Raw genomic sequence first — 123,630 nt, 5'->3', positions numbered from 1 at the left:
TAAGGATATACAGTTGCTATCCTATTCAACCTAACCTACACTTTACTAACTTAAATGAGACATCTGGGTCTATTTTCCAAAAGTCACAGAGTGTTGCAGGAGGCGAAAAACCATTGCAAAGATCCAATGTAGGCCTAGATCTCTCCTAGGTGATCTATGGGGAAACCTTTTAAACCTTGCTTTTGGCCTCTTAACATTCTCAGAAAATCATTACAACAGGTATGCAACATGGTGGGTTCCCTGGGAGACACCACTGAGCAAGTATAATTCAATACACATAAATAAATAGTGTGCAAAGTAGCATAAACCTTCACATAACTCGATGGACTTTAACCACTTCATCAAAAGCAATGGTGGTCAACAGAGATATGTCACTGCCTGCACGAACAAGGTTTATACGTTTTTTACCCCCACACTATTTGAGTTATACACGCACAGTGGTGTCCCATGAAGAAGCAGCTTGTGTTGTATTGCTCCTGTAAAGATATTCTCACTGGCCAAAAGAACGGTTTAAAGGTTGCCCCTATAGGTTAGCTTTGTAGCTTGCTTGTTGTGTATGTTACGTAGGCGAGATCTAAGTCTAGGTTGGAACCAACATTAGGTGACCCCAGGAAAACAGACCTAGTTGTAAAAAATGGCAGGAAATCTCCTTTAATGTACTGTTTTCAATAAACAAATCTGTAACACTTTATAATAACTACACACAATTCATCATTTGTTAAGCCTTTGTTACTTATTAGTTAATGGTTTGTTCATCATTAGTAATTTCTTGTTCATACATAACTTATCATTAGTAAAGCATTTGTTCACACAGTTATAAATGGTTTGTTCATAGTAAATAAGCCTATCCAAAAAATATGTTTGTAAGTACATGATTTATACTTAATAAGTAATGAAACAACCACTTATAATGAAATCATTTTCTTATTATAAACCAGTTGCAAACTATTACAAAATGCTTTCTTCATCATTTGTAAAGTATTGTTCTTATGTTAATTCTCATAAATAAAGTATTTGTACACACAGTTATAAATTGTTTGTTCATAGTAAATAAGCCTATATCTCAAATATGTTTATGAATTATTGTAAATACTTAATAAATTATGCAATAATATTGATGAATCAAAAACATATTATTGCATCATTTATTAAGTATTAACAATAATGTATAAACATATTTTAGATATAGGCTTATTTACTATGAACAAACTATTTATAACTGTGTGAACAAATGCTTTACTGATGATAAATTAGAAATTACTAATGATGAACAAACCATTAACTAATAAGTAACAAAGGCTTAATACATGATGAATTGTGTGTAGTTATTATAAAGTGTTACCAACAAATCAAATCAGAACAGCTCAACAAATTATTTATTGAATTTTCTCCAAATGCAACAAAATAAGAAGCTGCCAGCTAAAGCTAACCTAACCTACGTTAACTTGCCCTCATACTGTATGTTGGCTTCAGCTGCCAGTCCACTATTCGGTCTGTACCAAATTTCCTTGTTCTTTTTGCATCTGACAGCACTGAGTGATCTCGATCAACAGGGCTATTGGTTGAAAATGACTGGAGTTTTTTTTTTTTAAGTTCTCTGACTCATGTACATGGCTTTAATCTTACTGTACTCTGTTTTGGCTAATGGATCAACAGTATGTCTGTAAGGGGTATATGCTGAAAAGTACACCTTGCCTACATTGAAGCATTGTAGTGTTTCAGGGATTCTTGGACTGTTTCCCTGCTTTTGCCACGAAAAGCCTGCAGTGTGTGAAGGGAAAGGTGGACTCATTTTGTGGTCACAGCTTTGTTCATTAGTAGCAACACATGATTATTTTTGGTCACCCTTTACTGTTTTCAGTTAATTCAGTCACCTGAACTTAAATGTAGTAACGAATCCAAAGACTTGCAAACAAGACTTTCTTTTGTGTCTTCACAGGACACTGTGACAGATTGGGCCATTGCACCGGTGACTGTTGGTGTGCTCACTGTTCTTGGGGGAGATTGACGGCAACATAATTTCCGGGGTCCAAGCTGCTGTCAAGTGTTATGGTGGCAAATTATTTCTGCTTGATATGTTTTTATTACTATTATTATTTTACTGCAGAGCCCAAGCACTCTTGTTTTACTTTAAATATGTTAAATGGCAGGGTAGTTTACCATGTGAATGCCAGATAATTGAAAATAAAGAAATGCTGTGATTCATCCAAACCAACCTTCTCATTCCATTCTTTTAGATCGTTTTTTTACATAGATGTACGTATACGCTACTTGTATAGTAATTTTCAGTCTGTGAAATGAACCAGAAAATCAGTAGTAAAATAAACAAGTTGTATTCACTTTAAAAAAGTGTAAGCTTGTTAGTGTAAGTGTTACTCAGAATAAATAAGTTGTGTTCACTTAAAAATGTAAGTTTATTAAGTATTGCTTACTCAGAACAATTAAGTTGCACTAATTTACCATTACTAAGTCATTTAACTTAATTTTTTTAAGGCAATGAGTTTGCACACAATTTCTAAGTAAAGTCAACTTGTCAAAATTTACAGTGTAACTGTACACAACGTGCTGCAGTGCAGCGTGATGCAACCGTCTATGTTATTTCTGTTGCTCGTGTTGCTCTGCTGTTTTGAATGAGAAATATGATGCAATAGAAGGGCATATTTAACGGGTTCAGGGTGGACAGAGAGCATTCAATGCTACACAACAGTCGCTCGCTTGGGTGCATTTAGGATGCCCTGTACACCTTCTTTTACCCACTGGAGATATGCCTCCCTGGATGCCTACTGGGAATGAGACATTAAGCAATGCAGTTTGGGTTAAAATATCAAGAACACATAAAAGTCGCCTAAATAGATGAATGTCATTTAGAAAATATAACATTTGCTAGAAAGTTACTTTCCCAAAAGAGTATATGAATGTTATGAATGAAATCTGCCATACAAGATAAATGATGTATGTGGGGGATATGTCATTTATTTTCATATTATCACCTACACGTCTACCCCTGCCACCAACATCGCATACGTTTAGACACACACATCAGCTTCATTGCACACATGCAGCCACTCAGGGTGAGTCTTCTACATTACCAAGGCTACATTCTCTGATTTTTCTCATAGACTTGCATGCAAAATTGATTGTTTTCAAGAGGATTTTATTGTCTCTCATCAGATCTTTCTTGTTATGATTTCCACATGTCCTATGATAAGCAAATTCAGTAAATTCAATAACTTGTAAAAAAGTGATCTGTGTGATTTTATTTTATTTATTTATTTAGTTATTTAACGTGTGAATTTATTTAACAATAAAACCCATATCACACTCACAGGACTATGTATAGAGGCAATTGTTGTCCATCAGACATGTGTCCAATCACAAAGGGACTAAATGCATGAAAACCTGGGGGAGAGGAAGGTAGTGGTTTTGAGGGAGTGGTTTTGGTCTTTTGTTTTCCCCAAGAACAGAAAATCTCAGGCAGCTGAGATGAAACTATCAGATCCTTACATGTGAGTGGTGACTTATATGTGTGCTGATGAGATGGGATGTATTAGGTGTGTGTGTGGATGTGATACATCTTTCTGTATCTTGGGTACATTTCTGTCCTGCTGTATACAGTGAGTCACAACAGTGTTACTGATGATCCAGGATGTATATTAAACCCAGGGTAGAGTGTGTGAGTGAATGTGGTCTGGACTCTGTGCAGGAGGGTCATTGTGTCAGAGATGCTGTAGAAGGCCAGAGTTCCTGCACTGTGATCCACATACACTCCTATTCTGGAGCTGGCCACTAGAGGGAGATTAGTCTTTTTATTATTGTGGGAGAAAGTGGAGCTGGAGTGGTCCAGACTCCAGGACTGATCATTCCATCCAAACAAATTATTACCCCCTCCTTTCCTGCTGATGCTTTTATATGAGACTGCTATAAAACCCCCCTGCCTACTCCTCTCCACCTCCCAGTAGCAGCGTCCAGACACACCCTCTCTACACAGCACCTGATGCCACTTATCAAATCTCTCTGGATGATCAGCATATGACTGGAGCTCAGTTCTCCTCTCCACCCTCCTGTTCCCCTCAGACAGATGGAGGCGTCTGTGTGCTGTGTTTGGATCCAGTGTGAAGTGACAGGAGTCTGATGGAGGAGAAGAGAAAACAGGACACACTTACTATAGACTTGTATTTGTGTATTACAGTCTGTGTGTGTGTGTGTGCGTGCGTGTATGTGTGTGTGTGTGATTCTGTACATTTTTGTATGAAAGACCATTTCACAGCCAGTTTTCAAAAGATTAAAAGAAAGTATGTGTGTTTATGTTTCAGTGTGTATGTGTGTATGTATGTGTGTATGTGTGTGTATGATGCAGATTAGATTTATTTTTGAGATTTCTAGTGAATGGATGGCTGTGCGTAAGTGTACATGTGACTATTCAAAGAATTAAAAGAAAGTATGTGTGTTAATGTTTCAGGTTTGTGTGTGTGTGTGTGTGTGTGTGTGTGTGTGTGTGTACTGTAGGTGTGTTCTTTATATGATGTGCGTGTATGGTGTGGATTTGATGCATTTAGAGATTAGATAGATAGCGATAACCAGTGTCTCTATTCAAAACGTCCGTCCGTCCGTCCGTCAGTCTGTCTGTGTGCACATGCATGTGCCTGTGTTTGTGATTCTATAAATACTTGAATGAATGACTGTGTGTGTACATGTTTGTCTCAATGTTTGTAGACCAGACCAACTTACACTTCAAGAACTCCTCTCTGGTTACTGGCTCAGTAAAAACAGCCTGGACATCAGACACTGAGAAAGAAAAAATGTATTATAACCAAATTATACATAACATACATATACTGTATACATACACTTCATTATTTTATGTGACCTTTTCTCCTCTTTTAATTAATATAACCGACCTGCTGCAGAGATCTTCAGAACTTCCTGCTTGAAGAAATCCTCCAGCTGCCCTTTCAGTGTGGAGACAGATTTCTTCACAGCCTCAAAAGACCAGCTTTGGCTGACAGAGGCGCTGGATAAGTCTTTAGACTGAGATTGAGGGCTGACTGACTGAAAATTCTTCAAATAAGAGAGAGAGAGATGACTGTATAGAAATTAATAATTATATCTGATCTATAGATATCTGATCTCTGTCCAAAATTGTTATTTTAATGGATTAGCATTGTATTTATGTCTCATGTAAAATAACTTGTCCTACAAAATATAGTTGGTCGGACTTAGTAAGCAATTTAATGCAATACAAGACAGTCCCTTCCTTTCTGCTTCTATCAAGGAAGGTGTCGAAGACGTCTGATCTAATGCATATCCAAGGTTATATATTGCAGACCTATGACACTGAATGCAATATTGCGGAGCTTTAGCACTGAATGCAAGAACATTCAACTGAAAACAGACACTTTAATTATGTTGTATGTCAATTTAATTAGTATGTTCCAACAAGGATTGTATGATATTGGATATTAAATACTTTGATAATATTCTATTTACACTACAGTTACCTTGAGGAAATTAATGTGATCTTCTGTGTGTGAAAGCTGCTCCAGTTCAGCATCTCTCCTCTTCAGCTCAGCAATCTCCTGCTCCAGTTGCTTCAGGAGTCCTTCAGCCCGACTCACCTCAGCCTTCTCCTGAGCTCTGATCAGCTCTGTCACCTCAGAGCGCCTTCTCTCAATGGAGCGGATCAGCTCAGTGAAGATCCTCTCACTGTCCTCCATTGCTGTCTGTGCCGAGTTCTGTTTGGAGACACACAAAGAGGAGGGTCCATCTTAAGTCCATATAATCTCAGATGATCTTAGTGATGATCAAGAAATATATCGTCAACGCTGCAAATTATATGCCCAGGCTAACATGTTACTACGCAAGTTCAGTATGTGCTCTTCTAATGTCAAATGCTCTTTGTTTAAAGCCTTTTGTACACCTATACTGCTCATCTTTGGTGTAGATATAAGAAAAGCAGCTTGCAGAAGCTTAAAGTTGCCTACAATGACACTATGAGATTGCTGATGCAGCTACCTAGATGGTTTAGTGCCAGCTACTTGTTTGTCTTCTCCAATGTGCCAACCTGTGAGGCAGTCCTTAGAAATGTAATGTACAAATTGTGTGCCGCCTGGATCTTTCACACAATAGTATTATTGAAGCCCTAGTGAATCCAGCCAAGAGCTCCTTGAGGTACTCCTCTAAGCTTAGGAGGCATTGGAGAGAATGCCTATATGTTTGATGTTTGGTTTTGTCTTGTTGTCTTGATGGCTTGTTTTGTTTTGTTGTCTTGATGGTTTGTTTTGTCTTGTTTTCTTGTCTTTTGTCTTCTTGTTTTTAAATCTATTTATTCTGTCTGAGTTTTATTCTCTGCTATGGACATTGTGATAAATAAAGAATTGAATTGAATTGAATTAAAGCAGCCCTCACTCAGCTCATCCACACAGCCTGTTACCCACAGTGTAGCACAGAGGAACTGGAAAGTGACTCAGTTTTGCAGACTCCTCTGGCTGGCTGGGTGAGACCCCTGACTGAGTGTAACCTGCGTTGTGTTGACCAAGCGGCTTAGTCCATCACTCGTACTGACTTGAACCTGCAACTTGCAGCACCTCAGAATGGGAGTCGAGCACACTAAAACCCATAGGCTCTAGCATCTCTTGCTAGCACGTCTCTTAAGGTGTTGGGAGGAAGGTTTACACACTGCACAGCTACGTACCAACTGGCCAGCGTTAGATGAGCTCTGACATGGCAGCCAGCTTCTGTCCTGTCCTCTGGTCAGTACTACATTCTTGTTTGTCCCCAAGTTACCATTAGCTCAATGTTGATAACTGTGCCATCTGGAATGCTTAAGGAACGCACCTGTTTGTTTATGCAGTTGAGGGTCTATAGTTTTCTCAGTACTCACCTTCAGAGTCTCCACAGCCTTCCACAGCTCCAGCAGCTCCTTCTCTCTCTCCTGGAGTCTCTGCTGGAGTTTCCTCTTGGTCTCCTCCATCTCCTTCTAAATGAAACAGTGACAATACCAGACTACATGTTACTATATAGTGCTTACACTGTATAGTCAATAGTCATTTAATCCTCACATGAAATTTTGATTTATAAATGTCATTAAGAAGCCTGTTTCTTTGCAGGATCTGTGGAAACCACTGAGCAAACAGTGTCTTTATTGGGACTTAGGAGAGATACCACGTATTCAGTCATGACACCGACTGTGTTAATCTTTACTTGGCAGAAAGGAGCAGATGGGATCAGTAATAACTGGGAGTTCAGCACACTAGTCTGTGTAGCTCTACTTCTGAAAGACACATTTAATAAGTAATATAATTTCAGGCAATATGACTAGTTGATGAATAAACATCTGTAGGAATAATACTATTTTTCATTGTATGTCTGATGCAAAATATTGTTATTAGCCTAATGATTAGAAAGCTTTTCCTCTCAAAAAGCACAATATGAACCCTGGGGCTTATAATAATAACCACTTGTGGGCTGGAAAACTTGGATTGTGGTGAAAAGAAGTGGAGCATTCTTTACAATGCTCCAAAATATGCAACCCGGCACCTTGCCAACAAAAAAAAACATGAATCATAAAAAACATAAATCAACCAACAGCAGGTTGACGCATCAAATACTCTGCCAGACTCCCACACTGAGGGCAGAAAAAAAGCCAGTTAATTAGCCTTAATTGGTATTATATACCGATATGACTGGGGGACCCATGTACAATGGTACACTACTGCACACATTTACAATAATAGACACATTTGATTATAATATAGGATATAACATAAACATAATTATCAGTACTGGGTCCCTCTGACTCTTGTGAATTTGGCATTGCAGGAATGATTTATTATTATATGGTAAGTTGTGTAAGGGATAGCCTACATTCTCCATGTGTGAGCAGTCGCACTAAAAATATCCGCACCTGAACTCCCTCCCGGTGCTTACCTGTTTCTCCGTTCTCTCAGCTGCAGCAGAGACCGTGTCATGGCCTTTGTGTTCATCTAGACACAGCACACAGACGCAACTCTGATCCGTGCGACAAAATACCTCCAGAAGCCTCTGGTGTTGAGTGCAGATCTTGTCCTGTAGCTGACCTGTGACATCAACCACGTTGTGTCTTTTCCCTGAGAAGAGTTCATCATGGCGCTGGAGATGAGTCTCGCAGTACGACAACAAACACGCCAGGCAGGACTTGACGGCTTTTAGTTTTCTCCCGGTGCAGCTGTCACACTCCACATCTCCAGGTCCAGCAAAACACTGAGGAGAAGCAGTAGGCCTACCTTGAATTAAAGTCTTCCTGAACTGTTCCACAAGCTCAGCAACAAAGTTGTTTTTGTTTAAAACAGGTCTCGGAGTGAAAGTCTGTCTGCATTGTGGGCAGCTGTAAACTCCCTTCTGATCTTCCTGATCCCAGCAGCCCTTAATGCAGCCCGTGCAGTAATTGTGTCCACAGTTAAGAGTCACTGGATCCTTCAGTAGATCCAAACAAATCGGACACATAAAAATGTCCTGGTTAATCGAAGTAGCCTCTGCCATTCTTCCTGAGCACGACAAACCACTTCAGGAACCTCTGAAGCCACCATCTACTTTCAGTTTTGTTTACTCTGAACTCGGTGTAGACTAGCCTACCGCTTGATAAAGACTTCCGCATTTAGGGGTGTGTCAATGCAACCAGATCACATTTGTAATTGACAAAGATTGGCAGGTAATTCTGCATGGCTGATATGACCAATTAATATTGCTATTATGCCAGGTTACAACTGGGTTCATTGTTCCAACTAAGAGTAAAATAACCTTGTTTACTGTTCATGAGGGGAAAAAAACACAATCTACATGCATCATAAAATGCACTGAGAAATTTCAAAACTGTCAGTGTATTCAATTCAATTTCGCAATCGTAAATGCTGTTGAAGGAAGCAACCATTTCAGAATATCCTCATTCAAAATGTGTGGACACTACACACCATTAATTAAATGACTAAATGAAGAGTAATAGTGCCATCTAGTGGAGATATTGTGTGGTGTTAAATTGAAATCTAACTGCCTGGCCCTCTGTGTCTTCTGTTGGTACATGAGGCCCTGAGAGAGCAGATCCATGTCCTCCTCTTCCACCTGGCCCTGGCTGACTTCCTTCCTCCTCAGTGTGGTGGAAGTGCTATCATTCTGTGCTGGCTACTTGGCTAAGGGGTTCCCAAAGTGGGCTTCATGAGACAGCAAGCAGGGGTTGTTAAATAATTTTCAGAAATGTATATATATATTTAAACTATTAGAAATAGCATATTTTAGCCATAATTGTCACAACCTCAACAGCACACTGACCCGCACTTACCTCAACAGCACACTGACCCTCACCTACCTCAACAGCACACTGGACCCTCACCTACCGCAACATCAACTGGACCCTCACCTACCTCAACAGCATGCTGACCCTCACCTACTTCAACAGCACACTGGACCCTCACCTACCTCAACAGCACACTGACCCTCACCTACCTCAACAGCATGCTGACCCTCACCTACCGCAACAGCACACTGGACCCTCACCTACCGCAACAGCACACTGGACCCTCACCTACCTCAACAGCATGCTGGACCATGTCGTGTACTTTGTCTCCAGCCCCGCCTTCCAGCAGGTGTGTGCAGACCATTGACTAGACTCGGGATGGTGGCCAAAAAAGGAGGATGGTATTTATTTAGACATTTTTGCTTATTAGTTATTCCATATGAAAGAAATTTGAATAAATTATTAAAAAATGTAGGTTATTTGATGTCACCGGAACATGTCCTGACTCATGGATAGCAAGTTTCATCACTGACACAGTAAATTACAGTAAAATGCAAATTACGTATTTGTACTTATGTGAAACATGAAGACAATCCCAATATTGGTAATGTATACATGTATAGTAATAATCACTTTTCATTATGTACCTGCAAGGAAAGGCACCTGCCTGATATCCACTTCTGATCCCCCACACAAAGGGTCATTGTGTGACCTCTACACAGGGGTCTGGCCAAAACATGACTAACTGAACAACAGGTTCTGTAGTGTGAAATTATAGACAAACCTGTATATTGCTCCTGGTGATGAACCAATGCTGAATGTTTTTTGCACTTCTTTCTCTTCATCAGTTTTCATAATATCATTAGACAGACAACCTGAAGAGATGTCATATTTGATCACACTTTAACACACTCCAGAGCACAATAATCAACACAATAATCAACAGTTTAACATAGTCCTGCTGCATTGCAATACCATTGATGTTAGACAAAGCGATTTATTTTACATCTTTTGTTCATTCTCAGGATTTGGATAAATATTGTAATCTCTTTAATATATACACTCTCTGTGAAATGCTGTCACATTAGAGCTTCCATCAGACATGTATCTGATACTAAGGGAAGTCAGGTGCTGTGAGTGTGATGAAGGGAACAGAAGAGGGTGTCGGGGGAACAAGAGAAGAGAGCGGAAGGTCAGAGGGGACTCAACACTGGACTCAACACAAGAGGCTGGTGTGAGGTGTGGAGACGTGTTTCAGCATGGACTCCAGATGTGTGTGTGTGTGTGTGTGTTTCAGCATGGACTCCAGATGTGTGTGTGTGTGTGTGTGTGTTTCAGCATGGCCTCCAGATGTGTGTGTGTGTGTGTGTGTGTGTTTCAGCATGGCCTCCAGATGTGTGTGTGTGTGTGTGTGTTTCAGCATGGGCTCCAGAGATGTGTGTGTGTGTTTCAGCATGGGCTCCAGAGATGTGTGTGTGTGTGTGTGTGTTTCAGCATGGCCTCCAGATGTGTGTGTGTGTGTGTGTGTGTGTTTCAGCATGGGCTCCAGAGATGTGTGTGTGTGTTTCAGCATGGGCTCCAGAGATGTGTGTGTGTGTTTCAGCATGGGCTCCAGAGATGTGTGTGTGTGTTTCAGCATGGGCTCCAGAGATGTGTGTGTGTGTGTATGCGTGTGTGAACAGTTTCAGTCTGCCGTTGTCCCTTAACATCAGACAACCTCATTCTTAGCTGGATTAATTGCTACTATCTCACTTGCTGTTCATTCATGTAGCTGTAAATATTGGCTAAATTAATAAACATAACAGACAACAATGGGAAGACCTTGGTTCTGCAGTTGCCAACAGAAAACAGGTGTGAGAGTGAATAATATCATTATTTTTAGGAAGTGCAATGGCAATGGTATCTGATCTAGATGCTCCTGTTTGCTTAGCAGTATACACAGTATCTGCATCATCAAGTGGACAATCCTAATCTGTGCTTCAACTAGATGTACCGCAGAGCGGTACAAAATATGACCGCCGCCCAGTCCAGCACATTTTTTCCACAAAAAGAAATCACGCTGAAAGGCCTATATGATTCTAACTGTCTCACTAAATTGCACTATCCACACTCAATTCTCACTGGTATCTGCTAGACAACAAGTACCAAAACATGATTAGTTCATAGATTTCACATGTAAAATTCATTTTATACAACCCCACCTCCATCTTGCCTGTTTATAATTCTGAGAAATTCTTGATTGTTTGTGTTATGTGTGTGTGTGTGTGTGTGTGAGTGTGTGTGTGTGTGTGTGTGTGCGTGCGTGCTTGTGTTTGTGCCTGCGTATGTGCCTGTGCATGCAAGCGTACATATGTCTACTGTGTGAGTATGTGTCATACGTATGATTACTGTGAATGTATGTGTGTGTGTGTGTGTATCTGTGCACATGTGTGCACATGAAATGGGTTTACATGACCCCTGGAGGCAAACATACAGAAAAAAATGGTCATCCTAGGCCCTACAGTTCTCAAGATATTCACAGAGAACTGTGTCTGCCCTACCCTCCTTTCGGGGGGTCCAGTCCAGCGGGGGGGCTACAGATCAAAATGAAAAATGACGGTTCCATGCTATCCATGTGGGGGTACATGCCCACCAAGTTTCGTGTACCCCGGTCTTTCAGTGTCCCGGGAATCCTTGTTGGTGTACGTCACTAAATGTAGACATAAATTGTTTTATTGTAAGGCCCCCCATGAACGAAAGTACACAAAACTTGGCATGCATTCGGAGGGTGTCATAATGATCCTACACTTTTAATTTCGTGCAGTTTTGACCTTGTCAGCCAGAGATATTGTGATGAAAACACCTAATTTTTTGCTTTTTCATTTTTAACTAGGTGGCGCTATACATAAAATAAGTGGTAATGGGATGGGTTGACATGCCCCCTTAAGACCAACATACATAAAAAAGGTGGACCTCCTAGGCCCTACGGTTCTCGAGATATTCACAGAAAACTGTCTCCGGCCACCTACAGGCCAGTTGGTGTATAGTAACATAAATGAATTTATTGTGTGGCCCCCCATGAACGGAATTCCACGAAACTTGGCGTGCATACAGAGGGTGTCATAATGATCCTACACTTCCAATTTTGTACAGTTTTGACTTTGTTAGGTCACAGATACCTTCAATTACAACACCTCATTTTTACTTTTTTGTGTTTAACTAGGTGGCGCTATACATGAAATGAGTGGTTATGGAATGGGTTGACATGGCCCCTTGAGATCAACATACAAAAAAAAAAATGGTCCTCCTAAACCCTACGGTTTTCGAGATATTCCCAGAAAACTGTGTCTGCCCTACCCTCCTTTCGGGGGGTCCAGTCCAGCGGGGGGGCTACAGATCAAAACGAAAAACGATGGTTCCATGCTATCCATGTGGGGTTACATGCCCACCAAGTTTCGTGTACCCCGGTCTTTCAGTGTCCCGGGAATCATTGACAGAAATTTGGGCATGCGAAAAAGAAAAAGAAAAAAAAAAAAAAAAAAAAAAAAAAAATCTGACTAAACCTATATGACCGCCGCTTCGCTGCGCGGCGGTCATAATAATTCTCTTGCTGTCTGGTAAGACCAAACAAATGCCTTTATATTGTATGTTGCCCATTACAGACCTTTACCAGCAAATTACCCAGCATTCCTCTCAGGGTTCAAGTTATCTCATGTCTTCTTAGGTACTCTGCTTTTTGATTGATCTCTACTGTATATCTTCACTGTGCAAGTCTGAGATGTATGAGAAATATGGTTAAGTGAAATAAGTAGCGTGTCATGGAGTTGTCTCTCTCTCTCTCTCTGTGTGTGTGTTTGCAGTAAGGCGATGCTGTGTATGCAGCGCATTGTGTAATGGAGTTGTGTGTGTGTGTGTGTGTGTGTGGGGGTGTGTGTGTGTGTGTGTGTGTGTGTGTGGGTGTGTGTGTGTATTTGCAGTAAGATGGTGCTATGTAGGCAGCATGTGATTTGTCTTAGACCTGCCAAGCCACTCCCGCATCTTGACGGGCATGGAAGAGTGAGAGTTCAGCCAACGCATTGCCAGTTAGGCCCACAATGTTCAAGGTAGACGCCGCCTGGGCGCTGCCCACAAACATTTTATCCACCAGCTTAGCCTTCTGCTCAAGTCTGGGCAGAAGAGGTCGCGAGGCCGTGTCCAGCTGCAGCTGAACAGTCTACTTTTTTCCTCAAGGTGCTCCGTGCTCCGTTCAAAAATCCTTCCAACCAGCCTGCAACGGCTCTGCAGGGAGGAAACAAACTGCTGGGAGGGAGGCTTTGGCTGGGGCCGTCCAGGAACTCTGCACAAACTCCTGGAAGACAGGAAACACTGGGGCCACCACTGATGGTGCTGAGGGGCGAGCCTTCGCATAAGCTCCAAACTCCATTGGCTTGTGTGGGTCACTGGCTGGGGAGTAGCTTGGGGCAGCTGTAAACCAGAGAGGATGGCCGCCAACTCCAAAGCCGCTGGGGGATCCTCCTTCAGCTGTAGATCAGAGAGGATGGCCACCAACTTCAAAGCCGCTGGGTAATCCTCCTTCAGCTCTGGTGGATCCCAGTCTGGCAGCGTAGAGAGGGGAGAGTGTCACTCGAGCTCCAGCACGTCAGCCTCAGAGACTTCCTCCAGTACCTCACTGAGCGCCTGCTCCAGAGGGACTTCAGCATCAAAGTGCGCAGCCACCTCCCGTCTGTCTAGAAGGGAGAGAGCTGCACTCATCCCGCAGCCTGGCTGGGGAGCCAGCGTGTCGCCAGCATGTTTCGCTCCAGGGCAGATGGAGCACTGGACATGCAGGTCCAAAATCCAACCAGGGCAAGCTGTACATTTCCTCACCGGGACCACCGGGGCGGTGGCTGGAGTATTCCTGGCGACTTCCATTCTTCTTCTTCATATACGACTCTCTTTATCAAAGCTGAAGTTTTTAAGGGAGCTGATTGTGGGGTGCTCAACATGGTGGCGTCTGGGTTTGCGTCTGGGTGTGTGTGTGTGTCTATTTTGTGTGTGTGTGTGTGCAGAGTAAAGTGCGCAGTCCTGTCAGTGGTAGTCCTGATGGAGCTTGGACACCCTTGGCCCCCCCTCTACTCCCACACAGACCCCCCCTCCCCAGCAGCCTCACCACACTACCCCAGCCGTGAGTCTCCCTGTGTGTGTGTGTGCGTGTGTGCGTGTGTGTGTGTGTGTGTGTGTTTGTGTGGTGTGTGTGTTTGTGTGTGTGTGTGTTTGTGTGTGTGTGTGTTTGTGTGTTTGTGTGTGTGTGTGTTTGTGTGGTGTGTGTGTTTGTGTGTGTGTGTGTTTGTGTGGTGTGTGTGTTTGTGTGTGTGTGTGTTTGTGTGTGTGTGTGTGTGTTTGTGTGGTGTGTGTGTTTGTGTGTGTGTGTTTGTGTGTGTGTGGATGTGACAGAGCGCACCGCGTCTGTCACTAGGCCTGGCGCATTCCCGCCAGTTGTAGAACAATGGGACCGGAGTTTGTGTTAAAAAAATGGACATTATATACGGATACGGACTGGTGCGGTGAATGTTTCTTTGATGCATGTGGAAAAAAAGAATGACGATGTGTTGTATTGTATACTTTGTATGGGAAAAGCAAAGGAATATTGAAATGTCATACGCGGTCATGGTATCGCTAAATGGTCTGGTGCAAAGCATAGCGTCGGGGCGGTTGTGAGGGTTTCATGTGTGCACTTTTTACATCTTTGTGAGATCGCTCCAACTGTGCCTGTATGTTAGTTTGTATTGTGTATTGAATGTTCACCTTACCTGTGGTATGCCTGTCTTCCGGGTGCAGGGGTGCAAACAGGAGGGTAGGAGGTGGGACTCATTTAAATGGTGGGGGCGCGCTCCCGTAAGGGAAGCGCTCATTTAGGTAGGGGTGTTTGGGACAATAATTCTTTATTTGTTGTCTGGGGTATTGCAGCGCATTGGTGATGTCGGAACATGAATGTTATAAAGTAGTGGGTGCGCTAATGCAGTTTATGGCTTAAAAAAATATGTCAAAGGGGTGATTGATTATTATGACCGCCGCGCAGCGAAGCGGCGGTCATATATGTTTAGTCAGATTATTTTTTTTTCTTTTTTTTTTCCGCATGCCCAAATTTCCGTCAATGATTCCCGCGACACTGAAAGACCGGGGTACACGAAACTTGGTGGGCATGTAACCCCACATGGATAGCATGGAACCATCGTTTTTCATTTTGATCTGTAGCCCCCCCGCTGGACTGGACACCCCGAAAGGAGGGTAGGGCAGACACAGTTTTCTGTGAATATCTCGAGAACCGTAGGGTTTAGGAGGACCATTTTTTTTTTTGTATGTTGATCTCAAAGGGCCATGTCAACCCATTCCATAACCACTCATTTCATGTATAGCGCCACCTAGTTAAACACAAAAAAGTAAAAATGAGGTGAGGGGGCCACACAATAAATTAATTTATGTTACCATACACCAACTGGCCTGTAGGTGGCAGGAGACAGTTTTCTGTGAATATCTCGAGAACCGTAGGGCCTAGGAGGTCCACCTTTTTTATGTATGTTGGTCTTAAGGGGGCATGTCAACCCATCCCATTACCACTTATTTCATGTATAGCGCCACCTAGTTAAAAATTAAAAAGCAAGGTGTTTTCATCACAATATCTCTGGCTGACAAGATCAAAACTGCACGAAATTAAAAGTGTAGGATCATTATTACACCCTCCGAATGCATGCCAAGTTTTATGTACTTTCGTTCATGGGGGGCCTTACAATAAAATAATGTATGTGTACATTTAGTGACGTACACCAACAAGGATTCCCGGGACACTGAAAGACCGGGGTACACAAAACTTGGTGGGCATGTAACCCCACATGGATAGCATGGAACCGTCGTTTTTCGTTTTGATCTGTTGCCCCCCCGCTGGACTGGACCCCCCGAAAGGAGGGTAGGGCAGACACAGTTCTCTGTGAATATCTTGAGAACTGTAGGGACTAGGATGACCATTTTTTTCCGTATGTTTGCCCCCAGGGGTTATGTTAACCCATTTCATGTGCACACATACACACACACACACACACACATACATTCACAGTAATCATACGTATGACACATACTCACACAGTAGACATATGTACGCTTGCATGCACAGGCACATACGCAGGCACACACACAAACACGCACACACACACACCCACACACATAACATAAACATGTACATGCACACAATTCAAGAATTTCTCAGAATTATGAACAGGCATGATGGAGGTGGGGTTGTAGAAAATGAATTTTACATGTGAATTCTATGAACTAATCATGTTTTGGTACTTGTTGTCTAGCAGATATCAGTGAGAATTGAGTGTGGATAATGCAATTTAGTGAGACAGTTAGAATCATATAGGCCTTTCAGCGTGATTTATTTTTGTGGAAAAAATGTGCTGGACTGGGCGGCGGTCATATTTTGTATTTTGAACATCTAGTTCTCTGTGGTTTGGTTGGGACCGATGGTATAAAATGTCAGTGAGCGCTGCATTCGTGGTTCGCCTCTGTCGTGAGAGGACGTATGTATGTGACAAGTGTTACTATGGAGGGCCTAGTTATTGCGGGCATTGTCCCATGTTTGTTTTTCGTTTGATCAGTGTTATTGTTTAATGTTTTCTGTTTTGTCTCTTGCCTAAACCTGCCGGTAGCTTAATAATAAAAAAAAAGAAAATTACGTCAACTTGAATTTCATTGCCTGAGTCTCACCATCCGCTTGGACACATTACTACAGTGGATTTGTGTGGTGTGTGTTTGTGTGTGTGTTTGTGTGTGGATTTGTGTGGTGTGTGTTTATATGTGTGTGTGTGTGTGTGTGTTTGTCTGACCCCAACAATCCATGGATATGTACTGCCACCATGTGGAGACAGCGTCGCCAGTGCGGCTTCTGCCCCCTGTAGGCCACTGGTGGAAGTGCTGCTCCTGCACCTCACCTCTCCATACTCGGACCCCTTTTACTTTGTTTTCATTTTTAAAATGTGTGTTTGGCCATCTCATCATAAGTGGACAGTGCTAATACAAGTGTAAACAAGGACCAAAGTTAAAGTTGACTGATATTTAGCAGACTCTTTTATCCAAAGCGACACAGACTTGCAGTGGCAGGTTTGGGAATCAAACCACCCCGGCCGCAAAGGACCAAGACGCACTGTGATTCAATCACGCAAACCACTTGCCCAGGTGATCTGAGACGCATTTGATTTGTATATTTTGTTGTATAAACACGTCTGATGCATCCCAAAAATGGAACTTCTTATGGATGTGAGGAAGGCAACTCCATAAATCTTAACAGAAGTGGTCAGTAACATGTCCGGATGTACACTTTGGAAAATGCCCTTTAAAGGGAAAAAGGACTTCCTGGATCACTGTAAAAGTGGTGATTTAGGCGAGAACAGTTGTTGATGTTTCAGCGCATCTGTCCATAGAAGAGGACTGTGTGTACAAACTCTTTTTTTTAAGGAAATGATTTAAATGGACATGTTACAGTGAAGGAGACTGTATGCTGCAAGGATGTGGAGTTATTAGCGGTTAGTCTCCGTCCGTACTACATGCCGAGGGAGTTCTCACACGCAATTGCTGTCTGTGTTTACGTTCCACCTCGAGCTCTCCCGGATACAGCGTGCGACGTCATCCACTCCACAATCGCAAGGCTTCAAACCCAACACACTGATGCCTTGTTTGTGATCTCTGGCGACTTCAATCACATAACACTGGATTCCACACTCACGAATTTCTACCAGTTTGTTGACTGCTCTAAAAGGAAAAACAGGACAATAGACCTCATGTATGCAAACGTGAGGGATGCATACAGCGCAAACCCCCTCCCCCCACTGGGAAAGTCAGACCACAACCTCATTCATCTTCAGCCAATGTACAAGCCCAAAGTACAGAGGTTACCAGTTGCCACACGCACCTTCAGGAAGTGGACACTTGAAGCGGATGAGGCTCTGAGAGACTGCTTCGAGTGCACTGACTGGAGTGTGTTACAGAATGGAGAGGACCTAGAGGAGGTCACACAGTGCACAACTGACTATCTGAACTTCTGCATGGACATTGTTGTTCCCACCAGAACTGTACGCTGCTTTCCCAACAACAAGCCTTGGATAACCAGCAATGTCAAGACCCTTCTTAACAGGAAAAAGATGGCGTTCAGAGAGGGGGAAATGGCAGAGCTGAGGCGCGTGCAAGGGGAACTCAAAGTCAAGCTGAAGGAGGCTAAGGAGGACTACAGAAGGAAGGTGGAACAGAAGTTGCAGGAGAACAACATGAAGGAGATATGGGACTGCATGAAGACTATCACTGGCCTGAAGAAGAGCAGCAGCTCTGTGGAGGGGGACCTGGACAGGGCGAACCAGTTGAACCACTTCTACAACAGGTTTGACTGCCCTGCTCCAGCTCCAATGGCGGTGGTCTGTCCACCATCCCCCAGCCCCCACACCCCCTCAATACCAGTGCAACACTCACAGGCTATCGTACCCCCACCATCACTGGATATTGCACCCCTCCCCCACATGGCGATCACGAACAATGAGGTGACAACGACCTCAGTCAACAGCCATCAGACACACAGATCCCAGATGCACCCCTCCCCCCTTACACCCCCCATCATCACAACAGCTCAAGTGAGAGCCCAACTAAAAACACTGCGCAGCAATAAAGCAGTGGGGCCTGACAGACTGTGTCCAAGGCTACTCAAGGCCTGTGCTGCTGAATTAGGGGAGCCACTGAAGCAAATCTTCAATTTGAGCCTACACCTTGGACAAGTTCCAACACTGTGGAAGACATCATGTCTCACCCCTGTCCCTAAGAAGCCACACCCTAGTGAGCTTAATGACTACAGACCTGTCGCTCTTACATCACATGTGATGAAAACAATGGACCGGCTGGTCTTAGGTATGCTCAGACCCCAGGTACGCCATGCACTAGACCCGCTACAGTTTGCATACACAGCAAATATATGAGTGTTAAAATGTTAGGGACGGTGTTGAATAAAGAGTGTTGGTGTTATTTTAACACCACACAGTTATAAAATAGCACTGTTAGTGTTGCCTGTAACTTATTTGCGTTGTCAAATCGGAGTGTTAAGCTCAACAGTGTTGATGCAGCTCTAAGCCACGCCCTTACGTAACGGTTGTCCAGGACGTGATCAAGAAGAAAAACTTTCTCCTGCGCCATTTTCTTTCACATGGGAATACGCAAAACGGTAGAAGGTAAGTGATTAATTTGACTGTCTAACTGGGTATTCAATACTTAGTCATACACCTATTTAACATAATTAATATTTGCTTCATTTGTTGTGCTTATTTAAGTTGTAACCGTCTGTTTTGTATTGTAACATTAGGTAATAGCTAGGTTATAGCAAAGATTTTAGCATGACTCAACGTTACTCTCAGGTTATAACGTTAACGTTAGTGAACAGTTTACTCCCTGATAATGAACCTACTGTGTAAGCGGGAATATATCGTTGGACTTGTTAAAAAATGAAGTTATTAGGCTGTATTGGTTATGTCAGAGTTGAAAATTGCAATGTGCAGTGTTTAGCGGGAGTAGCATGTTATTGCTAACTAGCAAGCTGGCTAACGTTAAGTTAACGTTAACGTAGTGCTAGTCACATTTGGTTGCTGCAAGCTGAGATGGTGAAAACATGTAGCATGCTAGCCATCATTGACAGGATTGGTGTGACTTATGACATGGACTTCTAACCATGTCCATATTTGTCTACAAAAATACATCGCAACATCGAAAAAGCATTACTGGTAGAAAGACGTTGCGAACGCAGCATTAAAAACTACACCGTCACCTCCCATCAACGTTAGCGGTTTCGCGGTATTTCGGAACGTACGAAGGGGCCGGAAGAAGCGGAATGTTCTTCCCAACCACCGACTTCATTCATCGAGTTGATCAAGTAATATACCAACCACGAAGAAAGATAAAGGAAGAGAACAGGGTGGCATTCTGAGATGGTAGTGAGAGAAGGAATGGTAATATTTATTTTAGCCCTGTTGATGAATTGGCTGAAATAGGCTATGCAAAATATAGATTTGGTGAACCAGGGGAAAATGAATGTTAGCCTCCTGTAATACTCGTCTTCTCCAATACAAAGAGTTGCTACTGACAACTCGACTTGCATGCATGCTCATTTTCACCGAATATAATCTTCATAACGACAATTATGTCGATGTTGTATAATTATAAGTAGGCCTACAAAACGAAAATTTGCCCACTGACCATAAGTCAGATATTTCAAATAAATATAAATATATTTGATTAGGCTATGCTGGGTTTCGTGGAAGTGAAAATGGCTGTTTTAGTAGTAGTATTAGGCAGTATGGAGTCAGACAGGCTCAGGTCACCATGGACATAGCCAAATTTTGCAGGAGACTCGATATACAGGCTAATTGCAAATATGACCTGTCAGGATCCTGCAGGGACTGATTGACTCATGTGACTGTCTCCACCCTTGTATGGTCTGCACTTCCTGTTTCATTAGTTTCCCTTTGTTTCTGCTCGCACCTGTTCCCCGTAATTGTCTTTTTGGTCTAGTCCAGTCCTCTGTCTTTCTGTTAATTAGTCTGTGTATATTTACCTGTTCCTCTGTTCTTTGACGGTTTGTTTCTCTGTCGTGTTGGAAGTCTTGTAAGTATAGTTTGTATACTTAATAAAACGTGGTTGTTCATACTTTTGTTTGAAAGAGTCTTGCGCTTGGGTCCTATCCTGTCTACCCTGACAGATTAGATTAGATTTTATTAGATTAGACAGTGTATAATACTAATAAAACAAAATCTAGAAAAATGGAATGAACTGAAATTAATTAGGCACTGATATTCTTTAGACTCGTGTTCCTGTAAATGTCAGTCATTCTTAATCTTTGAAACTGGTGCATTGACATGTTTAACTGTTTGCCTAAGATTTATGTTGTATCAATTTATTTTTTAGCAAAGAAATGCTGGTTCAAGTGGAGTGCAAGGGTGTCCTGAAATGGGTTCGAATACCAATGAAGGATGATCGCTATGATTACTTTCAGTTCATTCAAGAAGGTAAGTAAAAGGGTAACTCACCCATTTTTCACATTACACCTATTATTGCATGCCAATATGGGTCAGTTCTTGATTATTAACAGCCAAGTGAATAAACCTCATGATTGTTTTATTCTAAAACAGTTATTTCATTGTGTTATAGGTTAAAACTTAATGGCATGTGTTTGTGAAGCTGTTGCCAAACAGCTTTTATGTACATTATCACCACCTTCTCGCGGCAGTGCATTGGTAGTCCAATGATTACCATTTCTGTGTATAGGCCGCACCCGAGTATTAGTTGCAGAGATGCAGGAATTTTACAAAATTACTGTATCAACTGTGGTTAATAGTTGAGAAATTACAGTTTTTGTTTTTTTTATTTCAGTTTCAGCTAAATTCAACCTGCCAAACGAATCTGATGTGGACCTGAAGGACTCATCAGGAGTTGATGTAGATGCTGACATTTTTGATGAGTTAGTGAGATCTGCTGCAGTGTCTTTCAAGGTGTTCACTGAGGACTCTGGTAAGACACAGAAATGCCCCTCCCATTGCATTTACATTTAGGTCATTTAGCAGACACTTTTGTCTAGAGTGACTTAACCCATTCGCGCTGGATGCTGCATGACGCAACATTGACCCTCCTGCTGGATGCTGCGTAGCGCAACATTGACCCTCCCGCTGGATGCTGCGTAGCGCAGCATGCTTTTTATTTCATGTTTCTAGGTGCTACAGAGGCTTAGATATTAAATTTTGGTAGACGTTGACAATTTTTAGTATGTTTTCAGAAAACCCTCAGGAAATAAGGTTATTTAGTCTAGAATGCCATAGGAATCTAAAGGCGTTTTTAGCAGGCATTTTAGGAGTAAATGGGTTAAAATGAGTACATCTGTCAATAGGAACAGAAACAACAATATTGCTATTGGGTGATGTTGCCTTATGTAAAAAATATCCCCCCCCCCACCCCCCTCTTCCCTTAGCTGAGAAAGAGGTCTCTGAGGCCTCCTTCTGCTCAGATGAGGGGTCATTCTCATCAGTTGAGTCTGCGAGTTCAGGCTCCACTGTTATTACAGAATGCACCAAAGCACGGAGAAGGCAACTGGTAGAAGGACCACCTGACAGTAAGGCAGCAAAAGATGTAAGTAGTTCTTAGGTTGTTGGTAGGATGTCAAACCATTTTCAAAATGCATAGCAAGTTTACATGCAACGTCTATATTACAGATGGTCTATGTAGCTCTACATCAAAAAACCGGGGGTGAAGACGTATTCAAAGAGTACAACGCGACCAAAGGCCTTTCTGATCAAACAAGAAGAAAACTCGTCAACATCCTGGTGGCAGATATGATCGAGAGTCATGGGTAAGTGACCAATAAAATACAACCCCAATTCCAGAAAAATTAAGACGTTGTGTAAAATGTTAATGAAAACAGAATGCTATGATTTACAAATTATGTTATCCCTTTATTTAATTGTGAATAGTGCAAAGACCAACATAACAACTGTTGGCACAGAAAATATTTCATTTTGAATATGATGCCAACAGCATGTCTCAAATGTTGGGACAGGGGCATTTCTTTTTTTTTCTGGATTCTCTGAATATTTTCATGCTGTTATCTACTGTAGATGAAATCCCCAAATTTTTCGTAATTTCATGTTAAGAAACATTATTTTTATTTAATTATTTGGCCACCCAAAATGTTAACCTTTACCTTCACTTCTGAGAGGCTCGAATGCTTTTTTAAGAAAAATGTATACCCAATCATGGTGCCAGTTAACCTAATTAGTTGTGAAATGTTCCTCCTTTTGTTGTCTATTACACAACTTTTCTAGCCTTTTGTTGCCCCCGTCAACTTTTTGAGATGTGTTGCTGGCATCAAATTCAAAATGTGCTTATTTTCCATGAAAGTTGAAAGAAATTTGTAATTGTCAGCATTTATGTCCTTTTTGCAGCAACTTTTTGGGAATTGGGGTTGTAGTCTACTTCATAACTGAAATACTTGTTAAAATGTCTGTTATATACTCTGTTCTCAAGCTTTTACACCAGCCATGTTAAACTTATTTGAACTACTTTTCAAACTGACCCTGTCTTGCTATGGTGTAGGAGGGTCCCACCAATCAATGTCCGTGTGTCCTATGCCCTTGGAATAGTCACCCTTTTCCCCAATTTGAAGGATAAGGCTTCACCAACTGGTTATGTGAGTATTTCCTCATTTAGTCTAATTTGGTCATGTATAGAGAAGCCTTATTGTGAGGTCCTGATACAGACATCAGCTTTGATGGATTTTAATATTGACCGTGCCTCTTGCTTGTGTTCTTGTCTGACAGGAACATTACTACGATCCTCACAGTGGCCAAGGTTACCTGGCCTACAGATTGAAAACGGTTCAGCGCAATATCACAAGTGACTTTAAGAGGAGCTCCAAGTCTGCTGATCAACATGGCCCTAAGACCCTGCGTAAGACATCAACATCTGAGCAGCTGTCAGGTGATGAATGCAGAGAAGCGATGTCCGTGATGAAGCATTCAGCAGACCAACCAGTTGTTAAAGAGAAAATGAAGGCAACCTTCAAGCACCGTCAGAGTATGCTGCACGATCCAGACCAGTCTTCAGTCATCCTAGATCACTTTCCCCGATTCCTGGATACACCAGGCTTGGTAAGAATAGAGACTAGCTTGATGTACCAATTATTAAATATGTTGTGTACCATGTTTTGACATGGTTTCTGTTTGTGTTAGATTAACCAAGACTTCACAATGCTATTTGGAGAAGACATCTCAGGCAAGTTTATTGCAAAATGGCCAACGTTCTACAAACCTAGGATTATCACGGTCAGCGAAGGCCTTCGCCCTGGTACTCATGTGGATGACCTTCTGTCTGCTCAAGAGGAATCAAATGATTATGGTAAGTGTCCACGGATTGTGTTTGCCAGTGTTCTTCTTATGCACCCATGAACTATGACTGTGTATACTCATGCGATTACTCATGCGATGTGGGTGTTGCCATACTAATCCACTAGGATGGGACAGTGACTTGGCAGCTATCCTCCTGCTCGTTCATCTTTTGCCTCCAACCGCAAAAGGAAAAAGACATGGGAAAATCAGTGCCACTGAAGCGACTGACCATGTGGTCAAGTTCATGAAGGTACGTTCGGGACATAAATGGTGACTGAATATTGTTTTGCCTCTTAACACTTAATTTGCCTATGATTTGTCACCTTCTTGGTCAGCTGTGTGTATCTCCCCCCTCACAGCAGTTAAAGGGACACACCAACATTTAGGGAAATGATTTATTATTTATCGTCTCCCTCAGAGTTAGATCTTTGCGTGCAGTAACTAAGTCTGACACACCCACTGTTAGCCTAGTTTAGCACAGCTCATTGAGGTGGGCAGATGCAACAAGCCTACAGTATAACTCAAAAGTGACATTAGAACTCCAACATTTTCCCATTTGTATGGAAACATCAATGTAAAATGAGATGCAGTGTTTTCTAAGCATATACATCCTTGGAACTATGTTCTAATTCAGGCGAAGCACTACTTGGGCAGAGTGATTTGCATGCAGCACCTAAAAAGCACGGTGTTCCTTCTGAAAATCCCAAGTAGCAGTGCTTTGCCTGAATGAGAATGTAGTTCCAAGCATGCACATGCTTAGAATATAGCTGTCATTTCACATTTAAATTTTAAACACATTGTAATTATTGGTCACATTATTCAAATAGGACGATGTTGGCGTTCTGTTGTCACTTTTTTTTTTTTTTTAATTTTAGGCTAGTTGGTCAATGAATTATGCTAATCTAGGCTAACCGCATCAGACTGAGTTACTGCACGCACAGTGACGAGAAGGGTATGCATCATCATATCTAACTTTGGGGGATAACATATTGTATTGGGGGATAAAATATTGTAATGTTCCTTTAAAAGAAAACGCCTCTTAGCAAAGGATGGGTGAACATGGGATATTTCATCTTGTTTAATATATATTGTATATATTTTACGGTTGTAGTCTGGTGACCAAATGGTTGAAGTATATTGTTTACATAAAATAATGCTCTTAAAATGATTTGGTGATATTTTATTCACTGTTGTGGTGACACTGTAATCAAGGAGGCCAAGATAATGAGGGAATTCATTATTTATTTAATATGTATGCACGTTGCTCTTGGTTGAATAGATATTCAGTAGATCCCAAAAAACTCTGCCTTTAATGTGCCATGTCATTGAGGTGTTTAGATGCCTATCCAGCTAAAGGAAGGTAGAGAATGTTTTTTTCTGCCTCTTCGGTGTTTAAACAAACACAAAATACTGTTCCTAATTTCCCCTTCCAACACTCTTAGGTGGGGACGAGCATGGTGACATTCCTTGACAGAGTTGGATCAGCACAGCCCTTCCTCCTATGTGTTGGAGAAAAGAAGAGTAGTATCCAGAAGTTTTACGTCATCCTCGATCAGAAGGCCATTCCCTGCGTGGCACAGACAGCTGTGGCTGCCTTCGACGAACTGTTTAAGGCCCACTTTGTCTTTGCTGTATCCTACGACGAGGCCTTGTGCAACTTCTACACCTTCATTCAGACTACCGTATATGGGATTGACGTCGGCACTACAAAAGAGAGTCCACGGGTCAAGGAAATCAGGGCAAAAGTTGATCATATTGAGGTTTGAAAATGTTCACCTGTTACATTTGCAAGGTACAGCACAAAAGTTGCTCTTTTTTTTTTTGCCCCCAACATTTGAAGTCTGGTCATGCTTTGTATCCAGGACATTGCGTTTGAAATGTGCCGAGACCGGGTGTTTTTCTGTTTTTTACACATATTGAGGATTGAAGAAACATTTATTGAGAGTACATGGAGACTGTGTAGCTTCAAGTTCTGTTGACCCTCCTATGTGTATTAAGATTATAAATATCATTATCAAAGATTTTCACTTGAAAATGATGAAAGAATGTACAGTATATTGTGCCCTACTGCAGTTTTGTCTGATGTGCCTTGAATTGTGAAATGATTTAATACAAAGGTCATTTTTTTCTAAAATTTCTGCCATTTGTCTTTTATTTCAGTTAGTGGGGTATTGGGGAATTTGACACCAGATAGATAGATAGATAGATAGGTAGATAGATAGATACTTTATTGATCCCCAGGGGAAATTCAAGAAATACCAATAACACCAGCTAGTGTTATTGGTATTTACACCTAGTAGTGTTAACTATTAGTAATTTTTAACACTTGAGTTTTGTTGTATTCACACTACACTGGTGTTGGTGTTGAAGAAAGCAGTGTTCTTTTTTAACATTTTATCTTAACACTAACACCAGTGTAGTGTGAATTCAACACCATAAAGTGTTGTATAGTATTGGTGTAGTGTTGAGTTTTAACAATATACAGTGTTGATTCAACAAAAATTGGGTGTTGACTTTCTAACACTTTCAAAAATGTTAATTTAACACTAGAGAGAGTGGATGCATATAGACACTTTGCTGGTGTTAAAATTAACACTGTGGGTGTTAATTTAACACTGGCAAATTTGCTGTGTACCAGGAGAAAGTGGGCGTGGACGATGCCATCACTTATCTTCTACACAGGACACATTCTCACCTAGACAAGGGGAAAAGTGCTGTGAGAATCATGTTCTTTGATTTCTCAAGTGCTTTTAATACCATCCAACCCCTCAGACTGGGAGACAAGCTCTTGCAGATGGGTGTGGACGCTCACCTGGTAACCTGGATTACAGATTACCTGACCGAGCGACCACAGTTCGTCAGACTGAAGAACTGTTTCTCTGACACTGTGATCAGCAGCACCGGAGCGCCACAGGGAACTGTGCTCTCTCCAGTCCTGTTCACCCTGTACACATCTGACTTCTGCTACAACACCGAGGCATGCCACATGCAGAAGTTTTCTGACGATACTGCAATTGTGGGGTGTATCAGGAACGGGCAGGACGAGGAGTACAGGAGCCTGGTGGATGACTTTGTGCAATGGTGCAAACTCAATCATCTTCAACTCAACACTTCAAAGACCAAGGAGATGGTGGTGGATTTCCGCAGGTCTTAGCCCACTCTGCTACCAGTCCACATTGATGGGGTCAATGTGGAGGTGGTAAGCACCTACAAGTACCTGGGTCTCCACCTGGACAGTAAACCCTGATGCACTCTACAAGAAAGGACAGAGCAGGCTGTACTTCCTGAGGAGGCTGCGGTCCTTCAATGTGTGCAGCAAGCTCCTCAGGATGTTCTACCAGTCTGTTGTTGCCAGCGTCCTTTTCTATGCAGTAGTATGTTGGGGAGGAAGCACAAGGAAAAAGGATGCAGGGCGAATTGACAGGCTGGTAAGGAAAGCTGGCTCTGTAGTGGGAGCTGATTTGGAGTGCATCACTACACTATCTGACAAAAGGACCCTGAACAAACTGATCAACATCTTGGACAATGAGTGTCACCCACTCCACAGCACTATTGTTAAGCAGAAGAGCCTGATCAGCTGGAGACTTCGCTCACTGCCTTGCACAACAGACAGACTGAGAAAGTCATTCGTCCCCAGGGCCATTGAGCTGTTCAATGCTTCACTTAAGGGAAGAGGAGAGATAGACTTCTCTGCATAGTCTGTCTGCCTCTTTACCCCCCCCCCCCCATGTTTGGATACTGTCTGTCCACTAGCCACTTTTTACCACTAGCCACTTATACCACTGTCTTTCTGCCTCAATGTTTGCGTGCTATATTAGCACATTAGCACATATGCATAACCACTCCCTCCATGCCACATACGAACTGTGGCCACGCTTATACCTTTTCTTAAAATAGTTATATATATATAGAATATAGATATATAGACTTTATTTCTGCATTGTTGCACTGTTGGACTTACTCATTTGCACTATCACCATGACCACTATCACCATTGCACTATCACCATGACACTCACTCACTCACACAGAGCACCTTACCTTACCTTACTATGCACAGAGAATCACAGGCTCAGTCCCTGCCTCAGTCATTACAAGTGCCTCTTGATTGATTAATCACCACTATGTGGATACTGTTAGTTATTATAATTTGTATTTTAGTGTATTTAGTATATTCTTTATATTCTACTGTCCTTATTGCTTAACTGTGTTTTTATATTATATACTTTAATTACTTTTTCTGCTGTTAGTGAATGTGTGTGTGTTGTCTGTATGCTATTGAGACCTTGAATTTCCCCTGGGGATCAATAAAGTATCTATCTATCTATCTATCTCTATCTAAATGCACAGCCAGAGGACCATTAGATAAATCTGACAAAAATCTGACAGTAATGCATTTAAATCTGGACCACTCTTTCATATGCTATAATGATGTGTTTTATGCTTTCTTTGTCTCTCTGTGTGGCATAAATAGTTTATTTCTTTTAAAATATATAAAGGATTATAGGGGATTTAAATTTAAGAAATGGATGGACGTTTCAATATGTATTTTGACTGTACCATTTTTTTTTTTTATTTCTTCCTCTTTAGATATATTATTAAAAAACAACTCAGGTGTCTGTGGGCTGTTAAATGATTGTGATGTGTCTGTTAGTAGAATGATGTAAAATAATTATGAGTAATGTGATTCTACACATCTAAAGGGCTCCTGCTCACCCACACAGAGAAAGGACTGCTTGTGTAATAAATGTGTTATGAGATAAATTATGACTTCATTACATGTTTTTCATGTGGAGCATCATTGAATTGAACCATTAACTTGGTTTCTCTGCCAGGCTTGATCACCTGACCATGATGCCATCTCAGACTAACACCATGTCCAGCTGCATGTGATGTGAGCGTTAGCAACTAAATCTTTCAACAGTTCCATGCGCCAGATATTTCATAACGTTTCATAACTAAACCAAACCCAATATGGACTGGACAAACCCCGAAATTTGTTTAAACTATTCGCCAGTGACAATATATTTTAGAGATTGTCATAATAGGGCCCTAGGTTGCTGCTGAAAGTGGTCTTGGTGGGTGGCCAGTAGGTGGCACTCTACCCTCTGGCCAAAAAGATCGATCTCAACGCCCCAGTGCAGCAACGGGGACACTACTGTAGGAGATGCCGTCCTTCGGATGAGATGTTAAACCAAGGTCCTGACTCACTGTGGTCATTAAAGATCCCATGGAACTTATCGCAAAGAGTAGGGGGTTCCCCGTGTCCTGGCTTAATTCCCAATCTGGCTCATTCAATCTGGCCCCCTAATCATCACCCAGTATAATTGGCTCATTCACTCTCCACCTCAAGCTGGTGTGTGGTGAGCGCTCTGATCCATAATGGCTGCCGTGCAACACATTGGTGGTGGTTAGTGAGGTTCCCCCTTCCCTGTGGAAGAGCTTTGAGTGTTGAGAAAAGCACTATATAAATGTAATGTTGTTATCAGCTTCATTGCACACAGGAAGCCACTCAGACTGAGTCTTTGCTGTCCCACAGAAAACAGATGAGTTCAACATTCTGATCTGGCTTCAGAGTCAGACGGATTGTTCTAGAGTGTTCTGTCTGACAACATTCTAGAGATGGCACATTACCAAGGCTGCATCCTCTGATGTTTTCTTTCTCATAGACTTTAGATTTAGACATAGACTGCAAAATTGATTGTTTTCAAGAGGGCTTTATTGTTTCTCATCTTTTGAAATTTCTTTTTATTATTTCCACATGTCCTATGATAAGCACATTCAGTAGTAACTTCTAAAAAAGTGATCATGTGTACTTTTTTCATTTATTTATTTTGTTATTTATCAGGCAAATTGAACAAAAAGCATCAAAAAACACAAGACTACATAGCACGAGGCAATTGTTGTTAATTATTTTGTGAATACTTACCGTAAAACTTCAAATAATCGCCGAGTCCCTAAGAGACGCCTGTCTCTTTTAAACGCCTGGCGTGGCTACAGGTTTGGGTTAAAAGCCGGTCTCCAGTAGAGGCCTGGTCTGTTTTTTAGTTTCGGGTTGTATTTAATCTTCTAAAACCCGTCAGATCGTCTGTTTAAAGATTCGCAATGACACGAAAGGAGGTTACAGTGTGGAGGTTACAGCAGTTACAGCAGTGTGAATTAGATGTTGCACGTCGTTGCAAGCCGTCGCAAAGCATTCACCTTGTCTGGTCACAGTTGCAAGGTTTTAGAATGTTGCATCAAGTTGCTGCTCAGCTCGTCGCGAATCTTGGGTGTGATTTGGGCTTAAGTATGGCGCAGACTGCGCACGTTATGATTATGGCATTAAATGCGGTGAAAAGCTAGAGTTCCAAATTGTATAGCTTTTTTTTCAATATGAACTATGCCTATATGTCCGACTTTGTCATCGTTCAATTCATCCCTTGTGTTTAAAATTTGCGGATAGGCCGATTGTAAGCGTGTTTTCATGCTGGCAACAAAACCAGAACGGTTCGCGGACGTTATTCTTTATTCTAAATGCCATGGCGATACAGAGAAAGAAGTCAGAAAAATAATTTACCTTAGACTAGGCTATATTAGAGCCCGTCTACGGACATTCTCTGGCTATATACTGAAATAGGTTAATGATGTTAGTCAAGTGCGCTTCTATGGGACTGGTGTGTGCACGCACAGTTTTTATTGATGAGTCGGAGTGGCAAGTGCTGCGCGTAGTTGCAGTGGCTGCCCGGCATTATAAAACTTCTCACTCTTAGACCTACTCATACACGGCGGTGAAATGGCGTATTTAGCTGTCTAAATTCGAATCATATGCTGGGGGAGAAATTGTCGGACATCCATGATTATTTTGTTATTCAGCACCCCAAAAATATGTTCCCGCGCGCCTGGAAGTAGGCTATGATTTGAATGTAGACTGTTGTCAAATTTGGCAAATACAAAACGGGAGAAACAATATGGTTCATGCTCTCTCATGCTGTTTCATTCCTGCCGAAAAGGAGGGAGAATTAAACATTAAGCACGTTCCACTTTTGCATAAATAATTCCTGAACGGTTTTGCTCAGGGCTGATGATGCAACTGTATTTGACAAAGGACCGATATGCTATTTGCTAGTGACAAAATATGAGCTTTCAGTGTGATACGATCTCTTTTTAAATTACGTAATTAAAACGTGTTTTATCTGTTCTGTTTTCTGCATCTGTTTTATCTGGCTATCCCTGCGGATCTTACGGTATCTCACTCAATGAACAACATCTCAACACTAAATGAATGATGATCCATAATTGTCATCAGATAGCCTAGTCATATAGGTAGACATTCAGTGTGTTTGAAATAATTAATTCGATAATATTTTCCATCTTTGCAGAGGAAAAGTTTTGTGTAAAGGGAATTAAAGGCCTGTCTCATATAGACGCCTGTCTCTAATACTAGCCCGTGCAGTTTGGCAATTTGGGCAAATAAAAGCCCAGGCTATTCTTTGGAGTTTTACGGTAGTTGAATACAGACTCAAAAAGATTTCCTTCTAGTCAGGATCCGAGGGGGTGAAACACTGGGCTCATCAACACATTTCCCACCCAATAGATTATGTGTGGTGTGCTGATGTGTGTTCCAGCAGAGGTCTACAGGTGAGGGAGTGGTTTTGGTCTTTTGTTTTCCCCAAGAACAGAGAATCTCAGACAGCTGAAAGGCAGCTGCCAGATCCTTACATGTGAGTGGTGGCCTATATGTGCGCTGATGAGATGGGATGTGTTTATAGGTGTGTGTGTGTGGATGTGATAACAGCATCTATCTGTATCTGGGGTCTTTACATTTCTGCCCTGCTGTGTACAGTGTGGGTCACAACAACTTCACTGATGATCTAGTGAATATCCAAAACCCAGGGTAGAGTGTGTGAGTGAATGTATTCTGGACTCTGTGCAGGAGGGTCATTGTGTCAGAGATGCTGTAGAAGGCCAGAGTTCCTGCCCTGTGATCCACATACACTCCTATTCTGGAGCTGGCCACTAGAGGGAGTTTAGTCTCTTTATTATTGTGCTTGAAAGAGGTGCTGGAGCTGTAGGAGTACAGACTCCAGGACTGATCATTACATCCAAACCCACACTCAGCACCACCTCCTTTCCTGCTGATGCTTTTATATGAGACTCCTATAAAAACATGCCCACTCCACTCCACCTCCCAGTAGCAGCGTCCAGACACACCCTCTCTACACAGCACCTGAGGCCACTTATCAAATCTCTCTGGATGATCAGGATATGACTGGAGCTCATCTCTCCTCTCCACCCTCCTGTTCCCCTCAGACAGATGGAGTTCTCTGTGTGCTGTGTTTGGATCCAGTGTGAAGTGACAGGAGTCTGATGGAGGAGAATAGAGAACAGGACACACTTAGACTACTGTGTGTGTGTGTCTCTGTGTGTGTGTGTGTGTGTGATTCTGTACAATTTTGTATGAATGACTGTGTGTACTGTAAGTGTACCTGTGAGTATGTTTCACTGTCTGTATTCAAAAGATTAAAAGTAGTATTGAAAAAAAAAATGTGTGTGTATGTTTCAGTGTTTCAGTGTGTGTTTTGTGTGTTTGTGTTTGTGTGTGTGTTGTTTGTGAAGTATTGTGAATTATGTAGATTTTATTTATTTTTTAGATTTCTAATGTCCCTTAGCCTGGCTAACGTCATACCCTCATCTCAAATGAGACGTGGGTCTGGGAACTAGGCATTCATTTTCTCGTATTTGAAACGTGGTTTACGAATGCCCAGAGCCGTTTATTGGGCGCTACGAATGCCTATCAAATGCGTCTGTACGTAGCTCATAACGGCTTCGGTGTGTCGTCATCGTCTTGCTGCCCTCCCTCCGTTCTGTGATTGGTCCCCTAACTGAGGCGACAATTTGCTCCATGGTATCCAGGCTGCCTAGCAGCGTGAATTAAATCGCGCGCAAGGCAGCATGGGAAAACCCAGGCTAAATGTCCCTATTAAAAATGTCAAAACTGTGCATTGCTGTGTGTGTGCACATTTTTGTATGAATGGTCGCATGCATGTGTACATGTGAATGTGTGTCAGTATCTCAGTGTACTATGTACAGTTTACAATGTGTGTCAGCTGTCAGTAAAATTATTAAAAGTGTGTGTATTTAGGTGTGTGTGTGTGTGTGTGTACTTGATGTGATTGTGTACATCTTTTGTATAATGGATATGTTCTGAAGTGTACATGTGAGAGGGCCTGTCAAGTGTACATGTGAGAGTGTCTGTTTTCAAAAAGATTAAAAGTGTGTGTTGTGTTATGTTTGTCAGTTTATGTGTGTGTATGTGTGTGGGGGAGGGTATGTGTGTGATTCCACAAATACTTGGATGGATGACTGTGTGTGTACATGTTTGTCTCACTTACACTTTAAGAACTCGTCTCTGGTTACTGGCTCAGTAAAAACAGCCTGGACATCAGACACTGAGAAAGAAGAAATGCATTATAACTAACCAAACTTGAACCAAAGTGAAGATGGAGATGCTCTCATTCAAGCATCACTGATCTTCATCAGGATGGGAAGAGCAGGTTCAGAAGACCTTCAGATGTGGGGGCTGCTGGTCTAGTGGTTTGGGATCTGGGCTTCCAAATGGAACACCTAAAGGTTGTGAGTTTGATCCCAGGGGCTGCCACCATTGTGCCTCTGAGCAGGGCACCTATCCCAAGCTGCTTCAGTAGTTCCTGTAGTTAGTTCACTGTGAGTCTCTCTGGATAAGAGTGTCAGCTAAATGACTATTCATTTTGTGTGTGTGTGTGTGTGTGTGTGTGTGTGTGTGTGTGTGTATGTGTGTGTTTGTGTGTGTGTGTGATTCTGTACATTTTTGCATGAATGACTGTGCGTAAGTGTACATGTGACTATTCAAAGGATTAAAAGAAAGTATGTGTGTTAATGTTTCAGGTTTGTGTGTGTGTGTGTGTGTGTGTGTGTGTGTGTGTGTGTGTGTGTGTGTGTGTGTGTGTGTGTCTTAATCCAACAAACTGCAGAGCAAATGGGTCCTATACATGTATTATTAAACTGAATGATCAAAACCATCTGGGTAAATAACACAAGTAAACATTTGTAAGTCATTTTGCCTAATTAATGAATCATCACACTGTTAGTCATGACCAACATGACGGCATGGATCATTATGCACAGGTATATAGGAGCAGGCCTCAATCAATTATTTGTATAGTTTCTCAGAGTGCTGCACCGAACAACTCATATACCTGTAACAACTTATAACAGGAAATGAGGGAAGGCAAGATAAGTAAGTCTCCAGCTGTTTAAATATTAAAGGCCTACAACCCCCCACTGACAAGTAGCCTACTATGGAGATATCCTCACTCAAGACTCCCTCATCTTCATTAGGAGGGTAAGGGCATGTTTAGAGGACCTTCAGTTCTAACCCACCTCAATCAGTTCCTTAGCACAAGACAATTGCATACGTAATGGGTGTAATCTACTGGTTTGGAGTCAATTTTAAGGTGACTCTACCTCTGATCTCCATCAGCTTGTGCCTCTGTCTGTTGTTATAGATACATTTGAAGATCTAAGTGTATTTGCTTTTTTCTCCTAAATCCTTCAAAAAAGTCTTACCCTCATGCCTCTTACGGAATGTTTACCCATAATATATGATGGGCCTTAATTTCTTATAGGGACCAGCAACACCCCCATGCCTCTAAGTTTTGGCAGCTGAGAAAATATATGAAAGATGAAAATATTTTCATGAAACTGTTATTCCTTTACTAAACCACAGATGTAAGGGCTTAGAGGCTATTAGAATCAATCATTAAAGACTTACTGTATGGTGGCAGTTCCTCCTTACTGTCTGTCCTTCTGACTGGGAGTTCAGGATCAGTATCTGGGAATCAACACATAGACACTCATTCACCCAGGATCAACAGAAAAAACCAACACACATCTCAGTTTGCATATATTATCTTCATGTGTACTCCATTTCTTTTCTAGAAATGTTTCCTTTTAGCATTTGTAACAGGCCTGCCTGAGGCCTGTTACAGTAGCTCTGAAAGGAAGTTATATTTCAGCTGTAGAATGTAATGTAATTTAATGACAGACTCACATTCTAAAGACTGGATGATCTGGATATGTGTCACTGTTGAGAGACAGAGACAGTCAAAATGAATCCATAACAATTCGGACAGAACAGTGTCTTGTAAAAGTAGTGCATGGTTGTGTGTCAAATCTAGATGATTGGCCAACCTGCTGCAGATATCTTGGCTACTTCCTGCTTGAAGATGCCTTCTAGTTTCTCCTCCAGCTGCACCTTCACTGCAGAGACAGATTCCTTCACAGTTTCAAAAGAGAAACTTTGGCTGAAGCTCATGCTGGTTGAAACTGGTCTGCAAGGAGCAGCAGTGACTGACACAACATTCTGCAGAGAGAACCACAAGGTGAGAGTCAGGGCTGCTTCCCCAAAGGCTGCAGACATAATGGGTTAAATCACTTAAATCTGTTTTGGGTTAAATCAGTTCAATCTGATTTGGGTTAAATCAGTCTGTTTAGTGTGTTGGTAATTGTGCATTCATGTGTTTAAGTATATGTGTATGTTACATACTATACCTACTGCATGTAAAGCAATACAATCCTTATCACACATTACACAACACACATACAGTTATTGTTACACACCATTGTCTTTGCACAGAAATATATATCAACTGAATTCTCTCTGTCATAGGAATTGTTGTTATTATGACCAATGACCGCCTTTAGAGTCTCATAATTGTTGGTCCATGATTCCTGGGACACCAAAACACAGAGGCACATGAAACTTGGTGGGCATATAACACCCTATACTTTCACAGAAAATAAGCGTTTGGTCCAGAGGGGCCACTCCCTCCCTGTGCTGGGGCCCCGAAAGCCGAAAAAGTTTTCGTTTAATAACTACCCACCCCGTTGCACCCAAGATAACGAAATGTTTGTGGTATGCTAGTCTTAAGGGCTCACATCAACCTAGTCCATAACCACTCATTTGTGATGTAGTACTCCCCAGTAAAAATGAAAATGCAAAAACACCATGTTTAATCACTACCATCTTCAGCTGAGATGTCCTGAACCGCTCCAAATGTGATGTGTATGATCACCCTGACAACCTCTGGGGGCGTGCCAAGTTTTGTGAAGTTCCACCCAATGTTTGCTCATACAAGAGATGCATTTGTATGCGTACATTTAGTGACTGTACAGCATGTAGATGGTGGTGTTGAGTGAAGGGTTGCCCGTAGGAGATGTACAAACTGAGATGCTGAAATGGAGTGTTACGGTTCACCACAGGAAAACCGCAACATAAATTGGAGAACAACTGGGCTCAAAAGGGGTATTTATTTACGTTCCCTAAAAAGGGCAAAAAGCAGGCTTGAAAACCGGCAAACATGCTCAAAAGCGTTAGAAAACTGGAGACGACTAAGTGGTAGCAACCAGCAGGAAAACCCCAGAAAATGCTCTGAAGACCAGGCCCAGAATGTGCCTTTTGAAGAGGCTGGCCAGGTGCACTGCATCCTGGCTAATTGGATCACCTGATTAGCAGACATAGAAAACGGCAGGTAACAGCACTCCTACCACACACAGCCAGTAGGGTGTGCCAGAAATCATGACGGTAAATCATAAGGAACTTTGTGGGCCGTAACATGGACCATACACACGATTACCCCCCCCCCCCCCCCCCCCCCCCGCCCCCCCCCCCCCCCACACACACACACACATATAGTCCTACACACACAAAGACTGCAGAATTGAGCATCATACTTTGTACCGCTGTGCGGTATATCTAATTATTATGTTATTTCAGAATGCAATTAATGATGTCACCTTGAGGAAATGGATGTGATCATCTGTGTGTGAAAGCTGCTCCAGCTCAGCATCTCTCCTCTTCAGCTCAGCAATCTCCTGCTCCAGTTGCTTCAGGAGTCCTTCAGCCCGACTCACCTCAGCCTTCTCCTGAGCTCTGATCAGCTCTGTCACCTCAGAGCGCCTTCTCTCAATGGAGCGGATCATCTCAGTGAAGATCCTCTCACTGTCCTCCACTGCTGTCTGTGCAGAGCTCTGTTAGGAGACACACAAAGAGGAGGGCAGGAGACACACAGAGGGAGGTGAAGCTGAAAGTGTTTCATGGTGTCAGTGGTTCTTTGTGTGCTGTAGAGATGGCAGCAGAGGCACACTTACTCACTGGGCTCACACCAATCTGGCCTAAAGGTGGAATTACAACTTGAAACTGTTGACTCTTTCCATCCCTTGGAGCTCAGCAGTTATATAACAGGCTTAATTTGACCCAAGAATTAATGGTATTTTGCAGCTTAATTACTAATGTCTAATGATTTTGCAGGTGTCTGCTATTTATCACAAATTCAGCACATGTCCATTATTAAGCAATAGACCAAAACAAAATTAATTCTGATAAATGACAATAATATGACAATAACATTTGAAAGCTGAAACCTTCATCAGTCTGCTGTTATCTTCTCACCTCAATTTCTCAATTGAGAGTCTCCACAGCCTTCCTCAGCTCCTGCAGCTCCCTATGAATACCTTGTGTTTTTCCTACTGTACATAACATTTGAGAGCTGAAACCAGCTGTTGTCTTCTCCTCTGGTCAGTAGTACTCACCTTGAGAGTCTCCACAGCCTTCCTCAGCTCCTGCAGCTCCTTCTCTCTCTCTTGGATTCTCTGCTGGAATCTCATCTGGGTCTGCCCCAACTGCTTCTGTTTATAAAAATACAGACATGCTATGTGCAACTAAGCCTCCTATTTATTTATCAAAATAATGACTACAATTAGGCCATAGTAATTTCTTGATGGCAACACAAACAACATAAACTCATTTCAGTTGGAGAACTGGTATTAAGCTTTAAACACAAATCAAGCTGACTGTGTGCCTGTAAAAACATTGGACCTTTTGTGCGGTATCACATTCAGGTTGATACTGCCATGTCAATGTTTGATAGATTATACAATACGATTTGGACTTTGCACCTGCTACGATTTCCTGGTTCATATTTTCTCTAATGAGAAAGAGAGTCTGCAGAAAATCAGTAGACTTTACAGTAAGAAGTATAATGTTCTTGTTATAGACCTCTCCAGAATAAGTCCCGCCTCCGTAACTTCCGTATCCATCCAACTTCCTGGCGTGGATTGTCTATGGGGAATAACATGGCGTTTCGAAATATCATACCGGTAAAACATCTGTAGGTAGCGAAATTGAAAAAGCTGGTGGGCAGATTGGCCTACACACTTCTGCCATATAGTTTCCACTGGATTTTTTGATTGTCGGTGCCGTTTAAGTAGTTTACTATAGACTATACCAGTGTTTCTCAAACTTTTTCAGACCAAGGACCACTTAATCAATAAAAATAGCCTCACGGACCACCTAGCTAAAAAAAAAAAAAGTAGACCTACTTCAACAGTAAATTACACAATAGGCCTACTCACTGATTGTCTTTGCACCTTGCTTATTGTGTCAGAGAATTTATATGATTTAAACTGGCATGCCTTACATAGGCAGTGTTGCAGAAATGTTTGGATTTACATTATAATATTGCAAACAACTCATCTATATTATATTTTACCACGTCTGCTCACGGACCACTTGGGCTAGCTTGCGGACCACCAGTGGTCCCCGGACCACACTTTGAGAAACACTGGACTATACTACTCAAACGGCACCGAAAATCAAAAAATCCAGTGGAAACTAGATGGCAGAAGTGTGTAGCCCAATCTGCCCAGCAGCTTTTTCTACTTTGTCACCTACAGAGTTTGACAGGTACGATCTTTCAAAACGCCATGTTATTTCCCATAGACAATCCACGCCCGGAAGTTGGATGGATACGGAAGTTAGGAGGCGGGATATATTCTGGAGAGGTCTATTATACAAACACATTAAATGTGTATCAGACCTTTCAAATAAAATTAAGAGTAAACTGTATCTCCCGTACTTACCTGTTTGTTACTCCTTTCTGCAGCAGCTGAGACTGTGTCATGGCCTTTATGTTCGTCCATCGTGCACAGATAGCACAGATAACTCTGATCGGTACGACAAAATATTTCAAACACCTTCTTATGACAGGGGCACACCCTCTCCTGTAGCTGACCTGTGGCATCAATCACTGCGTGTTTTCTTGGATTTACATCATTATGAACTTTGAAGTGAATGTCACAGTAAGACACCAGACACTCCAGACAGGACTTCACGGCTTTGAGTTTTCTCCCAGTGCAGACATCACACTCCACATCTCCGGGTCCAGCAGAACACTGAGCAGACACAGCACCCTCGATTCTGGTCTTCCTACATTTCTCCACCATTTCAGCAATCAGAGGGTTTTTGTAGAGGACAGGTCTGGGAGTGAAGGTGTGTTTGCACAGGGGGCAGCTGTAGACTCCTTTCTGATCCTCCTGATCCCAGCAGCCCTTAATGCACCTCATACAGAAATTATGTCCACAGGGAATAGTCACTGGATCCTTCAGTAGATCCAGACACACTGGACATGTGAAAGAGTCTTCCTTCTGAGAAATCGCCTCCGCCATTTTCTAGCTCTCACACACACCAAGCACACACTCTGAGAAGTAGCAGAGTGAGAGTTGAGTTAAGTTTCTGTTTTGCTTCATCAGAACTCTCAGGAAGAGGTAGGGCAAGTGGGGGAGGGTGGGGATGAGGGAGTAGCCAATCAGATACCTCTGTGTCTCAGTCAGAGACTGGAAGAGGCGGTTGGATCAGATTGATATATAGGACACAAACCACAAACAGAAGTGGACTCAACACATTGTGATCATGCGCAGTTATGAAATATATTCTGCGCTATGAATCTATGGACAATGATAGTTGAGCCTCAGGGGTCATGTTTTCTATCAGGAGTCTCGAGTCCAGAAGCGTAGCCAGAAATGTTGAAATGGTGGGCACAGAAAAAAACGGATGGGCAAAGCCAATTTGATTGAACATAAGAGAGGCCTAGATTAGATACCCCATACAAACAGTGATCATAGGCATGTTATATTCATGACATGAAAGTGGAATTCATTGAACGCTTTTGATCACAGCTGACAAATTACACAGAAACATTTTCAACTGGAGCAAAACAATGCATGAATGTATTAAAAGTAAAACAGGTTTCACGGCCAAGTATACTTGCGTATACAAGGAATTTGGCCGCTGCATTTATCCCATCCGTGAATTAGTGAACACACAGAGCACACAGTGAGGTGAAGCACACACTAACCCGGAGCAGTAAGCTGCCTTGCTATAGTGGCGCTCGGGGAGCAGTGAGGGGTTAGGTGCCTTGCTCAAGGGCACTTCAGTCGTTCCTACTGGTCGGGGATCGAACTGGAGGGTACCGGAGGGCTTATCATAGGCATGTTACATTCATGACATGAAAAGTGGAACTTATTGAACGAAAATGCCAAATTACGCAGTCAGCTAAACATTTAAACTGCGCAAAACTGCATGCACCCAGCATCGGTGCATCACATAAAACACAAATTGAAGCAACAAATTGACCATAGGACAATTTTACTGCAAAGCCTTTTCCCTAGGCATGCAACGTTTATAACATAAAAAGTGGAATATGAACGCATTTCATCACACCTGACAATTAAACGGAGCTGTTGGCTGTTCGCGATTTGACTGATTCTTGAGCTCTCAGCAGAGTGTTGACTTTTTTAAATGGTGAACGTAAACGAAAGAAAGCCCTCTAAATGGACGGGCAAGACTGACAAGTAGACGGGCCTAGGCCCGTCCAGGCCCGCCCGTGGTATGCTCGAGTCTCTGCCGTTCAGATCAGTGTGGTATGTTAAGAGCCACTGGGTCCGGTGTTAAAGCACCACTGGTCTGGTGTAAGCACCACTGGTCTGTGGTCATAAAGTAATGGCCCTTGTAAGGTGTTCATATTTTTATTACACAGCAGATGTTCCCGGGTATGGAGGACCCACCACATTATTAGGCTTTTAAATCAATACAGCCATAACAATTTATGTAAAAATACTTAACAGATGTTTACTTTAGCTCAATTACCAATGATACAGACATCATTTATGGTTTATATTTGCAATTTACCCCTGTGAGATCACATTTATGATCATATGATCATTTTTCGTTTTATTTTTGAGATTTTTATTTGTGAAATGAAGAAATTCAATTATTAAAAAGGTGAAAAAATAGAAACAAGATTTTTGATCATTATTTTTGATTATTTCTTAGAACTAAGAATCAGAACAGGTGAAAAGGATTGAAATGTAACAACATTCCCGCACACAGACACCTGCACTCAGACACGCAAACATACAGACACACAGACAGACACACAAACAGCAGGACCAGTTAGGAGGAGGACACAGTTAAGGTACGTAGTACCTACACTTATTACACTCTGGTCCAGTAGACCCGAACACCTATTAAGTATAGTTATGTGTGTGGGGGGGGAGTACCATGTGTAGTCATTGAAAATAAGTTATGTTTCATCTTCTTCACAGAAAATGAGCAAAGGCCAATGTGTTTGACTTAGCTTATTTTTTCTTTTAGCAAATATTGAAAACAGGTCCCACAGACCTGAACACCTTGCAAGGGTTAATTTGACTGTTCTGTTCTTAATTTGACTTATCACACAGATACAGCAGAGTGTGTGGAGATATGAGAACATCACTCATGTGAGGGTGTGGAGATATGAGAACAGCTCATGTGAGAGTGTGGAGATATGAGAACAGCACTCATGTGAGGGTGTGGAGATATGAGAACAGCTCATGTGAGGATGTGGAGATATCAGAACAGCTCATGTGAGGGTGTGGAGATATGAGAACAGCACTCATGTGTTCTGGTAAAGGCCGTGTTTCAGCATGCCTCAGATGCCTGGCTTTTCAGACACAGAACATCAAACCGGTTTTGCAAGGTTCATCTGCGAACAGATGCTTTAGCATATAAGGGGAGTCAAGGCCCTGATGTAAAGACACATACTGATCTGTTTCCCTGTCTCCCCTTTTCTACACAGTGCACAGGCAAGAGGGGCTTTTAACATGTGTGTTATGTTAGTTATGTAGAGTGATGTACACATTTACTGGTGCTGTGTGTTACGAATATAAGAGAAAGCAAGCAGTGTTCCAGCACCAGAAATGTTCTTTAATTATGTGTGTGTGTGTGTGTTTGTGTGTGTGTGTGTGTGTGTGTGTGTGTGTGAAGAGGGTACAGTTGAAAAAGGACAGACTATGCAAATATATAAGTTTTTTCTTTTATCACAAACACATATATTGGTAGATGTTTTTTTCTTTACCTTGACATGTTTCGACGTATACTTCTGTCTTCGTCAGAAGGTCACACGGTGGAGTAGTGTGACACGTTTTTATCAGCTGATGTTGTTACGGAGGTGTGATCCACCTGTCAGTTTTTTGACAGGTGGACCACTGCAAACGAGAGAACCATATCATGGACCACACCTCCTGCTGTCAGTCCGCCGCCCCCCAGGACGGCACTCCAGGTATGGGAGAGCATATATGCTCCCTCATCTCTGTTCATCGTCTTTGGGCTCCGCTTTCTTATTTCAATCGCCTCCTTTATCCAGCGGTGGTATCGGTTGTTCTCCTGCTTAATGACTCTAGCATTGTCCCAATCCATGATATGGTTCTCTCGTTTGCAGTGGTCCACCTGTCAAAAAACTGACAGGTGGATCTCACCTCCGTAACAACATCAGCTGATAAAAACACGTCACACTACTCCACCGTGTGACCTTCTGATGAAGACGGAAGTATACGTCGAAACATGTCAAGGAAAAGAAAAAACATCTACCAATATATGTGTCTGTGATAAAAGAAAAAACAAACTTATTTATCTCAAGTGTAGACACAATGAATGCAATAGGCTACAACTATGCAAGTATAATTTGGGGATTTAGGTATTTCAATAATTTATATGTCTGACACTTAGTGTATTAAAGCCATTTATTGGTGTGGAACTGCCAAAACAACTGAAATTATATGTACCATCAACTATGAATTGATCTAAAATGTATTAATATTGACATTCATCACAAAGTGCTACCACCCTGCATACATCACGTTCTAAATTAGGGAAAATGGGAAATTCAACCAAGCAGTGGAATAAACATGTTACATGACTGGATGTGATCTGTGAATGCATAGATATATAAACATGGATTCCGATGCCGCATTGTCCATTGAGTCCTATTAGAAGGAATATGTCAACGCGGCTGCCATATTGGTAGGTGCAACACACTTGCCCGTAAATGAATGGAGACTTATGATGAGCTGAAGGAATTTGGGCTATAAAGTTGCCAAGTAGCCTGATGAGCCAGACCCAAGATGTTGGGTCAGGGACCTCACCATTCGCAGGACTCAATCCGAGGGGCAGGATAAACGGTTGTCTTTCAAATTCCCTCTGCACACAATAGGATAGCGCTATAGCTATGACTTCAGTGCCATTCTTTGATCTCTTCTCAAATAAAAGCTTAACTCCAGGTCTTTAAGAGTCACGGCCAAAGCCAATTCGAAAGACTGCTGTTTACCAGCAGCAGCAGCCATCTCCTTTGTTTTCAAGAAGCAGGGATTTCACGCGGAACCGTCACAACTCTTCAGTCATTTATGTTATGCTCACCGACTCTATACACAATGTGATTGGCCTGACTAGAGTTTGGTTTTTCCAGCTTGCAAGCCAAACGGAGAGTTGCTAGACGACCCTGGCTGCAAATTACATTTGCTGCTGCTAGGAAGTCTAGATTTTTAGGCTACTTGCCAAGGTTGGCAACTCCCTAAATCTGACCAGAAGTGGTCAGTAACATCTCAGAATGTACGCCTTGGAAACTACCCTTTATTCTGTTCTATTGCTATTAGTGCTGCCACTAACGACTAATTTTCTAACGACTAATCTTTCGACTAATTTTTCGATTAGTCGACTAATCTAAACGACTATTTTTTTTTTAAATCAAGTGTTTGTTATTTTGTTGTGTACGTTTTATTTTGAACTCAACTAAAGGGAAAACGTAAAATATATATCACCCTACTTTTGTTAGAAGCTGTATTACTGTAAGTAAACTGTTCAAAAACATTATGTATTAAAAAAAAAAACCACCCATATAAAATGCTACCTTCAGATCTACAGTAATGTCAGACCTTTGATAGACTTCTTTGAAGGCACCCACCCCCCATCAAATTATCATTATATCACATCACAATTATTATTGTTATGCTATATTGTTATACATGCACTTCAAAGCAGCCAGTGTTTAAAGTGCTAACATTGTTCACAAAAAGTTTGAAAACATGCACATCAGAGGACTGCTTTACTAATGTAAAATATAATTAGAATAGTTCCATTGCTTTTGCATGGTTGCATGATAAATACTTCTCAAAACAACAGCAATTATATGGGTGTCATCGTTTTGGGATGTTTCCCTCATGCAAGCATCATATACTGGTAGGCAAATGGAAAGAATATTTACATATTTAATTATGCCACAAGCTTTTGGCCACGTTATTCAAATTTGACTATACAATACTCTAGATAGTGTATTATAGTCTGTGCTCTGTTTTTATGGAAGCTGCATAAATCCACATTGTTCTATTAAATGTAGTTTCATAATTAAATAGCTTTCCAATAGGTTGAATTGGAGATTTGCTACCAACGTTATCAAGTGGTTTCAGTTTCTCTCGCGCATTGAATGAACGCTCATACCACCATTTAATTGTATGCCTCTATGTTTGATGACACCAAATTAGCAAGTAATTCATACTGATTGCAGAAAAGTTTGTTTTCTTTTTCTGTCGGTCCGCGGTTCCTTGATCAATTACGCAGCAAATTATCAGACGAAGCCCCGGGAATAATTTCACTCCGCGGCTCCGGACCAGCAATGTCCACGTTACGGCCTGTGCTGGTCCGCGCGGCCCATAGTTTGAAAAACGCTGGACTTTGAAAGGCGACAGGAGTTGAGGACTTTGCAAATGAGCCTAACATCAGCATGTTCAAAACAAGTAGGCTACAGGTACTTTGCGCGTCTTACCACATAGGGCCCTATCATGACATTCTAAAGTGCATCGTCACTCGTCAAAAGTCTATTCAAATTTAGTAGGATGTCCAGTTCACATTGGGAGGGGTTTCGTTCTCAAAAGTGGAGCGCATGGCGTAACAAGGTGTTCCTAGGTCTTTTAATGAGTCATATGGGTGTGTTTGGGGCGTAACATCATTTTAAACCAATGAGAATGACATCTGTCATTCCCTTTAACGGCGCAACACGCGATATGTCAAATAAATGCATCGGTATTTTGGCATTCAACGGCGCATTTGAAGGAGGCTGCTTGCGAGACCGTATGGAATAGTCATTCTTAAACCATGCTTTACTAAAACCTAGCATAGCCTTCACACATTTGCACTCGTCTATTATTTGAACTCATTGGCAAATTGAAACTAACTTCACCAAGTCAGTCAACGACAAGACAGTTATATGCAGTTACTTTCACTATTGACTGACAATGGGTTACCATCGAAAACATAGGCTGGAAAAAGCAACACTTACCCTAATGTTGCTCAAATGACTGAATAAAACAACATTTATCCTGCAGAGGAGTTGCTTATATCTCGTGACAGTGCGTCTTCAGCTGTGCTCCATACGTGTCTCTCGCCTCTCCCCTAATCACTTATAACCGTCATTACCAATTTGCAAATGATGGTGAATAACTACTCATCATGAGATGTACAGTATTTCGTAATATGTTTATTCTAATTATGTTTACCATTGTAATCGTGCAATTTGTAATGCTTTGCATGGACGTGCGCTGGTGTGCGTTCATGAATGATAGAAGGATGGTGCGTGCACCTGCCAATATGACTGTTGACATGCGCTCTTAAAATAGCATATGAACAACTCGCCATTGACTTCTGACCAGATTTAGGTGGTGTATGATAGCGATTTTTAGACAATGCGCCAGGTCCCTCCCTAGGTTGTTAGTTGCCACACCCCTGGGCGCAATGCTTAAAAAATAATCGTGCAAAATAACGAATTCAACTTCGCGCCGGTGAATAACGAACTTTACGCCATGCGCTGGTGACCCAGAGGGCCCTATCATGACATTCTAAAGTGCATCGTCACTCGTCAAAAGTCTATTCAAATTTAGTAGGATGTCCAGTTCACATTGGGAGGGGTTTCGTTCTCAAAAGTGGAGCGCATGGCGTAACAAGGTGTTCCTGGGTCTTTTAATCAGTCATATGGGTGTGTTTGGGGCGTAACATCATTTTAAACCAATGAGAATAACACCTGTCATTCCCTTTAACGGCGCAACGCGCGATATGTCAAATAAATGCATCGGTATTTTGGCATTCAAAGGCGCATTTGAAGGAGGCTGCTTGCGAGACCGTATGGAATAGTCATTCTTAAACCATGCTTTACTAAAACCTAGCATATCCTTCACGCATTTGCACTCGTCTATTATTTGAACTCATTGACAAAGTGAAACTAACTTCACCAAGGAGTCAGTCAACGACAAGACAGTTATATGCAGTTACTTTCACTATTGACTGACAATGGGTTACCATCGAAAACATAGGCTGGAAAAAGCAACACTTACCCTAATGTTGCTCAAATGACTGAATAAAACAACATTTATCCTGCAGAGGAGTTGCTTATATCTCGTGACAGTGTCTTCAGCTGTGCTCCATACGTGTCTCGCCTCTCCCCTAATCACTTTTAACCGTCATTACCAATTTGCAAATGATGGTGAATAACTACTCATCATGAGATGTACAGTATTTCGTAATATCTTTATTCTAATTATGTTTACCATTGTAATCGTGCAATTTGTAATGCTTTGCATGGACGTGCGCTGGTGTGCGTTCATGAATGATAGAAGGATGGTGCGTGCACCTGCCAATATGACTGTTGACATGCGCTCTTAAAATAGCATATGAACAACTCGCCATTGACTTCTGACCAGGTTTAGGTGGTGTATGATAGCAATTTTTAGACAATGCGCCAGGTCCCTCCCTAGGTTGTTAATTGCCACACCCCTGGGCGCAATGCTTAAAAAATAAAGGTGCAAAATAACGAATTCAACTTCGCGCCGGTGAATAACGAACTTTACGCCATGCGCTGGTGACCCAAAATACAGCCCAAAATACAGCCCCTAGGTTACTTCACTTTATCAGTTGGCTTGAACGCTAAAAAAATATGCGTCGTGACTTATTGACCATGGGAAATGACGCGCACCTTGATTGTTGATATCACGGGCGGCGGCATGTTTAACGTTTTTTGTATTCATTACAGTAATGACACGCCGTTGCGTTGTCAACGTGAGACACTTCACTTCATTTATTTCAATTTCCACAATAGACTACTATATTAGTCAGAGTCTGGACTAGCGTAACCTACTAGCTTAGCTCCCCCCACTTAGCTCTGCCTAATAATTAATTGCGCTGAAAGCAGGCAGGCACGCAGCTTTGCTGCTGGCGTTAACACTTGCGTGCATAGTGGGGTTTAAAACATGCCAAAGTCTTAGTAGCCTGTTTAACATCCAAAGACAGTCATTGTACTTTTCAAGAGTTAATAACATAGAGTTAATATAACATTACAGCCGTGTGAGACCAAAAATAAATAGGCGGTCAATAGTAAAACGACTCTTCGACTGAAAAAATTGCCGTCGACTAATTTTCATGGTCGATTAGGTCGACTAAGTCGACTAATCGCGGCAGCACTAATTGCTATAAGAATATATGTCAATGTAAATGCAATTAGTTAAATCTGACTAAAAGTGTAATGCGTTTAAATGTGGACAACTCCTTTAATATGCTATAATGATGTGTTTTATGCTTTCTTTAAATGTATGTGTCTCTGTGAGGCAGAAAGAGTTTATTTTTTCAAAATAAAGGATTATAGGGGATTTAAATGTAAGGAAATGGATGGAAGTTTTGATATGTATTTTGGCTGTACCATTTTTTGTTTTTTATTTTGATATATTATTGGAAAATAACTCAGGTGTCTGTGGGCTGTTAAATTATTGTGATGTGTCTGTTAGTAGAATGATGTAAAATAATTGTTATGAGTAATGTGATTCTACACAGCTAGTATGATAAATGATGTCTTCATTACATGTTTGTCATATGGAGTGTCATTGACAGTGTTGGGAGGGTTACTTTCAAAACGTATTCCGTTACATAATACAGAATACATGCCCAAAAATGTAATCTGTAACGTATTCCGTTATGTTACTCAATCTGAGTAACGTATTCTGAATACTTAGATTACTTCCGCATTGAATTGCATTTTATAAGTGTAGGAATGCAGCCATCAAATCATGCTTAGGCCTACTACTAAACAGGCCTATTCTGGTGTGTTCTTCTGTTCCAAATGGCTGAAGTGTTAGGCCCACATAGGAGAATGTAAAGTCAACTAACTACCTGAGTAAACTAAGCTACCTGATACAACTTTAAAATAGCAAAGTGACCATTAAAACTACAGCAGGCGACTAGGCTAATTAAAATAAACAAATAAATAAGCTACTTTAAGGGCGTAGCCAGAAATTATCGATCCAATGTGTGTCTCAATTGTCCCCCCGCTGACCACCTCACACATTTCTCTAGATTTTGCAACGACCTTACATGACACAATGCAATAAAATATGCCAAAATATACACAGAATAATGTTTGTAATGATACCAGTTACGTTTAACAGCAACATAAGTGTAATGAGCTATTCATTGTCGAAGGTGCATGGTGAAGTGAAATTCTTACTTTGGAAAAAAAAATTGCCGATATCCTTGGATGGGAGATCCTTGTATCGTTCAAATTTTCCATGATCAAAGAGGGCACTAATACGCATGTGCATAGCAAAAATCACAACTTGGACTTGCTGTGCAAGCAAGATATTTAAGGTGTCTCAACTGTACGTATGTCTCAACTGTACTCAGTCTACCCTAATTAAGGTGTGCCTGTGAGATTTTTTGGTGGCATCAACCCTAGGCTACATGTGAGGGGCGCATATGACAGGTGGAGCGCAAATGACCTGTAAATGTAAACACTATGGGCTAGGCTACTGTATATCAGTGCTCTCAAAATGAACGTGATCGCGTAATGACAATCAAAAACCGCGCGTTAAAATATGGTAGGCCTACTCGCAAGAATAATTCTTCAGAGGCTGCACCATATAATTCATTTTAAAACGTAAATGTAGATCTAGAAAAAATAATAATCTATAAAGCTATTTTAAGTTAGAATAAAAAACTTTTTTTTAGAGATTGGTTTGATTGTAGCCTACTGTAGGTCTAAATCAATACGTGAACTAGGCTTTGCTTATTGCTTAGCAAACGTGTAACCGATTGGCTGAAGTAGCCTGAGCTATTAATACTTGGGAAAATATCCTTTGAACAGACTTCAGGAACCACGATCTGTGAGGAATAGGAGTTACCTCCACTTACTTTACTCAATTTGCTGTGCAAACAGTAATTTCAGAGTCTCCGATGACACTTCCATAATGCGCGCTGGCTGTTTTGAGGCTAGTGCAAGACGGCAGCTTGGATTTAAACATGTAAACAATTTCATCATAGCTTTCAGGAGCTTCTGGGAAATGGAGTTGCCTTAATTTATTTAGAGAGTGAACAAACGTACACTGTAAAAAATACAACTTGCCTTTAGTACTGCCAAATAACTTTTCTGACTAAACAGAACTCAAAAAATCAAATAGTGTAGTAAAACTCATTATAACAAGTTTTCACAACTAATTTGGGAATTTCACCTAACAAACTTAAGAAACTGAGTTGACTCAACTTGTATAATTAAGTATCTATAAGAGAGAAGTTTCCCAAAGTTCACTGAACTTCTTAGTCAAGTTGACGCAAGCGCATTGTTTCCTAACGTATCAAGGCGACCTGCGGGCTGCGGCTTGAATTTGTCAGGAGGACAGAAGCCAGACACCTTCCCTACCTGTATGCAGCGTGGAGCAAATGACAACAGCATTGTCAAAGGTAAGTAAGGCATTTCGTTTTATCCAATATCCAATTGTTATGATAGTCAGTCTTTCTCGGTGTCGTGTTGCTTTAGCTAAGCTGATCTGACTGCCCACATTCCGTTAGCAGCTATCACTAGCTAACATTAGTGATGTCTAGTGCTAGTTATGACTGAATGGTAGAAGCTTGCAATGTTCTGGGAAGACATAACCGGTAATGCTGAACAAGGATGTTCCTAAAACATTCACTTTCAGGAACAACTTTGTGTAAAATGGATGTCAGCAAGGAACGTTCTTGCAAATAGTGGTGTTGTTGAAATGGTAGCTATTAGGCTAAGCTAGCCTGCTAGCTAATCTTAGTGGCTAAATTCCACAACTAGTGATAGCCGTACAGCTCAATTAGCTGCTATAGCTCAATTATCAAGGCAATGCAATAGTATAATTGTCTGGTTAGCTATTTCCCTGTTTTGCTGAAAACATGTATGTTCCTAAAATATTCACCTTTATAGAAATACCTTTGTATTGGATGCCAGCGAGGATAGCTACTGTAGCTCACTGTGGAGTAAGCTAAACCCCTGATTAAACCTCACTCCCGCCCAAAGTTTTTAGCAATGTCTTGCAACTGCTGCCACTCGATCTGCAGAGGCGCTGCATATAGGTTGAAAAAAATTAAATGGCAATGTAATTTTAATGCAACATATGTTAATAGAATCCAGCGCACATAAAACAATGGCAACCCCACATTCGCCGATCGCGCTCCCTTAAAAAATGCTTGATCAGAGCCAACAAATGGACAAGTTATAGCTTCATCATTACGTAAATGTCCTCCAAAATGCTTAAAAAAGTCCACTGCACTACAAACCTATATAAAAAAAATAATTTTCTACTCTTGTTTGTTGTTGCAGACTCTTCTGTTGCTATGCAATGTAAGTGTCCATTTTCTCACCTGGATGTAGAGACCCTCCTGACCCATTACAGGCTTCATCACGGTCACCAGGGAAAAAGCTGGCTCTGCCTCTACCCCCAGTGCGTGTGCATCTTTAAGACTTCAGGTACATTCAAATTTATTTTGGCACGGTACCATGCAAAAGACAAATCACCTCAGGTCGAAACTACATTCAGTTGTCAATAATGTACATTCCAATGTAATTGTAGTGCAGTGGACTTTTTTAAACATCTTGGAGGACATTTACGTCGTGGTGAAGCTATAACTTGTCCATTTGTAGGCTGCGACCATAGCATTGGCAATGTACTGTACAAAACTTTGCGACACACAAAAGTAGGAAGCACAAACACTTCACAATTAGGGAACTCAAATGAAAATGTATGCAAATTATCGCATATTTAATTAGATACTGCCTAATTTGCATATGTAAACACTAAATTACAGAAAAAATTTTTTTCTCATATTAATGTAAGTAATCTACTGGGAAAGTTTCATAGTGATACCTGCTAGTTAAAAATGTTACCCTATTCACCTGTAGTGTCTCGCCTTAAAGCAACACCAAAGAACTTTCCCTCTGTCGCACGCACGCTGTTTGTTTATCCAGCACCGGCTTTACAAATAACAATGTCCACAGACAAGGTAGAATATGTTGCATGATTTATGAAAGTACGATGTATTGTGACATCAAACGCAAGTCAAATTTGTAGTTTCTTATGTCTCATTCCATCGAACTACAGATCCGCTACCCGATCTGGCAAACTTACATAGTGTGGTTATAGCCGATAGAGGGCTGCGAAGCGAAAGCAGAAGTGCCGTTCACCCTGTTACAAGTTGATGAACCACTGAAACGATTTTGGAAACATTATTTTAAGGTTCAAAAAACTCTTTTGTGTTGCTTTAAGTAAAAAAATAATTAAGAAGACATCTGAGCTGCACCGGCTCTCCTTCTCTTTACATTGGGCAGCCGTGCCTACTGTTTAGCACTTCGGACCTGTAACCGGAGGGTTGCCGGTTCGAACCCCGACCAGTAGGCACGGCTGAAGTGCCCTTGAGCAAGGCCCCTAACCCCGCTGTTGATGCAGGCAGCTCACTGCGTCGGGATTAGTGTGTGCTTCACCTCACTGTGTGTACACTGTGTGCTGTGTGTGTTTCACTAATTCACGGATTGGGATAAATGCAGAGACCAACTTTCCCACACGGGATCAAAAGAGTATATATACTTATACTTATACTATACATTATCTGTCGTGGCCTGGTTGCACCAGATTGTCGCTAAAAGGCACACGTGCGGAGAACCATTGTCTTTTAATTCATTTTTAGTGATGTAGTTCTGTGCTTTTCCACCAAGGATGCAGATGCTGAGGAGCACTAGAGGCATGAAAATTGGAATCTTGACCGTCATTGAAGACGACCTCGCCATGAAAGCACCGGACACTGTCACCAATATCGCCATTGTCCTGGAAGAGACTGTTGTTCTACAGGACATCAAGGATCTTCCATCTGCACTGGCCTACCTATGCGGACTCCTGCATGACATGGGGTGCCAATACTTATGACCCTTGTATTTTAAGGAAGAACATTTATTTATTTATGATACATTATTCATTCACAAAGAAAATTGGTGTCCTTAAATGTTGGATATTCCCTCATTTTTTTACTTAAGGCATTAAGATCAATTTCCAAAAGATGATTTTATATTCCTCTTTTTAGTCAGCGTTAGCAGAGGTGCCAATAATTCTGTAGGTCAGGGGTGTTCAAACTGGCTAAAAATAAAAACATTGTTTGATCCATTTGGATTTTTGAGTTGTTATTTAGACTTGTTTTTGGTTAGAGTCAATGTATTAGTTGATTCAACTTGATTATTTAAGTTCTTCACTGTCAAGTAGAACTTACTCAAAAAAGCTAGTGAAATGTGTTGACTTGTTTTTTTAAGTTGGAAGAACTTTTGATTCAACTTGAATTTTTGAGTTGCCAACCTAATGTAAGTCCACCTTACTTACAATACTAAGTTGGCATTACTAGATATTTCAAGTTAAAAGCACTTGATTCAACTTGAATTTTTGAGTTGCTAACCTACTGTAAGTCCACCTTACTCACAATACTAAGTTGGCATTACTAGATATTTCAAGTTGGGAGCATTTGTTGATTTAACTTGATTATTTGAGTTCTTCACTGTCAAGTTGAAATTACTCAAAAAAGCTAGTGAAATGTGTTGACTTGTTTTTTTAAGTAAACTCAGAGAGTTTTTTTTTACAGTGTATGAAACAGATAAGTATCGTCATGTAATCCATTGATTTCAACAATGTAACTGTATTCTATAATACCAACTATTTAACTTGTAACTGTATCGGAATACAGTTACTCATAATTTGTATTCTGAATACGTAACGCCGGTACATGTATTCCGTTACTCCCCAACACTGGTCATTGAATGGAACCATTAACTTGGTTTCTCTGCCAGGCTTGATCACCTGCCCATGATCCCATCTCAGACTAACACCAGATCCAACTGCATGTGATGTGAGTGAGCGTTAGCAACAAACTCAGTTTCATTACATTGTGTTCAGTGTGAATGTCCTAACTGTACACAACGTGCTGCAGTGCAGCGTGATGCAACCGTCTCTATGTTATTTCTGTTGCTCGTGTTGCTCTGCTGTTTTGAATGAGAAATATTCATAATCATGAGAAATATGAGAAATATTCATTCATCATGATGCAATAGAAGGGCATATTTAACAGATTCAGTGTGGACAGAAAGTATTCAATGCTACACAACAGTCGCTAGCTTGGGTGCATTTAGGATGCCCTGTACACCTTCTTTTACCCAGTGGAGATTTGCCTCCCTGGATGCCTAGAGGGAATGGGCCATTAAGCAATGCAGTTTAGGTTAAAATATCAAGAACAGATAAAAGTCCTATCCTAATAGATATTAATGTCCTTCTGAAAATATATATTTGCTAGAATGTTACTTTCCCAAAATAGTTTATGAATGTTAATTTGAAACCTGCTGGACAAGACAAATGACATGATACATCATCACCAACATAAATCTGCATAATTATTTATTTTCATTATCACCTACACGTCTACCCCTGCCACCAACATCACATACGTTTAGACACACACATCAGCTTCACTGCACACATGCAGCACTCAGGGTGAGTCTTTGCTCTCCCACAGAACACAGATGTGTTCAACATTCTGATCTGGGTTCAGATTGTTTTAGAGTGTTCTGTTGGACAACATTCTATGGAGACGGTAGGGTACATTACCTTGGACTGTATAAACTATACACTTGTACATTAAGGCTATATTCCCTGATGTTTTCTTTCTCATAGACTTACACTGCAAAATGTATTGTTTTCACAATCATCATATTGTAACGTCCTGGGTGTGTTTTGATGTGCAGTTCGGGTCTATGTTAATGTTTTGTGTGCATTGTGTTGTCTCTGTGCCTTGCTGTGTTTTATGTTAACTGCCAGTAGAGGCGCTGCAGGGGGGGCGGGCACGCCTGAGCAGCAGAAAAGTTACAGTGATGTGTTTTATCTGTTGTGTGGAGTTCGCGGGAGTTCTAGGAAAAACAACGACTGATATTGGCAAGTCGCAGCCCGTAATGGCGACCAAGTGCTGTACCTAATAAATGTTGGTTTATGAAAGTGGTTTCCTGTCCGAGTAACTGAGAACGTTACAACTGGTGTCAGAAGTTAAGCAATTACGCTCGGAAGGCAAGTGTTCATGGACTGATTTATATGCTAGTAGTTACCTATCCGTTTAGCTAAGTTGGCAGACCAGTCGCGCTACTGTGTGAGACGTAACGTAGCGGCATGGAGAAGTATTTTTCGAACGCGAATGTGAAGAAGGAGGGAGCAAGTGGCGAATGGTCAGAGAGGATGGAGCAGGCAAGAGCTCGCATTAGGGATTCGGCTGCGAGGATGGCTGCTGATGCTGGCATGGCTGCAGGTGCCCGTGCGAAGCCTCGGGACCATAACAACAGGCATGGCGCCGCCCATAACACCGCATCCCCATTGAAAACACCCAAGTATGGGGGTAAGTCAGATTGGGAGGCATTCCATGCACAGTTTGAGTTGCTCGCTCACGCGGGTGAATGGACAGAGGGAGAGAAAGCACTACAGCTTGCTATGTGCCTCACAGACGATGCATTAAAATGCCTTTTGCTGCTTAGCCCAGAAGACAGGCATGATTATGAGGCTTTAGTGGGGGCACTGAAGAGGCGCTTTGGACAGTGTGTACAGCCTGACCTACTGAAAAATGAACTCAGCAGTCGATGTAGGCTCCCAGGGGAGCACCTGCGAGTCTTGGCCAATGATATAGAGAGCCTTACTAGGCGAGCATATGCACACATGCCACCTGATGTGCAAAGTGAGTTGGCAAGAGACCAGTTCATCAGAGCTCTGTCACCCACTGAGCTGCGTGTGCATGTGCAGCTGGAGCATCCACGATCGTTGCAGACTGCTTTGGAATTAGCGGTGGAGAGAGAGATTGTGTGGGGCGTGTCAGCTGGAAGTAGCCGCAGTGAGGGAATGCCTACAACTAGAGTGGCGATGGGCACCAGCCCAGGCCGGGAGAAGCCAGCGTGGGCAACTGAGATAACTGAACTGATACGGGCTATGTCTCTCCAAACAACCCGTGCCCCGCGCACATCACCCAGGCTGTGTTGGGGGTGTGGACAACCAGGACACCTCCTCAGGCAGTGCCCAAAAGCTTCCACGGGCCCGGGAAACGGTGCGGGGTCCGCATAGGGGAGGCTGTGCGGACCCCAACCTCATCCTCCTCCTCTTCGTCGTCTACAGGAGGGGCCCAACAGCACAGCCGGGGAAGTCAGGCCCTACTTTCCCCAGAAGCAGACGACAACATTTCCCCGGGGTCAGTGGTAGTGGTGGGACGGACATGTGTTGGGGACTTTTGCCACGTCCCAGTGACTGTAGAGGGGGTCCCCTGCTCTGCCCTCGTGGATACGGGATCCACAGTAACACTCATAAGACCTGATGTGGTGCCAGGCTGGACTACTCAGTTAGAGCCCACCACTGTGCAGCTGCGCACAGTCACGGGCGGCCTGGCACCGATGCAAGGCAAAGGCATGATGACTGTGACTGTGGGGGGCAGGGCTGTCCGCCATCCAGTGTGGGTGGCAGGTGTGCAAGACCCGTGCATACTGGGCCTGGATTTTCTTAAGGCTACAGGCTGCCAGCTGGACCTAGGAGGAGGCACGCTGAGATTCCAGGATGGGCCTGCCATCATGTTGGCGGCCACAACGCCGTCGTCTGCTGCCCCCACCACTGTGCCAGCACGAGAAGTTGTTACGGCAGAGCCCCAGGTCACACTCACGTCCCCCAAAACTCCACAGTTCCACTTCAACCCGCCACTTCCCCACCATGACATGGCTTGGCAACCTCCTCCATCTCCGACAGACCCCAACACCATGGCACCCCTGCCTGCAGCGCCAGCCTCCATCAGCATGGGCCACCCCACGGCCCTGCTGCCCCAGCCAGAGGAGGGGGCGGCGCAGTCTGCCATACGGAAAATCTGGATGGAGAACCGTGATGGCCTGGACTCACATCAGCAGGAGCTGTTATGGATGCTTTTATTTGAATTTAGGGACAGCTTTGCACTGAATGAGGATGAGGTCGGCCGAACACAGCTGGTGGAGCATGAGATTGACACTGGCGACGCCTACCCCATAAAGTGTCGGCCTCGCAGGCTTCCACTGGCACGTCAAGAGGCATGTGACAAAGCTGTCTGGAACATGCTTCAGGCCGGCATCATCGAACCATCAGACAGCCCCTGGGCAGCGGCGGTGGTCATGGTGCCCAAAAAGAACGGTGAGTGGCGCCTCTGCTCTGACTACAGACCACTGAACGGGGTAACAAAGAAAGACTCGTATCCACTGCCCCGCGTGGACGAGTCACTGGACCTAGTCTCAGGCTCGGCCTGGTTTTCCTCACTGGACCTCCGATCCGGCTATTACCAGGTTCCCCTCTCCTCGTCCGCCAGACCAAAGACTGCTTTTTGCACTGGGCGTGGGCTTTGGCAATTTAAGGTCCTCAGTTTCGGCTTGTGCAATGCGCCAGCAACATTCGCCAGACTAATGGACCGGGTGCTGACTGGCATACCACGCCAGGAGTGCCTGGTCTATTTGGACGACATCCTGGCACATGGACCATCGTTTGACGCCGCCCTGATGTCATTACGCTGCGTGCTGGGAAGAATCAGGGATGCCGGGCTGAAGCTCCATCCCGATAAGTGTCATTTTATGCAGCGCCAGGTGACTTTTCTGGGACACAGGGTGGGGCAGGAGGGAATTAGCACTGTGCAGGACAAAGTGCAGGCAGTGGTTGAATGGCCTGTCCCGTCCACGCAAAAGGAGGTGAAAAGTTTTTTGGGCCTTGCCTCATACTATAGAAGATTTGTACGGGGTTTCTCATGCATAGCTGCTCCTCTGTTCCAGCTGTTGCAGAAAGACAGAGAGTTTGTCTGGACAGAAGCATGCCAGGGGGCATTCGTCCAGCTGCGCCGGGCCCTCAGCAATACCCCTGTGCTAGCCCCAGCTGACCCTTCCCTCCCGTTTATGTTGGACACTGATGCCAGTGGGGTGGGCGTCGGAGGAGTGCTGTCGCAGGTGGGTGCTGACGGAGAGAGGGTAGTGGCCTATTTTAGCCGGGTGTTCAACAAGGCTGAAAGGCGCTACTGCGTAACCCGTCGCGAGCTCCTGGCAGTAGTACTTTCTGTGCGCCACTTCAAATACTACCTGTGTGGGCTGCCTTTCACTGTGAGAACCGACCACTCAGCTCTCCAGTGGCTGATGTCATTCAGGGAGCCGGAGGGACAGGTCGCCAGGTGGTTGGAGGAGCTCCAGGCCTATGATTTCACAGTGGTGCACAGGGCAGGAGCACAACACAGCAATGCAGACTCACTCTCCCGTCGCCCGTGTGCAGCGGACGGCTGCCGCTATTGCGAACGAAGGGACAGTCGTGAGCATGAACTGTGCGAAGAGCAGCAGCAGGTGGTACGGCAGGCTGAGGTGTTTGTCTGTCGGGAGCTGCAGACAGTGAGTGCCGGGGAATGGAGGCAGCAGCAAGAGGTCGACCCCGACTTACAGCCGGTGCGTCAGTGGGTGGAGTCACAGCAGAGACCTTCGTGGGAAGAGGTGGCAAGATTCTCACAGGCCACTAAGGGGCTGTGGTCCAAGTTCGACGCGCTGCGCCTGAGTGATGGCGTGCTGCAGAGGGCGTGGAAAGAGGCGGCTACAGGGGAGGAGCGTTGGCAGCTGGTGGTCCCCAGGGGCCTGAGGACAGCTGTGCTGCAGGCTGTGCATGGAGCTCCGGGGTCAGGCCACTTCGGTGTGACCAAGACGCTCCGCCGGCTCCGCCAGAGCTGCTATTGGGGACGTCTTCGGAGGGACGTGGAAGACTTTTGCCGGCGGTGTGACCTGTGCACAGCGCGGAAAGGCCCACCAGGTCGGTCACATGCACAACTGCAGCAACATCTAGTAGGGGCCCCCATGGAGAGAGTGGCTGTCGATATTGTGGGCCCACTTCCGCGAACAGATAAGGGCAACGTCTACATTCTCTCTGCTATTGACTATTTTACGAAGTGGCCTGAGGCCTACGCCCTCCCAGACCAGGAGGCAGAGACAGTTGCTGGTGCCCTGCTGGGAGGCATATTCAGCCGGTTTGGGCTGCCTGACACGCTGCACAGTGACCAGGGGAGAAATTTTGAGTCCGCTGTGTTTGCCGCTATGTGCACTCGTCTGGGCATAAAAAAGACGCGCACCACCCCATTACGGCCTCAAAGTGATGGTTTGGTAGAGAGACTCCACCGCACACTGGGTCAGCAGCTGGCTATTTTGACTTCGAAGCATCAGCGAGACTGGGATGAGCATCTTCCGCTGGTGCTCATGGCGTGCCGGTCAGCAGTCCAGGAGTCAACTGCATGCACCCCGGCTCTCCTTATGCTGGGGAGAGAACTCCGCACGCCGGCAGAGCTGGCTTTCGGGCGGCCCCCTGACTCCCCTGCTGTTTCCCCAGGCCCTGAGTATGCAAGAAGGCTCCAGGATCGGCTTGAGTCTGCTCATGAATTTGCCCGAGCGCAACAGGAAAGCGCTAATGCGCGGCAAAAACGTAATTATGATATGAGGGCCCGAGGGAGGCATTTCCAAGCTGGAGAGCTGGTGTGGGTGCACAACCCACAAAGAAAGAAGGGGCGTTGCCCGAAGCTTGACAGCCAGTGGATGGGGCCTTGCAGGGTGTTGGAGCGGATGGGGGAAGTGGTGTATCGGGTGCAGCTGCCGCCAAGAGGAAGGAAAGTAGCACTGCATAGAGACAGACTGGCACCCTATCAGGGCAGTGCTTCACCCCAAGTCACCGGAACACCACGTTCTCCACCCCATGCACCTTTACCGGCCCCACAACCCTGTCAGCAACCGAAGCAGGTGCAAGGTGGGGGCAACCCTGTCCCCTTGACCCCCGGGTCTCCACCCACTTCCCCAGCCCCTGATTTAAGCACATTGTCCCCTGTGTCACGCCCACAAAGGAGAAGGAGGCCACCCCAGCGTCTTGCGGACTTTGTTTGTTCCCTCGAGGACGAGGAACTTTGTGGTGGGGGGGTAGTGTAACGTCCTGGGTGTGTTTTGATGTGCAGTTCGGGTCTATGTTAATGTTTTGTGTGCATTGTGTTGTCTCTGTGCCTTGCTGTGTTTTATGTTAACTGCCAGTAGAGGCGCTGCAGGGGGGGCGGGCACGCCTGAGCAGCAGAAAAGTTACAGTGATGTGTTTTATCTGTTGTGTGGAGTTCGCGGGAGTTCTAGGAAAAACAACGACTGATATTGGCAAGTCGCAGCCCGTAATGGCGACCAAGTGCTGTACCTAATAAATGTTGGTTTATGAAAGTGGTTTCCTGTCCGAGTAACTGAGAACGTTACAATATGATCTTTCTTGTTGTGATTTCCACATGTCCTATGATAAGCAAATTCTGTACTTCAACAGTTTGTAATTAACATGTGAATTTAACACAAAACATCATAAAACCCAATACATATCACAAGACTACGTATATGTAGAGGCAATTGTTGTTAAAACATTTTTTTCCATCAGACATGTGTCCAATCACAGAGGGACTAAAGGCCTGAACACCTGGGGGAGGGAGAGGAAATTAATTGTGGGAGAGGATCAGAGGGGGTGAAACACTGGGCTCATCAACACATTTCCCACCCAGTAGTGTATGTGTGGTGTGCTGATGTGTGTTCCAACAGAGGTCCAGAGGTGCATAATGCTGTAATATCTGATGGGGTCCAGAGATGAGGGAGTGATTTGGTGTTTTGTTTTCCCCAAGAACACAGAATCTCAGGTAGCTGAGAGGCAGCTGCCAGATCCTTACATGTGAGTGGTGGCTTATATGTGTGCTGATGAGATGGGATGTGTTTATGGGTGTTTGTGTGGATGTGATAACAGGATCTATCTATATGTGTCTGGGGTCTTTACAGTTCTGTCCTGCTGTATATGGTATGAGTCACAACAGCTTCACTGTTGATCCAGTACATAGGGGAGAACCGGGACGAATGAAACACTTCTTAATTAAATGTAATTTACAAAGACATCGTAAAACACTGAAAATTAATATTTTGTCTCTAGCAACCTACATCTATCTTCTGTCGAATACAGTTGCATTTACAGCTCTGAACAAAACCGTTCAAGAGTTATTTAAGGAGAAGTCGAACGTGCGTTTTGTTTCATTCGTCCCTCCTGGCTGGGACGAATGAAACAGCATGGGGGACGAATGAAACATACAGCTTAAATAATGTAAACTTCCCACAATTTCAATATTTGACAACATATCATGAATGGTACTTCAAGTATGTGTTATTTTAGATAGATTGCTGCTGGGCTATATGTCTTGGTTCATGTCTGTTAACAACTCATTGACGTCATGGTAAAGCGCTTATCTCGCGGTTATGGAAATAGCATGCACTTTACCATTAATATAGCTAGAATAATGCATGTTTCGAATTATATAATGTTTCTATAGTACAAAATGTTATTTCACTCTGTTTTTACGTGGTTAAAGCCACCACACATCCAAATAAGTGCCCTTCATGACCGACAGGCCGTCGGTCTCCATAGGTTAACATGGCAAAACTCGACCCCCTACCTGATAGCCCCAAATATATTTGCATCTTTGTAAAACTACTTTTCCATGTCTCACCTGCATAAAATATAGTATAAACACAGATATGTGTGCATTGACTTAGAATAAATGTGGTTTACTGGTCGGGACAAATGAAACAGGTGTTTCAATCGTCCCGCCATAGACATCTAGCATTATAGGCTGTTTTGCATCCATTACAAACAATCATGCAATGTGAACGTCTGGGATTGGGGAGAGCACTAAATGCTCTACTGAATAAGCATGAAGGCAAACCTTTAAATGAAAAACACTCTTTAATAATCAAAAAAAATAAACCGCTAATGATGTAAACTTGTGACCATCAAAAATCGTTTATCGCCTGTAACTCCGTGATACCAGGACGTAACAGGAAGGCATTTGGCTGAGCAACGGCGGTTAATATGCTCTATGTTTTGTCCAAATGATGACTCGCTACCATCGTTGCACTCGGAGAAAACCGGAATGTTTCATTCGTCCCCTGTTTCAATCGTCCCGGTTGTACCCTACTATATAAAACCCAGGGTAGAGTGTGGGGGATTGGGCCTACATGGTCTGGGATCACAACAGCTTCACTGATGATCCAGTACATACTATATAAAACCCAGGGTAGAGTGTGGGGGATTAGGCCTACATCATACCTGCAAACTAGTCACCTTTCGGCGAAATTCGCCGTTTTTGAATCAAAATATGTCATTCATGTGAATCGTGTAGATCCGAAGAGTTTTTTTTTTCGGGGGGGGGGGTCTGGAGTGACACTATCGTCGATTTCATGCGAGATTGATAGGCAAGTGATTGGCCTCTGTGCTATTTTTGAAGACCTGCCTATCAGTTGTTTCTGAGGGCGGGCTTTATCTCTCACTTTCTGTTACGCAGCCTGCCTGCTAGTATGGCCTGCAGCAGCGATATGACCAAGGAAAAAAAGAAAATGTTAGCTAACAAACACGGGCCACATGCTACACTCTCTCTGACTATAAACTCAAGGTAAAACATCAAATTGTTAGGATACTTTTATCTTGCCCTCGGTGGGTTAAATGAAAGACTTGCTGAGGTGAGGTTAACAAGTGTTCAGGCCTACTCGCAAATTCACGTTCTCGCATCTGGCCGTTTTTAATTGCTTTGCGAAACAAAACGACTGCACTGAGTGCGATTGTGAATTTAGCTCGGCTTAATAGTTTAATATTGTCTTGGAAAGTTATTGCTTGTTCACAAGTTATTTCATTTAGCATGATATTTTCCATGTGTCGATGATGGTTAGACATGACGTTCTCGGGGAGCGCAGACCTTTCCAAGGCCAAATGTAGTTATTTGCAACAAATCTGAAAGTGGACCTAGCAAAATATTTTGACTTGCTCAGTGATAGGTGTTTAATTTGTTTGTTTTCTGTGTAGCATATAGATCATAATTCTTGATAATTAGCGCGCAAACAAGCGAGACCTAGGCTTCTAGAGTAGACTGACATAACGCACCTATTGCTGAGACCCGCCCCTTTAGTTGGAATGTGATCATCGCAGCCTCAGTAGACACGAGAGGAGCAGAAAGACACCAACATAAATTGAGGGATAGATGTATTTCTTCACAAAAAAATATCAAATAATAATGGATTGAAAAGAGGTACTAATAAACCAGACATGCTAGAACAGAGACCAGAAAATGGATATCCACAGTCCCTTTCTATCATCACCTGTGATTTTTATAGATAAGGATTAGGCTTTAAAACAGATTGTCAACATGTATGTTGTTTGGTCTGTTTTTGGCTGCATACATGAAGGCCAAGGGGGGCAATGTGTTTTCCCTGGTTTGAGGTAATACTGACATTTCTTCAAGGATGGCAGGTCTGAAAATATCTTCTCCATCATTAAGTTATTCAATTAGGCTAAACATGGCCTTAACTCAAAACAGCTGGTAGGCCTACTGTTAGGACTATGTCATTTTAATATGTAAAAGTGTCAAATGCAGCCATATTTAAATTCTGCTTACTGCACGTTTATTATAATATAATATGATAATATTCAATATTCATTATTGCAGGTCTACCTATGTGCATGTAATGGAAATGTCGGTTAATCCCGATATCCCTTCATTTACGTGCTCAAATATGTAAAATCTTTTTGAAATCTTCTGTGGGGCGGGGGGGGGGGGGGGGGGGGGGTGCGTCTCTCGGAAATGTGTCACCTTTTTCAGCCCTTCTGAGTTTGCAGGTATGCTACATGGTCTGGGATCACAACAGCTTCACTGATGATCCAGCATTAAAACATCTAAACCCAGGGTAGAGTGTGTGAGTGAATGTGGTCTGGACTCTGTGCAGGAGGGTCATTGGGCTGTATTTTGGGTCACCAGCGCATGGCGTAATACTCGTTATTCACCCACGGAAAGTTGAATTCGGTATTTTGCACGTTTATTTTTTAAGCATTGCGCTCAGGGGTGTGGCAATTAACAACCTAGGGAGGGGACTCGCGCATTGTCTAAAAATCGCTATCATACACCACCTAAACCTGGTCAGAAGTCAATGGCGAGTTGTTCATATGCTATTTTAAGAGCGCATGTCAACAGTCATATTGGCAGGTGCACGCACCATCCTTCTATCATTCATGAACGCACACCAGCGCACGTCCATGCAAAGCATTAAATTGCACGATTACAATGGGAAACATAATTAGAATAAAGATATTACGAAATACTGTACATCTCATGATGAGTAGTTATTCACCATCATTTGCAAATTGGTAATGACGGTTAAAAGTGATTATGGGAGAGGCGAGAGACACGTATAGCACGTAGAGCACAGCTGAAGACGCACTGTCACGAGATATAAGCAACTCCTCTGCAGGATAAATGTTGTTTTATTCAGTCATTTGAGAAACATTAGGGTAAGTGTTGCTTTTTCCAGCCTGTTTTCGATGGTAACCCATTGTCAGTCAATAGTGAAAGTAACTGGATATAACGGTCATGTCGTTGACTGACTCCTTGGTGAAGTTAGTTTCACTTTGCCAATGAGTTCAAATAATAGACGAGTGCAAATGTGTGAAGGCTATGCTAGGTTTTAGTAAAGCATGGTTTAAGAATGACTATTCCATACGGTCTCGCAAGCAGCCTCCTTCAAATGCGCCGTTGAATGCCAAAATACCGATGCATTTATTTGACATATCGCGTGTTGCGCCGTTAAAGGGAATGACAGATGTCATTCTCATTGGTTTAAAATGATGTTACGCCCCAAACACACCCATATGACTCATTAAAAGACCTAGGAACACCTTGTTACGCCATGCGCTCCACTTTTGAGAACGAAACCCCTCCCAATGTGAACTGGACATCCTACTAAATTTGAATAGACTTTTGACGAGTGACGATGCACTTTAGAATGTCATGATAGGGCCCAGAGTGTTGTTAGAGATGCTGTAGAAGGCCAGAGTTCCTGCCCTGTGATCCACATACACTCCTATTCTGGAGCTGGCCACTAGAGGGAGTGTAGTGTGTTTACGATTGTGGTAGTAATAGGAGCTGGAGCTGTCGAGGTCCAGCCTCCAGGACTGATCATTACCTCCAAACACACACTTATAACCCAATCCTTTCCTGCTGATGCTTTTATATGAGACTGCTATACCAACCCACTGCCCACTCCACTCCACCTCCCAGTAGCAGCGTCCAGACACACCCTCTCTACACAGCACCTGTTCCCACTTATCAAATCTCTCTGGATGATCAGGATATGACTGGAGCTCAGCTCTGCACTGCACCCTCCTGTTCCCCTCAGACAGATGGAGTCGTCTGTGTGCTGTGTTTGGATCCAGTGTGAAGTGACAGGAGTCTGATGGAGGAGAAGAGAGAACAGGACACACTTAGTGTTGTATTTGCGTATTACAGTGTGTGTGTGTGTGTGTGTGTATGTGTTGTTTATATGATATGTGTATGGTGCGGATTTGTTTTTGTTTTTTTTAAATTCTAGTGTCTCTATTCAAAACTATGGCTTTGTGTGTGTGTGTGTGTGTGTGTGTGTGTATGTGTGTTTGTGATTCTGTACATTTTTGTATTATTGGTTGTGTGTACATATTAGCGAGTGTCACTGCCTGTTTTGAAAAGGATTAAATGTGTGTGTGTGTGTGTGTGTGTGTGTGTGTGTGTGTGTGTGTCTGTCTGTCTGTCTGTCTGTCTGTCTGTCTGTCTGTCTGTGTGTGTGTGTGTGTGTGTGTGTGTGTTCGCATGCGTCTGTGTCCGTGTTTGCGTGCGTGTGTGTTTGTGATTTCACAAATACTTGTGTGTGTGTGTGAGTGTGTGTATTTGTCTGCTTTTGTGTGTGTGTATGTGTGTTTGTGATTCTGTACATTTTTGTATTATTGGTTGTGTGTACATGTTAGCGTGTTTCACTACCTGTTTTGAAAAGGATTAAATGTGTATGTGTGTGTGTGTGTGTGTGTGTGTTTGTGTCTGTCTGTCTGTCTGTCTGTCTGTCTGTGTGTTTGTGTCTGTGTGTGTGTGTGTGTGTGTGTGTGTTTTTGTTCGTGTGTGTGTGTGTTTGCATGTGTGTGTGTGCGTGTTTGCATGTGTGTGTGTGTTTGTGATTTCACAAATACTTGAATGAATGATTGTGTGTACATGTTTGTCTCAGTGTTTGTAAACCAGACCAACTTACACTTTAAGAACTCCTCCCTGGTAACTGGCTCAGTAAAAACAGTCTGGACATCAGACACTGAGAAAGAAAAAAATGCATTATAACTAACCTAACTTGAACCAAAGTGAAGATGGAGATGCACTCATGCAAGCAGCACTGATCTTCATCAGGATGGGAAGAGCAGGTTCAGAACACCTTCAGATGTGGGGGCTGCTGGTCTATTGGTTTGGGATCTGGGCTTCCAAATCGAACAACTAAAGGTTGTGAGTTTTATCCCAGGGGCTACCACCATTGTGCCTCTGAGCAGGGCACCTAACCCCATGTTGCTTCAGTAGTTTCTGTAGTTAGTTCACTGTGAGTCTCTCTGGATAAGAGTGTCAGCTAAATGACTATTCATTGTGTGTGTGTGATTCTGTACATGAGGATTTCCCCCCCTCTGGTTTTCCTATCCCTACCTCTGCTAAATTATTTTTATCGCCGGTGGGGACAACATTTATCCCCCTCTGCCCCTCATATTGATTAATGCTACTTCATATAAGTAAAGCGCTGCAACGTGAGAACAGTCTAGTAGGCTAGCCTACATAATAATCTGACATCAGAAACGCACCGTCACCGTCAGCACTCATGCTGCTGACATAGTGGCTGCGTGATAACTTAATTTGGCCTTGATCGTGCAGGACATTTCAGAATGTCGAGTGTGTAATCCATCATAAATGGCTAGTTTCAATGGAAAATTTAGCTGGACAAATGAAAGAAAACGACAAGGATTCAGTGAAGCATATCGTCATATTTTAGAACCTTCAAAATTAGAAAACTGATGCAACTGAGATGGAGGACAACTGCACGTAGAGTAGAACGTAGGCCTGTTGTCCAAAGGAACTTACATTAAATGAGGAGATATTTGCTGAATGTCACAAAAAGTGTTACAGAAATTGCTTGGCATCGCTTATTCAATGGCTCTCTACCGAAACACCTGTAGTTTGCGGAGGACGAACGAGAAAGCACTCGTTTGATAAATCAGCTAGTGGGCCTAGTAGACAAATAACTTTCAGAAATAATCTGTACTGCAAAAACGAATGTTGGTGGGTATTTAAACTATCTAGCGGGTGTTTTAACAGCTGCAAGAAATAGAAGCTTCATGGTCTTTATGTTCTGGTTCGTAAATTATTTTCATAAAACTTCAAGTTGCCCTATAACTTTACTCACCAAACTCTTCACTGCACTGTAGCCAATTAACTGACAGTATGATAGTAGGCTATTTATTTTCTGTAGGCTACAATAAATGTCGGGCTATTGTCATTGGGATCGGGGTAGTTTATGGAAAGGGGGGCTTGGAGTGACATAAGGGGTGCTTAAGTTGTGTTTCACGATTGCTGTGTTGACAATATTGTGTGCTTGATTGGACACCAGTAGTCTGTATTTGCTTGTGGGAGTGGATTTTGTGCTTGATGCCATTCACTGTGTGATTACTATGTGCACTTGAAGTAATTGATTGCCCTATTGTCCTGACGCCCACTACCATGATCCTATCCTATGTGAGAATCCCTTCATTCTCAGCTGAACTGCATTGCCTGTCTCAGACCCTACCTCCCTGGACTAATTGAATAGACTATTTAAGACTGATGATATGAGGGTAAGGGAGTTCGGCGTGGAAGCATTGTTTGCAGCCCCGTGTCCCACGTCTGCAGAACGGAGGAGGAATTTACGCCGACTGGCCGATCCAGAGACGAACGAGCCGCCGGGGGTACAGCCTGACTGAATCGGATACGACGCTCGCTATCCTCCTTCTAAAGGAACGTGAGAATACCTGTATTTGTGTGTATACGTGTGTGTTTATCCCGAGCTGATGTGGTGCTTCTGATCGCCTCGTTGCCTGCTTCTCATTCAACAACCTGAACTACCAGCAACAAACAGAGGGAAACTAAACTTGATGTCAGAGTTCAGCTTGATAGACTACGAAACACTTGAAAAAACGGTACAGAATCTCAGCTCTTCCACATGTGTCTTAGACACCAATTTCTTCAAAACTGTTTTTCACCTCATAGCGGCGGATGTCCTTCAAATTGTAAATGTATCACTGCTGTCTGGCACTTTTCCTAAGTCACTGAAAGCTGTTGTAAAGCCACTTCTCAAGAAGAATAACCTGGATGCCTCCATGCCAAACAATTACAGGCCCATATCCAATCTACCTTTTATTGGCAAAATTATTGAAAAAGTAGTCTTTAATCAATTAACCACCTTCCTAACATCAAATGGGTATTTTGATTACTTTCAGTCTGGTTTTCGGGCAAATCACAGCACTGAAACAGCTCTCATTAAAGTTTCCAATGACATACGCCTGAACACAGATTCAGGTAAAACATCAGTCCTCGTGCTACTGGACCTTAGTGCAGCATTTGACACTGTTGATCACAATATTTTACTACACAGACTAGAACACTGGGTTGGATTTACAGGCATAGTTAACAGCTGGCTAAAATCATATCTACAAGAAAGGAGCTTCTTTGTTGCCATCGGAAACTGTACCTCAACACCAACGTCCTTGACCTGTGGTGTTCCCCAGGGGTCGATCTTGGGGCCACTATTATTCAACCTCTATATGCTCCCACTTGGACAAATCATTCAAAATAATTTGATTTCATATCATAGCTATGCAGATGACACACAAATTTACTTAGCTCTATCACCAAACGACTATGGTCCTCTTGAATCTATGTGTCAGTGTATAGAACAAATCAACACCTGGATGTCTCAAAATTTTCTTCAGCTGAACAAAGAAAAAACTGAAGTAATTATATTTGGTAAAAATGAGGAAAGACTTAGGGTTGCCACTCTCCTTGGCACAAAGGGGTTGAAGACAAAGGATACTGTTAAAAATCTTGGTGTATTAATTGACAGTGATCTAAATTTCAACAGCCACATGAAAGCGATAACTAAATCAGCTTTTTACCACCTCAAAAATATTGCCAAACTCAGAGGGCTGATGTCAAAATATGACTTAGAAAAACTCATTCATGCATTTATCTCCAGCAGGGTTGATTACTGCAATGGACTGTTCACAGGCCTTCTTAAAAAGACTATTAAACAGCTTCAAGTGATACAAAATGCAGCAGCTAGGATTCTAACAAAAACTAAAAGAACTGACCACATTACTCCAATTCTTAAGTCCTTGCACTGGCTTCCAGTAAGTCACAGAATTGACTTTAAAGCACTATTGCTTGTTTATAAATCGGTAAATGGAGCAGGACCTAAATACTTGTCAGACATGCTTCAGCAGTACACACCTTCTCGTCCTCTCAGGTCCCAGGTGAAAAACCTGCTAGTAAAACCTACAGTTAGAACTAAACATGGTGAAGCAGCTTTTAGCTGCTATGCGGCTCAGCTGTGGAACCAACTTTCGGATGACATCAAAAAGGCCCCAACTGTAGCCAGTTTTAAATCTAGACTTAAGACCAAACTGTTCTCAGATGCTTTCTGCTAACTGTGCCGAGTTACAAATTCTGAATCTGCCTTGATAATTATTCTACTTTGTCTTTTATTACTTTTTTTACTACTTTTGCCTTTGTTTTGCTTACTAATTATTCTTTATTTTTAAATGATTTTACCTTGTTTTATGTTTTCTTTTTATTATGATCTTTATTTGTTATTATTGTTTGGTTTTGTTTATGTAAAGCACATTGAATGACCTCTGTGTATGAAATGCGCTATATAAATAAACTTGACTTGACTTGACTTGACTTCTCTACCCTTCAGCTGCAGCTGGATTCTCCCTTCCGCTTCGGGGCCGATCGCGATATGTCTACATAGCCTAGATATGTCTAACGTGCTTCGTAGTATACCCCACTGGTTTTTACACAAATCGCACCCTGAGGCTATGTAGACATATCGAGGCTTGACAAAGCCTTGACTCAGGGGTATACGTTAAGTGATACTACGATTGCAGTTATGTGATATATTTGTCAAACTAGGCTTTCAGCTCAGATCTGTGCACGTTCTCGGTGTTGGGATGACGTTGGCCAATCGTGAAACGTGGAGACCCACAAGACCGCCTCTATTTAAAAACAATTACTTCCGCATTCATAAGCAATAGCTTAATCTACACTGCGGTATTTTTTTGTGTATAACCTATAACATCAAATAAATCAATTGTCATCAGTTGTTGTATGGTATGCACGTCCATAGTGGGATATTTGCACGCACAGCACTATTAAAGCGCATTCGAAATCCAAAATGTTAGTAGAGGCGGAGCTCCACCTGTAAGATATATGACAGAATCCTACACGTGAGATAACTTCGTTTTTAAGACAATTGATTGGTCAGTGTGCGGTGGATTACACGATTTGAGCTATAACTTAGCACATAACCTCCTCCCGACCAGGTTTGTGGGGTATACTACGAAGCACGTTAGACATATCTAGGCTATGTAGACATATCGAGGCTTGACAAAGCCTTGACTCAGGGGTATACGTTAAGTGATACTACGATTGCAGTTATGTGATATATTTGTCAAACTAGGCTTTCAGCTCAGATCTGTGCGCGTTCTCGGTGTTGGGATGACTTTGGCCAATCGTGTAACGTGGAGACGCACAAGACCGCCTCTATTTAACAACAATTACTTCCGCATTCATGAGCGATAGCTTAATCTACACTGCGGTGATTTTTTGTGTCTAACCTTTAACATCAAATAAATCAATTGTCATCAGTTGTTGTATGGTATGCACGTCCATAGTGGGATATTTGCACGCACAGCACTATTAAAGCGCATTCGAGACCCAAAATGTTAGTAGAGGCGGAGCTCCACCTGTAAGATATATGACAGAATCCTACACGTGAGATAACTTCGTTTTTAAGACAATTGATTGGTCAGTGTGCGGTGGATTACACGATTTGAGCTATAACTTAGCACATAACCTCCTCCCGACCAGGTTTGTGGGGTATACTACGAAGCACGTTAGACATATCTAGGCTATGTAGACATATCGAGGCTTGACAAAGCCTTGACTCAGGGGTATACGTTAAGTGATACTACGATTGCAGTTATGTGATATATTTGTCAAACTAGGCTTTCAGCTCAGATCTGTGCGCGTTCTCGGTGTTGGGATGACTTTGGCCAATCGTGTAACGTGGAGACGCACAAGACCGCCTCTATTTAACAACAATTACTTCCGCATTCATGAGCGATAGCTTAATCTACACTGCGGTGATTTTTTGTGTCTAACCTTTAACATCAAATAAATCAATTGTCATCAGTTGTTGTATGGTATGCACGTCCATAGTGGGATATTTGCACGCACAGCACTATTAAAGCGCATTCGAGACCCAAAATGTTAGTAGAGGCGGAGCTCCACCTGTAAGATATATGACAGAATCCTACACGTGAGATAACTTCGTTTTTAAGACAATTGATTGGTCAGTGTGCGGTAGATTACACGATTTGAGCTATAACTTAGCACATAACCTCTTCCCGACCAGGTTTGGTTGACAGCATAAGATACCATGGTGATATAGCGACACTAAAACAGATCCACTTTCGTGTCACAGCATAGCCTGGCTTTGAGCGCAACATACCGCGCTTATCCACTAATCGAGATTCGTAGTACACCCTACTGTGGGGTATACTACGAAGCACGTTAGACATATCTAGGCTATGTAGACATATCGAGGCTTGACAAAGCCTTGACTCAGGGGTATACGTTAAGTGATACTACGATTGCAGTTATGTGATATATTTGTCAAACTAGGCTTTCAGCTCAGATCTCTGCGCGTTCTCGGTGTTGGGATGATTTTGGCCAATCGTGTAACGTGGAGACGCACAAGACCGCCTCTATTTAAAAACAATTACTTCCGCATTCATGAGCGATAGCTTAATCTACACTGCGGTGATTTTTTTGTGTCTAACCTATAACATCAAATAAATCAATTGTCATCAGTTGTTGTATGGTATGCACGTCCATAGTGGGATATTTGCACGCACCGCCCTATTAAAGCGCATTCGAGATCCAAAATGTTAGTAGAGGCGGAGCTCCACCTGTAAGATATATGACAGAATCCTACACGTGAGATAACTTCGTTTTTAAGACAATTGATTGGTCAGTGTCCGGTAGATTACACGATTTGAGCTATAACTTAGCACATAACCTCCTCCCGACCAGGTTTGGTTGACAGCATAAGATACCATGGTGATATAGCGACACTAAAACAGATCCACTTTCGTGTCACAGCATAGCCTGGCTTTGAGCGCAACAGACCTCGCTAACCCACTAATCGAGATTCGTAGTACACCCCACTGGTTGACAGCATAAGATACCATGGTGATATAGCGACACTAAAACAGATCCACTTTCGTATCACAGAATAGCCTGGCTTTGAGCGCAACATACCGCGCTAATCCACTAATCGAGATTCGTAGTACACCCTACTGTGGGGTATACTACGAAGCACGTTAGACATATCTAGGCTATGTAGACATATCGAGGCTTGACAAAGCCTTGACTCAGGGGTATACGTTAAGTGATACTACGATTGCAGTTATGTGATATATTTGTCAAACTAGGCTTTCAGCTCGGATCTGTGCGCGTTCTCGGTGTTGGGATGACTTTGGCCAATCGTGTAACGTGGAGACGCACAAGACCGCCTCTATTTAAAAACAATTACTTCCGCATTCATGAGCGATAGCTTAATCTACACTGCGGTGATTTTTTGTGTCTAACCTTTAACATCAAATAAATCAATTGTCATCAGTTGTTGTATGGTATGCACGTCCATAGTGGGATATTTGCACGCACAGCACTATTAAAGCGCATTCGAGACCCAAAATGTTAGTAGAGGCGGAGCTCCACCTGTAAGATATATGACAGAATCCTACACGTGAGAACTTCGTTTTTAAGACAATTGATTGGTCAGTGTGCGGTAGATTACACGATTTGAGCTATAACTTAGCACATAACCTTTTCCCGACCAGGTTTGGTTGACAGCATAAGATACCATGGTGATATAGCGACACTAAAACAGATCCACTTTCGTGTCACAGCATAGCCTGGCTTTGAGCGCAGTGTTAATTTTACTCTACGGGTGTTAATTTTAACACTATTCCAGAGTTTATATAATCCTCACTCATCAGTGTTAAAATAACACTTGCCATAGTGTTGCCATATTAACACTAGCCTAGTGTTTTATAATTAACTCTATCAGAGTTAAAATTAACTCTATTGGAGTGTATCATTAACTCCATCAGTGATTCATAATTAACTCTTATCAGAGTTTCAAAATTAACTCTATTGGAGTAATGAATTAATTAATTAATTAGTTTCTAGAGCCATATATTTATCAAAATAAACATATTAAACAAACCACAGCAAATTAATTACTTTTCTTTTTTTATTAACATTTGCCATGATATGGCTCAAATCAATGCGCAGAGGTACAATATATATGTCAAAGTTTGGTCCATAAGCATTTTGTTGAGCAAAGGCCTTATACTCATACAAATCATTGACTAACAATAAAACAGTGTTCCTCACAATCCATAACCACATATGCATGAAAATGCTCTGCAACACTGAGTAAACATTTCATAAACAAGAAATAAAACAATATAATCAAGAGATTTTTTACAATTTGACAAACTTGTGTTTTGCTTCAAACCTATTACTAGAGATGTGCAATAATGGGCCAATTTTCCATAAGCAAGACAGATAATGCACCATGAAGTGATGTTACATGTGGGTATACCCAAAGTCCTTTTAGGCAAGTCCCTCCACTCAGCAGCCATATTGCAACACATTTTGGGCACTTATCGGGCATCTATTTTGGCAGGCTTCACAACACCAATCTTGCTCTAGCGGCAAGATCACAACACATGATTGGCACAATCAATGTCTTCACAACACACCACATGATTGGCTCAGTGTATTCACATGTCCACGTTTTGTCACGGAGGGGGGTGTGATATATGTAAACAACACCATACGTTACAAACTAACCCCATGCATTTCTATGGAGGATTTTTTGAGTGCTGTGTCTCCTCATTAGAAAGTCTACCTCCTTAAAAAGCTCATGGTGTTCATGTATTCCAAGGCTCCCGAGCTGTTCTTGACCAAACGCTGCGACGCTCGTTGCTTTAGGCGCCATGCCAGATAGCCTGTCCCTCTTCCAGCATCGTAGAAGTGTTCCTGCAAAATAATGTGGGCAAGAACTATGATTATCCAGATCAATAGTTGAACATTATTATTATATATAACCTTAAATGGAAATGAGTAAAATCTTACATAGCCATTGGTGGAGTAAGGATCCCTGAGATTAGGAAACAGTCACAATGCCGAGTGCATATCTTTTTCTTTGACTACGTACTGGTATCCTTCTAAAAACAATAGGAAAATTATATTAGATATATTCAGACAACATTACAAGCTATAAAATGGAAGAGTGATTAAACATGCATTACATTAGATTTGGCTAACACATTTTTAACCAAAGCGACTAACATGGTAGCAGTTTAAGTTTTAAAGCAATTCTCTCAACAATTTAAAAACAGTAGAGTACAGTAAGAATAAGTGCATCAGTGAGTGCTGTTTTTAAACAGTTGAGTGTCAGTTCAAGACAGGTGGTAAGTACTAGGATCAGCAAGACTTGTTGTAAGTAGTGCTATGAGAGGAGATGTTCTCTAAAGAGCTGTGTCTTCAGGAGTTTTTTGAAAATGGAGCCACTGTGTAGTTGGTAATAGATATTCCTACAGCTAAGGTTCTGCCTTATAGCATTTATCAACCCCACAATCACCAGTTCAATATTGTTTTTACATAGCAATTCTATTACCAAATACCTGGATTAAAAGACATCAATTTAGGGTTTTCTTGTCACTCTGCAGGCAGGTTGTGTGAGGCTATATGTGCACAATAATGATTTTTCATTTTATTTCACATTACATTATTCACCCTATTACATGCACTCTATTTTTCTCACTCAAACAGTCAATTGTGATGTTATGTTACACTGTTCTCTCACTTTGAATGAATGGAACGATAACATTGGATCAATGTAAAAATGGCACTACCTAAGTCTGAGTAGGGATGTCCTGAGATAACCCCACCCATGGAATCCCTCTCGTTCAGTCAGAAAATAGTTCATAGTTTGACTGGACCTAACTGTTGTATACAATTAGATTAATTTATTCAAAACAAAACATACCCATGGACCAGGATATTCAGAAGATGCCTTCTTGTACAGTGTGTCAAGGTGCTCTACTATACTCCTCCATTATTTCCTCTCCCATTTAACTCTTCTCCAGAACCTCCTGGGCCATCTATGCGTAAAAAAAGAAACAATAACAGTGATACACTTGTAAAGAGAAAACTTACATGCACCCTCTAAAAAGTGTAACTCCAGAGTACAAACAAGAAAGCTAAGGGGGCAGCTAGAACGTCAAAAAACAAACGCTATTTAATACCACTGATAGTGCTCAAAAAATAATTACACTTCTGTGGTTGTGTGATGAGGGTCTCTACAGACAAACAGAAGTATTGTAAACTTGTAAAGTGTACAGAGAGGTTATAACAAGACCTGTATCTGAAGGAAGCAAATTGCTTGGCTTCGTGTTCCAGTAGCATGAAATCAGTGGGATTTTGATCTTGCAGCACTGGATCTGCAAGCAGATCTGACTGAATCTAATAAACATACTTTACGTTCAGCCAGATCAGTGCAGAGCTGCAAGATTGAATGTGCCCACTGATGAGACACTACCGGAACACAAAGCTAGGCTTCTGCATTTTGGAGACGAGACAGACAAGGATTTCTCCTTTTAAATGCTCACCTGTTTGGCCTTTTTCTGCTGAATCTCCTATGGCAGAGGTGTTCTCTTTTGCACCAGTGGATTGATGTGCCTTGTTTGAAGAACAAGAAAAAAAAATTGGAATCTTAAAGGGCTGCTTTAAGAAATTCGGTCTCCGATTTTATTTCACTTAATTCACAAAAGACAAAATCTTTTTTTTTTTTTTAACCTTACCCACTTTATTTGGCGTGAACAACACGTTTCACAATTTTCTTCATCAGGTTTGAACGTGAACCTAAAGCCTTCACGCCAAATAAAGTCAACAAAATATACCCTTCAGTGTGCGATTTATACTAGTTTTTGACTTTTTAATAGTTATACTGCACACCATCAGCACCTGCAAAAGGGCTGTGCACAGGGATTTTGAACCTTGATTGATTTCAAATGTATTTCTTAAAAAGGATCATAAGGATCTGCATTAACTCCAGCCAGGATACAAAGTGTGCATGTGAAATCATTAAGAAACATGCCTATGGTCAGGCTGATTCATAGTCTAAACAAGCTAGAAAAAAGGGAAAAAAAAGCGTTGCAATATGGCCGCCGAGTGGAGGCACTTGCCTAAAAGGACTTTGGCTAAACTCACATAAAACCTCACCTTCTCGATTTAAACTTAGAAAAGAAAAACCAGGCTGCAGTTTGAGGTACTTTTTTCTCCATGGTACTGGACATTGATGAGCATTTTGCTGACCCTGTTAAAACAAAGAAAATGATTACATCAATACAAGAACAACAATGATTTGACTATCAGCAGTATATCAACTAACCAGCAAAGGACTTCTAAACTTTATTCTGACATTATTTACCACAGGTTACCAAATGTTTCAACCGCAAGTGTTTTTGTCTTAAAATATGTTTATATAATCCCTACTTTTTAAGCAACAGTAAGTTGTATTTAAGTAATAACTTAAACTCAAAACTCAACAGTAAGAAAGTATTTAAGTAATAACTTAAATAATTTTATTAGGCAGTAAACTCGTCTACATATTACCATATCCATAAAAAAAACTGCTCATAATTTCAGAGAATTAACATTTCTTACTCTGCTCAGCTGTAACGTTATGCCTGATGGACTGAATATCTTTATGCACGTGCTTGCAAGCTAGTATTGAACCACAATTTCTACAAATATCTAAAATTAGTATAAGCTAGCTAACTTCTATACTCTTTGGCTTACCTGCACCCTTTATAAGTTAGGAAACAAAGAAATTGATCGATCTAACCCAAATAAAGCCAACAGACTCTAACAGAAACGAATACCAGTGCCATACAGAGAATGGAGACTGCACCAAACCAACCAGGCTAACGGTTACCTTACACCTCTGTTTGGTAAAATGCCTAACAGTTAAACGAATGCCCTCGTGGTGTCAGCTAATGTTAGCTAGCAGCAATTTTTTTTATAAGCAAGCAATAGTGTTCAGTTCAACCAAACGTCAATGAGTCGACAGACTGTTATAATTAGTCAGTCAACAGATTAATTTGTGCCAGGTGAGCATTTGGCAGCACACTAACGTTAGATCGCTATGAACAGTGGAGTTCTGGCTGTAACTAGTTCTAATGTTAGTCAGCTAGGCTACGTTAGCATGTTAGAGCTATTCCCTCAGTGGGTATTCAAATTCCAACCGCCTTTTCGAATTTCAGAAAGGACTTTCAGACGTTGTTGACTCCAATATTACATTAATGTCAGTTTACAGTTTAAGTATTACAAATTAACATAAACTTAACCATTTCAATTTGATAAGGTTATAACCCACCGAAGTTATGTTAGCTTGCTGGATGTTTTACCAATAATTTTCTGAGCTAGCTAGCGACCTTGCTACTAGCTAGCGACCAAGCTAACGTCACCAATATTTCATAGTAGGTAAAACACGTTGGTATGAAAACATATACCTGTGATGTGACATTACTTAATTGTGTATTTGTCGTAGTTTTCATGCTAGCTTACAGAAGTAGAGGGAACAAATGAATTTACCTTTTACTATCCCACGCTGTACTTCAATGGCGTCCATCTTCTTTTCAAAAATCTCAACTGAAGGACCGGAAGTGTAAATGACTCCACCCCAGAGTTCGTACATTCACACCCACTTAAAACACTAAGTTATGAGTTTTAATTACACCGTGGGTGTACATGTTTGTTCAAACAACTCCCGAAGTTACACTAATTAACACTAATGAACACTGAAAAATATGTCTCTGAAAAATTAACACTTAATAACACTGTCAATTTTACTGTGTACTCTAGCCTGTTAGTCCTCTAAAATGTTGAAATTATTTAGAAACGGACAGGAGTAGCTACATATAGAAAATACCAAATATATTATTTTATTTTTTTTACCATCGCTTTGGCGCCCCCATGGAGCTGCGCCCCTATGCGCCGCATATAGCGCATACCCACTTTTTGCGCCACTGATTGGCATTGCATGAATGATTTACAGTGATGCCAGTGTAACGGAGTTAGTAAATAGTTATTTAAATGGTGTATTAAATCCTGCATAAATGGGTCCAGACTTTTATTTTGTTGCCTCTGTGTACAGTTTTGCATTCTGGGCATTTTGCAGCAGGAAGAGCTTTACCCTGCTGCAGGTAGGTTGTGATATTGTGGGTCAGAGAGAAAAGACATTAAAAGTCATATTTACACTGTGTTGAATAAGCCCTATACTTCCCCATTTAAGTATTATGTATTAGGTCACCTATAAATCGCATTTGTGCGATGTTGTACACTGTATTGTTGTTTTTATTTCGTTTTGTATTTTCGTTTGACCTTGAAGCACAGTTGTATTGAAAAGGCATATTTGTAATATGACATTTATTATGACCGCCGCGCAGCGAAGCGGCGGTCATATAGGTTTAGTCAGATTTTTTTTTTTTTTTTTTTTTTTTTTTTTTTTCTTTTTCGCATGCCCAAATTTCCGTCAATGAGTCCCGGGACACTGAAAGACCGGGGTACACGAAACTTGGTGGGCATGTAACCCCACAAGGATAGCATGGAACCATTGTTTTTCGTTTTGATCTGTAGCCCCCCCGCTGGACTGGACCCCCCAAAGGAGGGTAGGGCAGACACAGTTTTCTGGGAATATCTCGAAAACCGTAGGGTTTAGGAGGACCATTTTTTTTTTGTATGTTGATCTCAAGGGGCCATGTCAACCCATTCCATAACCACTCATTTCATGTATAGCGCCACCTAGTTAAACACAAAAAAGTAAAAATGAGGTGTAGTAATCGCAGGTATCTGTGACCTAACTTAGTCAAAACTGCACGAAATTGGAAGTGTAGGATCATTATGACACCCTCTGAATGCACGCCAAGTTTCGTGGAATTCCGTTCATGGGGGGGCCACACAATAAATTAATTTATGTTACTATACACCAACTGGCCTGTAGGTGGCCGGAGACAGTTTTCTGTGAATATCTCGAGAACCGTAGGGCCTAGGAGGTCCACCTTTTTTTTGTATGTTGATCTCAAGGGGTCATGTCAACCCATCCCATTACCACTTATTTCATGTATAGCGCCACCTAGTAAAAAAATTAAAAAGCAAAAAATTAGGTGTTTTCATCACAATATCTCTGGCTGACATGGTCAAAACTGCACGAAATTGAAAGTGTAGGGTCATTATGACACCCTCCAAATGCATGCCAAGTTTTGTGTACTTTCGTTCATGGGGGGCCTTACAATCAAATAATTTATGTGTACATTTAGTGACGTACACCAACAAGGATTCCCGGGACACTGAAAGACCGGGGTACACAAAACTTGGTGGGCATGTACCCCCACATGGATAGCATGGAACCGTCATTTTTCGTTTTGATCTGTAGCCCCCCCGCTGGACTGGACCCCCCGAAAGGAGGGTAGGCCAGACACAGTCCTCTGTGAATATCTTGAGAACTGTAGGGCCTAGGATGACCATTTTTTTCCGTATATTTGCCTCCAGGGGTCATGTTAACCCATTTCATGTGCACACATGTGCACAAACAGATACACACACACACACAGTAATCATACCTATGACACATACTCACACAGTAGACATATGTACGCTTCCATGCACAGACACATACGCAGGCACACACACAAGCACGCACACACACACACTCACACACACACACACCCACACACATAACATAAACATAACACAAACAATCAAGAATTTCTCAGAATTATAAACAGGCAAGATGGAGGTGGGGTTGTATAAAATGAATTTTACATGTGAAATCTATGAACTAATCATGTTTTGGTACTTGTTGTCTAGCAGATACCAGTGAGAATTGAGTGTGGCTAATGCAATTTAGTGAGACAGTTAGAATCATATAGGCCTTTCAGCGTGATTTCTTTTTGTGGAAAAAATGTGCTGGACTGGGCGGCGGTCATATTTTGTACCGCTCTGCGGTACATCTAGTTTTGTTTAGGATTACTCCAATTGGTTTCCCCAACCTCACTGTTGAATTGATGACCTTTTATGCAGGTAACCAATCAGATGTATAGTTTAGATTGTGTAGCCTTTACCTTTGTATGAGCGCTGTTTGCGCATTCTTACATTGAAAAGTGGATGAAGCAATGTTTTTCCTGCATGTTGTAGCCTATGTCATTTTTGTTTTAATTTTGAATAGTTTTGAGACTTGTATATTTTCTGTATTACTGTACTAAGCTATTTGATCACAATGTAATATATTTCTATATATATATTTGGATAATAGATAGAACTAAAAGTATATCTCTCATTGCATACAGCCATACACTCACACATTCACATTCATGTTTGATAATACATTTTTCCCTTTGGAATTTATTTTATTTATTTTCTTAACACACCTCATACTAGTAGAAGCGTTAAATGTATTAATATTAAGTGTAGTATAGTGAGCAGGAAGAGCTTTACCCTGCTGCAGGATTACTCCAATTGGTTTCCCCAACCTCACTGTTGAATTGATGACCTTTTATGCAGATGCAGGCAGAGGTTAAATTGGGCCGGAGCGCACCGGAGCGCAGCTCCGCCTCCTCAGGTCCACAACACACCCTGCAGGAGCTCAGCTCCGTCTCCTTCAGCACCAAATATTATTATTCCACTAGAATTATTTTTCATCTCCTGGCAAATACATGGCATATGAGACTGAATAATTAGCAAGACTAGCCTAATATTGAACTTCCGTGGCCCAGTAAAATCTCAAGTTCAGGTTTAATTTCTCGCGGTGTACTCGTCACACAGATGTCACGTGAACGAGCGGAATCTAAGCTGTCCAATGATATTAACGCCAAGTGGCTGTGACAAATGGTTCGCGAGAAACTTAACATTGAACTTGTAATGAAATGTAGACCTAGTCATATTTGCATTCTGCACACATCTCTGCACAAACTATTCACTCAACACAAGGCGAACCGTATCACAATAAACAGCAGACCTTGCCGAATACGAGGATATAACGCATACATATAACGCATACAACAAGCGGTTCCCGAGTAATGCGTTTTTTTAAATTGCAATACATTTCTACATGGTCTCCAACTTTGGGCCAAAATTATAATGTATTCTCATCTAAACTATTTAGCCTACAGTATGTCAGTAGAAACGTTTCTGTAAATTGCTTAGCCAGAGTATCCAACCATCATGTTTGTTATATTGCCAGATGCTATAATATATAGCCTAATATAATATAATATACTAATATAATATAATGCTTCCTTATGCCATGAATGCAAAAATATGAGGGAAAAAATCATGAGACGCAAATTATTTTTTCTTGATAAAAAAGGCTGACATAAGACATATTGCATTTAAGACAAATATTATCACATCTACTTTCCCAGATATGGGTAGCCCAGACTGTCCTGAAAAAAAAGAAGATATAGCATGTATAGATGCCCATTATGACCAATATAACTCAATAACCAATATGACTAGCTTAAGCCTTAGATTAACTAGCTGAACAACACAGGTTGTTTTGCTACAGGCTACTGCATAATTTCATGGAGTGCTGAAATGTACACTATTTTTGAGTGCATGGTTAAAACTCTGAACTCTGAAAAATACTTTAGGCTACAGCACAAATATTTCCATCCATATATTTTATAATAACTTTATGTAATATTATGTAATTATTAAGTGTAACCTCTGAATTTCTTTTGAAAGTGCACCAGATTGATGCATTTAAACATTAAAATATACAAAATGTTCTTACGGGGGAGCATGCCCCGGACCCCGGGCCTTGTGTCCCAGTGCAGTTTAGGCCTAGTGACACCCCTGATCTATAACGATGAAACGGACCCTGGAAGATGTTTTGAGGGGTGGTAGAGATTGAAGATGTAAACCCAGAACTGTGCAGAATCAGTCATTTTGAAGTAGGCTATAGAAATATGCATTTAGTAGAAAAACCCTAAAGAGAGGCACAACATTAAAGGTAAAAATAACAATAAAGTAGGCCAGGGATGGATTACTGCACGGGCTTACCGGGCCCAGGCCCAGGGGCCCAAGGGGTCAGGGGGCCCTGAAGCCCAAGCCTTTGCACGGAATCATTGCCTCAATATCAACAAATCAGGATGTAGCCTATGAATCTGATTGAATTTAGTATTGGCCATCCCCAAAATGCACCAGATTACAGGAAATCACATCAAACAAATTAAAAATGTTCTGGGGGAGGACCCCCAACCCCCCCCCCCCCCCCAAACAATAGTAGTCCTACCTTACATTAATACTGGAAAAAGAGCCCATTTGGTGTAAAAACACATTGTCATTTTACGGCGCGATTTTGAATGATGACCATTCACCGTAAATAAGGGCTCCCCCTCCTTACAAAAGCCAATTTAACCACTGGATGCAGGAATAAACTACCTTTCTCCACCAACTGGGAATTCTTCATTAAAAGACACAACGCAGAAGTACAGACCAGTAACACCAGTAATGCGTTACTTAGTAACGCGTTAGTCTATTTTGACCACTTTTTTCAGTAACAAGTAATCTAACGCGCTACTATTTACAAACCAGTAATCAGATTAAAGTTACTTATCTAAGTTACTGTGCGTTACTATTTTTGTCATTTTCCTTAATAAAAATATATATTCTTTGCTTTCTTCTTGTCTTGGGGATTACAGTAATGTCATGTAGCCTAGGCTATGCTCATGTTTTCAGCATGAGGACAATTCACGTGTAAAACCATGCAGCGACACAAACGTAAACAACAATGGAGGGAGAGAGAGAGATGCACATTTCATCAGTCATTACTTTGAGTTTGTCTCAGCTAAACATGACAACATTAAGGTACATTGTACATTCTGTGCCGGCGACAAAGTGCTGTCTAGCTAGACATCCCAAGTCTCCCACATATTGATAGCGGCTTCCTGACGCCCGCAAATTACATAAAATCTCCCGGAACCTAGAGCGTACAAGAGTACGCAAGCCAGACCGGACTTCAAATCAAAGATTCTAGAATCTTTGCTTCAAATCGCGTGTGCATATGAGCTTAACACGCACGCAACGGAGAGGGAGAGACAGAGGAGTGGTGCGTTTGTGCCTGAAGCGCATCCAAGACAGAGAGCATCGTGGTCTGTTTTGCTAAATCAACCAATCAGTTTTCAGTGTAAGTGTCCTTATATCTCTTTTCTCCCAAACATAATTAATCAGTTCAGTCAGTATATCTAGGAACAGGAGCGTCATGGCAGCGTCAGTGCCCCTCAAAAAGGAAGTTTAGCATTGCTCTTGGCGGGTTAAATGATTGCAAAAGACTTGTTGAGGTGAGTTTAACAAGTGTAATTTCATTTGCATATTACTCAGGCCTATACAAGATGGCTAGTTGCCAAGGCTACATGAAAAAAAAATATACAAAAAATCTACATATTTTACTATAACAATTTCTATCAATAGGCCTTCCTTATTTGGTGTACTTAGACATTATTGAACAAACATCTGAATTTCAGTATCTAAGTAGGTTAGGTTGGGATGTCTGCTATACATTGCTGTTAAAATGCACTTCCAGTATAGTGAGTATTGGCAAAACCAGTTATCATTTTTATGTTGAGGCGTTGGGGGTGTTGTCGGCAGCTGTTGAAAGTAACTAATAAAGTAACTTGTAATCTAACTTAGTTACTTTTAAAATCAAGTAATCAGTAAAGTAACTAAGTTACTTTTTAAAGGAGTAATCAGTAATCAGATTACTTTTTCAAGGTAACTGTGGCAACACTGATGATTTATCATTAAATGGTAAGTTTTGTAAGGGATACACTCTCCATGGTGTGTGAGCAGTCGCACTAAAAATATCTGCACCTGAACTCCCTCCCGGTACTTACCTGTTTCTCCGTTCTCTCAGCTGCAGCGGAGACCGTGTCATGGCCTTTGTGTTCATCTAGACATAGCACACAGACGCAACTCTGATCCGTGCGACAAAATACCTCCAGAAGCCTCTGGTGTTGAGTGCAGATCTTGTACTGTAGCTGACCTGTGCCATCAACCACGTTGTGTCTTTTCCCTGAGAAGAGTTCATCATGGCGCTGGAGATGAGTCTCACAGTACGACAACAAACACGCCAGGCAGGACTTGACGGCTTTAAGTTTTCTCCCGGTGCAGCTGTCACACTCCACATCTCCAGGTCCAGCAAAACACTGAGGAGAAGCAGTAGGCCTACCTTGAATTAAAGTCTTCCTGAACTGTTCCACAAGCTCAGCAACAAAGTTGTTTTTGTTTAAAACAGGCCTCGGAGTGAAAGTCTGTCTGCATTGTGGGCAGCTGTAAACTCCCTTCTGATCTTCCTGATCCCAGCAGCCCTTAATGCAGCCCGTGCAGTAATTGTGTCCACAGTTAAGAGTCACTGGATCCTTCAGTAGATCCAAACAAATCGGACACATAAAAATGTCCTGGTTGATCGAAGTAGCCTCTGCCATTCTTCCTGAGCACGAAAAACCACTTCAGGAACCTCTGAAGCCACCATCTACTTTCAGTTTTGTTTCCTCTGAACTCGGTGTAGACTAGCCTACAGCTTAGGAAAGACTTCCGCATAGGGGTGTGTCAATGCAACCAGATCACATTTGTAATTGACAAAGATTGGCAGGTAATTCTGCATGGCTGATAGGACCAATTCATCTGGACTATTGTTATTATGCCAGGTTACAACTGGGTTCATTGTTCCAACTAAGAGTAAAACAACATCATGAGGGAAACACAATCTACATGCATCATAAAATTCACTGAGAAATGTCAAAACTGTCAGTGTTCAATTCAATTTCAAATTCTCAAATTCAATTCAATTTTGCAATCGTAGCCTAAATGCTGTTGATGGAAGCAACCAATTCAGAATATCCTCATTCAAAATGTGTGGATACTACACGATGACTATATGAAGAGTAATATTGCCATCTAGTGGAGATATCGTGTGGTGTTAAATTTAAATCTAACTGCCTGGCCCTCTGTGTCTTCTGCTGAGATCCTCCTCTTCCACTTGGCCCTGGCTGACTTCCTTCCTCCTCAGTGTGGTGGTAGTGCTATCATTCTGTGCTGGCTACTTGGCTAAGGGGTTCCCAAAGTGCCAAAGTGGGCTTCGTGAGACAGCAAGCAGGGGTTGTTAAATCATTTTCAGAAATGTTTATAAATATATATATATATATAAATAGGGTTGTTAAATCATTTTCAGAAATGTATATACATTTCTGAAAATGATTTAACAACCCTATATAATCCTGTGATTACGACAGATTAACAACATTAGCGTCCAACATTTGTATACTTCTATCACCTCAGGGGATAGTTGGGTTGGGGTCACAAGTCACTGGCACTGTTATTTTGGGGGTCGCAGGCTGAAAAGTAGTTTGGGAACCCCTGGTCTAGCACTAGAGAGGACCCTGAACTCCCTGGCTATGGTTGTGGTGGTGGTTTTGGTGACCGTGATTTGTTCAAGTAACAGTTGTTCCTGGACCAACATTCTAAAGACGGTCCTGGACCAACAACTCTTTAACCAATCACAGCCTTGTGATGTCATCAATGTGAGTCTTCTGCTTCTCCCATTGCCATTTAGAAATTTCCCTCCAGAAACAACCAGTGGATCACCAACTTGTATCTCAATAAAGGTAGGTCCTTGCATATTTTTGTGTGTAAAATAGTTGTAAAATAAAGTAATTCCGAGTGGAATCTGAATGCACCTTGGATTTTTTTTTTTTTTTTTTTACGTTTTAGTTGACTTGGTTCCATATTTGTCTAATGTTAGCTGCCAGGCTAGGGACCATACATTTACTGTAATACATTAGCTTCGTAATAGGTAATTCAGTGGCTATGCATCTTTTAAATAACTTATTTTGAAGGGATACAGTAGTTGAAGTAGCTTTGAAGCTCATTTAGCAATCTTGGTGCCGCTGTTATTATGTTAGAGGCTAGGCTAGGGAACATACATTTATGCTACAAAATTAGCTTGCTAATAGGTAGGTGCAGCATGCAACTATGTGAAGTACCAAGCCGGTGTTATGTTAGTTAACTTGCTAAGGAGCACACTTTTGGACTACTAATGTAGTGTAACAAACTGTAAGGTTGTCTCAAAATGGTCTTTATTGGTTACGCACCCAATAACACGAACGTCATAAAACAGGCAACACAAGGGAGGTCAATTAAACAAGCACGATACACAAACAGGGTAGTCACATACAATACACGGGGTAAACACATGAGGTACAACACAAAGAAAGACCATACCAGCTAACACATACACAACAAGGCAAACGCCACTACTCATACTACAACCAACATCAACATTATACACACACACACGCACAGCATTATGGGAGTACAGTCATACAGCTAGGCTCAGATCATTACACAGCCCCCCGAGACTTAGTCCATGTCCCCTTGACTCAAGTCTTACCCTACGTCAGTCCATGAGCCTGGCTGGGACGCGACGCTGTCTTTGTGGGCGCCCCGCTGTCGCGTCGGTGACTTCCGGTGAAGGCTGCACGGTGATCGGTGTTAGAGCCACAGCTCCATTGTCACCACGTTCCACAGAGTCAGTGTCAAAGTCTCCACGACCCTCAGCTGAGGCCAGGGGTCGATACGGGGCCAGTCGATCACGGTGGAGAGCCACAACTCTCCGACGCTTAATCAGTCTCACACGATAGACCACATCAGACAGCTTCTCTAAGACATCGCACGGCCCGACCCACTGGCTAGTGAGTTTCGGGGAAATGCCTTTCTTTCTCTCCGGGCAGTACACCCACACTTTATCGCCGGTCTGGAACTCCTGGCCGCGACAGCGCGTATCGTAAGCTCGCTTTTGACGCATTCCAGCTTCACTCATAGCCTGCCGGGCCAACTCATGTACTCCTTTGAGTCTCTCGCGTAGCTGCTTGTAGTATTCCAGCCCTGGCTTACCTCCAATCTCCGCCTCCGGAGGCGAACCGAACACCAAGTCCACCGGCGTGCGTAGCTCTCGCCCGAACATCAGAGCTGCCGGTGTGCATTTCGTTGACTCTTGCACCGCTGTGCGATATGCCCATAGCACCAGGGGCAAGTGTAAGTCCCAGTCCTTTTGTCGGCGGTCGGCCAATATGGCCAGCTGCACTGCTAGCGTCCGGTTAAACCGTTCGACCAGCCCGTCGCTTTGTGGATGCAGAGGTGTCGTTCTCGTTTTCCGGATGCCCATGCGCTGGCAAACCTCAGCAAACACCTCCGCCTCGAAATTCCGCCCTTGGTCGCTGTGGAGCTCCTCCGGTGCCCCGAACCGGCAGAACATCTCAGTGACCAGTCTGTCCGCTGTCGTGTGGGCGCTCTGATCTGGCACTGCATACGCCTCCGGCCACTTAGTGAAATAGTCCATAGCTACGAGCACGTAGCGATTTCCCTGCTCTGTGACTGGCAGTGGGCCCATGATATCGACGGCTACCCGCTCCATGGGAGCCCCGACTGCGTATTGCTGCAGCGGAGCGTGCGAGCGTCGCGTGGGGCCCTTCTTCGCTGTGCAGGCGTCACAGCAGTGAACATGCAGTTCAACGTCCAGCCTGCATCCCGGCCAATAGAAGTGGCTTCTCAGCCGACGAAGAGTTTTTGCGATGCCGAAATGAGCCGCCCCCACAGCCCCATGTACCTGTTCCAGTACACGGGCTCGTAATCCAGCAGGAACCAGCAACTGGAAAATGTCAGATTGTCGATCGGGGGCTCGCCAGTGTCTATACAACAGTCCTTGACGTGCTACTATTCCCGGCCACTGTGAATAAATCGCTTTGGTCTCTGGATCGAGTGCTGATACGTCAGTCCATGGCGGTCGCTGACCGGCTTCGATCCATGACCACACTCGGCCAAGCGTGGCGTCATCCGATTGCGCCTTCCGGATCTCCTCCCTCGACATCACGTCCACCGGTGACTGCGCGTCCATGGCCTCAGCTGCCGCTCTGCAGTGCTGTGTTGTGGCGTTGGGCTGCGGTGTGTTGTCTCTCTCGCTGGCGTGAAGCTGGCGAGCGGTGGCTCTCTTGATGGCGCGGCGCTGGCGAGCGTTGAGTCTCTCGCTGGCGTGCTGTTGGCGAGCGTTGACCCTCTCGTTGGCGCGACGCTGGTGAGCGTTGACAACAGCGACTCTCTCTCTCTCTGCCAGCGGTGATGCAGCCTGTAGCCGACGAGCGGGCTCCGGTTGAGCCGCGGCCAGGCTCCTCTCCTCCCTCCGGTGGCAGTGCTGGCACTGGTCTGCTGCACACGGACGCCTGGACAGGGCGTCCGCGTTGCCGTGAAGGCGACCCGCCCGGTGTCGAATCTCCATGTCGTAGTCCTGGAGCGCCTCCAGCCAGCGAGCCAGCTGGCCCTCTGGTTCTTTGAAGTTCAGCAGCCAGGTGAGCGATGCATGGTCCGTTCTCAGCAGGAACCGTTTGCCGTAGAGGTAGGTTCGGAAATGGCGCACTGCCACCACCACAGCCAACAGTTCTCTGCGGGTCACGCAGTAGTTCTTCTCCGCTCGGTCCAGTGAGCGGCTGAAGTATGCGACCACCTGCTCGCCCTGCTCGCCTGCTTGAGAGAGGACGGCGCCGACGCCCACGTCGCTGGCGTCGGTGTCCAGGATGAAAGGCAGTTGAGGGTCAGGGAAAGCAAGCACTGGGGCCTCACATAGCGCCCTCCGCAGCCGCCGGAATGCCGCGTCGCACTCTCGCGTCCACTCGAAGAGCTGGCCTTTGTGCGTCAAATGATGCAGCGGGCTGGCGACTGTAGCAAAGTCCCGGATGAAACGCCGGTAATATGACGCCAGGCCCAGGAAGCTCCGCAGCTCAGCACCATCGCGCGGAACAGGCCAACGTCTCACCGTCTCCACCTTAGCTGGGTCGGTGGCCACTCCGGCGGCCCCCACGACATGGCCCAGGAATCCGGTTTGCCTCCGGAACAGGTGGCACTTTTTCGGGTGCAGTTTGAGCCCAGCACCCCGTATGGCGTCGAACACCTTTTCCAGATGTCCTATGGCACCGGTGAAGTCTGTTGCATGACACAGGATGTCGTCCAGGTAAACCACGCAGCATGTTCGTGGAATGCCCGCCAGGACACGCTCCATCAGCCGCTCAAAGTTCGCTGGCCCGTTGCATAGGCCGAACGGAAGTACCCGGAACTGCCACAGCCCTTGCCCGATGGTAAACGCTGTCTTCGGCCGAGCTTCCGGGGCTAGTTCAATCTGCCAGTAGCCACTGCGTAAGTCCAGCGAGCTAAACCAGCAGGAGCCGGCAATGCTGTCCAGCGCATCGTCAATGCGGGGGAGCGGGTAGGAGTCTTTCCGGGTTACCTGGTTGAGGCGCCTGTAGTCAACACAGAACCGCCACGAGCCGTCCTTCTTCCGGACGAGTACAGCCGGCGCAGCCCAGGGACTACTGCTTGGCTCTATCACTCCTGCCGCGGCCATTTCCTTGATCTTTTCTTCAGCTGCTTGTCGTTTGGCGAACGGTAAGCGATGAGGCTGAAGTCGGATGGGCCGAGCATTTCCGGTGTCGATCTCGTGTTGGACCAGGCTCGTTCGGGTGCAGTCCTCATCTCTTGCAGCGAATATGTCGGTGTACGCTGCTAGTAGTCTCCGCACCTGGTTACCCTGTGCTTCACTCAGCCCCTCACAGCTACGAGTGCAGAGTTCATTTACGGCTTGCCTTGTCTCTACAGAGGGCCGCGCTCTCTGAATGGAGAGTGGTGATTGCTCAACCCGCGCTCCTGGCTCCTCTCTAGTGGGCGTGAGCTGAGCAGTGGCGAACTCAGCAAGCGGACCTGGACGAGACCTGTTGTTTTCGCGGGCTTGAGTTCCGCGGGCTTGTGTGGGGAGGGGCGGAGACTCAGCAAGCGGACCTGGATGAGACCTGTTGTTTCCGCGGGCTTGAGTTTCGCGGGCTTGTGTGGGGAGGGGCGGAGTCTTGGATGGCGAGCACTCTTTGCGAGTTTGCTTCCTGCGGGCTTGTGTGGAGCGAGTTGGAGAGTTATTCGTCGCGCCAGCTCTCCGCACTTCATGCTCTGTTTTCCCCGCCGTGTGCAACACTACGCTGCTCGTCCCTAAGTGTAGTGTGAACCGGGAAATGTCCACCACAGCCCCCCATTTCTCTAGCACGTCCAGGCCGAGAATGCAATCATCCTGAATGCTAGCCAACCAAAGCCGGCGGCTCGCCGTCTCACCGTTGATGCACACGCACACCACCTTTTGTCCATACAGTTCCGCTCGCTCTCCGGTAACTGTTGTGATGCGCGTTTTTGTCTTTTCCCAGCCTCTGGGTCTGGCTACCAGCGTGCCGGGTAAGAGACCGGGGCGCACAAGCGAGATGGTGGAGCCAGTATCGATCAAGGCGCGACACCGAGTCCCATCTAGCGTGCAGTCCACATACAGTCCTCTGGTTTGGCCGAGCCGGCCCAGCCGGCCCAGCCGTATGCAATCCATAGCCCCTCCCGCCGTGCCACCTTCTTCTAGTAACTGGGGTGCGAGCGTGAGGGGTGCCGGGGCTGGGCAGTACCACGCGATGTGTCCCGGCTCGCCACATCGGTGGCATCCGTCTCCGCTGGCCGGCCTCTTCCACTCGCGTGGGCGCCGTTGTGGTGGCTGTGCCGTGGTCTGCCGCGTCACCTCCATCGATGTCTGGCGTACGCAATGCCGCGACTCTGTTGTGTGGAAGATGTTTTCCACCCGTTCGGCTTCCGCGAGCGCCACGGACAGCGAGCTGGGGGCGCTCAGGCGAAGGTGTTCTTTTAGCCGCTCTGGGTGGATGCCTCGCACGAACGCTTCCAGTGCCATCTCTTCATGTAGACCCTGGCTGTACGTTGGGTAGCCCCGCCGGGCATACAGCTGCAGGTCAGCCGCGAACTTGCCCAGTCTCTCGTCCTTGTGTCGCCGTCTGGAAGCGAGTTGTTCTCTGGCATCGCTGATGAAGATTCTCTGGCCGAATCGTCGCTGCAGAGCTGCTTCGATTGCGGTCCAGCTTACTTGCTCCGCCGGTGGCAGGTCTTCTAATACTTGTAGCGCTTCCCCCTCCAGGGCCAACGCCACCTGTACGCCCGTTCTCTCCGCCGACCAGCCATTCAGCTCGGCTGCCAGCCGGACCTGTACCAGGTATGTCGCCAGCGGCCTTTCGCCATTGTAGTGGGGCAACTTTACGCTGGGGCGCCCTTCTACCGCCGCCGTCGCACCAAGGACTGGCCGGTTTCCATCGCTCCCGTGTGGAGCGGGTTCAAGTGGCGGGATGCTGCCATCAGCCCGGTTCGTTTCCTCCTGTGGCCGGGGGCGGGTCTCTTCATCACGGTCACGCTGCAGGCTGGCTCCGTCTGCTGGGCTCAGCAGGTGGCCATGGGCGAGCGTGCTGTCGAAGAGCCGTCTTGGCAGGAAACTCATCATCGCCAGGTAATCGGTTGCAGCTTTCTCCTCCCGTCCAGTAGGGGTCGTCATCCCACTTCTGACACCAATGTAACAAACTGTAAGGTTGTCTCAAAATGGTCTTTATTGGTTACGCACCCAATAACACGAACGTCATAAAACAGGCAACACAAGGGAGGTCAATTAAACAAGCACGATACACAAACAGGGTAGTCACATACAATACACGGGGTAAACACATGAGGTACAACACAAAGAAAGACCATACCAGCTAACACATACACAACAAGGCAAACGCCACTACTCATACTACAACCAACATTAACATTATACACACACACACACGCACAGCATTATGGGAGTACAGTCATACAGCTAGGCTCAGATCATTACAGTAGCTTGGTAATAGGCTAAAGCAGTAGCTTTTGTTTGTACATGGTCCTGGAGCTACGTTGCCATGTTGGTCTTGGACCGTCTTTACAATGTTGGTCCAGGACCCACATTGTCATGTTTGTCCAGGACCGGCTTTACAATGTTGGTCCAGGACCGGCTTTACAAAGTTGGTCCAGGACCCACATTGTCATGTTTGTCCAGGACCGTCTTTACAATGTTGGTCCAGGACCCACATTATCGTGTTTGTCCAGGACTGTCATTAAAATGTTGGTCCAGGACCCACATTGTCATGTTTGTCCAGGACCGTCATTACAATGTTGGTCCAGGACCAACTTTATAGCTTGCTAATAGGCAATACAAATGTGTCAGTTGTCGTTAGACTGTTTTTCTTTATTGCTACATTGTTTGTCCCTGTACATCACAGGGAAGTTGGTCAAGGTCCATCATAAGGAAGATGGTCCAGGTCCATCACAGTGAAGCTGGTCCAGGCCCATCACAGAGAAGTTGCTTCATGTCCATCACAGGGAAGTTGGTCCAGGTCCATCATAAGGAAGTTGACCCAGGTCCATCACAGGGAAGTTGGTCCAGGTCCATTGCAGGGATGTTGGTCCAGGCTCATCATAAAAAATTTGGTCCAGGTCCATCACAGGGAAGCTGGCCCAGGTCCATCATAAGAAATACCAGTCTGCACACACTCTGCTTTGGTCTGGACCCAAATGGATGGTCACTGTTTACATCACTGTTTCAATTTAATTTTCTCCTCATTAATCTGTTTATATACTATAATTAAAGGGGGTGGGACAGCAGTTTAAGAAAGATGTTTAGTAGGGGATTGACTTTTACCATGTTAAGCTATGGAGACTGACTGAGTGTGGGTCGTTAAGGGCACTTTATTTGGACAAATATATTGAAATATATTTTAAGTGTCAAAATTGTTTTTTTTTTTCTGTCAATTTTGAATATGTACATATATTTCAAAATATATTGTGAAAATTTTGGTCAAATATTTTTTTGTGTATGGGGAACATTATATTAATGTGAACACTTACTGTTACAGCTATAGAAATGGCAGAATCATTGTGAGGTGGGCTACACGCTTCACAATGACAGCAAAGAGTTGTCATTATGTGCTTTGTCCATCAGACAACGCAGCTTTCTGTGGCAAGACACGCATGCTGCTTGACTTGGTTTCACTTCCCATATACCACATAACGATAATACTGGAAATTTAAATGAAGGATCAATATTCGGTTTTCCTTTATTTAATTTTAAAATATTCGGTCCTCGGTCGGGTATATTTTATAATATTTTATAACATATCATTAATGGCACTTCCAAAAGATTTTATTACATAGATTGGTGCTGGGTAATAATTCTTAGTGAATGTCTGATATCAACTCTTTGCTGTCATTGTGAAGCGTGTAGCCCGCCTCAAACATGGGACTGCCATGTGGCTCACACTGTCCATTCACTTCCCCCTATTGATGGACATTGCTAGGCAAGCTTCAAAGTGCCTAATAAACAAACCAAAGTATATCGGTTTCTAAATCTGCAGTCAGCAAGTCCCCAAATAATGTATGCAAGATCAGCCACTGTTTCCAAATAGGAAATGTGACTCAACTGTACAATAGTTCAAAGATTACCCAAAAAGAAAAAGTTAAAGGCTATATTGGGTAAAGTTATACTGATGTCCCTGACTCTATAGCGATGTTAACTGTTCTTTTGTGACACATTATGTTACAATGTTACAATAATATGTGAATGCTATTCTACAGTATGTTGCCACTGTCATTCCACAATCTACCCCAAACTATTTTGCAACCAATAAACATGATTCTCTGAGATTGTAAAATAATTATATATGGCTTGGTGACACCGGTAAATTCAGAGATTCTTAGAAAAGTGTATGGCTCCATTCTCTAACAACTTGTAAAGGGACTTTGTGCACAATCCCAGATACAGGACAAAAACAAGCAAAAGTGTTTAGGAAAAAGTCCACACACTCCTTGGTATTTTCTTTTCTCGATTTTCTTTTCTCATAGTTTGGCAAGACGTTATGACCTTGATTGTTCTTCCTCAGATTCACTGCAAACACAGGCATTGCACATGGTCTAAATCACCTGGCCTACAGTATAGGGGGGAGCCAGCTCAGTGACTCATTAACCCTTACAGGTATGGCAGGCAAACTTGTGGCGTGACTAATGCCAAACAATTGCATAAGAACATTATAAGAAACATTAGTAGAACTTTATATAAGAGCAAAACAGATCTCTAGTGTATACAAATGCAGATTTGAAAAAATATACAGTTCAATTATTCATTAGACTTTCTGTTCACAGTCAGTATTACAAGTTCATATTACAGAAAAGGTCTGATTACAAAATCTTCATTAAGCCCTCTTGGGGCTAAAGTTCCCTGGTGGTAGATCTAAACAGCCTCTTTTTAAAAGCTGACTGTCTATGTCCCCTCCTCTTCGGTGGTTTTTGACTTGTTCTATCCCTATGAACCTCCAAATTTGTTTAAATGAACCGCCAGGGGACTCTTATCATGATTGTTTCTGATGTTGCTTCTGTGTTCACATTCTTGTCTTCAGAGCCCTGCGTGTTTTTCCTATATATGCTTTCCCACAGGGACATTTGATCAAATATACCTAATTAGTAGTGCTGCATGTGATTTTTCTTTTAACCCATAGTTCTTTTCCTGTTATAGATTGATTAAAGGAGTGACATTTGTGTGTGAAATTGTCCTGTGCTCAGTGCCCACATGGATAATTTCCATCTGGAAATATTGCGGTGTTGGTGCAAGTGGGCAGTCTGTTTTCATAGTCTCTGATGTTGTCTGGCCTCTTGTAGAAAATTAAAAATATAATATAAAATATATATACAAAAAATATATATTGACAAAATATATATTGATAAATATGACAAAAATATAATTCAATATATTTTTCCAAATAATTACTCTTACCGACCCACACTCCATCAGTCTCCATAGCTTAACATGGCAAAAGTCAACCCCCTACTAATCTTATCTTTCTTAAACTGCTGTTCCATGTCCCACCCCCAAATTATAGTATAAACAGATTAAATTGAAACAGTGATGTATCGCTTGTGTAGCAGACGTTGCTGCCATTGCACAAGGCTATTGACCATTCATTTGGGTCCAGACCAGAGCAGAGTGTGTGCAGACTGCAGAGTGCTATTTCTTATGATGGACCTGGCCCAGCTTCCCTGTGATGGATCTGGACCAACTTTCTTATGATGAGCCTGGACCAACATCCCTGCGATTGACCTGGACCAGCTTCACTGTGATGAACCTGGGTCAACTTCCTTATGATGGACCTGGACCAACTTCCCTGTGATTAACCTGGACCAGCTTCCTTATGATGGACCTGAACCAGCTTCACTGTGATGGACCTGGACAAACTTCCCTATGATGGAGCTGGAATAAACAAAGCAGAAATAATATTTTGCAGCTTATTGTATAAAGGTTTAAACATGGCAAGTTTCTCAGAAATGTAGGAAGAAAAAAAATCAGTCTAACAATAACTGACAGATCTGTATTGCCTAATAGCAAGCTATTTTAGTATTTTACCTAGCCTAGCAGCTAACATTAGCACTAATTACCATGGCAACAAGATTGCTAAATGAGCTTCAAAGCTATATCAACTATTGGGTCTCTTCTTGGTAATAGGCTAAAGCAGTCACTTTTGTTTGTTGTACATCTTCCAGGAGTGACCACCATTTTGGTCCAGGACCGTCTTTACAATGTTGGTCCAGGATCAACATGGCGATGTTGGTCCAGGATTAACATTGTAAAAACGGTGCTGGACCAAAATTCTAAAGACGGTCCCTGACCAACATTGTAAAGACGGTCCTGGACCAACATTGTAAAGACAACATTGTAAAGTCGGTCCTGGACCAACGTTGTAATGACGGTCCTGGACCAACATTGTAATGACGGTCCTGGACAAACATGACAATGTCGGTCCTGGACAAACATGACAATGTGGGTCCTGGACCAACATTGTAATGACGGTCCTGGACAAACATGACAATGTGGGTCCTGGATCAACATTGTAATGACAGTCCTGGACAAACACGACAATGTGGGTCCTGGACCAACATTGTAAAGACGGTCCTGGACAAACATGACAATGTGGGTCCTGGACCAACATTGTAAAGCCGGTCCTGGACAAACATGACAATGTGGGTCCTGGACCAACATTGTAAAGATGGTCCAAGACCAACATGGCAACGTCGCTCCAGGACCATGTACAAACAAAAGCTACTGCTTTAGCCTATTACCAAGCTACATTAGTAGTCCAAAAGTGTGCTCCTTAGCAAGTTAACTAACATAACACCGGCTTGGCACTTCACATAGTTGCATGCTGCACCTACCTTTTAGCAAGCTAATTTTGTAGCATAAATGTATGTTCCCTAGCCTAGCCTCTAACATAATAACAGCGGCACCAAGATTGCTAAATGAGCTTCAAAGCTACTTCAACTACTGTATCCCTTCGAAATAAGTTATTTAAAAGATGCATAGCCACTGAATTACCTATTAGGAAGCTAATGTATTGCAGTAAATGTATGGTCCCTAGCCTGGCAGCTAACATTAGACAAATATGGAACCAAGTCAACTAAAACGAAGATAAAAAAAATCTAAGGTGCATATATTCAGATTCCACTCGGAATTACTTTATTTTACAACTATTTTACACAAAAAATATGCAAGGACCTACTTTTATTGAGATACAAGTTGGTGATCCACTGGTTGTTTCTGGAGGGAAATTTCAAAATGGCAATGGGAGAAGCAGAAGACTCACATTGATGACATCACAAGGCTGTGATTGGTTAAAGAGTTGTTGGTCCAGGACCGTCTTTAGAATGTTGGTCCAGGAACAACTGTTACTTGAACAAATCACGTTCACCGGTGTTTTTGGTCACCTGCTTCCTGCCCAGCAACGTGGCCCAAGCACTGATCTGGGTTAGGGTGTGGTCACACAGGATGAGCAAAGCCGTGGAGGTGGTAAGCGCGGTCTTCAACAGCACACTGACCCTCACCTACCGCAACAGCACTTTGGACCCTCACCTACCTCAACAGCATGCTGACCCTCACCTACCGCAACAGCATGCTGGACCCTCTGGTCTACTACTGTACGTCTACTTCCAGGTGTGCAGACGGCTGGTGAGACTTGGGACAGTGGACAACAAAGGATGTACACAATATTTATTTAGACATTATTGCTTATCAGTTATTCCATATGAAAGAAATTTGATTAAATGATTCAAACACCAGAACATGTCCTGACTCATGGATAGCAAGTTTCATCACTGACACAGTAAATTACAGTAAAATGCCAATTACCTATTGGTAGTTATGTGCATGAAGACAATCCCAACACAGGGGTCTGGCCAAAACATGACTAACTGAACAACAGGTTCTACAGTGTGAAATTATAGACAAACCTGTGTATTGCTCCTGGTGGTGAACCAATGCTGAATGTTTTTGCACTTCTTTCTCTTCATCAGTTTTGAGAATATCATTAGACAGACAACCTGAAGAGATGTCATATTTGATCACACTTTAACACACTCCAGAGCACTTATACACAATCATCAACAGTTTCACATAGCCCTGCTGCATTGCAATGCCATTGATGTTAGACAAAGCGATTTATTTTACCCCTTTTGTTCATTCTCAGGATTTGGATAAATATTGTAGTCTCTTTAATATATACTGTACACTCTCTGTGAAATGCTGTCACATTAGAGCTTCCATCAGGCATGTATCTGATAATAAGGGAAGTCAGGTGCTGTGAGTGTGATGAAGGGAACAGAAGAGGGTGTCGGGGGAACAAGAGAAGAGAGCGGAAGGTCAGAGGGGACTCAACACTGGACTCAACACAAGAGGCTGGTGTGAGGTGTGGAGATGTGTTTCAGCATGGCCTCCAGATGTGTGTGTGTGTTTCAGCATGGCCTCCAGATGTGTGTGTGTTTCAGCATGGGCTCCAGATGTGTGTGTGTGTGTGTGTGTGTGTTTCAGCATGGGATGTGTATGTGTGTGTGTGTTTCAGCATGGGTTCCAGAGATGTGTGTGTGTTTCAGCATGGGCTCCAGATGTCTATGTGTGTGTTTGTGTGTGTTTCAGCATGGGCTCCAGATGTGTGTGTGTGTGTTTCAGCATGGGCTCCAGATGTGTGTGTGTGTGTGTGTTTCAGCATGGGCTCCAGAGATGTGTGTGTGTTTCAGCATGGGCTCCAGATGTGTGTATGTGTGTGTGTGTTTCAGCATGGGCTCCAGATGTGTGTTTGTGTTTCAGCATGGGCTCCAGATGTGTGTGTGTGTGTGTGTGTGTGTGTGTGTGTGTGTGTGTGTGTGTGTTTCAGCATGGGCTCCAGATGTGTGTGTGTGTGTGTGTGTGTTTCAGCATGGGCTCCAGAGATGTGTGTGTGTGTGTTTCAGCATGGGCTCCAGATGTGTGAGTGTGTGTGTGTGTGTGTGTGTTTTAGCATGGGCTCCAGAGATGTGTGTGTGTGTTTCAGCATGGGCTCCAGATGTGTGTGTGTGTTTCAGCATGGGCTGCAGAGATGCGTGTGTGTGTTTCAGCATGGGCTCCAGATGTGTGTGTGTGTGTTTCAGCATGGGCTCCAGAGATGTGTGTGTGTGTGTTTCAGCATGGGCTCCAGAGATGTGTGTGTGTGTTTCAGCATGGGCTCCAGATGTGTGTGTGTGTTTCAGCATGGGCTCCAGAGATGTGTGTGTGTTTCAGCATGGGCTCCAGATGTGTGTGTGTGTTTCAGCATGGGCTCCAGATGTGTGTGTGTTTCAGCATGGTCTCCAGAGATGTTTGTGTGTGTGTGTGTGTGTGTGTGTGTGTTTCAGCATGGGCTCCAGAGATGTTTGTGTGTGTGTGTGTGTGTGTGTGTGTGTGCGTGTGTGCGTTTCAGCATGGGCTTCAGATGTGTGTGTGTGTGTTTCAGCATGGGCTCCAGATGTGTGTGTGTGTGTGTTTCAGCATGGGCTCCAGAGATGTTTGTGTGTGAACAGTCTCAGCCTGCCGTTGTCCTCAACATCAGACAACCTCAGGCTCAGTTGGATTAATTTCTACAATATCATTTGCTATTCATTCATGTAGCTGTAAACATTGGCTAAATTTATAAATATAACAGACAAAGCAATGAATAGACCTTGGTTCTGCAGTTGCCAACAGAAAACAGGTTAGACAGTGAATAAGGGTATCATTATATTTGGGAAGTGCAATGGCAAAGGTATCTGATCTAGATGCCCCTGTTTGCTCAGCATACATGGTGAAAAGCTGAAATACCTCACAAATGAAGTTCAGACCAGACTGCTGGTCATGCTGAAGTTCAGACCAGACTGCTCGTCATGCTGATCAGGAGAACATGCAATGACACACCAGCTGAGCCTCTGAGTATCTGCATCATGAAGTGGACAATCCTAATATGTGCTTCAATGATTCTCTTGCTGTCTGGTAAGAACAAACAAATGCCTTTATATGGTATGCTGCCCACTACAGACCTTTACCAGCAAATGCCCCAGCATTCCTCTCAGGGTTCAAGTCCTCTCATGTCTTCTTAAGTGCTCTGCTTTTTGATTGATCTCTACTGTATATCTTCACTGTGCAAGTCTGAGATGTATGAGAAATATGGTAAAAGTGAAATAAGTAGCGTGTGATGGAGTTGTCTCTCTCTCTTTCTCTCTCTGTGTGTGTGTGTGTGTTTGCAGTTGCAGTAAGGTGATGCTGTGTAGGCAGTGCATTGTGTGATGGAGTGTGTGTGTGTGTGTGTCTTTGTTTGCAGTAAGACAGTGCTGTGTAGGCAGAGTGTGATGGAGTTGTCTCTGTGTGTGGGGGGGGGAGTGGGTGTGTATTTGCAGTAAGATGGTGCTATGTAGGTAGTGTGTGATGGAGTTGTCTTAGACCTGCCAAGCCACTCCCCCATCTTGACGGGCATGGAAGAGGAAGAGTTCAGCCAACGCATTGCCAGTTAGGCCCACAATGTTCAAGGTAGACGCCGCCTGGGCGCTGCCCACAAACATTTTATCATCCATCTAAGCGTCCTGCTCACGTCTGGGCAGAAGAGGTCCCGAGGTCGTGTCCAGCTGCAGCTGAATAGTCAGCTGGCTGTCTACTGGAGGTGCGCTGTTCACAAATCCCTCCAACCAGCCTGCAATGGCTCTGCAGGGAGGAAACAAACTGCTGGGAGGGAGGCTTTGGCTGGGGCCGTCCAGGAACTCTGCACAAACTCCTGGAAGACAGGAAACACTGGGGCCACCACAGATGGTGTTGAGGGGTGAGCCTTCGCATAAGCTCCAAACTCCATTGGCTTGTGTGGGTCACTGGCCAGCTGGGGAGTAGCTTGGGGCAACTGTAGACCAGAGAGGATGGATACCAACTCCAAAACCGCTGGGTAATCTTCCTTCAGCTGTAGACCAGAGAGGATGGATACCAACTCCAAAACCGCTGGGTAATCCTCCTTCAGCTGTAGACCAGAGTGGATGGCCACCAACTCCAAAACCGTTGGGTAATCTTCCTTCAGCTGTAGACCAGAGATGATGGATACCAACTCCAAAACCGCTAGGTAATCCTCCTTCTGCTGTAGACCAGAGAGGATGGATACCAACTCCAAAACCGCTGGGTAATCCTCCTTCAGTTGTAGATCAGAGATAAAAACTCCAAAGCCGCTGGGTAATCCTCCTTCAGCTCCGGGGGATCCCAGTCTGGAAGCGTAGAGAGAGGAGAGTGTCACTCAAGCTCCAGCACGTCAGCCTCAGAGACTTCCTCCAGTACCTCACTGAGCGCCTGCATGCTCCAGAGGGACTTCAGCATCAAAGTGCGCAGCCACCTCCCGTCTGTCTAGAAGGGAGAGAGCTGCACTCATCCCGCAGCCTGGCTGGGGAGCCAGCGTGTCTCCAGCGTGTTTCGCTCCAGGGCAGATGGAGCTCTGGACATGCAGGTCCAAAATCCAACCAGGGCAAGCTGTACATTTCCTCACCGGGACCACCGGGGCGGTGGCTGGAGTAATCCTGGTGACTTCCATTCTTCTTCTTCGTATGAGACTTTCTTCATCAAAGCTGATGTTTTTAAGGGAGCCGATTGTGGGCTGGGCTGCGTTATATAGGGTGAGGAGTGAGGAGTCTCTTGTCATGATTGAGGAGAGCAGGACCTTTGAGAGTCGCCTGCAGAGTCTGTTGCAGGAGGCCATTCAGGAAACAGAGCAGGACCTGCAGGTAGCTCCACATGTAGAAACAAACAAACATTCTTCTGAGAGAGGCACAATGGACATCACATTTAATCATTTTCTCCTTATGTCTGCTGTTTGTGTGCGTGCTTGTGTGTGTGTATGTGCGTGCGTGTGTGTGTGTGTGTGTGTGCTTGTGTGTGTGTGTGTGTGTGTGTGTGTGTGTGTGTGCGTGCGTGTGTGTGTGTGTGTGCGTGTGTGTGTGTGTGTGTGTGTGTGTGCTTGTGTGTGCGTGCATGCATATCTTATGTGTCTGTGTCTCCTGTTCCATCAGATGATGAGGGAATGGGAGTGGCTGAAAGATGACAATCCCCATACTCTCTGATTTAGAGTGTGTGTGTGTGTGTGTGTGTGTGCACATGTGTGTGTGAGAGAGAGAGAGAATGAGATAAGGAGAATGTACTAACCAACAATCCATGGATCTGTATTGCCACCTTGTGGAGACAGAGCGCCAGTGCGGCTGCTGCCCCCTGTAGGCCACTAGTGGAAGTGTTGCTCCTGTACCTCACTTCTCCACACTCGGACCCCTTTTTAAAATGTGTGTTTGGCCATCTCATCATAAGTGGACAGTGCTAATACAACCGTAAACAGGACCAAAGTTAAAGTTGACTGATATTCAGCAGACTCTTTTATCCAAAGTGACACACACTTGCAGTGGCGGGTTTGGGAATCCTCCCAGCCGCAAAGGACCAAGACACACTGTGATTCAATCACACAAACCACTTGCCCAGGTGATCTGAGACACATTTGATTATGTACATTTTGTTGTATAAACACATTCTGATGCATCCCAAAATGGAACTTGTTATGGATGTGAGGTAGGCAACTCCATAAATCTGAACAGAAGTGGTCCTTAACATGTCCGGATGTACACCTTGGGAAATGCAAGGGAAAAAGGACTTCCTGGATCACTGTAAAAGTGGTGATTTAGGCGACAACAATTGTTGATGTTTCAGCGCATCTTTTTTTTATGAAATGATTAATTCAATGTTATTTTATTGCTGTAAGTGGCTTTGGATAAACCCGTCCGCCTAATGAATACATGTCAATGTAAATGCAAAAAGAGTAATGCATTCGAATCTGGACCACTCTTTCATATGCTATAATGATGTGTTGTATGGTTTCTTTAAATGTATGTGTCTCTGTGAGGCTTAAATAGTTTATTTCTTTTAAAATATATAAAGGATTATAGGGGATTTAAATTTAAGAAATGGATGGAAGTTTTGATATGTATTTTGGCTGTACCATTTTCATTTTTTATTTCTTCCTCTTTGGATATATTATTGGAAAACAACTCAGGTGTCTGTGGGCTGTTAAACGATTGTGATGTGACTGATAGTAGAATGATGTAAAACTAGATGTACCGCAGAGCGGTACAAAATATGACCACCGCCCAGTCCAGCACATTTTTTCCACAAAAATAAATCACGCTGAAAGGCCTATATGATTCTAACTGTCTCACTAAATTGCATTAGCCACACTCAATTCTCACTGGTATCTGCTAGACAACAAGTACCAAAACATGATTAGTTCATAGATTTCACATGTAAAATTCATTTTATACAACCCCACCCCCATCTTGCCTGTTCATAATTCTGAGAAATTCTTGAATTGTGTGCATGTGTGCGTGTACACGTTTATGTTTATGTGTGTGGGTGTGTGTGTGTGTGTGTGTGTGTGTGTGTGCGTGCGTGCTTGTGTGTGTGCCTGCGTATGTGTGTTTATGCATCTGCATGCATGCGTACATATGTCTACTGTGTGAGTATGTGTCATACGTATGATTACTGTGAATGTATGTGTGTGCGTGTGTATCTGCTTATGCACATGTGTGCACATGGAATGGGTTAACATGACCCCTGGAGGCAAACATACGGAAAAAATTGGTCATCCTAGGCCCTACGGTTCTCAAGATATTCACAGAAAACTGTGTCTGCCCTACCCTCCTTTCGGGGGGTCCAGTACAGCGGGGGGGCTACAGATCAAAACGAAAAACGACGGTTCCATGCTATCCTTGTGGGGTTACATGCCCACCAAGTTTCGTGTACCCCGGTCTTTCAGTGTCCCGGGAATCCTTGTTGGTGTACGGTCACTAAATGTACACATCAATTATTTTATTGTAAGGCCCCCCATGAACGAAAGTTCACAAAACGTGGCATGCATTCGGAGGGTGTCATAATGATCCTACACTTTCAATTTTGTGCAGTTTTGACCATGTCAGCCAGAGATATTGTGATGAAAACACCTAATTTTTTGCTTTTTAATTTTTAACTAGGTGGCGCTATACATGAAATAAGTGGTAATGGGACGGGTTGACATGCCCCCTTAAGACCAACATACAAAAAAAAGGTGGACCTCCTAGGCCCTACGGTTCTCGAGATATTCACAGAAAACTGTCTCCGGCCACCTACAGGCCAGTTGGTGTATAGTAACATAAATGAATTTATTGTGTGGCCCCCCATGAACGGAATTCCACGAAAATTAGCGTGCATTCAGAGGGTGTCATAATGATCCTACACTTCCAATTTCGTGCAGTTTTGACTATGTTAGGTCACAGATACCTGCGATTACAACACCTCATTTTTACTTTTTTGTGTTTAACTAGGTGGCGCTATACATGAAATGAGTGGTTATGGAATGGGTTGACATGGCCCCTTGAGATCAACATACAAAAAAAAATGGTCCTCCTAAACCTTACGGTTCTCGAGATATTCACAGAAAACTGTGTCTGCCCTACCCTCCTTTCGGGGGGTGCAGTCCAGCGGGGGGGCTACAGATCAATATGAAAAACGATGGTTCCATGCTATCCATATGGGGTTACATGCCCACCAAGTTTCGTCTGCCCCGGTCTTTCAGTGTCCCGGGAATCATTGACGGAAATTTGGACATGCGAAAAAAAAAAAAAAAATCTGACTAAACCTATATGACCGCCGCTTCGCTGCGCGGCGGTCATAATAATTGTTATGAGTAATGTGATTATACACATCTAATGGGCTCCTGCTCACCCACACAGAGACACAACAGTCGCTCGCTCGGGTGCATTTAGGATGCCCTGTACACCTTCTTTTATCCACTGGAGATATGCCTCCCTGGATGCCTACTGGGTATGAGCCATTAAGCAATGCAGTTTAGGTTAAAATATCAAGAACACATAAAAGTCCTAGCCTAATAGATATGAATGTCCTTCAGAAAATATATATTTTAAAAAAATATATAGAAATATATTTGCTAGAATGTTACTTTCCCAAAATAGTTTATGAATGTTAATTTGAAACCTGCCGGACAAGACAAATGACACGATACATCATCACCAATATAAATCTGCATAATTATTTATTTTCATTATCACCTACACGTGTACCCCTGCCACCAACATCACATACGTTTAGACACACACATCAGCTTCATTGCACACATGCAGCCACTCAGGGTGAGTCTTTGCTCTCCCACAGAACACAAATGTGTTCAATATTCTGATCTGGGTTCAGAATCAGACAGATTGTTCTAGAGTGTTCTGTTTGACAACATTCTATGGAGATGGTAGGGTACATTACCATAGACTGTAAACTATACACTTGTATTCCCTGATGTTTTCTTTCTCATAGACTTAGACTGCAAAATGTATTGTTTTCACATCTCATCATATGATCTTTCTTGTTGTGATTTCCACATGTCCTATGATAAGCAAATTCTGTACTTCAACAACTTGTAAAAAAGATCATGTGTGTTTTTTTTTTTTCATTTATTAATTTAATTTAATTTCAGAGATTAGGGAGTAGCTTTGGTCTTTTGTTTTCCCCAAGAACACATAATCTCAGGCAGCTGAGAGGCAGCTGCCAGATCCTTACATATGAGTGGTGGCTTATATGTGTGCTGATGAAATGTAATGTGTTTATGGGTGTTTGTGTGGATGTGTATATGTGTCTGGGGTCTTTACAATCCTGTCCTGCTGTATATGGTGTGAGTCACAACAGCTTCACTGATGATCTAGTACAGTGTTTCCCAAAGTCTGGGTCGCGACCCACGGGTGGGTCACAGGAGATTTTATTTGGGTCGCCAGCACAATGTATGTTGTGTTATAAGCCTAACTGATACCATTTGTCATTTGATACCAGGAAAGCTAACAGTTTTCTATTAGGATGTAGTTTGTTAACTACCACAGTCACGGTTTTGTCATAAAAGCTCATGAAACTGGCGCATGAAACTGGGGGACGAACGCATCGCAGAGGGGGTGCCAGAGCATGGATATCTACCTCTCAAAATGAAACCGTACTGTGGGGCGCCTGCCATGTACCTCGCAGTTGCAAACTACAAGGGACATGAATCCGCCTATTTGCACGAACATTAACAGATAACATCAGATACCACAGATAACTTTACCGATTAAAATCTAGTGACCATGCTGTCAACTAAAGCAGACATTCATAGACTGGACATAATGCCATTACATTTGCATGTAGATAGTTTCGATTTTAGATGCCATCTTTAAAGGTAGCAACCTCCTCACATTCTTATTTCTGATTAAAAATGCACAACAGTGCATTATATTAGGCTACAATTTAAATGGACATTTTAAACACTATTCCTCTCGTTTTCTACCTCGCTAACTCCAAAGTAAAGGTGCATTCTTCCGGCTATTGCGCAAAAGCCTCTTGTTCTGATATAACGACTATACAATATAATATAATACAACAATACAATATAACGACTTGAGTTATTTGCTGTTTACATCGGAATTGACGTCCACAGTGTTATGGACCCATTTGTCTGCAACGCGACGTAGCCTACAACATTTTTTTTAGAAATACAGGAACAGCTTACTATGCTGACGAATGACGACTGCGCAACATCAGAGAATTTCCCCAATCTTTTCAGTAGTCATTTCTAACTTTTCACGCTGATGGTGCTCAAAATGCAACACAACCGTGTTCAAAGCAGGATCTATCTATCTAGATCCTAGGCTATAGCAATGTATAGTTGGGGAAGGCATAGAAAAGTTGGAGAACCTGTGGCCTAAAACAATATTGGTGGTGAAATGGGTCGCGATGGTCTGTCATTTTTAAAAAGTGGGTCCCCAGAAAAAAAGTTTAGGAAACACTGATCTAGTACATACTATACAAAACCCATTGTAGAGTGTGGGGGATTGGGCCTACATGGTTTGGGATCACAACAGCTTCACTGATGGTCCAGTACCGTAACATCTAAACCCAGGGAAGAGTGTGTGAGTGAATGTGGTCTGGACTCTGTGCAGGAGGGTCATTGTGTCAGAGATGCTGTAGAAGGCCAGAGTTCCTGCCCTGTGATCCACATACACTCCTATTCTGGAGCTGGCCACTAGAGGGAGTTTAGTCTCTTTATTATTGTGCTTGAAAGAGGTGCTGGAGCTGTAGGAGTACAGACTCCAGGACTGATCATTACATCCAAACCCACACTCAGCACCACCTCCTTTCCTGCTGATGCTTTTATATGAGACTCCTATAAAAACATGCCCACTCCACTCCACCTCCCAGTAGCAGCGTCCAGACACACCCTCTCCACACAGCACCTGTTGCCACCTATCAAATCTCCCTGGATGATCAGCATATGACTGGAGCTCAGCTCTCCTCTCCACCCTCCTGTTCCCCTCAGACAGATGGAGGTTTCTGTGTGCTGTGTTTGGATCCAGTGTGAAGTGACAGGAGTCTGATGGAGGAGAAGAGAGAACAGGACACACTTAGACTACTGTGTGTGTGTGTGTGTGTGTGTGTGTGTGCGTGTGTGTGTGTGTGTGATTCTGTACAATTTTGTATGAATGACTGTGTGTACTGTAAGTGTACCTGTGAGTATGTTTCACTGTCTGTATTCAAAAGATTAAAAGAAGTATGAGTGTTGAAAAAAAAAGTGTGTGTATGTTTCAGTGTTTCAGTGTGTGTTTTGTGTGTGTTGTTTGTGAAGTATTGTGAATTATGTAGATTTGATTTATTTTTTAGATTTCTAATGTCCCTTAGCCTGGCTAACGTCATACCCTCATCTCAATTGAGACGTGGGTCTGGGAACTAGGCATTCATTTTCTCGTATTTGAAACGTGGTTTACGAATGCCCAGAGCCGTTTATTGGGCGCTACGAATGTCTATCAAATGCGTCTGTACGTAGCTCATAACGGCTTCGGTGTGTCGTCATCGTCTTGCTGCCCTCCCTCCGTTCTGTGATTGGTCCCCTAACTGAGGCGAAAATTTGCTCCATGGTATCCAGGCTGCCTAGCAGCGTGAATTAAATCGCGCGCAAGGCAGCATGGGAAAACCCAGGCTAAATGTCCCTATTAAAAATGTCAAAACTGTGCATTGCTGTGTGTGTGCACATTTTTGTATGAATGGTCGCATGCATGTGTACATGTGAATGTATGTCAGTATCTCAGTGTACTATGTACAGTGTACAATGTGTGTCAGCTGTCAGTAAAATTATTAAAAGTGTGTGTATTTAGGTGTGTGTGTGTGTGTGTGTACTTGATGTGATTGTGTACATCTTTTGTATAATGGATATGTTCTGAAGTGTACATGTGAGAGGGCCTGTCAAGTGTACATGTGAGAGTGTCTGTTTTCAAAAAGATTAAAAGTGTGTGTTGTGTTATGTTTGTGAGTTTATGTGTGTGTATGTGTGTGGGGGAGGGTATGTGTGTGATTCGACAAATACTTGGATGGATGACTGTGTGTGTACATGTTTGTCTCACTTACACTTTAAGAACTCGTCTCTGGTTACTGGCTCAGTAAAAACAGCCTGGACATCAGACACTGAGAAAGAAGAAATGCATTATAACTAACCAAACTTGAACCAAAGTGAAGATGGAGATGCACTCATTCAAGCAGCACTGATCTTCATCAGGATGGGAAGAGCAGGTTCAGAAGACCTTCAGATGTGGGGGCGGCTGGGCTTCCAAATGGAACACCTAAAGGTTGTGAGTTTGATCCCAGGGGCTGCCACCATTGTGCCTCTGAGCAGGGCACCTAACCCCAAGTTGCTTCAGTAGCTCCTGTAGTTAGTTCACTGTGAGTCTCTCTGGATAAGAGTGTCAGCTAAATGATGATTAATTTTAATGGAACCATTTGAATTAATTCCTTAATCCAACAAACTGCAGAGCAAATGGGTCCTATACATGTATTATTAAACTGAATGATCAAAATCATCTGGGTAAATAACACAAGTAAGCATTTGTAAGTCTTTTCGCCTAATTAATGAATCGTGACACTGTCAGCCATGACCAACACAACAGCATGAATATCACTACAGGTATAGGAGCAGGCTTCAATCAATTATTTTTGTAGTTTCTCAGAGTGCTGGACCAAACAACTCATATACCTAACAACTTATAACAGGAAATGAGGGAAGGCAAGATAAGTAAGTCTCCAGCTGTTTAAATATTAAAGGCCTACAACCCCCCACTGACAAGTAGCCTACTATGGAGATATCCTCACTCAAGACTCCCTCATCTTCATTAGGAGGGTAAGGGCATGTTTAGAGGACCTCATCTTCATTAGGAGGGTAAGGGCATGTTTAGAGGACCTTCAGTTCTAACCCACCTCAATCAGTTCCTTAGTACAAGACAATTGCATACGTAATGGGTGTAATCTACTGGTTTGGAGTCAATTTTAAGGTGAATCTACCTCTGATCTCCATCAGCTTGTGCTTCTGTCTGTTGTTATAGATACATTTGAAGATCTAAGTGCATTTGCCTTTTTTCTCCTAAATCCTTCATACAAGTCTTACCCTCATGCCTCTTACGGCATGTTTACCCATAATATATGATGGGCCTTAGTTTCTTATAGGGAGCACCAGCAACACCCCCATGCCTCTAAGTTTTGGCAGCTGAGAAAATATATGAAAGATGAAAATATTTTCATGAAACTGTTATTCCTTTACTAAACCACAGATGTAAAGGCTTAGAGGCTATTAGAATCAATCATTAAAGACTTACTGTATGGTGGCAGTTCCTCCTTACTGTCTGTTCTTCTGACTGGGAGTTCAGGATCATAATCTGTGAACCAACACAGAGACACTCATTCACCCAGGATCTACAGAACAAACCAACACACATCTTGATTTGCATATATTATCTTCATGTGTACTCCAGCTCTTTTCTAGAAATGTTTCCTTTTAGCATTTGTAACAGGCCTGCCTGAGGCCTGTTAGCTCTGAAAGGAAGTTATATTTCAGCTAAAGAATGGAATGTAATTTAATGACAGACTCACATTCTAAAGACTGGATGATCTGGATATGTGTCACTGTTGAGAGACAGAGACAGTCAAAATGAATCCATAACAATTCGGACAGAACAGTGTCTTGTAAAAGTAGTGCATGATTGTGTGTCAAATCTAGATGGTTGGCCAACCTGCTGCAGATATCTTGGCTACTTCCTGCTTGAAGATGCCTTCTAGTTTCTCTTCCAGCTGCATCTTCACTGCAGAGACAGATTCCTTCACAGTCTCAAAAGAGAAACTTTGGCTGAAGCTCATGCTGGTTGAAACTGGTCTGCAAGGAGCAGCAGTGACTGACACAACATTCTGCAGAGAGAACCACAAGGTGAGAGTCAGGTTAGAGTCAGGGCTGCTTCCCCAAAGGCTGCAGACATAATGGGTTAAATCAGTTAAATCTGTTTTGGGTTAAATCTGATTTGGGTTAAATCAGTCTGTTTAGTGTGTTGGTAATTGTGCATTCATGTGTTTAAGTATGTGTGCATGTTACATACTATACCTACTGCATGTAAAGCAATACAATCCTTATCACACATTACACAACACACATACAGTTATTGTTACACACCAATGTCTTTGCACAGAAATATATATCAACTGAATTCTCTCTGTCATAGGAATTGTTGTTATTATGACCAATGACCACCTCTAGAGTCTCAGAATTGTTGGTCCATGATTCCTGAGACACCAAAACACCGAGGCACTGAGATTTGGTGGGCATGAAACAACCTATACTTTCACGGAAAATAAGCGTTTGGTCCCCAGGGGCCACTCCGTCCCTGTGCTGGCCCCCCGAAAGCCGAAAATGCAGTTTTTCGTTTAATAACTACCCACCCCGTTGCACCAGAGATAACTAAATGTTTGTGGTATGCTAGTCTTAAGGGCCCACATCAACCTAGCCCATAACTCATTTGTGATGTTGCACTCCCCAGTAAAAATGAAAATGCAAAAACATGGCTCTTTAACAACCACCATCTTCAGCTGAGATGTCCTGAACTGCTCCAAATGTGATGTGTATGATCACCCTGACAGCCTCAGGGGGAGGGCCAAGTTTTGTAGATGTAGATGGTGGTGTTGAGTGAAGGTTTGCCCGTAGGAGATGTTTACAAATTGAGATGCTGATGTTGAAATGTACTATACACACACACACACCATTCCCCCCCCCCCCCCCCCCTCCACACACACACACACAAACACAAACACACGCACACATAAACAAACACAAACACAAAGATTGCAGGATTGATGTTGATTGTTGATTGTTGTTATTATGACCAATGACCACCTCTAGAGTCTCAGAATTGTTGGTCCATGATTCCTGAGACACCAAAACACCGAGGCACTGAGATTTGGTGGGCATGAAACAACCTATACTTTCACGGAAAATAAGCGTTTGGTCCCCAGGGGCCACTCCGTCCCTGTGCTGGCCCCCCGAAAGCCGAAAATGCAGTTTTTCGTTTAATAACTACCCACCCCGTTGCACCAGAGATAACTAAATGTTTGTGGTATGCTAGTCTTAAGGGCCCACATCAACCTAGCCCATAACTCATTTGTGATGTTGCACTCCCCAGTAAAAATGAAAATGCAAAAACATGGCTCTTTAACAACCACCATCTTCAGCTGAGATGTCCTGAACTGCTCCAAATGTGATGTGTATGATCACCCTGACAGCCTCAGGGGGAGGGCCAAGTTTTGTAGATGTAGATGGTGGTGTTGAGTGAAGGTTTGCCCGTAGGAGATGTTTACAAATTGAGATGCTGATGTTGAAATGTACTATACACACACACACACCATTCCCCCCCCCCCCCCCCCCCCCCTCCACACACACACACACAAACACACACACACGCACACATAAACAAACACAAACACAAAGATTGCAGGATTGAGCGTCATATTTTATCTATATATACATCTAATCATTATGTAATTTCACATTTAGGAAATGCATTTCATTTAAATGCAATTAATGCTGTCACCTTGAGGAAATTAATGTGATCCTCTGTGTGTGAAAGCTGCTCCAGTTCAGCATCTCTCCTCTTCAGCTCAGCAATCTCCTGCTCCAGTTTCTTCAGGAGTCCTTCAGCCCGACTCACCTCAGCCTTCTCCTGAGCTCTGATCAGCTGTGTCACCTCAGTGCGCCTTCTCTCAATGGAGCGGATCATCTCAGTAAAGATCCTCTCACTGTCCTCCACTGCTGTCTGTGCAGAGCTCTGTTAGGAGACACACAAAGAGGAGGGCAGGAGACACACAGAGGGAGGTGAAGCTGAAAGTGTTTCATGGTGTCAGTGGTTCTTTGTGTGCTGTAGAGATGGCAGCAGAGGCACAGTTACTCACTGGGCACAGTCTGGGTGGAACCGAGGGTGGAATTACAATGTATTACTGCTAATAGACTCTTCTCACTCCCCACGATTCAGCATTAATATTACATTATGTATTGTACTTACTAATATGTAATAGAACAATACTAGTATACTAATAGTTTTCTTTGGATGTGTGCTAATTATTCATCATGAATTCATCATGACTATCATTAAGCAATGGGATAAAAAGGGAGTTTGTAAACAAGTAAGTATAATTATATATACTCTTTTGATCCCGTGAGGGAAATTTAGTCTCTGCATTTATCCCAATCCGTGACTTAGTGAAACACAAACAGCACACAGTGAACACACAGTGAGGTGAAACACACACTAATCCCGACGCAATGAGCTGCCTGCTACAGCGGCGCTCGGGGAGCAGTGAGGGGTTAGGTGCCTTGTTCAAGGGCACTTCAGCCGTTCTTACTGGTCGGGGTTCGAACCGGCAGTCCTCCGGTTACAAGTCCGAAGCCCTAGCCCCCGTGCTGCCCCCGTGGCCTACTGTTTGTTGTGCCAAAATAACGTTATACCTATGATCTGGTTATAGCACATCAACACAGCTGCCATAACAATTATAAATTATATTAGAGAGCTGAAACCTTAATCAATTAGCAGTTTGTCTTTTCTGTGGTCAGTACTCACCTTGAGAGTCTCCACAGCCTTCCTCAGCTGCTGCAGCTCCTTCTCTCTCTCCTGGATTCTCTGCTGGAATCTCCTCTGGGTCTGCCCCAACTGCTTCTGTTGATAAAAAGGCAGACATACTTAAGGCAAGTTCATTTATATTATATCTAATATTATCTAATTATATTATATCTAATAGCCTACACATGGGAAATTCGATGTGCTTTGTGAACAAAATCAATTAATAGTAAATATAAAAAAAAACAGTTAAATTGTTAAAAAAACACATAGAATCATTACAAGTCATACATAAATTTCCCTCACGGGATCAAAAGAGTATATATACTTATATATAGCGCATCTGATTAACAGGAAGTGCCATTTCTGCAACAGAAAACATCTGAGAACAGTGCTATGCTCTATTAATTTGTTTTCAGAAGGACCTCTGGCATTGTGCATTAAACACAAGTCAAGCTGGCTCAGAGCCTGAAAAACATTTCACTTTGCACCTGTTATGATTCCCTGGTTCATGTCTTTTCTAATAACTAAGAGAGTCAGTCGAAATCAGTAGAATTTAAGAAGTAATGTATAATGTTCTTGTAACTGTCCAAAGACATTAGTCTACTGTATATGAGTATCAGACCTTTCAAATACAACGAAGACACAAGTGTAGCTCCAGTACTCACCTGTTTGTTTTCCCATTCTGCAGCAGCTGTGACTGTGTCATGGCCTTTATGTTCGTCCATCGTGCACAGGTAGCAGATACAAATCTGATCAGTACGACAAAATATTTCAAAAACCTTCTTATGACGGGAGCAGATCCTCTCCTGTAGATGGCCTGTGGAATCAACCACTGAGTGGTTTCTTCCAGGATTAAGTTTATTGTGAGCTTTGAAATGAGTTTGACAGTAAGACAACAGACAATCCAGACAGGACTTCGCAGCTTTGAGTTTTCTCCCAGTGCAGATATCACACTCCACATCTCCAGGTCCAGCAGTAGATAGAGCAGGAGGGGCAGCGTGCATTCTGGTCTTCCTTAGTTGTTCCACAAGCTCTGCGACAACATTATTTTTGTTTAAAACGGGTCTCGGAGCGAATGTCTGTCTGCATTGTGGGCAGCTATAAACGCCTGGTCTAACCTTCTGATCTTCCTGATCCCAGCAACCCTTAATGCAGCCCATACAGTAGTTGTGTCCACAATGAAGAGTCACCGGATCCTTCAGCAGATCCAAACAAATCGGACACATTAAAAGGTCCTCGTTATTTGACATTGCCTCTGCCATTTTACTTAAGTGCTAACGAACACGATTCAACAAGAAGCTAGTGAGCAACACTTCTCTTTCACTTTCGTTTTTCCCCGTTGTTCACCCAGCTTCCTTGTTGCGCGCAGATCGGTGTCAAAGTGCCAGCCCACTTTTGTTAATCATGAAGAATAACATGACAAGCTGCATACATGTTGTGACCTGCGTATTATACAGTGCTAGCTGTAGGCTATGCCTACCTTATTGCTTTAATTTCGTGTTTCTCGTGGATAAGAAAATAAGAAAACATCACAGATTTAAAAGGAAATTAAACTCCAAATATTGTTTTCTCAAACTAGCTAATTGAAAACATAGTAAGCCCATTGGGAACCGGGAAACATTAACCAACAATGATGTAAACCCACCAATTCAGAACCAATGAAGTGCATGGGGTAGACTGCAAGACAGCATATGTTTATAAGTGGATATCAGCTGTAATAAGGCCATCTAGTGGAGATAATGTGTAATTATGAAACAATTGATGAGACCTCAAAGTCTGCACAGGAATGAGTAAGAAAATTAACTTTACTGTAGAAGCCAGCCATATACAAACTGAGTTTATATGAATTATTTGTTTGTTTGTATATGTTGTAGTGTATTGATTAGTTTAATGCCATGAATGCTCTGTAAGGTATGCTATAATAAAACGTATTTCCCTCCAAGTCGACTCCAGTGAATCTGCACGCGTAAAGGAAATGCTCAGTATCAGCATCGCCCATTCCAGGAAAAAGACAGACATGTAGGCAGATTTATGACAGATTTACATCAAATAACTAAAAATACAAATGTCATTATACATTTCTTCTTTCTTTGATTTTCATTAGGGTTATTAACATCTGTTTGCCCCCCACTGCTTGTCTTGTGAGTGTGTGTCAGCCCACACATCAGTGCTGATAAGTAGCAAGTGGAAAGTCCTCTTCTTCATTCTTATTCTGACTCAGTTATGCCCAGTCAAGTAGGTGCCAGTTTTGTGGTCTGGAGAAGTTGTGGGCATCAGCATTTGTTTTTAAAAATGAAAACCTACTAAACTGGTGATTGAGCCAGACAGATGTCATAGTTACAGTTGAGCTCCTGAGCTCCAAAAGAAGTGTATTCGGGATGTAAATATTCATACACAAGTCTGAGAAATCAGAGGTCTTTCTCCCCAATCCCAAAATGAAATATGAAATATGATTTTATTGTGTTCTCATCGTATGATGTCAGCTTTATTACATGCCCAATACAGTCCCTCCTCACACTGTATGTCCCTTTATTTGGTGACGATGACCCCGGGCAGCACGTCGCAGAAGACCAGGTACAGCACCACGTACGTGTAGCCGGACACGTCCACCGACAGCACCGAGCCGCAGTCCGTCACCCAGGTGGCGTTGTGGCTGCTGGTGGCCATGCTGGCCAGCAGGGGGCAGCAGAAGGCCAGGCCGCAGACGGGGATGAGCAGCACGGTGGGCCGCACGTGGCGCAGCACCAGCTCCTGGGCGCGGGTGTAGCAGTGCACCGGCTCCATCACCAGCTTGGTGGAGAAGTAGAACATGAGGAAGGCGGTGTTCCAGGTGGCGTTCTGGCGCAGCACCAGCTCCTGGGCGCGGGTGTAGCAGTGCACCGGCTCCATCACCAGCTTGGTGGAGAAGTAGAACATGAGGAAGGCGGTGTTCCAGGTGGCGTTCTGGCGCAGCACCAGCTCCTGGGCGCGGGTGTAGCAGTGCACCGGCTCCATCACCAGCTTGGTGGCGAAGTAGAACAGCAGGAAGGCGGTGTTCCAGGTGGCGTTCTGGCGCAGCACCAGCTCCTGGGCGCGGGTGTAGCAGTGCACCGGCTCCATCACCAGCTTGGTGGCGAAGTAGAACAGCAGGAAGGCGGTGTTCCAGGTGGAGTTCTGGCGCAGCACCAGCTCCTGGGCGCGAGTGTAGCAGTGCACCGGCTCCATCACCAGCTTGGAGCACCAGCACCATATCTGGTTTCTGTGCCATGCTGTAGTGTTGGGAATAAAACATTTTTATTAAATGTATTTATTGAAGGAATCATTGCGGTTATACAGTATAACAATACAGTACAAAAGCTTTCTCTCGGGGTTTTCTGAAATTTTCAGCAACAGAACAAGAAAAGCCAAAAAAGCTTTTGCCACACCCGACCCGACCCGAGAAAAAATAAAATAATGACAGTCCACATAGTGCACAGAAAAAAATCAGGAAAAAGAAAGAGAAAAGCTGTACACTCACCCCAGGCATTATTTGTCTCACACGCTTCTGTCCATTTGACCAGCAGAGGTTGCTTTTGGAAGATTCTTTCCTTGTTAGAAATTGTATAGTGGAGTCTTCCCGTATGTAGCCTAACTCTCTAAGCCACTGCTGGAGTAGAGGGCTGATCTCTGATTTCCACTGTTGCAAGATGAGGCGCCTGGCCAACAGTGTACAGAGGGACATGGCTTGCCCTTCATAGTTTGTGATGTTGGGATTAAACACCACTGAACCAAAGATGGCAAGGATTGGGTCAGGTGCAATAGTTTTGTAAAAAGCCTTAGAAACAGAATCAGAAAGAGAAGAGAATTAACTTACAACAATTACCATAGAATCAACAAACTGATGTGTAAGAGTCCCTGTTTGCTGTTTACATTTATCACAGAAAGGGGAAATGTTAGGGGATATGCCATGGAGAGTAGCCTGCAGAGTGAGTTGCAGGAGGCCATTCAGGAAACAAATATATAAACATTCTTCTGAAAGAAGCACAATGAACATCAGATTATTTTCTCCTTCTGTCTGCTTCTGCTGTGTGTGTGTGTGTATGTGTGTGTGTGTGTGTGTGTGTGTGTGTGCTTGTGTGTGCTTTTGTGCATGTCTTATGTGTCTGTCTCCTGTTCTATCAGATGATGAGGGAATGGGAGTGGCTGAAAGATGACAATCCCCATACTCTCTGATTCAGATTGTGTGTGTGTGTGTGTGTGTGTGTGTGTAAGTGTAAGAGAGAGAGAGACAGAGAGAAAGAGATAAGGAGAATGTACTGACCCCAACAATCCATGGATCTCTAGTGCCACCTTGTGGAGACAGAGCACCAGTGCGTCTGCAGCCCCCTGTAGGCCACTGGTGGACGTGCTGCTCCTGCACCTCTCCACACTCGGAAACCTTTTACTTTGTTTTCATTTTTAAAATGTGTGTTTGGCCATCTCATCATAAGTAGACAGCGCTAATGCAAGTATAAACAAGGACCAAAGTTGAGCTGATATTTAGCAGACTCCTTTATCCAAAGCGACACACAGTTGCAATGGTGGATTGGGGAATCAAACCTGGGTTGGCTGATTTGTCAGTCGGTGACGTTGCCACTTCTCCACCACGGCTGCAAAGGACCAAGACACATTGAGATTCAGTCACTCAAACCACTTGCCCAGGTGATCTGAGACACATTTAGTTATGTATATTTTGTTGTATAAACACGTCTGATGCATCCCAAAATTAAACTTCTTATGGATGTGAGGTAGGCACCTTCATAAATCTTAACAGTGGTCAGTCACATCTCCGAATGTACACCTCGGAAACTGACCTTTATTCTGTTCTATTGCTGTGAGAATAGATGTCAAAAATGCAATTAGTTAAATCTGACTTAAAGTGTAATGCATTCAAATGTGGACAACTCCTTTAATATGCTATAAGGATATATGCTTTCTTTAAATGCATGCATCTCTGTGAGGCTGAAAGAGTTTTTTTTAAATATATAAAGGATTATAGGGGATTTAAATGTAAGGAAGAATGGCCTACTGGGGCAGCCGTGGCCTGTTAGCGCTTCAGACTTGTAACCGGAGGGTTGCCAGTTGGAACCCCGACCAGTAGGCACGGCTGAAGTGCCCTTGAGCAAGGCACCTAACCCCTCACTGCTCCCTGAGCGCCGCTGTTGTTGCAAGCAGCTCACGGCGCCCGGATTAGTGTGTGCTTCACCTCACTGTGTGCTGAGTGTGTTTCACTAATTCACGGATTGGGATAAATGCAGAGACCAAATTTCCCTCACGGGATCAAAAGAGTATTATACTTATACTTAGGAAATGGATGGAAGTTTTGATATATATTTTGGCGTATACGATTTTTTGTTTTTTTATTATGACCGCCGCGCAGCGAAGCGGCGCTCATATAGGTTTAGTCAGATTTTTTTTTTTTTTTTTTTCTTTTTCGCATGCCCAAATTTCCGTCAATGAGTCCCGGGACACTGAAAGACCGGGGTACACGAAACTTGGTGGGCATGTAACCCCACAAGGATAGCATGGAACCATTGTTTTTCGTTTTGATCTGTAGCCCCCCCGCTGGACTGGACCCCCCGAAAGGAGGGTAGGGCAGACACAGTTTTCTGGGAATATCTCGAAAACGTAGGGTTATACAGTGCTAGCTGTAGGCTATGGGTTTAGGAGGACCATTTTTTTTTTGTATGTTGATCTCAAGGGGCCATGTCAACCCATTCCATAACCACTCATTTCATGTATAGCGCCACCTAGTTAAACACAAAAAAGTAAAAATGAGGTGTTGTAATCGCAGGTATCTGTGACCTAACTTAGTCAAAACTGCACGAAATTGGAAGTGTAGGATCATTATGACACCCTCTGAATGCACGCCAAGTTTCGTGGAATTCCGTTCATGGGGGGGCCACACAATAAATTAATTTATGTTACTATACACCAACTGGCCTGTAGGTGGCCGGAGACAGTTTTCTGTGAATATCTCGAGAACCGTAGGGCCTAGGAGGTCCACCTTTTTTATGTTTGTTGGTCTTAAGGGGGCATGTCAACCCATCCCATTACCACTTATTTCATGTATAGCGCCACCTAGTTAAAAATTAAAAAGCAAAAAATTAGGTGTTTTCATCACAATATCTCTGGCTGACAAGGTCAAAACTGCACGATATTAAAAGTGTAGGATCATTATGACACCCTCCGTATGCATGCCACGTTTTGTGTACTTTCGTTCATGGGGGGCCTTACAATAAAATAATGTATGTGTACATTTAGTGACGTACACCAACAAGGATTCCCGGGACACTGAAAGACCGGGGTACACAAAACTTGGTGGGCATGTAACCCCACATCACATGGATAGCATGGAACCGTCGTTTTTCGTTTTGATCTGTAGCCCCCCCGCTGGACTGGACCCCCGAAAGGAGGGTAGGGCAGACACAGTTCTCTGTGAATATCTTGAGAACTGTAGGGACTAGGATGACCATTTTTTTCCGTATGTTTGCCTCCAGGGGTCATGTTAACACATTTTATGTACACACATGTGCACAAACAGATACACACACACACACATACATTCACAGTAATCATACGTATGACACATACTCACACAGTAGACATATGTACGCTTGCACAGGCACATACGCAGGCACACACACAAGCATGCACGCGCACACACACACACACACACACACACACACGCTGCGCGGCGGTCATAATAACAACTTTATTTTTATTCATATAAAGGACAACTTTATTTTTATTCATAAAATGGGTTTACAAAAAAAGTAAGGTTGAAGGAGCTCCGAGTGCCCTTATCCCGGTTCACAAGATGAAAACAAAACTAAACAAAATGGAGCATATGATTATATGTAATAAAGAGTGACAAGCCGTAGCATAGAGACAGGGAGGTACACAGACAGACAGACAGAACAGACAGAAAGACAGACAGACAGACAGCGAGGAGTTATGAATGTGGGGTTGGTATGGAAATCCACTTCTGATCCCCCACACAAAGGGTCATTGTGTGACCTCCACACAGGGGTCTGGCCAAAACATGACTAACTGAACAGCAGGTTCTACAGTGTGAAATTATAGACAAACCTGTATATTGCTCCTGGTGATGAACCAATGCTGAATGTTTTTTGCACTTCTTTCTCTTCATCAGTTTTCAAAATATCATTAGACAGACAACCTGAAGAGATGTCATATTTGATTACAGTTTAACACTCTATCCCTACAGAATCATCAACAGTTTAACATAAACCTGATGCATTGCAATGCCATTGATGTTAGATAAAGCGACTTATTTTACACCTTTTGTTCATTCTCAGGATTTGGATAAATATTGTAATCTCTTTAATATTTACAGCCTCTGTGAAATGCTGTCACATTAGAGCTTCCATCAGGCATGTATCTGATAATAAGGGAAGTCAGGTGCTGTGAGTGTGATGAAGGGAACAGAAGAGGGTGTCGGGGGAACATGAGATGAGAGACCAGGAGAACATGCAAAGACACACCAACTGAGTCTCACAGTATCTGCATCATGAAGTGGACAATCCTAACCTGTGCTTCAAAGATTATCTTGCTGTCTGTTTGTGTGTTTGTGTTTGTTTGTACAGTATGTGTGTGTGTACAGTATTTTGCGTGTGTGTGTATGTGTGTGTGTTTGTGTGTATGTGTGCGTGTGTGTGTGTGTGGGCAGAGTAAAGTGCGCAGTCCTGTCAGTGGTAGTCCTAATGGAGCTCGGACACCCTTGGCCCCCCCTCTACTCCCACACAGACCCCCCCTCCCCAGCAGCCTCACCACGCTACCCCAGCCGTGAGTCTCCCTGTGTGTGTGTGTGTGTGTGTGTGCGCGTGTGCAATTGGTAATGTGTAATCTGCCAAATAACATCAGCTATCAATCTCTCCACTTTGGTTGTGCTTAATTTAAAAAGTAACTTATTAACTAGTCAATCACAAGATTTTATTAATTCTCTCTCTTGCGTGTGTGTGTGTGTGTGTATATGTGTGTGTGTGTGTGGTGTGTGTGTGATGTGTGTGATGTGTTCCCAGTGAGGAGTCTCTTGTCATGATTGAGGAGAGCAGGACCTTTGAGAGTCGCCTGCAGAGTCTGTTGCAGGAGGCCATTCAGGAAACAGAGCAGGACCTGCAGGTAGGTCCACATGTAGAAACAAATAAACATTCTTTGTGAATAATACACATACAAATTTACAATGAACATCAGATTTAATAATTTTCTCCTTCTGTTTGCTGCTGTGTGTGTTTGTGTGTGTGGATTTGTGTGGTGTGTGTGTTCGTCTGTGTGTGTGTGTGTGTGTGTGTGTGTGTGTGTGTGTGTGTCTCCTGTTCCATCAGATGATGAGGGAATGGGAGTGGTTGAAAGATGACAGTCCCCATACTCTCTGATTCAGATTGTGTGTGTGTGTGTGTGTGTGTGTATATAAGAGAGAGAGAGAGAGAGAGAGAGAGAGAGAGAGAGAGAGACAGAGAGAAAGATATAAGGAGAATGTACTGACCCCAACAATCCATGGATATGTACTGACACCTTGTGGAGACAGAGAGCCAGTGCGGCTGCTGCCCCCTGTAGGGCACTGGTGGAAGTGCTGCTCATGCACCTCACCTCCCCACACTCGGTCCCCTTTTACTTTGTTTTCATTTTTAAAATGTGTGTTTGGCCATCACATCATAAGTGGACAGCGCTAATACAAGTGTAAACAAGGACCAAAGTTAAAGTTGACTGATATTCAGCAGACTCTTTTATCCAAAGCGACACACACTTGCAGTGGCGGTTTTGGGAATCAAACCACCCCAGCCGCAAAGGACACACTGTGATTCAATCACTCAAACCACTTGCCCAGGTGATCTGAGATGCATTTGATTATGTACATGTTGTTGTATAAACACATTCTGATGCATCTCAAAAATGGAACTTCTTATGGATGTGAAGTAGGCAACTCCTAACCTGACTCTCGCCAGATGAATTTCGTTCCACCTAGCTCCACTCATCCATCTGGGATCAATCCATTGAAGTGTTGCTTCAGAAGGCTGGGCCTAATCAAAAAATGCTTGCATATGATTGGATAAGCCACTTGTCCGTCATCTATTGACGTGCTACTTCAACCACTCACATCGAAGCCAACCCGTGACGCTGATAACAGTCTCACAGTCGCTTCTACGCTATGTCACATCTATGAAACTCCCACCCTGCGTCCTGATTGGCTCTACCATAAAATCTGGTGCAGAAATCACTCTCAACGGAAGAGGTCCCAGATGGATGTGAGTGAAGCTAGGCGGAGCTAAGCGGAACGAAATTCATCTGGCGAGAGTCAGGTTAGACAACTCCATAAATCTGAACAGAAGTGGTCATTAACATGTCTGGATGTACACCTTGGAAAATGCCCTTTAAAGGGAAAAAGGACTTCCTGGATCACTGTAAAAGTGGTGATTTAGGCGAGAACAGTTGTTGATGTTTCAGCGCATCTGTCCATAGAGCAGGACTGTGTGTACAAACTCATTTTTTTAGGAAATGATTTAAATACACAGCCAGAGGACCATAAGAAGCAATTCAATGTTATTTTATTCCTGTAAGTGGCCAAAAGAGTAATGCATTCAAATCTGGACCACTATGCTATAATGATGTGTTTTATGTTTTCTTTAAATGTATGTGTCTCTGTGAGGCTTAAATATACTGCTCAAAAAATTAAAGGAATGCTTACAGTTTTCCACAATTGTTAAAACACATTTTTGGAAACCTTCCACCCTTTTCTCCATTCTCAAACTACATTCACAGTATGTCTGACAGTTCTTGCAAAATAAAACACTCGCCTCAAAAGTTTTACTTGGGCTCAGAACCAAACAGTGGCAGAGTACCGATCCAGTGTATGATTGAAGTGTTCCCTTAATTTTTTTGAGCAGTATAGTTTATTTCTTTTAAAATATATAAAGGATTATAGGGGATTTAAATTGGATGGAAGTTTTGATATGTATTTTGGCTGTACCATTTTCATTTTTTATTTCTTCCTCTTTGGATATATTATTGGAAAACAACTCAGGTGTCTGTGGGCTGTTAAACGATTGTGATGTGTCTGTTAGTAGAATGATGTAAAATAATTGTTATGAGTAATGTGATTCTACACACCTAAAGGGCTCCTGCTCACCCACACAGAGAAAGGACTGCTTGTGTAATAAATGTGTTATGAGAAAAATTATGACTTCATTGCATGTTTTTCATGTGGAGCGTCATTGAATTGAACCATTAGCCTGGTTTCTCTGCCAGGCTTGATCACCTGACCATGATCCCATCTCAGACTAACACCATGTCGTGTGAGCGTTAGCAACAAAATCAGTTTCAACAGTTTCATGCGCCAGATGTTTCATAACGTTTCATAACTAAACCACACCCAATATGAACTGGACAAACCCCGAAATTTGTTTAAACTATTCGCCAGTGACCATACATTTTAGAGATTCTCATAATAGGGCCCTAGGTTGCTGCTGAAAGTGGTGTTGATGGGTGGCCAGCAGTGTTGGGCAAGTTACTTCAAAATCATAATGTATTATGTATTACTTATTACTGTCTTTTAAAAGTAATTTGTTACATTATAATATTACTGTCTCTGAATTGTAAGGCATTACACTACTATTGCATTACTTTTAAGTTACTTTCACCAAAATATCTAGAAATATGGATTTGCCATTCTAAATGCAGTTTATTACGCTCAATGCAGCTTGCTCTTCCAATGGAGGGAGATGTGGTTTAGCATAATGAGTGAGCTAGGCTTAAGGCTAACAACAGTAGAATGCAATAGGCGCAGTGCTCATGATGCAATACAAGGAACAATCATAGTCAGAATTTTGTTAAAAACCGACAAAAGGTCAAAGTCTGCTAAATTGTGATAGAAATACTGTAACTTTAAGGCCTAGGCCTACTCATTAAAATCAATAGAGAGCCTACTATATTGTAAATCAAAGCTTAAAGGAACCATATGTAAGATTGTGGCCAAAACTGGTACTACAATCACTTTCTGTATATACACTTTCTGTATATACACTTACTGTAGAGCGGTGTATCCCCTTCCCCTCCCCTCTGACTGGCAGAGTTGGCAACCGGATGACGAAACACTACTGACTTTGTGATTAGTAGATAGGTGGAGGGTGACGCATTAGGTCAAAACACAACATGACAACATCAACATTAGTTGAGGGCTGCAACTTCACTTTTTAAATGACAATATCCTGGCCAGACTACTGTTGTCAGTGATATAAGTATTTGAAATGAACATATCTTAATGTCTAGTGACATATCAGGGCAATTTTATGATTAATTGAAATACATTTTTTA

At 43.1% G+C, this 123,630-nt stretch overlaps 5 protein-coding genes and 4 long non-coding RNA genes across 10 annotated transcripts; 4 read left to right on the top strand and 5 right to left on the bottom strand.

The window, feature by feature from the left end:
- Positions 1-3,251: 3,251 nt before the first annotated feature.
- LOC143106357 (tripartite motif-containing protein 16-like) lies at positions 3,252-9,643 on the bottom strand. Of its 2 annotated transcripts, XM_076270635.1 has the most exons (7): positions 9,558-9,643; positions 7,927-8,238; positions 6,881-6,976; positions 5,499-5,732; positions 4,899-5,058; positions 4,729-4,785; positions 3,252-4,128 (listed from the first exon to the last, which is right to left on the bottom strand). In XM_076270635.1, the coding sequence occupies exons 1-7, from the start codon at positions 9,627-9,629 to the stop codon at positions 3,620-3,622; spliced, it is 1,440 nt and encodes a 479-aa protein (XP_076126750.1). In that variant the 5' UTR covers positions 9,630-9,643; the 3' UTR covers positions 3,252-3,619. The 2 variants fall into 2 exon arrangements, with proteins under 2 accessions (XP_076126750.1, XP_076126749.1); XM_076270634.1 differs by lacking the exon at positions 9,558-9,643 and having other exon boundaries at positions 7,927-8,556.
- Positions 9,644-14,298: 4,655 nt separating this feature from the next.
- Positions 14,299-101,402, top strand: LOC143106365 (uncharacterized). Its single transcript, XR_012983668.1, has 3 exons — positions 14,299-14,408; positions 100,965-101,064; positions 101,350-101,402. It is a non-coding gene; the product is annotated as an uncharacterized LOC143106365 (long non-coding RNA).
- LOC143106359 (uncharacterized) lies at positions 19,230-26,207 on the top strand. Its single transcript, XM_076270637.1, has 10 exons — positions 19,230-19,485; positions 21,212-21,312; positions 21,677-21,814; positions 22,269-22,426; positions 22,510-22,646; positions 23,390-23,483; positions 23,614-23,943; positions 24,025-24,190; positions 24,306-24,430; positions 25,623-26,207. Exons 2-10 carry the CDS (start codon positions 21,219-21,221, stop codon positions 25,944-25,946), a joined length of 1,566 nt encoding a protein of 521 aa, XP_076126752.1. The 5' UTR covers positions 19,230-19,485; positions 21,212-21,218; the 3' UTR covers positions 25,947-26,207.
- On the bottom strand, positions 31,783-39,735 carry LOC143106356 (tripartite motif-containing protein 16-like). Its single transcript, XM_076270633.1, has 8 exons — positions 39,120-39,735; positions 37,791-37,886; positions 36,996-37,229; positions 35,391-35,562; positions 35,251-35,283; positions 34,972-35,031; positions 33,554-33,610; positions 31,783-32,525 (listed from the first exon to the last, which is right to left on the bottom strand). The coding sequence occupies exons 1-8, from the start codon at positions 39,702-39,704 to the stop codon at positions 32,011-32,013; spliced, it is 1,752 nt and encodes a 583-aa protein (XP_076126748.1). The 5' UTR covers positions 39,705-39,735; the 3' UTR covers positions 31,783-32,010.
- On the top strand, positions 49,802-53,276 carry LOC143106108 (uncharacterized). Its single transcript, XR_012983626.1, has 3 exons — positions 49,802-50,121; positions 51,008-51,154; positions 52,397-53,276. It is a non-coding gene; the product is annotated as an uncharacterized LOC143106108 (long non-coding RNA).
- On the bottom strand, positions 64,011-84,547 carry LOC143106360 (E3 ubiquitin/ISG15 ligase TRIM25-like). Its single transcript, XM_076270638.1, has 3 exons — positions 83,925-84,547; positions 65,855-65,911; positions 64,011-65,032 (listed from the first exon to the last, which is right to left on the bottom strand). Exons 1-2 carry the CDS (start codon positions 84,513-84,515, stop codon positions 65,858-65,860), a joined length of 645 nt encoding a protein of 214 aa, XP_076126753.1. The 5' UTR covers positions 84,516-84,547; the 3' UTR covers positions 64,011-65,032; positions 65,855-65,857.
- On the bottom strand, positions 73,213-76,191 carry LOC143105905 (uncharacterized). Its single transcript, XR_012983568.1, has 4 exons — positions 75,639-76,191; positions 75,017-75,131; positions 74,101-74,192; positions 73,213-74,004 (listed from the first exon to the last, which is right to left on the bottom strand). It is a non-coding gene; the product is annotated as an uncharacterized LOC143105905 (long non-coding RNA).
- A 4,796-nt stretch (positions 101,403-106,198) lies between the features above and the next one.
- On the bottom strand, positions 106,199-113,594 carry LOC143106494 (E3 ubiquitin/ISG15 ligase TRIM25-like). The gene is made up of 7 exons (XM_076270775.1): positions 112,965-113,594; positions 112,300-112,395; positions 111,277-111,510; positions 109,435-109,606; positions 109,021-109,080; positions 107,783-107,839; positions 106,199-106,754 (listed from the first exon to the last, which is right to left on the bottom strand). Exons 1-7 carry the CDS (start codon positions 113,559-113,561, stop codon positions 106,237-106,239), a joined length of 1,734 nt encoding a protein of 577 aa, XP_076126890.1. The 5' UTR covers positions 113,562-113,594; the 3' UTR covers positions 106,199-106,236.
- A 6,429-nt stretch (positions 113,595-120,023) lies between these two features.
- On the top strand, positions 120,024-120,665 carry LOC143106364 (uncharacterized). Its single transcript, XR_012983667.1, has 3 exons — positions 120,024-120,105; positions 120,342-120,441; positions 120,645-120,665. It is a non-coding gene; the product is annotated as an uncharacterized LOC143106364 (long non-coding RNA).
- The last annotated feature ends 2,965 nt before the right edge of the window (positions 120,666-123,630 follow it).

Source organism: Alosa pseudoharengus, unplaced genomic scaffold (assembly GCF_046254945.1).
Source record: "Alosa pseudoharengus isolate Yale_2024_CS ecotype anadromous, Long Island Sound unplaced genomic scaffold, YU_APseudo_1.1 YU_APseudo_1.1_scf_6, whole genome shotgun sequence".
In the NCBI taxonomy this organism is placed as follows: Eukaryota; Metazoa; Chordata; class Actinopteri; order Clupeiformes; family Clupeidae; genus Alosa; species Alosa pseudoharengus.
Note: the sequence above shows the minus strand (reverse complement) of the source record. Positions and strands in the feature narration are given on the sequence as shown.

What these genes read in the sequence shown, in the direction of transcription:
- LOC143106357 (XM_076270634.1), bottom strand. Translation starts at nt 8,517, where the DNA reads ATGGCAGAGGCTACTTCGATTAACCAGGACATTTTTATGTGTCCGATT. An exon ending in CTGAGAGAACGGAGAAACAG is followed by an intron (nt 6,977 to 7,926) that starts GTAAGCACCGGG and finishes TGTTTCATTTAG; the next exon opens with AAGGAGATGGAGGAGACCAA. An exon ending in ATCACATTAATTTCCTCAAG is followed by an intron (nt 5,059 to 5,498) that starts GTAACTGTAGTG and finishes TCTTATTTGAAG; the next exon opens with AATTTTCAGTCAGTCAGCCC.
- LOC143106359 (XM_076270637.1), top strand. Translation starts at nt 21,219, where the DNA reads ATGCTGGTTCAAGTGGAGTGCAAGGGTGTCCTGAAATGGGTTCGAATA. An exon ending in CTTTCAGTTCATTCAAGAAG is followed by an intron (nt 21,313 to 21,676) that starts GTAAGTAAAAGG and finishes TTTTTATTTCAG; the next exon opens with TTTCAGCTAAATTCAACCTG. An exon ending in GATATGATCGAGAGTCATGG is followed by an intron (nt 22,647 to 23,389) that starts GTAAGTGACCAA and finishes GCTATGGTGTAG; the next exon opens with GAGGGTCCCACCAATCAATG.
- LOC143106356 (XM_076270633.1), bottom strand. Translation starts at nt 39,704, where the DNA reads ATGGCGGAGGCGATTTCTCAGAAGGAAGACTCTTTCACATGTCCAGTG. An exon ending in AGGCTGTGGAGACTCTCAAG is followed by an intron (nt 37,230 to 37,790) that starts GTGAGTACTACT and finishes GTCTCCTAACAG; the next exon opens with AGCTCTGCACAGACAGCAGT. An exon ending in GGAGGAACTGCCACCATACA is followed by an intron (nt 33,611 to 34,971) that starts GTAAGTCTTTAA and finishes CTTCTTTCTCAG; the next exon opens with TGTCTGATGTCCAGGCTGTT.
- LOC143106360 (XM_076270638.1), bottom strand. Translation starts at nt 84,515, where the DNA reads ATGGCAGAGGCTACTTCGATCAACCAGGACATTTTTATGTGTCCGATT. An exon ending in CTGAGAGAACGGAGAAACAG is followed by an intron (nt 65,912 to 83,924) that starts GTAAGTACCGGG and finishes TTTCTTTCTCAG; the next exon opens with TGTCTGATGTCCAGACTGTT.
- LOC143106494 (XM_076270775.1), bottom strand. Translation starts at nt 113,561, where the DNA reads ATGGCAGAGGCAATGTCAAATAACGAGGACCTTTTAATGTGTCCGATT. An exon ending in AGGCTGTGGAGACTCTCAAG is followed by an intron (nt 111,511 to 112,299) that starts GTGAGTACTGAC and finishes GTCTCCTAACAG; the next exon opens with AGCTCTGCACAGACAGCAGT. An exon ending in GGAGGAACTGCCACCATACA is followed by an intron (nt 107,840 to 109,020) that starts GTAAGTCTTTAA and finishes CTTCTTTCTCAG; the next exon opens with TGTCTGATGTCCAGGCTGTT.